We start from the raw sequence: 143,054 nt of genomic DNA, 5'->3' as shown, positions 1-143,054 counted from the left end.
TAAATTGTAGCATGACCTGGTCTGGCTGAGAGACTGGTAGGTCCACATTATACAAAAAACAAGTGCTCAAATTTATTGCTACGGCTAAAATAGCATTTGCTGAAACACGTATATAAAAATCTCAGAGAATGCATGAAAGATTTAAAAATGTGTCTGGATTCATTATCCATATCCCATTCAGACAACTCATTTTTAACTAATAGTGAAATTGTTTTGGCTTATTTGGTTATTGGCTGAAGAAGTGGAGACAAGATACAACAATTCGTTATCTTCAGTTATGTGTTAAGGTATTTTTTTTTTCTTTTTCGAGAAAGAGATCCTTGAATTAAATATAAGCCAATTGATTTTTCATGGATTTCATCTGAGCCACAAGCTTTAGGTCAATGAGACTTTAATTTCTTTTTCAAAATATCAAATCAATTTATATGAAGGATAGAGTGTAGGTTTGAATTTTAGTCTCAGTTTTCTATCTTTAATATGCTTTCTGAATGGATTCGTGTAGTCTGAACTATTAGTGATGCAGGGCTTGCTTACTTTGACTAGTACCAGTAGTCAGTCACTGGTTGTGCATGACTGCTGTAGTGAAATGAAACTGGTGGGAGGGAGGGCACACCCATGGAAGACGAAAAATCCTGGAACAGCAACTTATCAAATTAGCCAGCCATCTTCCCTGTAATAAAATGATGCTGGCAAAAAAGCTTCCATTCCTATGTTCCTTCATGTCTCTGTCTTCTGTGGAATTCAGCAGGTGCCTCCGGGTACAGTCAGCAGGTGCAGCTTCTATAACGGGGTGTTGATGTTTTTACAAAACTAAGCAGATACCAGCCCCTGAAATACTACCTGTATGCAAAAGGGGTACGTGTATTTAGTTTCATTCCTTCCCCTTGCATGTAATAAAAGTAGTTTTCACACAGAGCATAAAAACATTGCTGCAGTTTAAGCATCTTGTCTCTATTGTCATTAGATTTTACTTCTCTGTGTTTACGTACCCCTTTTTTTCCCCCCTACTTTGCCATTGACTTTTGTGGCAAGGAGCTAATGTAAAGAAGGTGGTTCTGAAAAACCCACTCTGTATTTCTTAAGCATCAGCTCAGTGAATCTTCCTTTGAGCTGCAAAGCCATTCCAATATTCAGGATTTTAGCCAAGGCAACAGGGCAGAGCTCTTCTGTTGCACAAAAAAAAAAAAAAAAAAAAAAAAAAAAAAAAAAGCCAAGGGACTTTTAATGATCAAGCAGAGATGATAGGACCTTGGCATATGAAAAACCCTGATGTAGTAAATCAAAGCAGGCTGTCTTGAGTGTAGTAATATTTTTATGCTAATAAATTAGTGTCATAAGTGATTTGTCAATAAGATGTAGAATATGCTATGAAGGAAGTCAGACAATATTTTTCTTTCATGTAGAAAAATAGGGTGAGGTCATAGCAAAATCCTCAACATGATTTTTTTCTAAGAAAGATGATGGTGGTCTGACCCACTCCACAAAATTTGCATATTTAAATTCTTATATGCCTGAGATTTCTTACATCTCTAAACTAGATTTAACCATTTGGAAGAGATTAGTGAGAACTGTTAAGGTAAGGAGCCACACTGCTGTAGTGGAGAACACTCCAGTCCAGGGATGTGCAGCACTTCTGAAGCAGTGTCTCCAAAATTTGCTTGAAAACAGCTGCACGTGTGGGTAGGGAGAAGCTCATGGCCCATTCCACCTTTCTTCCCATAGAGATGTACTTCACAGCTGCCACTTTCAACAAGAACTGCATGCCTGAGTAGTAGAAACAGTAGCATCTGTCCATCACCGTTCCCTCACACACATACCATACCATGCTTGTGTATCTCACCAACACAAACTCTCCAAACTCTCATGCTAATGTAATGCAGACAAGAACTCTCGGCACACAGCCATGCACAAAACAAATGTGCTGTTTAAAGGGCTGTGAGGCACCAGTCCTGAGGAACCAGGGCAGGAAGGAATTTGAACCTGGGCCTAAGATGCTGCACTAAAGGGTTCAGGCCAGTCCTGTATCACTCAACTGCTGGGCTGGTTGCTCCTGGCAGTGAGGGGCTACTGCATCCCTCAGCCCAATCTGTGCACCCAGGCAGTAGTCCTTCATGCTGGTCACTATGCCAGCCCTCAAAAATGCTGTCCTTCAGGCTATACAGTCACTTATACTCCTGCACACCAACCCTTCCAACTCCAGTCGCAGATAATTCCTTCTTTGCTTGTCTTAGATTTACTTTTTCATCCGTAGTCAGTTCATTTCCATTCTTCAACCATCTGACTCTACAAAACACTACGCACTGCCTGGGAACTGATGAAGCAGCTACTCTTCCCCCTGAATGTAGTGCAGTCCAACACACCAGAGACCCATTTTCTTTTCAAACTACTTTTGTATTCCCAATTCATTTTGTTCCACAAAGAATCTGCTCCTTTCCTTGAGAAAACTGCACTCATACGGACTCATGGGAGTTACTGTGTCCCTGAGCATGCAGGGCCCTCATTTCTCCTAGTCCTTGCACAAACTATACAAGCTGCCCTCTCTTGTGTGCTAGTAGTCCAGCAGAGCAAAGGCTTCTGACTTGGCAGGATGAAGGTAAAGGAAAACTTTTTGTTGGGGAAATCCAGGGGGCTGAGATTTATTCTCTATCTTGTGATCTGTATTTTTCATGCCAGGTCCTATTGCATACAACCTTCCTCCAGTGCTGCTTCATGCACACAAAATTACAGGTGGAAGTCCAGTCTGACCATTTGGCACCACTCTCTGCAGTGATACTAAGAGAAACCCTTAGGAAGGTCAAAGGTTTATCATAACTTTAAAGATGCATATTAGTGCAACATTGATCTGTTTGATTTAATTCATTCCTGCTTTTAACAGATTCGGAAGCTGCATGTTAGTACCAGCTTAAAAGTGGTATCTGGATATAAGGCCTCTGGAACTTGCTGGGTCAGCAGCAGCAGAAATGGTAGCTTTCCGTTAATCTGCCTAACAGGCATGATACTGAGAAAAGAGTTTCCATCTCTCTCAACATCCAGACAGTTTGGAAGGGTAGAAAGCTGGCTTGTTTGCCATATTTTTCATGGAAAAAATTTACGCAGCTGCAATTATCTTGATGCAACAAGATAGTCTTCTATTGGCATTTGTTTTGCTACTCATTTGGATATTTTTGCAGACATGTGTCAGGTATGTCAATATTAATCTCTCTTATGCCAAGAGATTTTTAAGCTTTACCACCCTGCTTTCATGTCCTCAGTACCTCTTCTCAAAATCACAAGCATCAAAGAAGAACTCATTTAACCCAGAATCTGTTGTAAAACTAATCACAACTGTGATGAAGAGCTGGAGATTTTTATATGCACTCACCCTTGGAAGACTATGTCTACAGTAGCTGGCTGTTGGGTTTGTGAGAAATGAGGGGCAGCTCTCTCTGCTAGCTAACTGTGCCTGTCCACCAATGCAGACTGTGTATCTACCAGAACTGGTTGGTAGATGGCTGTCCCACTTGCAACATGATTAAGGCAAATACATACCGGCTGTACCATTCACACAGATATACCGACTGCCTTTTCTTCACGTTATTCTCTGTATTGCTAATCTGGGATAAGACCTCCTTCTGTAGTGGTAAATCAGGTTCTCTGCAGTTTGGACCCGTTCTGAAGGGGTTAGCCAGAGCACGTCAGCCAGTGACTCAGAAGCAGGTCTCCAAGGCAGAACCCCAGCGCATCCTTTCATGCGTTGTACCATACGTTTTCAGAGCCACCTCTGCATTTTGCCCTGTGATTGTAATTTCTTCTTGTGGGTTTCTGATTTCAGCTCATGATTCCTGGGCAGATGCTTATTCCTATCTCTGGCTGCTGACCCTTGGTTTGACTTTCTGGTCCCTGATTTTTGGCCATGAACATTCGGCTCCTTTCCCAGTTCTGGACGCAGGCCCTAACCTTTGGGCTGAATAGCCCATGCTCTAGTCTGTAATCCTAGAAGGCCACCAGGTCATCTATAGTAGACTGTACTCTAATTTATTCAATAACAAATGAAAACTAGCAGATAAGTTATTTTTTTTATGACAACTGCAGCTATTTATTTGTAACCTGGTCTTCTATTAATATGTTGCTAGATTGCTAAATGTGAACTTCTTTCCATTAGCATATTGTGCTTAATGGCCATTATTTCTTTGGGGAGAATATAATCATACCTCAGGCAGTGGAGTGGGTGAACAGAACTGTTAGCATATATACAAATTTCAAATTGGTGGCTACAAGTCCAATAAATTACACCAGAAAAGGCAATAGTGTCAGATTATTATGACATATCAATTTCATTTTTATATGAAATATTATAAACATTATTGATATACTGTACACATGGTCTGCTTTTTCTTCTGGGAGTTCATAATGTCATTCCATCACACATGACATAAGAGTGTAAACACAAACTCAAATGTAGTCACTCAGACCTGTTATAGTCTCGTGACTGAAACTCCATGAAAATATGAGATATAAAGTTGACAAAGTATGAAGGAAAATTTCCAGATGAAAGAGGAAGAACTGAAGCTTATAATGTGTGTTAATATTCAGGTGGAAGAAGGGTCAGGTTGCTTTGGCAGGAGAACTAATGGAGAAAAAATACAAAGCTGAGTTGTAAAATGAAGTTAATACTTAAACAGCTATAAGTAATACAGAATAGGCAGTAATGTGGATCTGAGTGAAAATAAAACTGCTTTTATATATATTATATATGTTACATTGTTTATACACAAAGATTGTGTAACAGACATTTATATACACATGCTCAACAGAATATAAAAACCAGAAGATGTGGGTGGATTTTATTTAATTTTGCTCATCAGCAATTCAGGGATAAAAAGCTCCATGTTGATGCAATATTTTTGCTTTGTAATATTTGGATGGAGTTAGGTATCTAAAATCAAAGTAATAGAAGCAGGACAGATGGATTATATATGTCAAAACATGTGACAGTTGTCAGTCTAGGAAAAGTGTACATGTTGTTTTGCTTTAGCCTAAAAGCAAATTACAGTCTGCTGTTCATTGCTGTTTCATAGAAATGTGAAGCTTCCTTAATTTTAGAGCTTAAATCAAGACCTATCAACATGGAGACACTTAGATTAACTTTTTTATTAAAATATACAGACATGCTTGCTAAACCCATGTCCTTCTGCCCTTTGATGAGAGAAACAGTCCTTTACTAGCGCAATTTCCATGGAAATACATATTTCTTTATTTTTTCTGAAGCAGGCTAGCTCAAATAAGGGGTAGTGGGATGTTTGTGGAATTCAGCTAATGGTGACTCATTGAGACTCTCCTTTGCTTAGTATACGTGAAGAGGATGGTAGAAGCAGCAAGTTTAGTGTATTGCTTTGGTGTGTTTCTTCCAAATCGCTCATGTACATTAATATGATTTTACATTCTTTTGTTAAATTATCAGTTCAGAGAAAGAAATCTGGTAAAATAAAACAAGTGACTTCTTCAATTTGTTGCTCAGTTAAAATTTGTTAGCATAAAAAGCTAGAGCAGAACAGTAGGGCATAGCTTTTATCTAAACTGAGAATTTTTACTTGGTGTAAAGCTCTTTAATGGAACTGCCCGTGAACTCGTGTGACATTCACCATGTGTAATGACATCTGGGTTTTTTTCAAATGAATTAAAAATGGAAAGTACTTCCAGTACTTCTTGGTAAGTACCAAGAAGTCAGATCCCTTGGTACCGCAGAGGTCCTTTCTTCATTAGAGGCAGGTAGTTTCCATTATTCATATTGGGTAGCATTTCATTTAAAGTCCCACCATTACTTGAAAAGCAAGATATTAATGAGGTGTTACTGGAGTGCTGTCTTTTAATTTGATACTGTTCGATCCAGCTGTTTTAAAATTTCAAAGAATAAAGCTTCCATTACCTTACATGAGAGAAGCTTTTTATAGGCAAGAACATCTAATTCTTGCCTAGTTTCCCTTGATAGCCAATTGCCTTTCTTAAATCTTCACCATTTACTTCTAGGTTAATCCTCTTGCTTCACTTTAAATAATTTCTCTGATTCCTTGATATTCATACATTGCATTTAGTTATATATAGATATTTTTCATACTACCCCCATCCACTTAGCTGGTGAGTAGCCAAGCAACACATACTTAGCACTTTTAATTTTACCTCATAAATCAATCATTGTAGCTCCAAAATCAGTTACGTTTTTTTTCTTAAACCATCATTCAATACAAAAAGTCCATTATGTATGTCTTTGAATAATATATTAATTGTGTGGTTTAAATTCATAAAAAATGTTACACAATTAACTTCATAAAATTGCTCACTTTGAAAATTGTACAACTACAATTTCTATAATAGTAGCTACAAGATGACAGCATTAAGCCAAGCGCTGTCACTCTGAATTGTCACCAGTAAAGCAGACACCTCTTAAATGTGCAATTATGATAGAGAAAAAGTGTATTCCTTGTTACAGATTTATTCCTTTAAGTACTTTTTCAAAGGTTTTCACCTTGTTTTCCATTGCTATGCACTAATGGTGTAAGGCAAGATTACACCAGTGAATGGCTTCATTGTGCAGAAATACCACTAAAGATTTTTTTAAAGCTGGATTAAAAAATAAAAATTCTCTTTTTCACTGTGTTGTATGCTCTATCATGTTGTTTAAAAAAAAGGAAAATAAAAATTACTTCCCTACTGATTTTACTCTTCTGCTCTTGGCAAACACTGTTCTTTTCTTTTGGGATGGAGATAGGGATGAAACGAATAACAGGATCTGCAAGAAAAGAAAATATGAATCAAAACCAAAAAGAAAAATGTTTATATGTTGATAACTATTTGTTTCAAGTTAGAACACTAAACTGAGATCCAGATTCCATAGGCTAGACAGAGTGCTAATGTCTCTAAGGAAGGTATTGCTGTATTACAGCGTGCTTAAATAAGGCAGAGGAAGAGTTGAAAAAGGCATTACCCTACACTCAGATCTGGGATGTTGAGGTTCAGAGAGACGAAGCAATGTGGCCAGTATTACAGAAGTTGGTAGGAGAATCAGAGTGTAAGCTCCTGCCTCCCAGTTGAAGCTGATCTACAAGACCGTATTTATTCTATAATCTGTTTTTATGCTCTTATCTATTTAATCTTCCCCTCATACCAATTTTTATAAGTATGTCTCCACAGAGAGCTCCAGCATAAGAAATGTTTCTGCAGATGAACCCTGAGGTTTTATAGTAACACTGTATAATCATTATGTGGGAGGTACTCGTAGTTAAAATGGTGCAAATTACCATTAGAAGTGAATCATTTCAGCACAGGGAAGTAACGTTAGCTATCTGCTTATTGCCGCCTTTCCATCGTTCACCATCAACAGCAGCGGCTCCTACAGCGTTACGTAACGTTACATATGTTTAGCCAGATTGTGGGCTTCTGATGGGGGGACACACACAACAAACACACCCCCTCGCCCCCCCTTCTGCTGTGAGCCGGAGGAAAATCCTGAGGACTCCCGCTTGGGATTTTCCCATATTGCTTTCTGGGCATGGCAAACTTTGGCCCAGGCTCTGTGCCTCTGTGCGTGTACGTACGCGCTTGTGGGCAAAGCCCAGGGAGGGAGGAGATGCTGATGCCCGTCACCCGCCTCCCCTTCCCATGGCCGGGCTCCTGCAGCCCCCCAGCACGGGGGAGCCCCTGGCCATGCTCCCCTTTCTCTTAGTGATGCTGGTAAGGAAAGGCTGTACATTGGCTCCTTTCTCAGCTTGCCTCATGCCTCTCCTTTCCATTTTTCCCTGTTATTCCTCTCCGAATAAAGGGGATGGGTTAGCACTGCCCTCCTGCCACGTGGCAGGCGGGGATATCCGCACACAAGGGCTGCCGGGTCAAAACCAGCATCTTACAGCCATCCTCAACGTTTGCTGCATAAAAATAAACCAGGGGAATTATCCCGTGGCTTATAGCTGTGGTATGGAAATACACTAAAACGAATGCCCAGGTGTGGAATTAATGGATTTGGTACCCTACTACTCAAAGTAAAACACAGCCGCTAACTGCCTTAGCGCAGTGTACCAGTTATTTCACAGGTTATTTGTTTAAACTGAAGATTCCACCCCTGCCTAATTGTACTGTATATGAAACTCCAAATCTGCTACAGTTCCAGATTTATAAAGTAGCATTATATAGAATATAGGCCTATTAATTTTACAGTCTAATTTCTGATTAGATTTTACAGCACCTCTGACAAACTGCATAGATTTTACCCATTAAAAATGATGACAATTCAGTTCTGTCATTTTAAGTGGAATTAAAACCAGTATTGCCAAGTATGATAATATCCTATGAAAAAATGAACCAACTTTTATAAAATAAATAAATAAAAAAAAAATCCCAGCACCATGTTATTTCTGTATAGGAAAAGTTCACTTGGCAAGACAGTGGGACTAAATGTTACCTGTTAGTGCAGTCAAGAGCCTGTGCGTCTGACAGCTGAAACCAACAGATATTCTCCATTCAGGCTGAGCAGGTTAAATAACGTTCTCTAGCACAGCTGTGTAATGTGTCTGTTGGCAATTAAAAGAGCCTGCTAGAGTTGGTTAAGGAAAAGTTTAAAGTAACCTGTTCTCTATCAGAAAATAGTTTTGTTAAAAATTAAAATTTCTACAATGTCTATGCCTTGTTTTAGAGGAAAGGAAAAAAAGTGGGCTTTCTTTTAGAGGGAAAAAAATGAAACACTGAAACAGCCTTTTCTTGACTTTTTTTTTTTTTAGATGCAAACTTAAATAAACACCCCCAAAACCAAAAATGGAAATGTTGTAATATGAAAATAAAATTTCCATTTTCTTTACTGTCAATTTTAAATCTGGGGAAGGGGCTTATTCTGATTTGAAACAAAGCTAGATTCTGAAAAGAGACATAAAATGACATTCCCATTTGTGACATGACTTTCCATTTGCATTTGTAGATGCAAGGTATATTTTTTAGCTCTTATTTGCTACACTAATCCTGTTGACTTCACTTGAAAAGAATGGCATGTTTCCCACTAACTTTATTAGTGACAGGATTGGGCCTTGATGTAATACCTCATGTCACAGCAGCAAAACTTGTTGCCAATAGACTGTCTCAAGGGAGATTTCCAGTAACTGCTCCCTGAGAACTATTCTAAAAATGCATCTTTTTCTGTCCAGCCATCGGGATAATGATATACTCCATCCCTAAAGAGAGGGGCACTGACTGAGCTGCATTGATGGCACCAGAGGTCCCTGCTGGCTTGTTCGCTGAACAGAACTGGCAACTGACTCTGAAGATAAAAGTTCTTGACGTTTTTCCAAGCTGGTGGAATGGAGCTGAGTGACACTTCGAAATAAATAGAGGAGGGAATAGTATGATCTTGAATGACAGAGGAGCTTTCATGAAAGACTTTCATGGGGAAGATGTGGGATGTACTCTTCCAGGCTTGAGTCTAGGGGATTTGTTGACAGTGGGTAATGGCATGTTGGCTACCGCTAGTATGAAATGCAGATGAAAACAAAGGGAAAAATTCCAAATGAATTCTTTATTCCTACTTAAACGGTTAAAACCAAAATACAACGACATATCTCTTTCTTCCCTATAATTGACTCTCTACAAATTGCCAATCTCTTCGGAAATCTGTTAGAAGAACATTCTCTCTCCTGACAAGGAAATGTACTTCATGCAAAACATTTGTCATTTGTCTGTTATTATAATTCATGATCTTATCCTTCATTCTTTTGCTTGTTTAAGCAAACAGTAATAGTACTTTTAACCTGAGACTTCAAAGGTAAAAATATTGTGAAGAGGTCCCCATTCTTTTTCTTCTCATCTCTGATCTCAGCCAAAGCCTTTGAACATCAAAGCGGCTCTAAGTTTGGGGCAAGTTCTTAAGGATCAGGTTACTGGAAAGAAATTCATTGAATTTCCATGTTCATATTCAACATGGACCAGAACAAATATTAATATTCAAGAATAGTTTAATCACAACAATTAAAACAAGTTGCTGCTTAATCTTTTTGCTCAGTACAACGAAGCTCACTCATTCCATTGTACTGCTGTGAAAAATCTTTGACTTCTGTCAGTCAGAAATTGCCTGAAAAAAATTCTAACCTAGGAACTACAAAGCAATTAGAAATTTAAAATAAATTCCCCAAACAAAGAATGTTGCCGTTTTAATTACAGTATCACACTGTCATGTAAGAGGTTAACACTTAAAAAATGAATCTTGTACCCTCAATCTATTACCTCTAAGCAATTCTCATTTTCACATTAATTTTTGTAGGCTGTCATCTAAATTAAATACTTTTCAGCTCTGTCAGTTTATCTCTATATATATTCTCATTACAGCAGTCACTAGAGCCAAAGTATTTTAATCTTCAGTATAATCCCTGTAGGACCATATTCTTAGCTACAACTTTAGGGGTTCTACAGCTGGTCTTTTTCTTTTAAACAGCAGCACTCCTTTGTACAGCAACTCTTGCCCTTGTAAGGACTTTTGATAAACAAGTAAGTTTTGCAGTCTGTTCTGAAATTTCCTTCATTGTCAGTGTCTAGATAGTCACAAATCCTCCCTTTCCCCATTCCTCACCTTCTAAGTTCTGGGTTCTCAGGAAAGTTTCTAATAATATTATTCTGGTAGGTTTAATTTCTGGCCATTTAAAAACCAAATCCTGGGGACAAAACTCTTAAGATTTTACTTTTTCTTTTTTAACTGATAAGGAAATGTTGAACATAAAACTAAATAATAAAACATGTTAGCCCTAAAGCTAGATCCCTCCTCAGATCAGCACAGCCATACCTGAATGCACAAACCTGAATGACCACAAGAATCAGCAATCAACTCTGCAGCGGAAACGTGTGCCATCGGGAAGGCCAGTAAGGTGGGCTAGTGACTCTGCCGTGCGACTGCTTCTGACCTAGGTTATGGTATGTTTTGTTATGGAGAATTTTCACTGACTTCAGTAGCACCACCTAAGAAGTAAAGTACTTGTTTGAATAAGGTTGCCTGATAAAAACAGGCTGCTGTTTTTTGTTTGCCAGGGTGGGCTTTTGGTTTATTTATTTATTTATTTGTTTGTTAGTTAATACTAAAGAGTGCTTAGTCCAAATTCTTACAAATGACTACAAGGACCAAAATAAAATTAAGCAGCTCCTTAATCCATGGCAGCTGAGAAGCAAAACACTTTCACAAGCCAGAACTCCTTAGAAAACAATGCAGATCTCGTGCAGCTTGTGGCACACTCAGACCATCGCCAGGCACAGCAGCCCAGAGTGCCTCGGTCAGTCCTAGTCCCCAGATCAATCTGGTGCAAGGGCGATTGCACATGAGGGTTTCCTTCAGAAGAAAATCGGAGTTTGCAAAGAAATAGTGTGTATACCTAGGTTTCATTTCAATATGTAGGATATAGCCACAGTGCACAAGCACCTGGATTCAGGAGCTAAAAAGTGCTTCTGAATCTGCCAGTTGGGATACACCAACTCTTTCTGAAAAATATAAAGGCTACAAGCAGAAAGCCATCACCCAGTGTCCACGCAATAGCTTTAAGAACATAAGTAGAGGCTATAAGGGTTTACAGCTCATTTTTTCTGAAGTCAGTGATAAAGCTTCCATTAACTTAACTTGGTAGGATCAGCCCCCTCACGAGTATCTCTTAGTAAGAAGTCAAAGTTCATGAAAAACTTGGTAGGGCAAGAGCAGTAATAGCTTAAATAGATTTTGTCGTGTGTTAGTTGCCACCGTGAGAGAACAGCAGGTATGAAACATGCATTAGTCTGTACAATACATTGCCCTGGAAACAAACCTTGCTATACACGATGAAATTTGATAATCGGTCACATCGGTAGATCAACAAGCCAGGCATTAAAATAATCTAGCCTAGGGAACATAAAAGCATGAATGAGCAATAAGCAAAGCACATTTATTTCAACTAATAATAGGAAGCCTTAATCTTTTGATTGTAATACTGAAAGAAGAGCTTGCAATCAAAAACCACATAAGGTTTTTAAGCAATGAACCTAGGTTAAATTTTAAAGATCGGTTAGAAGTTCAAGTGGGTTTGGGTTGATGGCAAGAGCAGGCCATGAACAGCTGAGTTTTGTCTGATTTTAACTGAAGAAAATTGACGCTCGTAGAGGCTTTTATAGTCACCAGCTTGTCAATATAGTAATAGCGTAGTTTGAAATTGCTGGTTTGGTTGACAAATAGATCTGTGTCTTGTCGGCATAGAAATGAAACCCAGTATCATGCCAATGAACAACCCTGCGCACAGGCAGCTTCGGGTTGCTGAGTAAGAACGGCGCCAAAATGGAACCCTACCGAGCACGAGAAACAAATGCTCTAGGAGAAGGACACAAATTACCCTTGAAAATATAATGCAGGTAACTGTTGGATAAATATGATTTAAGCCAATTTAGAACTGTGCCAAACAGGAAGATAAAGTCCCTCAGGCATTCAAGAAGAACATTAAGATCTAGCAAAATGAGAGTAGCTGGAGAATGAGAACCTGTCTTTAGGAGAAGGTTATGTCTCATTGCTGTCTTGCTGAAAATTTTAAATAGTAAAAAACCCACCCAAAATATCTAATTTGATTCCATACTCACTGAAGCCAATGGCAAATCTTTTATGTATTTTGGTGATGCTGGATTACGGGGATGTAAAACAAGACAGTAATTCATGGAGGGATTTTATGCTTTGTGTTGCTCATCAACATAGCTCTCTTTTCAATATAGCAAACAGAATTTGTGCGTCCTGTTGCATCTCTTGCTTTCTTTTGGATTCCAGCAACTAAATAATGCTTATTGTTACTATTTTTCATTTAATCCCAGAAGAGACACGAAAAAGACAACTAATCATAATAACTGGGTGAAACTTTTGGCAAATCTGATTTTTTATCAATTTTTAAGAATTTGAGAAAACATTCAACAGGTTACTTTTTATGTTCTGGTTTACAGATTTTCTTTCTACCAGAAGCATTCTAGCAGGATTGGAAAATGTTGATAAAAATGTTCACTGACATTTCAACTCTCAGTGAAGAGACAGGGGAAAGAAGGAATGAAAACTTGTAACTAAGAGAACAGCTGTGCAATAAGAGGAAAGGTTGAATATCCTTCTCTTTTGCATGGTCCGGACCATGCAATTTACCCCACAATTTTTTTAAAAAAATAGAATTTTTTTTGGATGTGAAGGTGGGAACTGGGAAAAAGCTGATGAGTCACAGAAAACAGAATTACATGTCTTAGTGTCATGATTTACACTGTGTTTTACTCATAAATCCAAGTACAGCTTATTACTGGAATCGCAGTAGATCTCTGATAGTGGGAAAGTGAATTTCCATAGAGAATAGTGAGAGTCATAACACAGTAAATTGTTTCTGCCTTTTCTTTTTCTTTGTAGAAGGGAAATGAACAAAATCTATTTACAATTGAAGGAATAACTCTGGAAAACATATGAAACTATTTTTTCAAAAAGCCAAGAATTCATCTGAATCGTTGGTTCATTTATTAGCTTTCTTTAAACATCCATATGAGCAACATCAATCAGATAGCATGAGTAGAAAATTACAAATAACTAGTACATAAAGTGGCTTGGGAGAGGTGAAGAAATGTTTATGGATTTAATTAATTTATACTGTGTTGACTTGGCAAATTTAACTGCTTATTAATTATTTGTTAAATAATTGTGAATAGTGATCACCTTTTCAGGAGTTTAAATCTGCTCTAGACAAACCACACAGACACTTTTTTTAAAAAAATACATTTTTTCAAGTAGCCTTTTTTTGTACATTTCTGCTGGCAGACAATGCTTCCAGCCAGGAAAATATTTAAGAGTTATTAGGGATATAGAACGTAACACATTTTAGCAGATACCTGTAAGTAATCGTGTGAGTCCTTACCCTTGTATTAAGAAAGTTAGCAATAGCGTTAAAAAACTGATGTATCAAGAGTTTCAATATCATTTACATTAAAGAAAGGATTTTAGTGAATGGAGTAATTTTAAATAGTTTGTCAGAAAAACATGGATCCATTTGTATTGTGTATGAGATGAGAGTATTCTGCTTAAACAAAATAACAAAACAAAACAAAACAAAAAAGTAGGCACAGCATCAGGTTAGACAAAACTCAACATGAAAACATTTGTAATATTTCTTTGTCCTGCTGCTTGACCATCTGATTCCTCCGATGGGGGAGGAAGCGAGAAGCAGGAATCCCTAGGAGTACAAACTTCTCCCTCTGTAAGAGGGGCTTCCAAGTTCAGGCTTGGAGTGTTTTATCAAGACAAGAACATGAAGGTCCTGGCTTCCCAAATGAATTGTACAGTGGGCAATAATTATAATAACATTGGGGGACTTAAAATGTTGCTTCTCAGTCCAAGTAAACATGAAACAAAACTTTCAAACTATTCACAAAATGTAATTATTTTTCTCCACTCAAGCTTTTACTCTAAAAAAGTTGTTTTGGCCATTGTAATGCAGCAAAATGGATGCTGTTCAAATGAAGAGCCTAACCCAAAGCTTCTCTCTGCTAAGCCATCAAAACTGAGAACGAATTTGCTTCTCCACAGAAAATACTTTCACATATTTTTTTACTATACATCAGATAAAAAAAAAGATATTATTTCAAAATTAGAATTATATATATAGAAACAGGTTATAGTATCTGCTGTTTATACATGGAAGTATCCCCATGCTCTTACTCCTTGGTTTTCAAAGCAAGAGCAATCTTGGCTAGGCAGTTCTCTAAAATACATGCAAAAAGTGGTAAGAGAAATTTCCCAGCTCTACAAGGGGATGTAACTTATGTGAATGTAACTGTTGCTATCTGGTTTATGGTGAGCTGAATCACTCCTGTGCCTCTGCCAGCTTTATGTCACATGTAAAATACTGGTACGATGATCAACAGCATCAAAGCTGGATTTGTTATATATCTAACATTTAGTGAAGCTAATGTCTCCTAATAAAACCGAGATATTTGTATGCTAATAAAAATATGCAGAGATATATAGTTGGATCGGGTGTAAAAGCAGAGCTAATATGATTCTGATAAACTAATCACATAAAATACAATCAAGCAGAAACTTATCTAAGCTTACATGGCCCAGTTTTGATTTGAGGTCCTTCAGTTTTTTGACATGCAATTTAAATGGATTTTCCCATTAGGCATCTATAGGTAAACAGAAGCAGTAATCACTCATGACTAAATCTGTGATGTTAGGTAGGTAAGCACCTATATTTTTGAGAATATTTAATCCTCAGAACTGTGACCATGTTTTCCAGTCACCTTTTAGGTACCTAGCCAAAGCAGCCTGATTTTTTTCTGAATTTCTTAGTTGTTACTTTTCTGAGGGCTTTCATGAGTGATGTTAGGAAATGCTGGGTAGTAGTTCATGTTCTTTCTCTTTCCCTTATGTTTTTGTGCATTTGTGACAATTGTTAAGTGTAGGTTTTTCCAAAATAATATTTTTTTCTTTTCATTATAAAATGAGAAAATCATAAAGATCTTCCATACTTTTGAATTCCAGCAATCTTCTGAGGCCAACCTCTTTCCTTCACCTCTCCCTCCAACTCTCACAATGAAAAAAAGAAAGAAAACAATCAGCAACTTAGAAAAAAAAATTACAAACAAATGGAAAAGATAAGATGCTACTTTGGTGTTCAAAACACCGGTATGGTATTATTTCATCAATAAAACATCCATTGTTATGAGGTGTGAGGTATGAGGACTGAGCTGGCTAAAGTAAGGTACCCTGTGCCATATTAGAAATTTGATATTTACTTTACACTCTGGTGTAACTGAAATCAGATAAAATAAATCAGGACTTGCTTGTTTTCCTTTTATTTGTTGTTAAATAAAATAAGCTATTTTTTATTGTTTTTCCTATAAAAGGAGAAGAAGAATAAAGAAATGAAAACTTTCACTTAATGTAACTCAAGTAAATGTTCCAAGTTAGTGGATAGGCAGAACAATAGCTTAAGTGTATTAAAATAACTTGTGTTTTATATTATTGGTTTTCCATCAAAGGTTCTCTTGTTCATAAGCTAATATGTGGGGAGGTAAATATATTTAATAAAAATACATGAGATACCTAGTTCAGCTTAACACAGCAGTTTCATTTACTTGAGTCAGAGCACTTAAGATCATTTGTACTAAAGAATATTATTACAATTTTAATATGTAATTAAAGTGTTCATATATTGTAAAATACTTGCCCAGTACCCGTATTATTTCGAAGGGCAAACACAGGGCACTTTAGCTTCGTTTTTTTAGCTGCTTCCTAATGGTCCTTTCCAGAACTTTATTCATTTGCAGTGTGGTACTGGCTGCCAGATCACCGTATGTATAATTTGTACGTACTGTTCATTTTATTTTAGAACATACTGTTTCAACAACATGGCTTGTGTCATCATGAGAACCACCCCAAAGGGTTATGCAGATTTCATGCTAGCCAGCCAGAAAAATGGGGCTGCGAAATAATATTGTTACTGAGAGTAACTTCTAAATGCAGAGTGTGAGAGAGGGCACGATACTTCAGTCCTCCTTCAATTTGTTATTGCTGACATGGGGAACATCGTGGTCAAAGTAAAGAGGAAAAGATGAAGTTTGAAAGGAATATTCATGTTGTGAACAGTTTCGGCTACATGTGTATAGCCTTCTCAAAGGTTACCTTTGCATCGTTGTCGACCCACAAGTAGTAGCAGTATTTTCATAGCATTATACCTGCCCTGCTGGTACTTTCTCATGTCAGTTTGGAAGTAGTGACTCCAGGCTGGTTATTTTCTGGACATGCTTTCACACTATCAGGAACGTGACTCATCAGAGTAATGTTCTCAGGAGTATATTTTTCATGTTTGTTTCTGCGAGTGGGATGAAATTGCAGAAAAGTCACAAGTACACGATGTGTTCTTCTGGCTAAAAACACCAGTATTTTATTCTGGTAAAATATTAACAATTACTGTAAAGGAGTCATCTCAACTCAGCACGCGCCCCTTTGATTCTTCCATGAAAGGTGTTACAGGGGCTCAAAGTAGTGTTTATTTCCTGCCACCTAATATAAGACCCAAAGTGTTAGTTCCTGTCTATGGTCAAAAAATGCACACCTCCACCCCAAAAATACATATGGGAAAGTAAGCCTCGCCTTAGCTCATGCCTCAGAAGACGGACAGTGTGCTGGAGGCATGGCCAAAACTCACCAGATGCTGCAAGCATATGATTCCTCCGTGAGAGTTTATATGGTACAGCTGTCTTTAAATGTGTTTGTAATTGAAAAGACTCTGGCATCTGGTCCTTTGCTTATTACTCTTAGATCAAATAGTCATGATCTGAAGTCTACTTTTAAATAATGCAGAAAAAAAAAAAAAGAACTTGAGGCGCTAAGGATGCATTTCTCTCAGATGACCTGCTTCAAAGTACTTGTAAAAATAGAAGTAAACTGTGGAATAAAAAAAAAAAAGGGCAGAAGAAAACAACTCCAGTAGGGAATGATATGAGTTACGTATGCATACAAATCCCTTCATCATTTTAAATGTAGGTAGATAAAGCAACAAGCGGTATGTACTCTTGATATCTTTCAGTTCTACAAAGAGTATCTTACTCTTCCCTTTACACGTTGTTGTGTAATTCAGCTCCACCTCCAACAGTTGCACACTGGCTGCTATCGTGAACAAAACAGGATATGCGCTGTGGTGCACCTGCAGAAACCCTTGCCCTGGCCCAGTTTTTCCTCTGATAACACTCGTAGGGTTCCCATTGATTTCAGTGAGTCCTAGATAGCACTCCTGAAGAAAGGCAGACTTTTCCACCTTACTACTTCAGATTTATGGATGAACACTGTTAGATGATGACCATTTATTTAGGCAAACCTCCATTGAAGTTAATTATTGAATAAATAAGAATCATAATGATTCTTTTTTTTTTAAATTTATTTTGTGTGCCTATATAAGCTCTGGAATACTAGGTGATTTAATCCTCTGTGAAGGCACCTTCGAAATAGTGGGTAATCTGACATATTACATGAATTGAACTAGGCTGAGTCAAGGATGGAATTTCATTATTTGTCTATGTAGGGCTGACAAACTATTTTAGAGGAAGATTTAGTCTGGAAATGAATTTCTGTAAAGCTAGCTAGCTTCTCGACCACATCCTAAGCCTTTCATATCATGATTGGATACCATAAAGCAAGGCCTTAATTATTTTGATTGAAAAAGGTAGTTTCAGAGCTGTTAGCTTTTTGAGAGGCTGAGATAGCCTTCAAGGAAAATCAAAATACGAGCAACTGCAGTTCTCCCAAGCTCTTCAAAGCACTTTAAGTGATTTAAAAATAGGCTAGCATTAGCTTAAAAATGTTTGGGAATCATGTAGTAGCATTTTCATTTTCTTTTTGAAAATAATATGTGACTTGTTACCACATGGCACAGACCCATGTGTTTTACTTCAGCAAGATAAAGGCAAAGTTTGTTACTGCAACTGCAGCTTTGTTCATCATTTTTAAATGCATTATTGTAATCATTAAAGTGATCAAAGAAGAAGTTGGGGAGTATCTCAACAATTTATTTAACCATTTTAAAAAACTGTCACATAGATTAATTTTGTACTTCAAAAACATCAGAATCACAATTATATTTTGATTTTGATAGAATTCCTACTAGGTCAAAAACATACCTTTGTGTCTTGAGATTTCCAGTTAGCAATTGTAAAGGGTGTGGGTGGGTGTGTATATTACTATATATTTTTATAAACATAAAAAGAAGTGGTTCACTGATATTACCAAAGTTCGGTACCAACAGCTTGGTGCTTGCAATTCTGGGAATGAGTTCTAATATAACCTCTATAAATGTGTTTTTCTCTTCCAAGACCGGTCCAAAGGTAGTTTACGTTTTCCTGTCGTAACTGGCCTTCCATTTACAGGCATCTTATAGCGATGAATTCTCCTTGAAGAAAAAAATTGAAAAAATGTCCCCTTTTGCAACGTCTGTAACAAAGTGAAGGTACAGACACCACCCACAGATGGTAGATAGGTAGGTACATCAGTGGATGCTCATCTTTTACGCTTGGAGAGTGAGTGTGTGTTTAGGTTTGGTTGAAGACTGCACGGGAAGAACCAACAAATACACATCAGTACTTTCGCACTTCTTGAGAGACTGATTTCACTGTGTGCTGGAATTTTTCCTTCACTTGTACAGAGTATTTATTTCGTATATTGTTTGAATTCTCATAGTTTAAGTAAATATGAGCAAGTGGCACAATTCAGTGTGATATGAATATCAAGTGTTGGAAATAACGTGCGAAATCCATACGTTGCAGTATTTAATATGGTCTCAGTTGATTGTATCATATCAAAACTTGCGTCCTCAGGCAACTATATGTTACCTAACAACAGTCATTTGAACAAATATTGCACATGCACATTTCTTCTGTTGCTTGTCCAAGATTCCTCATTTTGTAGGTCTCTTGTCTACGCAATACATTCCCTAAGGTTAAGAATGAAAGAGGTCTCCACTACAGACACTCTTGATTGAAATAGCAGCTAAATTGCTGCAGTAATGAGAAAATTTCCTTTTCCCTAGATAATTCAGCTGCTTAGCACTGAAAAATTTTTGAGGTAAAGATTCCTCGTGAAATAATAAAAAAAAAAAAAATGAAAGATCATTTCTTTACAATCAGAATTTGCTAATGTGCCTACTATGGAAATGAAGAGCAAAACTTATTGTTTTAATGGAAGTACGATCAGGCTACATTATGAGACTTACACTCTCAAAAAAAGAGACTGTTGTTACACACTGTCACATGGAGTAGCCTTAGAAAATGCTGCTGTGTTTCTGGAAGAAAGTGGTTAAAAACACATGATGATGAAGTTAACCTAAATCTTTCATTGGCTTAAAAAAATAGGTCAAGTAATACGTTACCAGCTCCGCTGTAAGCCTGTACACAATCTGTACATTCCAAAGTAGAAGATGTTTTGCTTAACGTTCCTACATCTTCTTTCATTCACGGTCTCTCTAGGTTAAAATATTTGGCTCTTCGCAAGTGTGACTCACTTTTGCTTTCTTTAAAGTGGAAATTCGTATGTTCTTTAACTACATTAGTCTTTTACTAAAACGATGCTCAAATATACGATTTATAATTATTTTACCTGAGTTTTAAACTAAAATGTTGGCATATGTTAATGCGGATATTAGCAGACAATTTAAAAGCGACTTATAAATAAATTTGCTTCTCTTTTCTCGGTCTTTAACTTCTAGAAGTATCATGAAGTGTTCTGTAAAGCATTTGGCAAACACCGTGCAAAGCATCGAGACATTTGTTAAACACAGGCACACAGAAGATGAGATGAAGGTCACAGGCGCTTTGTAGCTTTGCCTATACAGCCAAGTTCAGCATGTATCTCTGGATACTCTCTTCTCTGATGGGAATGAAGTCTAAAGAACAACCTGACGTATAATGCAATTTCTGACAGCAGAGGTTGTGGGGATGCCACCGACCAAAATGGAGGGCTGACTCTTCTTGGAAGCTCTGCCCAAGGCTGTTTTTTCTCCCAAACTGTAGTTATCGCCACGTGGGCACACAGCATGGCTTTGATGAGCCGTTCTGCCCCCGATTCCCGAGCTCCTTCCGCGGGGTGGGAGCAGTTTGGGAGCCGGGTCCCCCCCCCCCGGCAGCGGGACGGCCGGCCGCCCCGCCTCGGGCCGGGGGGGACGCGCCGCCCTCCCCGACCACCCCGGGCCTGGCGGGCAGGGCCCGAGGGACAGCGAGGCCTGCGGCAGCCGAAAGGGCAGGGCAAGGCAGGGCGGGGCCGGCCGGGCCGGGGGAGGGAGGCCGGGGGCCGGCGGGGCCCGGCGGGCAGCCGCCGCAGGTGCCGGGGCGGCCGCTGCCCTCCCCCGGCGGCGGCCGCCCTGCGTGGGCGGAAGCCTCTCGGCTTTTCGTGCGAAAACAAACAAACAAAAAGTTTCTAGCGCGTGTTTTTCGAGAGAAGGCTGAAAACATAAGCCCTAGAACGACAAGAAATGGTAACCGCTGGAAGCGGCCCCCGTTATTCTACGCGAGCCGAAGGAAAAAAAAAAAAAAAAAGGTGTTATTTTTAAGCCACCGCTGTTTTCATGAAATACGGGTCCTCCGGTGCTATCGCTCTAAGTTTGTTTCCCGGGGGCCCTGCGCCTTCAGTTGGATTAATTAGAGAGGGCAGGAGGCGACGCGACTTGCGTACGTGCGACGCCCGTAGCGGCAACCTGCTCCGCAGCCTCCATCCCCAGAGCCCGCGGGGGTGCGGGCGCATCCCTGCCTGCCTGCCTCCCGCCCTCCCTCCTCTTCCCTCCGCTCCCCTCGGGTTGGAAAAGGGTTAAGAAACTTGGCTGGAGAGATGAATGGCGCGGCGCGGGGAGGGGCCGGGCTGCGCCGCGGCGGGCGAGGGGGAAGGCGGGGAGGATCGCGGCTGCGGGTTAGGCTTTGAAAGTCAGCCTCACAGGCATTGCAGCAGAGCCCCGAGCCGCGGAGGGGCGCGGAGAGGAGCGGAGCGGAGCTCGCCGCGTATGTGCGCGGGGCCGGGCGGGGGGAACGGGCGGACAGACAGACAGACGCGGGGAGGGTAGGGTAGGGGAGAGGGGGGGAGACGGCGCGGCGCGTCCTGTCCTCCAGCCGGGGAACCCAGCCGCCCACCTCGGCTTTGGGAGCCGCCGCCGCTCCCCGGACCTCCGCGCCGGGACCGGCAGCCGGAGCCCTCGCCCGCTCTGGGCGCCGGGCCGGGGCGGCGTGCGTGCCCGCCCGCTGCCTGCGCGGGGGCCGCCGCCGGAGCCTCTCCCGGAGGCGAGGCCGGCGGGCACCGGGCGGCCGCCCGGGAGGAGCCGCCGCCGCCGCGGTGGGGGAGTGCGCGGCCCCGCTGCGGGGTGAGTGCGGCGGTCTGTCGTCGGCAGCCGCGCTGGCTGGCGGGGAAATGGCCGAGCCGGGCCGGGCCGGGCCGGGGCCGCGCTGCCGGGCGGGGAGGCGGCGGCGGCGGGGAACAATGCCGGGGCAGCCCGGCGCGGGGCGGCCGCGGCGGCGGGGGTGGCTTCCGGTGGCGGCCGCCCCTCCGGCACCCCCCACCCCGGGGCGAGCTGAAAGTTTGGCTGGCCGGGGTGGGCTTGGGGCGGCTGGAGGGACGGAAAAGTTACTAGTCTTTACCCCCGAGACCCGCCAGTCTTTTCCCGAGCGCTGGCTGCAAGCGTCGGTCCCCGTTTCGGAGGGGCACCCTCCTTCTCCTCCTCCTCCTCCTCCTCCTCCCGGTGAATTATTTAAAGAGCCGCAAGCTCGGTGCGCAGCGGCTGCGGCGGGCGGGGAGGCGCCGGCGGCCGCCCGGAGGTGCGGAGAGACCCGGCCCCGCCGGCCGCGGCCTCGCTCGCCTCCCGCCGCCCGGCTGCTCCGGCAGCAGCTGCGGGCAAGGCCACGCTCCCCCCTTCTCGCCTCCCCCCTCGGCTGCTCGTTGCTGCCCGCTCCGCCTCTACCTGCCAGCGGGCTGCCCCTGCCTTGGGTGCCTTTTCCATCGCCTCTCGCTGGTGGCACACGCTCGGCTGCCTGCCTCCCCCAAAGATGCCTTCTCATCGCCTCGGGCTCCTTGGGGACGTCGCTGTTTCCTTTCTAGACTAAAGGTTACTTTTCCAGACGTGCTTTTGTGTCCCTGAAGCCCTTTAAAGGTGATTTTTTTTTTTTTTTTCCCCCTTCCCCCCTCTCCTTCTCCCTACGGAACATGTTGTTTGAGGCCGTTCTCTGTAAGTGTCAGTCGGCAATTAAGTTGGAAGGTGGCGAAACCTAAAGAAAGGTGGTGTCGGGGCATAGCCAAAATAAGGGACAGCTCTGTAACATGCAAACAGCCTTGTGTTTGTGCTGCACCTCTCTCTTTCTCCTGTATTGTGGATTCTGATGGTTTATTAGGTTTTTAATTTAAAGAATTCAGCGACACTCGACACGTGTTGAAGATGTTGAAAAAATGGTGGGGTTTATGGCTGTGGGATTATGTTGATGTTAGGAGAGCTGAAGTGGAAGTTGTCCCCTTCTGCCTCATCTCTCTGGAATCTGGAGTCGGTATTTTTCCTTGTTTTATTTTGAGGGGACCTGCCTGCAGTGTCTCACAGCTCGCAGGCTGGTGAGAATTTAACTGAGTCATGGCACTATATACGTTCAGAGATACTGTAAAGCTTTATTTCACAAAGAGTGCGAATCCATTCTGCGAAGACCCGTGGGGAGGAAGCAGTCCCTTGTGGAAAGGGGGTGGTGTATCCCTGCGCGAGTGGCAGAAAACCTTTTTCTTCAGTGGTCAGGTGCAATTTACTGTTTCTGGGGCTGACTGAACACACTAGAAAGTGACACATTAAGATGCCATATGACAAAAGCTTTCTGAGCTGAGGATATTTTGTGGTTAAAATCTGATTTAATGGCATCTGACTAAGTGTTGCTGTATGGGCAGTAAGAATTGGCATCTCGGAGAGCAAAAGTTCTCATCCAGAACGGTGTCGAGGCAGGTTTGGGGCTTCTGCTGACTGGGGCAATTGTCTTCCCAAACTTGTGGTTGAGAAATCTGACTTGTTATTTTTATCAGCGGTCTCTTGAGATAGAGTTGACGTTGACTTCAAAGCAAGACAGCAAGTTTGTCATGAGTGAAATGCATACCTAGGGGTGGACGTTTTTGGTGAGTGGGATGGAAGAGGTAACAAGTAGTGACTGCGTGTTCCAGGTAGGGGTGAAATCCGACCTGTTAGACTGGCCCACCGTTCTGAGTTATCTCATGAGCGAGAGTTGTCAGTGGTTTTCAGATTTTTGTAGACCCTGCATGCACAGAATACAAGATGCTGCCAAATGCCAAACCGCACTGGATGGATTATTATTATTTTTTTTTTCTGTTAGTCTTGGGGTAGAAAATTACCAGATGAAAACACACTCTTCCTCTCTGCTCCCTGTACTTGTTTCTTTTTCTAAAGTGAAAGATGTGCCAATCAAAATCGGAGGAAAATAAAATAAACAGAATTTATTATAGTCATAAAAACTGTGTTGATAAGTAAAAGTGAAGTAATGTTTTTATATTGCAAACTTAAATGGATGATTTAGACGGTGGCTGTATCACCTATAGTGTTTGATAGCTGTGTTTTAGGGTGAACCTGTTCTGTAAAAGGCATCAAGGAAAATTTTGATTTATTTTTTTCTTTTTTAAAGTGATTCAGTAAAGGTTATAGAACTCAAACATGGATTAACTTTATGGTGATCCTATTTGCCTGTAGGTTTTGCTTAATGTGGGATTGGTTTAAAAGAATTGACAAGGGGTTGCTTGCTTAAAGCTTGTTTTTTCTTTTCAGTGCTAACTTTATTTTTCTGGCTTTGAACATTGGCAAAAGGTTTCTGTAATACCAGCTGTATTATTGTTAGCCGTGAGAGCACTGTTAATTTTGCCAGTGACAGTGCGGGACATTACTACATTAAAAGACAAACTATGTTTTGCGTTCTGCCGAGCACATGTATAAACTTGCCCCAGGCAAAGGCAGGGAGTTGCATTTCCCACAGTCAGCTGTCTTGCTCAAGGGTTGTGCATGACACCTCCTTGCAGGGCTCTCGGAGAAGACATGAGGACTACAATATTTTGTTAATTTTAGAATAGCTCTTCAGAACTTGTCTGAACCTCAAAACCCAAATGGCTTGTGGGTTTTTTCCAGTATGTGAATGTATAGGGAGCGGAGGGGGGTCCAGAAGAGAGACTGGGGAGAGTGTGGGGTTTCCAGCTGGGCGCCTGGTGTGGGGGCACAAGTCCCTTGGCGAGTGGGGCTTTGGTGGCCGACCTCCCGGGCGGGGGAGGCTGGGCTCAGCCGGGCTGATCTCCCAGCTGCTGCTGGGCGCCACGTGCCGAGCGATGGGCTGGGTTACGAGCAATAGGCGGGATAAACAGGATAACTATCCCATGGATTAGAAAAGGATAAATACCCTTTTGGGACAAGAAGTGCAAGTTTTGACGTATAAATCATTACTGCTCAGCAGGGGTTTAATGACAGGCAAGTGGAAACATAATGTAGATAGGGAATGAAGCCTGAACAGGAGGAAAAGGTATGAAAGAATATGCATAAATGTACAAAAAAGATAAAAACCATAAACTTAACAGTCTGTCTAAGCAGTCTTAAACTAAAGACAAAAAGGGTAATGGTAACAGCGTTGGTGGTTTGTTCTTTCTTCCTGCCAACAGGCCAAAACGATAAGAACGGTAACTATCTGAACTGTGCTGGTCTGCCTATGGCAAATATGAGGAAAGAATTTAAAAGGCTTGTGGCGTTGCTTTTGGATATTATGGTGTTAGGGTTCTGCTAATTGCATTTGAAAATACCAAACTGGAAAACAACGTGCTGTGGTTGGCAGGCAGTACTTTGGGTGGACGTCCGTGATCATGTAAAAACTTTCTTGCGTTCTCCGATGGGAAGATCTGCCTCAGGAAAAGCAGGCAGAGGCATTCTTTTGGTAAAGATGAATGCCTACACTTTAGTGTTTCTGGATTATTTTTTTCAACTACTTAGAAATGTTAATGGACCTATTTAGCACTTGAAAGAATTAATTTGGTAATTTATTTGGCTGTCTGTTGCAGGTCACTTGGCTTGATGGTTGAAGAAGGAGAATAGGCACTCAGACTTATGTAAATAAATATTCACGTGTAGAAAGGGGAAGAAGCAGTTGCTAGCCGTCTTCGTTTGGGTCAACTCCCTCCTGGCGTAGCCTTCTCATACTTGAATTGTTATTGGAGCTCATTGCTCCTGTTTAATTGCTTGTCTTGAGAGAAATGCTTGTTTTTGTACCACTTTTATTTCTAAATGCCATTGTCTTCAGCAGAGGAAAAGCAATTTTGCTTATAGACAAAATCCAATTAAAAGCAGAAGCTACAGATCTTCTGTTAGTCACTGGTTTCTAAGAGGTTGAGTTTAGTGTAGAAAAGCAGCTCAGTGTTGGGGAAGACTTCTGGTGGGCTGCTCTTCCTCGTCTGGAGAAAGTAAGTTGTGAGGGAGTCATCATGAGAAATCAGGCGCTAGATGTAAAATGTGTTTCAATCTTGACTGAAACTATTTGAAAACAAATAAGTATTTAATTTGCCTCAAAAAGCGCTTAGTGTTGAAATATGTCTAAGTAGTACATCTTGCTCGCAGAAGAAGAACATTTTTGTTCTTATTCGTGCTAGGCTGATACTGCTATTCTGATGCTGATTTTTTTTTTTTTTTTTTTTTTTTTTTCCACAGCGAACTTTAAGATTTGCAACTATGGGCTTTCTCCTTCTTCTCTGTGCCCCACCCCACTATGAAAATGGAGTGGGAAAGGAAACTGAAAAGGCTTTTTCAGTCATGTAGAAAGCAGGGCTCACCTCAGAGGTAGAAAGAAATGATCATTCTTGCCCCAGGAGATTGTCCTGCTGATGTTGTTCCTGTCATCACCTATCCCACTTCCAGCAGTTTACAATATTATGCGAGAAAAGCTTGCCTTTTTTTTTTTTTTAAATGTTTAAAACATTATTGAAGAAATACAGAGTTTTCCCCAGAAATAGCAAATTCTTTTGTCTTTGGTCTGAACTCTTATAAACCTTCTGTAGTTGCTTGGAACAATGCAGAGAAGACTGTTTAATGCTGACCTAAAGGAAATCCTGTCTATACATTGAACCTCAATGGCAATAGAGTGTGGGGGGTTCGGTTTTTTTGTTTTGCTTCCCCCCCCCCCCCCCCCCCCCGAGAGAAATCTGTCTTCTCTTGGAAGTAGGAATACTTAAATAAAACCACTTGTCAGTGGTGGAAAACATTTTGTCTACATCTATAGTATAGAACAGAAATACCAGAATTAATAATTTTTCTCAAATTACAGTGACTTGAAAAGCTGAATATATATTTTTTAAAAGCACTGCTTCCTTCTGCTCTAAGGGACCTCCTGGCCTGTTTTTCCTTTAGTCACAAAAGATTCAACATCCAGCTTATTTCCCCTTTCAGTGAAATGGGGTTGGGAAGGCTTTGAACTACGTTTATTACCACCTTTGTCACTGTACCCCTCACTTCTCTGTTTATTTTGACTGCAATAGTAGCTTTATCTCTCCCCCCGCCCTGGTCGAATCCAAGTGTTGAGGATTGCTACTGTTCTGTGGTGCAAATTGGTTTTTTATTTTGAGATATATCTAGGTGAAGGATTTGAAATGGTGTCTGCATGTAGTATTTCAGGGTATTTACTTCTTTTTCGACTTAATTGGATCTATTGCTTTTGTTGAGTCTTGATGCTGGCAGCATGCTTCTGTTATCTTTCATGTACCTGAAAGCCTTGAATAGGTCTTTTTTTGGATGATGACCCATCTATCAACACCTGTATCTTTTTTCCCAGGTAGCACATTGCAGTGGTCAGTTAGGTGTTTCCTCTAAGCTGGCTTTAGCCCGAGTGATTTTGCAGAAAGGGGAAATGCTCTGAGCTACCCCCAATGCACACACTTCCCACTCTGCCCCGCTCCACCCTGCACGCCCATAGCCACCTGTGGGGGCCTCTGTGCTGGAGAAATTCTGTCTTTAAAAGGCTTTTGTACATGGTTTTTGTGAGACCAGAAGCTAAAGGTGAGCCAAAGAGGATGGGAACTCTCCCTCTGCCAAGCAAGAGGAGGGGAAAGTTCAGCCAAACAGGGGAGAAAGTCTGTTTTTCTCTTTTTTTTTTTTTTTTTTTTTTTTTTATTTTATTTTATTGTAGTTAAATTTGACTCTGTGCATAATAAACTTGCTGCTTGGGTGGTAACTTGGTGACAGAAGATTTAGCATAACTTTTAATAATGAGCCTCGTCACAAGAACAAGGCTGAAATAGTACAAATAACCATGATCTGGGCTAGCTGTAAGTTTGCATCTTTTAGCAAAAGTTCACTTAAGAATAATAGAGAAGCGCTGAGAAGAGTTTTTAAGGTGGTGCTTGTGATGGATAACGTGTTCTAATAACTATAATATTCTATACTATTTAATTCCTAAGTATCTCAAAAGCAAATGTAATTTCTACTGGTTTAGGTTTTTCTAACTAATTTTGTGGCGTTTAGCATTACATTCACCAGTTATACTATGCTCTTGTCTTTTCCTTGTGTGTATATATATTTAAATTACTAGGGGCTTTTTAAAAAAATATGACTTTGACGTTCATCAGTGCAAGTTTCAAGTGTTAAGCAGTAATCGTTACATAGGAAGGAGGGCTTTCATGTCACAGCTGGTTTTTTTGAATGAAAGGAAGAAAAAGAGGACCGTGGCTTTGAATCACAGTTGAACGTTGATTTTGTTCTTGCAGAAATACCGTCCAGTTAGTTAGATGGTACAAGTCCAGACTATGGAAGTTGTTTGAACTTGTTTTACTGATGGTTCCTTTTGGAAAAAATTGATTTCTGAAGTTTGGAGCTACATTTTTCTTCTGAAACAGAAATGTTATTTGCAGTTCCTACTGTCCCAAATAAAGCATCGCTTTCTGTTACATCAACAATAAGAAAGTAGATAGAAGTATATTGGATAGGGAAAAATTGGTATGCAGACTTTCATAGGGTGATTTCTGCTGTTTTTTTCAGATCAAGCATGGAATTGTTGAGAAAGAAAATTAATGCATCCTTGGACTCCTGAAGGAAGAGCTTTCCTGATGGGACCACTTTCAAGGTAAATCATTTGTTTGGGTTGTTTACCTTGTCTCTCTGGTTTGGGGTTTCTTCTTTGTCTTGCCAGATCTGTCATACAACCGTCTGCCATGTATAAAGCTTTTAGGATGATAATATGTTTTAAAGTGATACATTTTCAAGTTAATCACTCTCTTTTAGTGTAAGACTTTTCGTGTGTGCTGGTTAAAGAGAAATAAGCATTTTGGAAGCCTTTGAACTTTTTGTATGGAATTTGCTGGTAAGTCCTGAAGATTTAGCCTACTCGTTTGGGAGGTAGTTGCTAAGTAGAGAAGAACCTGATTTACGTGTAATTTCAGAGTTAGAGAAGATTAAATAAAACTTACTGTGTTACAAACTCTTATTTTTTTAAATAAAACAGATCCAAACTGAGCTTCTGTGGCAAGGGACTGTCACAGTAAAATCGTTATTAGATATTACATTACAATGGCTTGTAGACGTTTAGCACCACTGTCATTTTGTTTGGATCTGCTCCCTTGGTTCCCATTTCCTAAATCCTATTTTTCTTTGATACTGGGGAATAATTCCCCAAGTGTTGTCCAGTGATTGCTTATGTATATGCACTTTGGTTTGTGAGTAATTTTATCCACTTGAGTAGCCCCACTGTACTCGGTGGGCCTACATGCATGCCTAAGAACTTCAGAATGCTGATGAGCATAAAGAATACAATTTGGGCATGTAATGGTTGACAAGCAGTTGTTGTTTTGTTTCTGGTCTCTCCTAGGACTCATTTGCATTCCCTCCAGTGGCAACTTTTGTGAGCATTAGTAGGGAAGGTCTAGAAGCTGAAGGCAGTCGTACCAAATCTCAGCCCACAAAACTTGTAGCGTATCTGTTGTAATGGCCCAGATTGCAGATGCAAGGATATATTTTTCTTTTTTTAATAAATACATGTGTTGCTTGGCTTCATTTGAATATAGCATTGATCTGTGTACTGCAGTTTGAGTGTCTCCAGCACAACAGTATATAGCGAAGTGAAATGGTTAGAAAAATATCTTCGCTTTTTAAATTGAGGAGATTTGGATTTATCCAGAATCAGTGTTTTGGAAACAAACGGAAATCAAGATGAGGGATCCGTTTTTTTTCCGTATGATGTTTCCTATTTGACTCCTCAAAAAAAAAAAAAGTAGTCTAGCATTGCTGTAGTGCTTCTTAGTTGTCTGAGCAATTGTATTTACAGGAAAGTTAACTGTGTTACTTGCTGGTCTCAGATTCAGCAAGATAGGCACTTTGGAATTAGAACACAATTAATTAGCTATTTAAAATTTGGGATTTGTTGTGATCAGCAGCAGATGGTCACTTACACAGCCTTAACAGAACTTAGTAGACAGTGGCTTTTGTGGCAACAAGCTTTTTGAAATCTTTCACATCTTCAAATAGTTGAAGTAATTCAAAGCTTTGTTTCAAGATTGTCACCTCTGTTTAAAAACAATTCTATTTAGTCAGAGTTGCAGAAGTGTAAGCTGTAAATAAGGGTCTCGCACCAAATATTCAGCTTGTCAGTAAGGCGGTTAAGTTAAAGATTTGAGAAAATGTGTTTGTCAGTACATACATGGCTGGTAATCCTGACACAGTTTGCATTTTTTTTTTTCCACTTCTAACCAGCCTTATAAACCAGTTATTGTTGTATGTGCTATGTTTTGGGTTGTTTTTTTTTGGGGGGGTGAGGGAGGCAGGGAGGGAAGAACAGGTTTTGTTCATTGGCTATAAGCACTAATTGTAGAATACCTGTCTTGGTATACAAGCTTGCGTTGCATACTGTTGTAAATAGCTTTAATGAGGAGTGCAGTAGAGTTGTGTCTCTATCAGAGATTTGTTTTTGTCATTTTAATTCGATTTCTTGTTTTAAGTCAGAGCTCTGGACCATTACCATGGTCTTTCTCCGGAAGAGTACTGCTTTGCAAACATAACTGTTGATCTTGTTGGTGCTATGTAACCTTCATGAAGTAGGAGTTACAAGAGGGGAAAGTAGTCATGCTGTCTAAAGCTGAGCTTACATCAAAGGAAAGTCTGTAGCATTGAATGAAAATTTATAAATTAGGTCCTTATTTTAAGTTTATGCAAGTTTGAGAAACTTCAAAAGGTGTAACTCATGAAAAGATACATATGAGAATTAACAACTAATAGTAGCTGTTGTCAAAAGAACAAGGTGGTGACTCAGTATGAGCAAGGTTGGCAGAGGCAGCCTTTAATTGTGGAGGAACTGGTCACTGTAAACCAATTACGTCTTATTTTTAATGATAGGTTTTAGAGAACAGCAAATGAATGTACTGTGATCTTGGCTGATAGTATGTGCTCTTCTTGTTTGATGAAAACCCAAAAGCCTGAGGATATGAAGTTGCAAAATGAAGTTTCACTTTTTTTCCTTTCTCCTCTGAAGAGGAAAAGGCAAGCTAAGAAACTCCGCTTTTTTGCTGTGAAACCGATTAATATTTGGATATATTTTGTCTTTGGGAATGAACATAGTGCTTCCATTTTGTCAGCCTAGGAAATTTGGTAAAGGGATTGGTAACTTGCAGGGTAGAGAAATGTCCCCCTGTTCTTTCTGTAGCTTGGCATTTAATATTTTACAGCAAACTTTTAAGTTTAACATATTTGAACTTGTACTAGATAGGGTTAATAGGCTAGAACAAAAGGTCAAAGCATAAGGCATTAGGCTTAATTAAGGGAGAGCAGGAGTGGCGGGAGTATGTGACAGTTAAATGGGTTTCCCACAGACTAATGTCTGTTACAGTGCAACCATGCCTCAACTTAAGTGGGTTATTTTGTGCAAAGGGCAGCCGTGATTAGCAGTTTGACATGCCAGACGTTTCTGGCCAATCCCATCTGTTTTAGAGGTTAAAAAAGCACACCTTTATGAGCTGATAGATTGATTTGTGTGCCCGTCTGGTAAAGATTAGAAGTCCAAGGCCGCTGCTGTAAATGCCAGTTACAGAATATTGTACTTTCTTAGTTGCTCTTTGTTTAAACTGTCCACTGTGGTGTAATGGGGCTAACAGCTATAAAAGCGGCAGTGCAATATGAAGAACGCGGCAGGGCTGCTGCGGTAAGTGTTTTGAACCAGAAAGGTCTGGGAGGAACATTTCCTCCTTTGTTGGGTTTGTTTTGAACGTGGGCCTGTAGGCTTTGGTTGTCTTGCAATGCTTTGCTTGGAAGGGGAATCTAGCTTAGTGCACTCCTGCGTAAGGCTCACACCTTTCTGCATAAGGCTCACACCTTTTTTTTTTTTTTTTTTTTTAATAGCAGTCGCTATTAATGTGCTTGTCGAGAGGCTACGTGCCTCAGTACGAACAGTTTTCCAGTTCAGAGTGTGTGGTTGGCTAGAAGAGAATTTCAGTACTTAAAAGGTTTCAGTATTTATCTTAACTTCATTATGCTCTCTGTATCCTTCCCATTCCATTGCTTAACTGGCATAAGTGCATATTTTGTTGTTGTTTTTCCTTTGTAGCTCTCTGGATAGTTTTTCTGATTGCATCATGAGGTTGCCTTGTAAGCCTAAAATAAAATAGGTAGCACAATAAGTCTTGACTGTGTTTCCTGTCATCTTTATGACTTTGTAAAGTCAAAGTTACATTACTAGTGATATAAGACTATTAATAAATCATTGATGCAATAAAACTGTTTTTGATAATGTTCAAGGTTCATACATAGTTGAAGGTGATTATCCTATTTTAAAATCAAGCAGAGGTCAGGCTGTATTGTAAGATAACCGACTGTGGCCCAAATGATATGTGATAGCTTCAAGACCCAATGACAGTCTTACTCGCTTTAGATAAATACATGATTTTAAATTTAAATTGTTAACTATAAATGTATTTTGAGGCAACTTACTGATTAACTTCCTTTGTGTTTTCTGAAAAGCAGTGAGATATATGTGCTTACTGAAAATTAATGCTTAAAGCTCTAATTTTTAAAAGACCTTGTTCAAATTTTCCCTATTCTCTCTCTCTCCTCTCCATTCAAGCAGTGACACTTGTAGTTAAGTAGAACTGAGAAACAGAAGTGCATGAAATTCACATTTGGCACCTTGCATTAACACTCCTACATTAACTTTAAAATTAGTCACCTGTCTAAAATTTCTTGTTTTTCTCCTTGCAAACATGATTTTCTTTCCCTTGCTCTGTTTTTTTTAAAAAAAAAAAAAAAAATTGAAGTTAGGAATGGCTTGATATTAATACTATGAAGACTATTCAACATACCTGAGCTCTACTTTGCTGTAACAGCCGTGGCCAGTTCCTGAAGAGATTTACTAATTTGTGATTTATGAGCAACTTGTCTTCACCTTATCTGGCTTTGTAAGAGCCACCTTAGTTTTTCTTTTGTACTTGTGAAAGTCTCTTCCTTTTACTTCTGTTTGAAATGCCCAGAAATATTTTTCAGTGTCCTTTAGGATGAGCCAGGCAACATCATTATCTTACAGTTTATTTAGTAACATGGAGCTGAAATGGGCATATGCAGCATCATGTTCTCTATGGAATAATATCTATTTAAATTATTTGGATCTAATACATATTTACATGAAAAAACATCTTGCCCTTCTCTGTGGGGAGAGAAGGTGAACAAGCATAAATTTTATAATACTCATTGCTTCTCTTGCACTAAATCATACTTAAATTGCAGAAGGTTGTTGGCTTGAGAGTTGTGTAAAAAGTGCTTGGCTAGTAAAGTGAGGGTGCAGGGAGATTTATCTAATTTAATACTAAGAAAATGTTGTCAGCTGCAGTGCGTTGATATGGGATTGCCTAAATCCAAAAGCCGTACTTCAGATTTTCGTATATGCATATTTGTAATATCTTCATGGTTATAATACACAAACTATAATCCTGAAACAATCCATTAGTGCAGTGTGCATGTATGCTATATTTTGGCTAATTTGATTGCTATTGATCATACCTGAGCCATTATCTAATATCTTGGGAATGGGCTGGACGCTGTGTCTGCTTTTCTGCTGTTTCAGGGCAGAACATACTTTATCAAGTTTCTTGCAACAGTCGTCGTTAAAATCTTTGTAATTGCTGCTTGAGTGTAATTAGCATTTCCCTGCTTGAAGTGTAGCACAGATTGAATAATAAAGGTTTTCAGGTAGCATGGTAAAGATTGTATTCAGGATGTTTCCTCCCCATATCTTAAGGATATAGTCTAGCTTTGTTGATGAGAATGGAAGTCTAGGCAGTGATTTTTATTGGGCTTGGGCTCCTCTCTGAGTCTGCGTGGCTCATGAAGTACAGTAATGTGGAATCAGTACGGTGGCTTCTCTTCTACCGTTCCACTTTCATAATTGGATAAAACTCAGCAAAACTATTTAGTTTAGCATTGCCGAATATAACAGGGCGCTATACCAATATTCTGTAATAGTCAGTGATTCTGCTGCATCTTATTTTAATATCCCTTCTTTTGTATTGTGCCTTTCAATTAGAATATTATAAAATGTTTGCATAAGACATTCATATGGTTTGATTGGCCATTAAGCGTTAAAAACAATTCTAAAGTGTCCATTGTTTTCAACTTTGAATAGTCTTCAAAAAAAGAGAGTGCACTCAGGCTTTGGTGTTTCGGAGGATTTGCTTTTTTCATGTAATTGATGGAAAGGCGAGCGCTTGGTTGGTATCCCTGACCCTTTACAAACTGGGTAGAAAGGATGCTGCACCATGCTTGTGTGAACTGGCCGACTATGGATTTCTCCTTATTTTAGATTTCCATACTCTTTGACCTTGTAGTTGTTGACTTTGGTCTGGAACAATTTCAAAGTCATGTAAATGAATGTAATTAAGGTATTGCTTATCATCGTGGAGAGTTCACAGAGATGCTTATTGGCTAGAAAGGTTTGTTTACTTAATATGGAAGGTTAATATAAGGTTAAAATTTACTGTGTAAAATGGCTTCATAATGTTTTTATTTAGCAGCTGAAGAAAATAGTGCTTGAAAAGGCAAATAATAGTTTTATTTGACCTCCATGTGTTTTCCGTAGCTTGTGTTATTGGGAAAACTTATCTTAATTGCATAGTCTTTTCACAGTTTTCCTTTCTCCTCGTTCTACAAAGGCAACCTCTCAGAACTATTTGTAGGCCTTTCTGTAGGAAAGGAGCTACATTAAGGAAGGAAGTGCAGAAATATTTGACAACAATTGCTGTAAGTAGTCCATCCACTTCCACTTGTGTCTTTTGTTCCCCCTCCCTTTTTTTGCCAGAATGGGATTTATGCTTTGTTCTTTGGTGCTTCTTTTGTCTTTATTCCCACTGCTGCTGAAATAAGGTGAAAAAGCAGCGTAAAACAGCAGGGAAGAACATCAAGCTACTGGTTTCTGCCTTCATTTCTCAGGCAGTAGAAAAAACAGGGTCTAGGCCTCCATTTTCTTGTCTGTAGCCCTCAACTTTGTTTACATATTGTTGCTTTGCTTATTGTTTATGGAAAAAAATTGCTTGCCTGAGTGTCGTTTTTTTCTCCACTCACTTCTGAGTTTTTGTGGCTATCAAAAAAGTGAGTACATGAGATGTCATGTAAAAAAACAAACAAGCCTAAAAACCCACAACCCAAAAAAACCTCTTTTCCCACACCTTTTTCATCTTGTGCTCATGGCCATTTTTCTAGAAATGCAGCTTCCAGCTGGAGAAGCAGACATCCTTGGTGGGTGGTGGTGTCCAAGCAAGCGTGTTCTGCCAGTCCTGTACTGGGCTGAGTTTGGTGGTGAAGGACAGAGCTGAAAACTTGGAAACATCTCTTTCTGCATAGCTCTTTCTGGAACCATTTAGGCAACAAGGGCTGCTGACTATGTTGGCCTTATCTTGCAGAGTACTTGCTTTTGTCATGTCTTTCTCATGTAACAAGAGTAGTACATGGGCTCCTCGTTGTTGAGGTAGCGAACTTTCTTCTGCTCACGAGAATTTTATTTGCTAAGTTAATTATGGAACAATGAGAATATCCTTTAAAGGCTGATTAATTCAATGAATAGTCTTATCTGACTATTTCTAGCTTGTGGAGATACCTTATAACTCGTACCCAAAACCATCCTTCCCCTCCCATTTTTGTAAGAGCTGAAGGCTTCAGGTTCTAGTCTCTGCTTCCTAAATGGGCAGCTAGGACAATAGCGTGATTTTTCTTGAATTCATAATAACAATCATAACTTCAAGTGATCTAAAGGTGCTTTCAGAAGAGAGAGAAGCAAAATCTCTCTTGGGCGAGATGTGAGAAGGAGGATAAAAAGCTGAAGTTCAAAACCAGAATATAATGATCTATAATAACCAGAATAATATAAAGGGGTGGGGAGGAGGAACGCCACAGGTAAGTGTGAAATCCTTCGCCTCTGAAATTGGAAGGAATGGTGCCGTTAACTTCAGTAAGGCCAAAATTTCACCTGAATTCCAAAATCATATGGTTAAGTCCTAGAACTCCCTGAATAATGGAGGTGTATGATTATGGGGTGGAAAGGCAAAACCAGCTGAAAAATGTTCTTTATCTGTTACTTCAGGCCCTATTTATGGGAAATAAGGGAAGAATCTGCACACCTCTGCCATTCACTTTTGCTTAGCTAACATACTAAGAGCAAATATGTTCCGAACAGCTCAACAGTGGCCATGCAGGAGTGCAAAATTTCTTGAAGAAAAATTTCCCCTTGCGGCTGGAGGTCAAGATGATTTCTCAAGAATCAGTCCTGGTCTTTTCAACTTATTGGTGTTTAATTCTCTGCTACCTTAAGTTTTATCCTGCTACAAAATAAATGCAAAAGGAACATTTAATAAACTGTGCTGATAGCATTTTGTAACCTCTTTGCACTCTTTCACATAGGTTTAACTGTTGAGATGAAAAGATAACAAGGTTGTGCAGGCTCACATTTACTGTTTACTGAACGCTGGTTTGTCTTTGGATTGCAATATCAAACATGAAAGTTTGATAGTGTCTTTTGCATGTAGCTCTTCAACTGAGCTGTCTTGAGTGCTTGCTCACAAACTTTTTTTTTTTTAAAAGCTAGTTTGTCACTTGCCCAAGGCTGTCTCAGCATGCATGTGACCAAACTGGTTTTTGATCTGAAATGCATAAAAGGTCACTTTCCCAAACTTCATCTTCCAGACCTCAAGTTTTATCATTAGTTATTTTCTACTGTGAATTCCCTTAATGGAAAAAGGGTCTGTTCAGGGTGCTCTTCAGGATTTCCAGGCAATTTCAGTTTTGCATTACCCTGCACTGGTTTTGTTTTGAGATGAACGGTATTTGGACGCTACTTTTTGGGTAATACTGGGTATTTGGGGTTACAGTGCTGTATGGTTCCTCTAGTTCTGATGTCTTCGGAGCCTTGCCTAGACAAATACCAGCTCTATTTTGTCTCGGCAAAACTGAACTTAAGCATTAAAGCAGGCCTTAAAATATGCTCTTTGTGCTGATGATTACACTGTTTCTGTGGCTCCTACCTTATGGCTGTGTTTGTTATTTTTTGAGGAAAATTGTGCATGCTTCACAAGATACCAGGAGCACAGCAACAATCAAATTTCCTCTGTTGCGGCCTTTTGGGGATATTGTAGGCCATTGCTGTTCTGCTACTTAAGTAGATTTAGAGCCTCAGATATCAGTTACTCTTTGGATAATGGATTGTATGAATTTAACATATAAGCATGCTCGTCTCCTTTTCCTGTCCTCCTTAAAGGTCATTGTACAGGAGGGAAAGTTGAGTCATGGGCTATAAACACTTGTATATCTGCTATCTGATCTAATTCTTCTTAGCTTATTGCTCGGTGCTGTGGCAGGTGGACTTTGTCAGGTTTATCCGCGGCGGTGCTACTGACCCTGGTGACCTGCTCCCTTCCTCTGCAGAAGGTCCCTTCCCTGATCCTTCCTCACCGGCTGCCCTTCCTCGCTGAGCACAGAGACTCGCTTGCAAATGCAGCTGCTCCATGTGGAGCATGCAGCTTATTTCTGTGGAAAACTTCCCTTTTTTAAAAAAAAAACCTTGCCCAGGTCATGTGGCGATCATCTGCAGGATTCAGAGAACTCTGAAAAGATGCCCTGGATTGTAGAAATAGCAGTGGCTGGTTGAATAATTCAGAGAAGTAACGTAAAATAGTGAAATATTCCTGAATATTGCAGTTATTGTGCTTCGGTATCAAAACTGTAGGCAGGAGAAAGACACCCGTTATCACATGCCCTTCTAATAGTATCAGAGCTGGTGGTACCAGGAACATCAAATACTCTTTTAAGACTGGGAGGGAAGTAATGGATGGGGTCCGTTTTTCAATTCCTGAACACCTGTCGTGCTGTCCTGGGGATGAAGCACATAATATGGGGGTAGCTTTATGGGTGTTGTGTATTTTGAATTTGTTTTTTGGGATTGTGGAGGGTTTTTTGTTGATTCATTTTTTTTTTTTAATCCTAATTTAGATTCTATATTTAAAACCTCTTATCATATGACCTCATACTTTCTCGTTAGGACAAATTAGGGCAGAGGGCGACCTTATGACATATTTGAAATTGTAGTGATGAAGTTTACTTGTAGAAATTTTAGAAAAATATGTAGTGATAGAAGTCCTGGGGGGGATAAGTTGTAATTATTTTGTATGCTTTCATATCTTTCTGAGTGAGAGCCTTACTCTTTCTGGGTAAAACAGGTATCACTTGGATGGATCAAATATGAAATTTCTAAATGTGTCACTTCTAAAAACCATTTCTGCAAAAATGATGTTTGGAAGCTTCTCGTGATTTGAAGGGTACAAATAATATAATGCTCTTCAGATGTAATAAATAAAAATGAGTTGGAGAAACAAACGCATGGTTAACTTTCAGCCTGCATAAATAGCCTTGCTAATTAAGGTAGGGGCAGATATCCTTATGATTTTCTCTTTTGATTTAATCACTAGACTATATAAACAAATGTGTAAATATAAACTTATTCATAAACTGACTTTTCTGAATTCTGACTCCCCATACACACACTAATGGTGTGTTCCAGCACTGTATTCTGGTATTTGTTATTTACAAGTGAGTCACTTAAGATATGTAGAAATAACTGGTAATTACTAAAATGAGATCATAGAGGAGAAGAAAAAGGTATAATATCTTCTGTATACTTTTATTAGCTCTCTTTGGTTACCTTGTGTGTGCTATTTAGTCTTTGCCGATTGCTCATGTGTAATGTGTGCATAAAACATTTTCTTCTGGAAATGCGAAGTGGTTTATGTTGAGCTGTTTGATGACCTTGGTACAACCAGGAGGCTTGTGTCCCATTGGATTTGACCAGCACTGAATAATTTGATACTTTTTGTGGTCTGTACGCATTGCTTCCCCTCAGTTTACAAGCACTGTTTGCCACTCCTTGGGACTACATGCGTAAGTAATATATGTCTTAACTAATCTCAACTACATTTTTGGAGTTATTTGAGGACCTCAGTTTCAGGTGGACATCTTGAATGAGTTGGGTCTAGCAGTTGGCATTCTTCAGAGACGTGGGTTTTTTGAAAAAAAAGTTCTTTAATTTCTGGGAAAGCCTCTTAATGTGGTACACAAAGGAACGTGATAGAGATATGAAGACTTACTAGGTCTAAGTACTTGGCACTTGAGGACACTGATACTTGTGTCACTGGCACTACCACTTGTTGGAGAGTTAAGGCTATTGCCACAATTTGGCACCTTAACTTCTATGTGACTTGCTTGATTCTCTGTGGGTGAGGGGGGAAAGTCTTCATGAAATAAATGTTAGTTAGCAGTGTGCAGATGATAGGAATTTTGATAATCAGTTCAGGCTAGCCTGAGTATCCCTTAATTTTACAACTTGTTAAACACTATGTGCTCCCATCATTGCATGGGACTTGCAGAGTCTGTTCTGCACACACACAAGCCAGGCACCCCATTTTTTTGTCCTTTTTGTGATATGATCATTGCATTAATAGCTTTAAAGTTTGTTTTTATAAAATACATTATAAATATATATAGTGCTGGAACTGCTCTAAGCCTAGTAGCCAGTCTAGGGCATGAACTCTCACAAGTGGAAAACCAGCAAAATGTGATGTGTAGCCAAAACTATGTAGTAGTTCTAGGCAGCAAAATGAAGGAACAAATCCATGCCTTACCTCCCAGCTCTGGTGAGGGGCTTTAGCATCCATCAGTGGCTGCTTGAGTTTTGGTCTGCAGATACTGCTCATTGGTTAGTTGATGTAAAATAGCTGGTTAAATTCCTCCCCCCCACCCCCTTTTAATCACAATTGCATTTGTTTGCCCCCCCCCCCCCCCCCCCCCAGCTGTTTACATGTGGAATGGGAAGAGCTGGCTTAGTCTAAAGCAACTTACTTCTTCCTTAAATTGTTCATACTGTCACCACTGGTTGTCTGAAGTCTTTCTTTCCTTTCAAAAGATGTGTGTTGTATACAGGCTTTCAGGTATAAGACCCTTCTAAAGAAAAGTATATAAATAGACTTTGGTTAAAATTGTCACATTTGTGAGCTGTAGCAGGCATAGCTAAAGCTACAGAAGTTGAATTATATCTAGCAAAGAGAAAACTGCCAGAAGGTTTAGTTATGTATTTATACTATGGTCTATGGTGGCTTTGTTCTTCTAAGAGATACTGTCAAACCTAAGCCTCGGCTGGCTACCTGTTGAATGAAGGCGGGTATGCCTACCTATTCTATTTTCTGTAATGTTTGGGAAACGATGCTGGTTTTTTCTTCTTTTAAGCTTTGCAGCATTTAATTAGATGGCTTTATGTCACCTGCTGTGACAGAAAGTACATATAATAGCATGCATGCTGTAGGAAGTTACGGATCTTGGCCTGTAAGTGCTGTGCCCTGTTCCTGTACACACGGGTGACTCTTTCCCCATTTTGTTTTTTCTACTTTTAGTGGGAAAGGGTGGGATGCAAACCTGTGGGAGGCTGACTTCCATGTCCTTGCTGCTTCCAGTAGTGGAACAGACAGGCTCAACAGGGATATCTGGGCACAGAGAGGGGAAAAAGTACCCAGACTCGAGTTTAAAAATTAATCTGGGAAGGACATTCTAAAAATAGATTAGAGCATGTGAACGTATACCTGTGAGAAAGAGAACGTAAAAGATTTGGTCCTAAAAGAGGCTTTTTAACAGGATAGCTGTATGTATCTCTTTCAACATGCCAAATTGGACATTCGTGATGCTTAAAAATATTTATTCCTGTTATGAGGGAAACTTGTCTTGGTTTGCTTTCACTGCTTCCCGCACTACTTGTAAGCTTCAAATAGGGGGTGTGACAGAACATCAGACTAAAGTAGAACACACCCGATTTAGGGGAAATAGCCCTACTGCCTGCAGAAAGTGAGCTCTTTTTTAGAGGTAAAGACTGAGTTTGTGACCAAACAGTTAACACTTTTTTAATATGCTAACTAACATTTATTTTACTTGTTCCTTTTAGTAGCTATATTGCAGTAAATGTGCCTTTTCCAAGGAAGACAGTCCCTTAAACATACCGTGCACTGATTCCAGGGGGAGCTCAGCATGTAAATGGGTGAAACTATACTGTCTCCTGTGAGTTGGTGGTTTGGTTATTGTAGTTTCCTTTTGCTGGAAGGAGTAGATTATATCCAAGGAAAAAGTGATTTTTTTTTTTTTTCTTCCCCCCCCTCCAAGTCATAACTGTGTGTTTTGCTTCATATGCTAATGATTGTTTTGTAATCCAGGAGCACAGAAATTGTAGCTGGAAGTAGCACTCCACTGCGTTTTGGAGTGTAAAACCACATGCACGCACTAAAACAGGGTAGGAATGGGACTGTTAAAGTTTTACAGGTGTGGGCCTAAAACATGGGGACTTAAGTTGGCCTGAGCATCCAGAAGGGAGGTCTGTGGCAAGAGTATACCCCATCTCGGAGCCCCGCAGGCTTATGCCAGCATTCCTGGGTGGATATTGAGTCTAGCACTGACAAAACACCTGCTTCTAGTTGCATGGAGGCGTTATTTAACAATAGCATACAACAGAATATAAGAAAAGATGCTGCCATAAAACTAGCGAGAATGGCAACATCTTCCCAGCAGTGCACTGTATTAGACCAGCTTGTGGATTAGTCTGGGACAAAACTAAGACCAGGTAAAACAAGAGGTAACCCTCTCACCAGCCATAGTCTTCATTCAGAAACAAATAGAGTAAATATCCTTATTTTAGTTTTCATCATCGTCTGTCTTCTTGCTAGACTTAGAGATTAGAAGGCAACAAGAACCTGACCTGTGCTTTAGTTTAAGGAATTGAAATACTTCTCTTACTTGACCTCTTAATACAGAGGCAAATGCTCCCTGACCCATGTATGTGGCCAATGCAGTTAGGATTCAAAGTTGTTATCAATGGGGGCTGTCTAACCTCTGCTAATCAATTTCAGTTTTAAACCAGGGTCAAATAATGTGAGATTTTGCTTGCACAGAAGGGTGACATTGTGTATGTGAGGGAAAGCTTGGGAATATTCACTTAATTAGATATGGAAATAAAAGAAAGTAGCAAGAGTGAATCCTTATCTATAAAGACCAAGTACACAGATTGATGTTACAGCTTGGTTTCACTGAGCAGGGAAGTCCTATCCCTGGCCCATCAGTCCTGCTGCTTCACTGGTACAGGCATAGACAGTGGTATTACCTTGTTGGGAGCAGTTTAAGGAGGTGCAATTATTTGTCCTATTAAAAATATAAATGTCTGCTGTCTTTATTACCTGAGCCAGCCTACTGCAGAATCAGGAAAGAGAGTGCTGTTACTCATCAAAGTGTCGGGGGTAGGATGTGCTATCTAGGGAAGGGTTTGAGCAAGGGCATAAGCAGAAGCAAAATGGGGGACTGGAAGTGATGGGGTTTTTTTATTTTGTTTTATCATTGTCCACCCCGAGGCTCACCCGAGTCTCTGGGCAAATGATCAAGAACAGCAGCAAGAGATGGATAAACAAAACGCGAGTTAGGTATGTTAGGTGATTCTCTGAACAAGAAGAGTATTTCCTTCCAAGAGACTGTGTTGGAAGCTTTCTAGTTTTCTTTTGCTCTTTATTTTGTCCTTTTCCAATTTTATTTATTTATTTTTAGTACTTCTCCAAAGTAAAGAAAAAACATAATCACATATTTAAGTAGAGGATGTTTTTGAGTCAGGCTTATGAGATATTCTACTCTAGTTTTGCAAAAGGAAATGTTATTAAATCGGAAGTCTGACTCATACGTGTTGCGTTCTTTCATCATAAAATGCAATTCTGTACTATGGTTAATAAGTGACTATTCTAGCCTAGTATTGTATGACGAGGCACGTATCACCACAGTAACTTCTGAATGCATTGGATAATCTAAACTAATTTAAACAAAAAACAAACAAACAAAAAATAAATTGAATTTTATGAAGACCACTAATTTCCTGTAAGTTTTGCAATAACAGGCCTTGAATTATTTACAAGTTTGCCTACAGGATAAAAAAGTGGAACAAACTTATGGAATTGCTGTTCCAACAAACAAGCCATTCTGTCATCCAAAAGTATGCATACCTACTATTTTTGCCTACTGCATGAAAATGTTAGTATAATTTGGATAAGAAGGCATCAATCACAAGAAGCAGATCTAGTTTCATAAGTTCAGGTTCATGAGACTCTTCTGACTCAGGAACATTAAAGCAGCCTTAGCTAATAGCGAAACTGAATTAGCAGTAAGTAGACAAAATGGAAATATGCTCTTTAGTTTACCACTTTATAGATTTTTGTGTTTAAAAATAAAAAAAGTAACTTTTTTGGCCTAATATTAAAGTGTATCAATTTATTTAATAGCTTTAAAAACATACGCTGTTTTAACTAAAGTAATATTCTTAGAGGTGTGGCAAAAGCAAGCAGTGTCTGTTTTTCAAGTAATAAAGTATTCCATGTAGGAGTTAATGCCATACTTGTTAAATTTGTCTAGAAATGCTGATAGCATGTTCATAGAAAAGTGCTTTGAAAGACTATAGCTTCTCTGCTGCTGAAAAAATGAGCATTTTGTCTTTTAACCCCCTAACATATTATTAACAACTCATTGTAACACTTCTCCTGAATCAAAATGAGATAAATATCCCTTAAATGCTCTCCTCCTATTTTTTGTGTGCGTATGGTGTAGAAGTATCACTTAGAGCAGTAGGAGAGAGATGGGGGTAGGGGGCTCTAGGATTAGATTGCGCTAAACTAATAAATCTGCAAGCAGAAATGGGCACTTGCAGAGAGGTGTATCGCAAAGGGAGACGTGGAGTTGTGTATGCTGCAGTCTCAGTATTGCATTGCCTGTTCAGTGCAAATGCACTGAATTGAAGAAGCCCTTTCTGCCTTTCTCCTTCTTAGCCATTTTAAGGGGCCCTGGATAGCCCTAGTGTTTGGGTTCTCTGCTTGATGCAGAAAGGCAATTCCAGGCTGTGCAAAAGCCGAATTAAACCTTGACCTGTTTCCCTATAGGTTGCTGGGATGTATCTGGCTGCCACATGTAACGGGATTGAGCAAAGGGCACTGAGATCTGCAGTTCTGGGGGCATTTTTCCTTTAACACAGAAGTTGGACTTGCTGGTTGGTATTCTTGGTTCCCGGCATCAGTCTTTAATCTGTACAGCTGTCGTCTGCACTAGGAATTTGTGTACGTAATACCTGTTCAAGATGCGGCCTTCCAGAGCTTTGCTCTGAAGACTACCGGAGACCTATCCTTATATGAATGAAAGGGCAGAAAAGGCATGATTGGATATTTCCAAATCAACAAAGCCTCTTGAAAAGTATTAATAGGTTATCAACATTTTGTTGACTGCAAATATGGGTATAGAATCATAGAATATCTCGAGTTGGAAGGGACCCATAAGGCTCATTGAGTCCAACTCTCTGCTCCTCGCAAGACTAAAACTAAGCCATATGGCCAAGAGGGTCATTCAGATGCTCCTTGAACTCTGACAGGCTTGGTGCCATGCCCACTTCCCTGGGGAGCCTGTTCCAGTGACCGGCCCCTTCTCAGTGAAGAACCTTCTCCTGATGTCCAAATGAGTAAGGGAAAGATCTACTCTAGTTCGTAATCACTGGGAGATTCCCCTGGCTTTCTCCCAGTAATACAGGCAGACTGTGGTGATTCCTCTTGGCTTATGTGGAGAAATACTGTGTACTTCTTATTACAAGTACTTTTAGGGTTAATTTTGACTGTTGCCGTATTTGAACGTTTTATGCCTTACCTGGATCTGGAACGGCAGGCACCATATAGAACAGAAAGAAAAAATATTTTAAGGCATTATGTTTTAGGTTCATTTTTTGTTATGTATGTTTGTTTGTTTTTTAAATGGCATTGGCTAGATTTTTAGAAAATGATCCTTGACACAGAAAATTTGGACAAAGTGTTAGGTATCTTTAATGGCTAAAGAGCTTGTATTTGGGTGAGGACAGAGTCTTTTTGTGTTGTCATTGGACTGAGCTGTCGATGGTCCAGAGTACTGCACATGCTGTAATTGCCAAGTACTTGGCTTGACTGATAAATTACTTCTTCCAAATATTGTTCCTTCCAAATATTGCTTTAAAAAGTATATTTTGACACCTGTATTCTTAAACTTTTGAATAAAATAATACAGATATTGTTGGACTTGCTGTAGACTTTTGATTTTCCAGCTGTGTTTGGGTCTAAGTGTAGCTATCAGGTTGTAGGCTAAATATTAGCTTAGGGTCTGTCACTTGAGCTATTGTATTGCAGCACTGTAAAGAAGTTTTCTAACACTACAAATGGGCACTTAACCCATATTGGGTTTGCAAGGAACTTCAAAAACTACAGTCAGACTCCGATAAAGTTATCTACTGTAAAATTATTTTTTGGTGGCACTTCAACATTTAAAAAGCATCAAGATTCAGCAGGGCTTAAATGCAAAGGAAAATATTGATTACAATCTGGAAACCTGCTATGAGTTATGGACTACAACTATATATTTTCATCTTTTACTCTTTAAAAATTAATCTGTTCATTTTATCTCTGTTGTATAAAAGGCTGTGTTGTTCAAGCTGTGTGGATAAGTAAGGTGAGCCCCTGGTTGTTTTCTGCTCCAGCTGTAGCTCTGGAAAATACATTAATTGTAAAGGGTCGTGGAGTTGCCTGTTCTTTACATGAACCCATTACGTACCTTAAAATTTTCTTCATCTACTGTAAGTAATATTTTGGAAATAATTGGAAGAGTATGTGGAAGAAGATACCCTTCACATGAGCAGTGGTTCCAGTATCTGACCTTCATGGCATTGGCCGTGATGATAACTCTGGGATTGAAAATGTGAATTTGAATTCTCTTTCTTGTTTGTATTAGTAAGGTGTATTCTCAAAATTACTACTGTTCCTAATCAATCATCTTCCCTCAAAAAACAAAATAATAAAAAAATCATCCGAGATCTTTGGTATCAGATGAATGTTCTGGGGTTTTAAATCCTGTATTCTGGTCTTTGCCTCATCAACAGTGATAGCTTTGACTACTGTGTTACTGTGTGGTGTGTGTCTGTCCATCCCCTGTCCCCCCAAAAAACCTAGTGTATGTTTCTTTCTGAGTGCTGATCAGTCTTGCTACTGCTTTCTCTTTCTCCAGATACTTCCTCAGCACTGTTACCTACTTCACCTTCAAAAAAAAAAAAAAAAAACCACAACTGCAGGGTGATTTATTTCATTTAATAGTTTAAAAAACAGAAAAGCAAAAAAAAAAATCATCCTTTACTTTGGGAGTATTTTGTTTGGATGGCCTTTTTTTTTTTTTTTTTTTTTTTTTTTAATTCTGTTTTCAGCCAGTACTCTTGTGCATGGTGTTCTGAAGCACCCATTGACTTCTCTGGGTAACTGAGAGTCAGCCGGTCTTGTGCTCTTGTCAATAAAAAGATGACTTGCTTTTCCGGGTCATCTTTCCTTTCCAGTTGGGCATTGCACGTGCTTTGCATTCGGAGTATGTGGAGGTAAAAGTAGCAGCAAACACAAAGGTAAAGCACTAAAGGCAGGTAGTACTAGTTTGCTAGAAACTGAAGTGTTTCATCTGTCCTTTTACATAAGTGTTTTGTAATTTGCTGCTTTTCTGAGGTACTTACAGCCAGCGGTCTCCCAGCCTGCTGCATCAGGACTCAGAAAAGTGTCCGTAAGGGGGTTCCATGTCATGGTGGTAGTCCCTGACTTTGCGACCTCCGCACGAGGCTCCAGGCCAGGCTGCTCTTGAGGCTGCACTTGACCAGAGCTACAAAGCTTCAGTTTGAGGAGTAGGCAGCTGCCTGTCTGCGGAGAGGGCACGGGTGGCAAGAACATGCTCGGGCAGTTCTTCAACAGCTGCGTTGGCTTCCTTTTGGCTTCTGGGTGCAATTCAAGGTTTTGGCCTCGATTGCTTTTAAGCCTAACGTGACTTGAGCTCCGGCTGAGAGGCTGCCTGCTTTTTTGATCCAACATAGCAATTAATGTCAACTGGGATACTTGACCTAGATCATCCTGGTTTTTAATGTCAAGTAGCCATTGGCAGGAAGTTCTTCGAGAAGGACTTTTGACTGTGGAATGTGCTCCCAACCTGGTCTGGTGGAGTCAGCTTGCTAAGTGGGCTCAGCGCCAGCCCTATCTTATTTCTTTGCCTATGGAGATGAGGAATTGTTCAGTGCTTCTCCTGTTCTCCTCTGCCCCTGAAGAAAGGCAGGTTAATGTGGGTTTATAATCACTACACTAAGATTTTCCACTTGAGTCATGTGGGAAGGTAAGTGAAATATATTTTAAAGAAAAAATAGCATACATGCCTTTATACATAAAAGGGCTTTTTTCCTGAGAGAATTTAATTGAACGTTTTGCATGAAATGAAAGCAAAAGACATTTCCTCACACGGACCGGTTTGAAAGTACGGCAAGTTAAATTTAGATAAGTGCTGTTTTCTTTCAGCTTTGTGGAAGACTCTACAGTTTGCTGCCAGGCACAGAAAGCTTCCTTCCTGCTGGGAAAGGAGATTTGTCAAACCATTAAAACCATCGCCAAGTTCTTAAGTTTAAAGTACCCTCCCCAAGCCTCATAGCTGAATAGACTGTAAAAGGGCCGCTTTACCCCACGAGAAGGTGTTTGATGCTTTTTTTTTTTTTTTTTTTTTCCCCCCTGGCTATGCCATTTCTGATGTGGTTGGCCAGTTCAGCGAATAAAAAATACTCAGGAGCAAAAGTAGTTTTGAGAAGGAGGGGTTTTGTCCAGAGCGCTGCATGACAACTGCACACCAAAGCCGGAGTGAACTGTGGGAATATAAGTACAGTCCTAACTTTGGCCTCGAAAAGCTCTGTTCTCTTACACCTACTGTGAGATGGCTGAACGTTTATTGGCAAATGCCCAACAGCCAACCGAGATGACTGTGGTTATAGAAGGATACGAGGGAGGAAGAGGGGAGATAGTTTTGATCTAAAGCCCTACTTTAGTTCAGGGAGCTGGGACCAAGTGCTAACAGTGCAGCTACATCGTGCCTCTTTTTGCTCAGGTGAGAGACTGCCTGGTCCTACAGGCTGAGAGAGTTCAGCTTGCATGTCTGCTTTGGACAGGATAGGAAAAGTCTGACCACCTCCCTTTCCTCAACATGTTCTAACCCTTTTCTAGTCAGTCTGGCTTCTGCAGAGTTTTGGGAACATACAGGAGAAAAAAGGAGAGGAATTAAAGGGATTAGAAATAAGGAAAAAAGTTACTTGTTTCTGGAAGAGCTTAGGAAGTAAAACAGAAGTAGAATTAGAGAACTTGACAATATTCATAATTTTAGTTCTTGACTATCCAATAAAAATGAGGACTCTCTCAGGAAAAATGAGAGGTTACAGAGATGATAAACCTGATCAGGTGGCTTGATTCAAAGTCAACTGAAGATTTACTGGTTTCAGCAGATTTTGGATAATACTTTTTTCTTTTTAAAGCGTAGAACAAAAGAAAAAAGGCTTAAGGAATGGAAAACTTGAAGGAAGTAAGGAAATAAACTAGAGGAGAATATATAGGTCATACCTAAAGGGAAAGATCTTTTGGTAAGTCTTTTTTGAAGACTGGTAAAGAGAGGCAGTTTGTATGCTAATGAGAAGAGTTACTAACTGGAGTGAGGCAATTCTTATGACATCTGAGGGGAAAAGTACTGAAGGAATAAGTGCAAGCTGCTGAACATGTTGAAATAAACACGCTAATTGGAGTCTTGTAACTAAAAGCAGTTATGTGAAGGACTGGTGGTACCCACTAGCACGCATCCACTGTATTGAGTGGGAAACTGAGAACTTACATGATCGGTATTTAGTTACTGATTCTTAAATGGAGGGGATTAAGATGGTGCTAGGACATAGCGTGGGATTTCTCTCACCTGTGTTATAGATGTCCTCCTCTTCAGTGGAAGTTGAGGGGAAGACTCTATATGTATTCAGCAAAGAGAAACAGGAACCCTGTAGAACTCTTACCAGGCAGGGGACAAACAGGTACTTCTAGGGTGTGATTCATTTGACCTCCTTTACACCTGGGGTATAGAATGAGTTCAGTGGAAGAGCCTAGTTCTTCCCATGGGCTGTGAAGGGAGACTAACATGACCTGTTCAGATACAGACACCTACACTGTAAACATCTTTATTTGGTCAAGTGAATTGTGGCTTGGCATCCACATCTAAGAATGGAAAGACAAGGGTGCTCTGTTATTATGGCTTGCGGTTAAGTGTCAGATGCCCTCCATCCTAGTTGAGTAGAGACTCAACACCTTTTCAGAATGGAAGCTGGCATTCCAGGGCCTCCAGAGGTCTGCCCAGGTAGGGCTAACGATTTATGCTGAAGCGTTGCAAGGGTATTGCCTCTCTGCCATGCCTTCACACACTCCCCCAGGGAAGCGTATCAGGGGCAGCAGAAGCAAACTCACTGTGCCTTCTTGCTCCTCTTGTGTATGTATATTGACACCAGTGCTGGATTGAGCTACGAGGCTGGGTCCTGCAGCATCACTGGCAAGAAGTGAGCGCGTGTATGGTTCACCCAGCTCTGGAGCAAGAAGCGCTTTCAAAGAGCTGGAAGTAGTAGCCTGTTGGATTGCCCCCATCCAGCTGTGATTGATTTACAGGTGAGCGTGCGTAGACGTGAGAAGTGGTCAGATGGTGAGCTCCACAGGGACGCCACTACGGGAGAGCAGAGCGTCTCTGGTGGTGAGGTCTGTCTGGTGACAGGCGCTTGGTGCTTACCTGTAAATCACCTAGCGTGTGTTTGGTGGGCCATGAAAAGTAAATGATTTATTGAAGCTGGTTCCTGGGTGAAATGGGAGTGTTGCGCTGTATTGTTAAATAGGGCCACACGAAACACAAGAACTCATGTTTTGTTATTACTAAAAGTCAGTAATTTTTAATCTTTTGCTTGGACTGTGAGTAATATGCAGATGTTACCATTCTCTCACTTGTTTCTATCATATCTGTACAAATCTGCTTTTATTACTTCAGGGCTTTGAGATTTTTGTTTATGCTGCAGAACTCCTAAACAAATAAATACATGTATATATACTTTTACTTGTAAACTCTGTTTAGTTTTTTTCCTCTCAGTTTTTCCCACAGTTTATTTGGAATACCAGCATATTATATGGTGACTGCAGTATTATTTCTCTGGGTATGCAGTACAATGGATGTCTCAGGAACTGATTTTTTAAAAAAAAAACAAAATAAAAAAGCTTTAATATTCTGTTATTGTGAAATGTGTTCAGGTTAAATTTGTCAGGAAATTTTTGATAGGGAAGTTAAAATCAAATCAAAATGGGTTTTTTTATTAAGTTGTATTAAAATTCAAGGCACTGGACTAATCCTTTTTTAAGAAAAGGAGGGGTGTCAAATTTAGCATTACGACTATTATGAATGATTTTATTAAAGTACGTTTTAAAAGGTAGCCTTGTTGAGAGTGTCTATTGCAAAAAAACATAAACAGATCACTCTCATTATTACACCTGTTTCCTTAAAATGCTCATTGTCTCTGTGCAGGCTCATTTTATAATGTATGCACCTGGTAATGAAAATAATAATTACATTCTTTCACAATGAAACTGTGATTGGGGGGAGGGCAGGGGCGGAGAAACCTCAAGTAATACTAGCAGCCGGGTTCATACACAGTAAAGCTAGCTAATTGACTAGTAAGGCTGATTCTTAACCTAATGTATTTTAAAGCCTAAAGTTATATTTTAAAGCAGTGATTCTCTTTCTAATTGGCACTCCATGTTTGGAAACACCACTTTTTTTTTTCCCCCTCTTATTCTTCCCCTAATTTTTTTCCTGTTTCCTGCCACCCCCACTATGTCTTCTCCCCACCCTCATGTATATGTTCTGACCTTCAGTCATTGAGGAATTGCTCTTGTACTGGGGCTGTGAGTGACATAGGTGCTGACTTGGAAGTGTTTGAAGGAGATGCTACTGAGGAGGTTGGAGAGGTCTGAGAGAAGGTGGCTCTGTTGGTCCAAAAAGTGCACAGGGTGACGAGCCGTGCTGTATGACCAAACCCTAATAAAGTCTCTCAATCCTGGGAAAGACAAGAATGTTATCTAGAGCTGAGTAGCAAAACCAAACTGACGTGGATTAAGATACAGCTATTTGGGTGAGTGCGTGCGTGCTGATTGAAAAGTAGGAAATAATGCAACAGTTGTGTTGCAGCATGTCTGACTAAAAGTATTTGGATTAAATCTGATTTACTTTTTTAGTTCTTAATCTCCTTGCTTTTCATTTTGTTATTGCTTATTGCATTTGTTTGTTTGGGATGATGTGCTTTCTTCATGGTTTCTGTCTGTTTTCTGAATCCTTACCTTTTTCCTTTTAAATATTTTAAATGTTTCTTGGTTTTGTTTGTTTGTTTGTTTTCCCCCCTCCATGTATACTACTTGTCCCAACACTACCCCAAGCACCATTTACTTTCCTGTGTATCCTCTGCATCTCTTTCAAGGCATATTCAAACAGGTCTACTCTTGAATTAGATCTTGAAAATAAGAGGAGCAGCATCAAATGTTTTGACAGCTTAAGACAAACTTCTGACAGTGCCTAAGCTCAGCACAGCCCCGGAGGTCTGTATTCAGGTCGTCTTGCAGGCACAGATTAAAGCTGGAATAGTCTGCAGCCTTGGACTGCGTAGTGATTCCCCTTGTGTTACCGAGGAGAGGAAAATGAGGTGGGAAAAACATCAGACCTGGATGGGTATGCGGGTGTCAGCTTGGGGCAGCTGTAGTGCCAGGGAGCATCCTTTTCAGGATGCCTTTCAGTTGTATCTGAGGTCTAAGGTGGCCTGAGTCCATATAAAACGTGATTTTGGGGAAGGCTGGTCTGATCCATGCATGAGTGCTGCACGTTTGGTATGGTGTCAGTTTTTCCTTTTTGAGATTAATCATTGTAATGTTTTAATAAAATGGATGTACAACCTACTTCTTTAATAAAGGCAAATGGTGTACAGTTATTAAAGACCTAGAAGATGCACTAAAATGATGACATATAATATTAAGACTTACCTCGCATGAACAAAAAGCAAAGTGACTGTTTTTGAAGCTGCTGCTCCATCATTAACTTGGAAATGAATCTTGGTCTTTCTTGAACTCATTTAAACTTTCTGCTTCACTCACCGCTACCCTTAGCATTAAATACTTCTGCAGGACCTATGTATTTAGTTGTATTTTCAATCAGTTGCTTTATGTAACTTTAAAAACCTGTAAGTCATCTTAGAATATCTTCTTTCCTGATGAGAAATCAACCTGGATCCTTTAACCTCTTCATTACAAATGTCTGAGGTCATGTATCACCTTTTTTTTTTTTTTTTGTCTTGTCTTGACATCTGTATCCTTCTTCAGATCAAAAATGAGAGCCAACAATTTTTCTTTTGTTTGCCTGCAACAGCTCTATCCTTCAGATTTTTTTAGCACGGATTATTTAAGATCCACTCCCTCTCTTATCTTCTCCCAGCATAAGTTTTTTCCAGAAACTTATAAAAAAAGAAAAATTTGGTGATGAAAAGCCAAGTTTGGCATGTAAAAATTTGAGCTTCATTGGAGGATTTGCAACTGTGCCTGTCCGTTGCAAAAGTTTTGTTTCGTGAGACGGAACTTGGTGGAAAACTGTAACCCTGCAGTTTGGTTTCTGCTTTTCTCCTTGGCTGTTACAAGAGAAGCGAGTAACCCGGGGGCTCAGCTGTGCTGGTGGCTGCTCTGGAGGGGTGGACCAGCAGAGACCAGGTGTCGCCTCTTACCTGCCAGCCTCGGCGGGAAGCAGCTTCATTGCCCGGCGTAGCTTCTCTCTCAGGGAACAGCTCCTTCCCTTCGCAGGGGAAGAGCAGTGTTCAGCCCCTTACGCTCCCTGGCTCACAGGCATCACACAGGAGAACAGGAGCGTTATGGCCAAAAAGCATCCCTGTTAGAAATAGCTAAAAAACTTCTGCATCTTTCTCTATGTAAAGCCATCATATATACATCAAGCTACGCACTGCCAAGAACTTTTTTTTCTGAAATGAGTTGTGTTTTGAGTGTGCAGTAGAAGATTTGCCTATTCAATGTTCTTGTTTACGTCCACAGAACCTAGTTATGGTGTGTTACATCTGACTAAAGGGGGAAAAATCTTTTATGGGGACATTATCAAGTTCAGGAGGTTGTAAGCCTTACTTGTTAGAACTTTTTAATTGTTTTAAAAAGAATGTGGAAATGTTTTGTGCCGTGTACTTTTTTTTGGCAACAAATTAGGGGGAAATGAAAGGAACAGAGAACAAGTTAGGAGAAAATAAATGCCATGTGCAGCTGGTAGAGGAAAAGAGCTCACCTGCTTCTATCGTATAGTGATAGACCCAGAAACCAGAGTTCAAATCTATGTCCAGGTTTGTACTGTGCTTTTAGTGAACCCATACAGACTGCTGCTTAGAAACTGAAACCCTAACTACTCTGGTGGAGGAGCTCAACTGTGTAAGTACAGAAGAAAACTAGTCAGAGGTTTTGGGCCTTCCCTGACATTTTTCTTGTGGGAGTTGGTAGTGTGGTGTATATAATGCACGTACCATGTAATCAGTGTTTCTTTGTTGGTGAATGACATTGTTACACTTACATGTCATGTTAGTGATTGTAAGAAAGTACGACTTCAGAAGTTGCTAACGTTTAAAGTGAAACAGGAAATAAATCTAATAAAGCAGACAACGGAGAAGTGGAAAGTTGTTTTCTTGATGAGTGGATTAAAGAATGTTCTACATGGTCTTTACCATTGTGAAAGACTAGTAAATCCTGTTTCCATGTGGGTTGGTAAATTTTTATGAATAATTGGTCAAGTTCATATAAGTATACTTCCCCCCCGCCACCCGATACTCAGGTTTCTAGAATGAATTGTGTTCTTGCAGGACATCTGATAGAGTTCATCCTCAAAAAAACATATTGGGAAGGAGTTGGTTTATTTTTTTTTAAATAACAGAATACAATCCAGTAGCTCTGTTCCAAAAGCAGGTATCAATGAGCCTTCATTGTTCTTGAAATGATGCTTTTTCTTATTTGCATTCATTGATTTCACTAGTCTACCTAAGGAATGAGAAGATCTTCGTATTTCCAATGATGGTTGGTTGGTGTCTTGTGAGATTTTCTTTCCTATTTTTTTCCTTGTCCCTCATTGTCATTAATCTGCTTTTGAATTTATGGGCTCAATTTTGCAAGTTTTGTGTTTGTCCCGTCCGTCTGTCATGTCATCCTTGTGTTGTGTCATGTCTGTGTTCCCCCCTTACCCCTGACTAACTAGTGTGGTTAGATTTCTTCTGCTCAGCTTCAGTCACTGTTGTCTTTGGTACTTACAGATCCATATGCTTGCTGTAAGGCTCAGTAAAATAGAGAGGATGATTCCATAGGCAAAATTATTTTTCTGTATTTTTGATTTTGAAACCTCCTGCTGATAAATGGAAAAACTGTGGCTAGAGGCTTACCTGACTGTTATTAGAAATTCTAGCCCTTATACTTCAGTAACATTTTTTAATAAGGCAAAAACTAACTTTAGTGCTGTTACTTGTGTCCGATGACAAAGAAACATCTGTTCGAAGAGCTTACAGTGACCCAGTTTAAATAGTCTGAACTGTGCTAAAACCAATTCTACAGTATCAGGGTGGTTTGTTTTTTCTTTTTCCTCATTTTGAAAGAATCAAAGATAAATGTCTTGCACATTAAGGAGATGAGCTATAATAAAGCATATATGGATAATATGGCAGCAGTCCAAGAGCATTAGTATGCATGCCCTGATCGAGTCGTGGTGGCAGCTAGCAGTCACTCTCAACTTGCAGTTAAATGTTACTCGGGGAGCATGGAGAGCCTTCCTCAGTGACCCGTACCTGTTTTGAAAGGAAGAAACTCACCACAGTTTAAGGCATTCGTTGTCTGGGTTGGTGTGAAACCTGTTGATTTGGAGAACTAGTGCCCAGCCTCTCTAGGGAGCAAAATTTGTTACGGAGTGTTTGGATCGCAGATGACCATGCCTGTAGCCGTGTGGATAACTGCATTAGGATGGAGCATGTATGTGCTGTAACAGAAATGTATGGGTAATATACAGACATGCTGACACAGGACAGGTATGCTAACAGATACGTCTGTTAATTTATGTGAATTTTGTACTGCGTGACAGTTACATAAACACTATCGCTATCGCGTGATAATCTGCGCCCAGTTTTTTGATAGAGGGGAGGCTACAGGTTCTTAGGAAACGCAGCGGTGGGAAATCAGATGTGAGTAATTCCTCTAGCTCTTGCCTGCTTCCTTCCCATATCTAATTAGCCATTGGGGAGGACAGCAAGGAGTGGGCAGCGGGCCAGATAAATTGTTACAGTGGATTGGATCTGGCCAGCAAGCTGCAGCTTGGGCATTCCGGTTTGCATTACGAAAAAAAAAAAAAGAGGTTTTATATGAATTTCTGACCCAGCTTGCCTTGAAAGACACATTAGATGTTGATGGTTGTTATGTTTAAAGACCAGGTTCTTTTTCTGTTCTTGAGTAGAAGGCTTTTGGAAGATCTTTTTAGTTTCTTTTCCATGATTATCTATTTATTCCCTTTGCTTAGGGCGGGAGTAATCTTTACTGCTTCTCTGCATTATTACATGCTTCTTGCAAGTGTTCAGGCTTTTACTTTATTATCCTTTGGAGACTCTTTCACAGAGAAATGAACCTTGATGTCAGGTGGTAGTGAGCATGAATATTCCAGAGCCAGATTGCTTCTGCTGTGGAAAACCTCATACATAAGATGAGAATTAAGGGAAGGAAATTTTCCATGAGGTTCTTTCTACAGACGTTTCTCATCTGTTCTTTATATTCTGGTGGTGAATGCGAGAGATCAGAGGAGAACGCTGCTTCATGAGCATGGGAGATCCTTTGGGTAATGTTGGGATCCACAATGTAGAGCCATCTGTATAGGTGAACTCTATGTACAGTTGTTTGATTTGTTGGTTGTCTTACACTTTTGGGGGGTACTATAATGTTAATTTTGCTCTTGTGAGCAAATAAATTGGGTCCTTTTATTTTTTCAGTGGTGAACACTTCGTCGATTGTTGTTTTGTTTGATGCTTGTTAATACTAACATGCAAAAGATTGCAAGGAGGAAAGGTCTAGGGGTTTGTGTCGGTTCTCTCCCTAATATGGCTGATCTGTTAACCACTGAAAGTTGAAACAACTTGTAGGGTAACATCTGATATTTATGTATACGACTGTTTTATAAAGGATGTAAGTTACATTTGGAGTAGTAACCAAAACATTCCACCTCCTTTATCTTTTTGAAATTAGCGCTCAGTTTGCTTTTTCCCAGTATTGCATGTTCTGCTTATCTGTGGTTTCTCAATAGTAGTTCACTTGTACAGCAGGAAAGATGAAATCATGGAATAATGTTGTTTTTCATTATTTTGGATATTATGTGCATTTCTAATAGCTGAAACCATTTTTGTGATGTTAATGAAAGTTTGGAAAGCTGAAAAAACTAATTTTAAGTTGCTTTTTGGTTTTGTTTGAGGAAAATAATTGTTCTCACGGTATTTTAATTTAGCAAATCTGTGTCTTTATGTAGATTCATGCCTCTTGAAGAATGTGTTTTATGTCTGTGTTTGGCACACAGACATATTGTTAGTCATCCATAAATGAAAATAATAGAAAAGTGACAAAAGGTCTTGTAAATGTTTGGAAATCTTTGGATGTATTTAAAAAATTTGTGAAAGCTTCATGTTTCTGATTCTTTAAATGAATCAGCCTGGGGATGGTGGTGGGGATGGTTATACTTCTGGCAAAATATTAAGAATTAGACAATCTTGAACAGACTCTCTTACACTTTGAGAAACTGGAGGTATGTTTTGTGGTGTATAATAAATACAAACTTAATGTGTCTTCTGAAAAAGCAGAATGATTTTAGTGTGCTCCATATTTTCCTGAGCCAGTAGTTTGGCAAGATCTGCTGTAGTTTAAAAAATTGTTATGAGTACGGAACTGTTGTGAATTCATTTTATTGAGGCGGTGTGTTTGGTTTGAGGGTTTACGTTTACTACAAGATAAATGAGAGGCTTTGTTTCTAAAAGGGTCTCTCTAGTGTTTCTCAGAAAGGGAAGAGAATAGTTCAGGATCATTGCCTAAGAACTTTCTTTCCCTTTTAAATTTTTTTTAAATTATTTTTTATTTAAAGCCATTACTGGTTCTGATGACTCTGTCCATACCTAAGCTTATGGCACTGACTTTGATTAGGAACAGGATAAATCTCACTTGCTTCTACTAAAGTTTCTGTTGACTTCAATGTGGGATTTAATACCACTGCTGAGTTATACAGTAGGAAGTAGTCAAGAGTTCTAAAACTTACAAAGGTATTAGAGATTCATAAACATTTGAATTTCTAAGGTTGAAGAAAGAAAGGGAGCCTAATATGTTGCAAATTTAGATGTATGAAGTAAAGTGGGAATCCCTGGCTTGAGTATAAGGCAAAGCACCTGCAATCCTAAATTAAGAATGTTGTAAAGTGAAATAACAAAATAGTAAGAGAATATGTGTAGTAGATAGATTTCTGACACTCCTGCTAGCTGGAGAAGAAAAAAGGTTTGAGTCGCTCTATGACCGAGGAATTAGTATCGTTGGAGAAAAAACAAAGCATGTTTGGGAGAAGGACATGCAGTTGGCAACTGAGTACCCAAATGCATTCAATAACCAGAAATCACTGCTGACTACTGTTGGCTTCAGCTATTTTATTGGACACATGGCAACGGTATTACAGTGTGATCCTTGCTGGAACTGTACAAGTGTAATTAATTCTTCTGTTAGGCTCATCTGGTTGTCAGCTTCTTACTCTCTTCTTAAAATGGCCTGGGGTACCAGGATAAAGTATGCATGTCTAATATAGATGCACACACATGGAAATAAAGTGCATGTATACAAAAGATGGTTGCCTGCCAGACACTTCCAGTTTTTCAGTTTTCATAACTGGCTGTATTTTCTGTAATCAGTATGCTGCTGCTTGCTTTGTAATGATATCTGAGATTTCCAAAGAAAATAGAAGAGTATTTAAACAACAATATTTGAGGGTGACTGTTGGCAATGAAATGTTTCCGTGGTGATACAGAGACCGATGTATTTGTTTAAAAAAAAAAAAAACTAAACAACAACAAAAAAACCCAAAAAACCCCCACTTTTTTTTTCCCCAGGCTTGTGATATTTCTTTAGCAATCAGGTGCTGACGAAATATTAATAATAGTTAATATAGCACAATCAAAAGTGTAATATAAGTGCTTACTTCCTCCTCCCCCTGCCCCCCCTAATCCCACATCCTTAATTAGAAGGAAGAAGTGATACAGAAGCTTAAGGAGGTTGGTTGGAGTGATGAAAGAGAAGGACTGGGGCATAGGGAATCTTCTTTAACTTTGTAACACATAATATAAACAAATTTGTGGATTTTTTTTTTTATATTGCAAATTATTGTTAAATATAGGTAGCTCCCCACCCCCCCACAGCCCCTTTCAAGTGCAAATGTAGAAAAGGTTGTGTCTGGCAGAGCAGGGGAAGGAGCTCAAGGACTTGATTCTATACTGGATGCCTTCAAAGGCTGAGTGGGAGGTGTAGCTCAGACTTCAAGATTGCAGGAGTTGAAACTGATTTTTACATCATGTTTATACCTTCCAGATATGGGTGGCTGCAGAGATTGAAGGCTAAATTAGAGCCTACAGTAATAAAGGTAGCCAAGGAGAATTATTAAGAGACAACTGATTAAGGGAACTTTAAAGGATGTTTTTCACCATTTAAAGATGTTTCCAGACATCACTTTGCTCTGAAATGCACTTTAAAAAAATTCTCTGCTCTGCAGACAGCCAAAAAGCTGTGCTTGTGAATGTTAAAAATGACCTTGAGCAGAAGAACTCAAAGGTTGTTGGTGGCTTTGTACTGAATAAAATAAACTGGCACAGCAATGAGAAAAACCTGCATTAAGGTTCAGGGCCCTGATTCAGCAAAACACACTTAATCTTAAACATGGATACAGTCCTTATTCTCCTGCAAATGCTCATGTAGTTCCTGATCAGGGCACAAGTTAAATACTAGAATAAACCGTATTCATGGGTGTATGTAATATGAAGCGTTGATAATGTCTTTAGATGGGTGTCTGAGATGTCTGAAGCAGGAAATTACCTCCCCAGAATGAGTAGTGCTCTCTGTGCAAGTAGTCAGACTCACTTTTTTGAGATGTACCTTGTGAAGAGGTGTGCTCAGGTTTGGAAGTTACTGCTTTTGGCAAAACATCTGCAGAAGATTGTTGCTATGAGTATTTGAGAGTTGTTGGGAGACCTAAATTAAATGTTTGGTTTTACTAGCAAGGTGCAGAAGATGCCTAGGTATTAATTGAGATCTCAGTCTACTGAGATCTACTACTTGTAACCATGTGAACACTATTAATAATCTATTAGGACTTCTTTTTTTTCTCTGTGGATATGGAAAGAATCACTGCATTTGATTGCTTCAATCTGCGTTATTCAGTACTTCTTGCCCTTAACTGTTACTCTTAAGCAGTACTTATAATATTAATTTCTTATATGCTAGTATAACTAGTATATTGCATACTGGTATGAGAATGCTAGCTATCTTAAGTACACTTGAAACTAATATGCTAATAAGGCTTCCCTACCTTTGCTTCTTTACATCTAATTTCTGTGACTTTAGTTAAGATGGGTAGAACTCATATAGACAATTAAGTAGATGTACCTAACACTTCATAATAGTATTCATTTTCATTATTCAGCTATGTTTTTCTTTATAACCATTCTAAGATTTAGCTGTGCTAACGTTTTATCTCTTATTTTAGTACTTAGCTAGTATCTGGTGATACATCTCATGAAAGCACACTTATTTTTACTATATTAGTACTACTAATAATTAGTATATTAGTACTATAAAAAACAGTGTATCAAATTTTCCATTTAGTCAAATTACATAAAATAAGTAGCCCCCCCTTATCTAATTTGCACTTAAAAAAAAATAATTGTCATTGCTTTACGCTAGAGCTATCTCATAAACAGGGTAACAGAATGATAATAATGAGAATCATAATTTACAACTCTTGTGTCTAGAAAATTCTCACGTGGGGTGCTGGACCAAGGGCTGCTTTGGATGCTGCTGGGAAGTTAGGTCAGCAACGCTGGGTGACATGGTCTCAGGGCAATTTTTCAACTGTTCCTTGTTAATACCGGTACTGATGGGTGTTTGTTCCCAAGAGAATGTTTTTGTCAATAGTATCTTTGCTTTAGCAGATACGGTTTCATTTAATAATGGCGTCCAGGTAGGAAGAGAATACATTATGTTAAATTCCACCACCTTTATCCCTTTTTTATTTTGCTGCGCAGAGGTACACTGCGTACGAAATAACTGCCTTATGCTCAAAGAATTAACATTGTAGAGTCAGAATCAGCAGTTAGAAAATGGCAGAATTAAGGTTGCGTGGACAACCTGTATTTGGATGTGTTGTAAAGTGCTCGTCCTGTCCATTATAGGGCCCGCACGTGCCTGTGCAGGCACGCCTATGTAGGGAGCCAAGTGGATAGAGAACAGCCTGCCTCTCTGCACTTGCCATCCGTGAGAAATTGTAGCCACAAAGACCACTTTTATCAGATGGTTAGAAATGAATGGCTGTCATGCTTCACAGATGTTACAGTGTCACGATGGCTAGTTTGGGTGTATGGGCATGCAGGTGCTGCGTAACCACACTCTCTGCTTCTGTCTGATGTTCTCAGGACAGCCTGACTTGGAAAGTTTTTGCTGGACTGCTGTGGCCCTGGAAGAAAGCTGCTAATTTGTATTTTGGGGTTTTGGCTTCTACTTTTGGCAGGGCCACACAATGTGTCCCATACTTGGCAGCAATGACTACCTGGCTTGAAAGCTTTCGTTGCATCTTTAAATCACCCTGCTCAGCTGGAACATTGCAACACCAGTTCCTTGTTTTTGTTTTGGGGGTTTTCACAACACTTGATGTTTGGAAAACCCATAATATATTTTTGTCTTGTTACATCTTGGAGAAACTGAAAAAAACACGGATGTTGCGTGCTCAGCTGTGCATACCGTGAAAATACTTCTTGGTATTTTCTGCTAGGCTAACATGTAACATGTGAACTACTTAAACTGTTCTCTCCTAATCCCTTTTTCTGGTAACTCTGGGGAAGACTGGAAGGTTTTCTAGGAAACACGGTGTAGGGCCCAGCACTGCAGTAATTGTGTAATAGGCTAAGTGACCAGATTTTTTTTGTTGTTTTTTTTAAACCACAGTTGGCTGCCTCTATGGCGCCCTGTCATTCAAAGGCCACAAAAAGGACACATTTGTGCAGAAAGATCAATGAACCACATGCGTGGATCTGCTCAGCCTCCATTTGCCAGAGGCCCCGCGGTGGTGGTGAAGGCAGCTGAGGTTGCCTGCCACCTCCAGCCTCCCGCTGCCCTAGGGCTGGGGAGCAGAGGCAGGCTGGGTCTGTAGGGCAGAGAAAGCCTTGAGACCGTTCTGAGTAATCCCAGGGGTGGTTCTGACATCCAGGCACTGCGGGAACGCCGTGGCCCTCTGTCCAAGCATAACAAATGCCTTGGAAACCTTGGTAGGCCTGTGGAAAAGCCTCTGTGTGGTGTGGGTTCCTCCTCTGCTGATACAGAAGGCACTGTCACTGATATTACTGAAAACTAACCCTTAAAATTGTTAAAGCCTTCTAACAAGGAGGGTATTTTGTGAGAAGAGCCGCAGTTCTCAGGAGTGAAGGAGTGAATCTTATTTTAGTGGGAGGTGGAGGGTAGTGTTATAACAGTTGTGACATAACTGCCAAAGCTGTGTCCTTCTTCAGTAAACTTAAATGTGTTTTGTTCCTGTCTAATAGACTATAGTACTTAAAAAAAATGACTGTACAAAACCAGCCTAAATAAATGAAGCCCTCGGTGCTCAACCAGAGAAGAATCACAACACCCTCTGCTGGTACGAGTGGCTCCTTCTTCCTCTTCTCCTCAAGGACTTGCCTGGCAGATATCCTGGAAATAGTAAAAGGCAGTTCTGAAGTGCGATGCTGGCTCCTCTCGATTAAGCTGAGGTTATTTTAACCCATTTGTATTTATTTTTTCCTGCAGAAATTTGATAGTTTAATCTGACCGATAACACCACCACTGAAACAGATGAGAAGGTGGTGGTGATGGTTTTTCTCTGCTTTCAGATGTGGGAATCCATGTTACTTTCTAACTAAGCGTACACAAGGCTACTCCTAGTTGGCAAACTCTTCCTTACTGAAGTTGGAATTGGAGGTTCTGAGTGCATGTATTTTTCTGAAGAAAGTGTCCATCCCTTCGATGTGGTGATAGTTGCATTTGAATAACACTGCCAAATCCATTGGGTAAGCTTGTGGTTTCACAGGGTAACCATGTGTTCCTAGGGCCTTTCCTAGAGGTTAGCTCTGAAGTTTTTAGAAAGCTTCTGTGTCAGATGATGAGCAGTCAAGAGCAGGCAGGCTGGGCGATTAATTTATTTATTTTTCATTCCCCAGTGCGTACAGTCATGCTCTCAAACTCTTGGTAGGCCTGTCGCGTATTAATATCCTCCCCTCTGCTTCCTTCTTGGCTCAGGATGACTGAGAAGGAAATAAGAGTTTAAGACGAGGAGTGGATGCTTTTTAATTTCTTCTCGTAAAACATGTCTGATGCCTGCCAAAGCAACCCTCTGCATGTTCCTGACCCTCCTCCTCCTCCTCTTACCTTCCTCGCCTAAACACACACCATATGGTGGTAGGTGCTGCCAGTTGCACTCTGGAAAAAAAAAATCTTCACCCACAGTATTTGCGGAGGGGCTGGGAGCGTGAGGCGCGGAGCACCCCTCTCTCCCGCCCGCAGCCGGAGGAGCGAGCCTGCGGTCAGGGCATGTCCCTGCAGTGCTCTCCGCCAAGGCGTAGCACCGGTTGGAAAAACGACAGGTTAAGTTTGGGGGAAGGAGAGGGACGGGGATGCCCGTGTGGGGAGCCGGCTGAATGTTGGGTGTTAGTAACGGCGGCGTTGCTAGTAAATGGTTGCTTACATAATTCCGTTATGAAAGAACGCTGCTGGTGGAACCGCGCTCCTCTCCGCGGCTGGTGACAGCGTCCCCTCGCACGCCTGTGATGCGCCGCCTCCTGCGCGGGAAGGGTTAAGAGGAGACAACATCCTGTCAAAGACCTTGTTTTTAATTTTGCCTCACACACTGGCACAGATCCGGCTAAGAGCAGCCCAGATTAGTTCGGAAAACCTTTGAAGAGATTTAAGATGTCCTTCAGCCAGTTTGAAGGTTTTTGTCTTGCAAATCCAGTACAAGGGCGCCTGCAGGCATCTCGACCCTTGCTGTGCTGCTGATGCAGCTCAAGGTCACGCTAACCCGCCCTGTGACATTCAACAACACACACACAAAAATCATGCGGTGAAACTGCTTCAGCATTCAGCCAACCAACAACTTCCTCAGTTCCTCACTAAAGGAAGAAGTGTATATTTTTTTTTTCTTTTTGTCGTCTTTTTAATTTTTTTTTTTTTGGCTTCGTAGATTTTTGCTGCAGGAAATAATCCAGGATTTCTGGTGTGTGTGATGACAAGGTCATTTCTTAATTAGAACACATGTAAAGAACAAAGCTAAATGGCTTCAAAACAGCTTTGTAGTTGATGGAGAGGATTTAAATTATTTAAAGAGATAGTCACCCAAGTATGATGGAAACTGAATTCTAAACACATTAACTCTTTCAGTACTCTACGGTTTCCATATGTTACTCAAAAGAAAATGTCAAACTTGATGAGCACTACTGCAACTGCTGTTAAATGAACATTTTTACATCTATTTATAGTTAGGGTTGTATTATGCTTTCTCTTATCAGAGTTATGAAAGCAGGATTTTTTTCTTTTTAAACAGTGAAATATTCCACGCTGGCTAGAGATCAAGAGATAGCCATAGGAAATTGCTTCTTGGAGATCAGTGACTTAATTTCTTCGACATTTCATATTTTGGTGAATGTATTAGCATAAATATACGTGTGTGTGAGTACATGTATGAATTACAGTGCAAATATACAGGTATTATTTCAGAACTGCTGCTGGGAGAAATCTGGACTACTGTCCTCAGTACTCAATGTGGTTACGAGGCATAAGAATATAAAGAAGGTGGATTTGAGATTAGGGAATGGGGAATGAAAGGAGAGAATTGACAAGATAAATGGCAACTTCACTTAGTTTGAAATGACTGTGAGCTGGCTGGAAAGAGGAAGTGGCATCTTGGAATTTGAATTTTGTTCCTCAGATTCGTTTGTTTCTTTTGACTCAAAGCACCTAAATGTAAAGGCATTGGTACAGCTGTCTTAGCCATAGTTTGAGGTGGTTGTATGTTAATTATCCATCCTTTTAATCTTATCCTCCTATTTTTTTGGTTGGTTGGTTGGTTTTTTTCTTGTTCTGTTTTCTAGACTTCTTGTTCTGTAAATGCCTGGGGTCTGGTAAGGTGGGCACCCCTCTGGGGTTGCCTTGGGAGTGCACAGCCCCAGGCGCCCGCTGGCAGTGCCTGCCCCATAGCTGGGCTCCTCCCGCCCCAGGGGCTGTGACCCCAGCGCCCGCCGCACCGCGGGAGAAGCCGGATTTACCGTGGGCTGTAGGACCTGCCTTTTGGTACCAGCACGCAGTAACTTTCCAGGGTGGCTGCTTAAGAAAATAGCGAGGGCAAAAAAAAAGTAATTTGGAAATTGTTCACCAAGGGAACAAAAGGCCAAAAAAAGTGTTGAACAGAAACTTTGCTGGCAAACTTAGGGCTATACATATGCTCAGAGATGTCACTGCATGGTGCATCGGAGGACTGAAATGTGGAGAAATAAGTCTTCCCCCTGTAGTCAAAAGTCTAGCACTTAACTCAGATTTAAGTGTTTCAAGTGTAAAAGATGTAAAATTTACTGAGAGTTTATCACTTGTTGTTGTTCTGGGGTTTGTTTTGGGTTGTGGTGTTTTGTTTTTTTTTTTTTCCGAGGGTAAATCTTGTTCAGCTGGAACACGAGGGGCAGCAAATGTCAAATGTCGGGCTGAAATGGAGTATGCTTACTAGAGGGAGGCTGTGCTGGCTCTGAGGACCTCCTTGTGAGAAAGGAGGAAACTGCATTTGCCAGGATAAAGAGGGAGGATCAGGTGCTACAACTTCTTTCCTCTTTGCATTGCTTTTTTTCCTTTCCCGGTGCTATCTGGCTTGGACAAGGCTTGTGGGAAGAAAACGATGGAGGAAAACAGGCTCCACGCAAGAAAGATGGATAGGACAAAACTGATGTGCTCTGTGAAACCTGTACGTTCCTGCCCTTGCCTGGGGTGTGCTGTGCCCTTAATATTATGGGAGACCTAAGCTCACCTGCTAGTAATTTCTAATTTACTGTCCTAATTCATCGATTTGTTATCACTAATTGTACTTCATTTACTTCTGTGTAGTTTCCAGTACCTAAAGGGTTGAAAGGTTGCTGTAATTGGCACCCGCAGCTGCTCTTTCTTTTGACAGGGGATAATTTTGCAGCCTATGCTTTGTGTGACAGCTGCCTAATTGGGCATTCTCCCCTTGTAGCAAGCCTGCCTCCTCCAGCCTCCCTGCTGACAAATGGTGCTGGATTATAGATGAGGACACGCTGACCCGTTCGACCTTGCTGAGACAGCGGGGAGGGGCCTCCTGCTACTTGAGGGAAGCTTTGGGTCATTTAAAGGACAAGGTCATGAGCCAGGTGGGGAAATGACATGATATCACATGACAATAGCCCGATGACACGGTCAGTATGTCAAGGACAAACTCATCAGTATTGATTAACGCTGCTTTTTCCTGGTCTCCCTGCGAAGCCACTGATACTTCAAAAATATTTTGCTAATTTATTCTAGGTTAAGTGCCAAATGTTATTTTGGGGGTTATTTTTGGGAGTATTTGTGCAGTGTTTTCTTCCCAGTACGGATCACATGCAAAAGCAGTGTTGTTAAACCCCCGCCGATGGTAATTTATAGGGTTCATCTCGATGTTTTTGGTAAAATATACATCTGCGTGTACTGTAGGGAAAATGCCAGGAAGGATGCGTGACGGGGCAGAACTTCAGGAGGGGGAAAAACCCCTGCTTCTGAATTTCAGCATTTCACTTTTCACTCCTACTCGAAATGCACGTGTATGAACCTTTAGGAAAACGCATGTATCCACATATGTATGGCTGACTGGAATGTGGGAGAAGTGTTTAAATAAAAAGAGGAAAAGAGAAGAGTTAAATATAAATTGAACATGTAAAGAAAAAGTCTTATATTAGCTCAAGGGTGATACTGTTAAGATAATGCCTTGCCTGTTTTAAAACCTAATACAGTATCCAGCTATGCCAGGCATTAAAAACCTGCTAAGTGGGTTTTCGAAAATGTTGTGAATACAAGTGACAATATTTTGAGAGCATCTTCATGTTGCATTTCTATGCTAATAAACTTCAAGGTAAATGAACAGCTTGTTTGACATTTGCTATGTTAGACAATAATAAAATGCTTTCTTCTGGAGTAATTAGACTTGATAGATTGATTATGTTAAGAGCTAAAGAGAAATACCATCAAAAAGAAAACTCTCGCAAAGGGAGTTATTGCCTGTTTTTGAACTTTAACGGTATCGTTCTGTTTTAGCCCGTGCCTAATGGTGTGTGTCACACACGTGCATGTGTGCAGATGCATGCACACACACACACGCGTGCACACACGCGTGCACACATGTCCAGACGCACGCAGCATGCACCGAGTTTCTGAAACAGCCTGTTAAGCCGGGAGAGGAGTGTTCACCTAGGAGCACACTTCCCATTCCTGTGAGATCTGATTTGCTGTTGGAAGCTGCTGTGTCTGAACCTCGTCAGTTCACCGGGATGTAATTTTACTCCCCTGAGGTAAAAAGCCGTCAGTGGTAAAGTGTGATAAATTAGTTCACTCAAGTAGATGCGCGTGCGTGCATGTGTGTGTATGTGTTTAATTCTGACCTTGCTGTGCATGTGTTTAGCTGCTCTCGGTGCCCGAGTCAAGCCTGGTGGAGGTTTAATCCTGTGCCCTTGTACACGTATGCTTGATTAGTAGTTGTGGTTATCTCAGCAGAAGACATTCCGCCCTCCTCCTTGTATTGGTCGGGACCCGGGCATTGGGGAGTCAAGTCAAAGGAGAAAGAAAAGAGATTTTGCATTAGTATGCTATGAAAGCCTTACTGTCTGCAGAACAAATTGATTGCTACAGTGTACCTGTGCTTGGCACCACTGCTGTGAAGGAAAGGTATGGTTGTAATCTGTTTTATTGTATTACATATTGTGACACTCCAGGAATGTTTAACATTCGGCTCTTCTATGGCACATGCTGGAAGTCTAAGTAAAGAAAAATATGTGAATGAATGAAAAGTATGCGAGGCTGTCGTTATCGGCAGCTTTGTTTACTACAACGAAGTAAGTAGCCCCTGCTAATGAGACAAATTTATTGTGTGTGCCAATGGCAACGTAAGGAGATGGATAACTGAATTCTCTGTATTATACTGTTACTCACATCTGTGTCAGTAGTTGCTACGTACCTACACGGATAAAACGCTAATTAACCTTTTAAGGGGGTTTTGGTTTAGCTTTTAAATGTGAAATGTACTTGAACATGGATGTGTGTGCCTCTAAATGAAAATGTGGGGGATTTTCCTAGTTTTTAATCAGCTGCATTGGTCCTACATGGGGCGGGGGGGGTGTGGGGTGTGTATGTGAGGGGAGGTATAAAAATACAAAAATCTTAGATGTGCTGCTGTGATAAACATAACAAGAACAAAGCTGAGGAAAGTCTCACAGGATTTGAGCCTTCATCTCTCTCTCCCTCCTTCCCCCCCCAATAAAGTGTAATCATGCACCCATCTTTTTATGAGAAAGCTAGTGCTCTTCGTTTCCTTAACTCAGTTGCAGACTTTACACAGTTGATTCTCTGGTTTTACGGATGCTCAGCTGATGTCAGTTGTGTGTTTGATGGGAAGTATGAAGCACTCCATTAATAAAATTCAGGCTGTTTTCACCGAGAGCTGTGCTTAGGGCTTCATTCTTGGCATCACTGAAGTTGTGTTGGTGATTATGTGGATGTTTGCTTGCGGTCACTGCAAAGCATCTGAAGTATCTGCTCTTGTCATGCAGACTTTCCTGACTAATTAAGTTTAGGACAGGTGGCAGACTCGTCCTGGGCATTTAAATCTGCATGTAAACCTAATCTAATAACTTGATGAGAAAATGAAAATCCATCTTTCCTGGTACATTATCACCATGCACAAGCCACGGAGGTATTTGCGAAATCCTCTCTCTACTCTTTGTCCTGGCAGGTGACAAGTAAATGAGTTGCTTTAAGGAAATGAGGGACTTGGAAAACGCTGCATGCTGAAGAGCAGTCATGCACTATAATAGTTACTTCCATCATATGGCCTTGCCGACTTAAGATTAACACTTTATAGATGTGCAGTATATTTATATGAGTGTATCCTTGAGCTTACATTTTACACCTTGCGAAGAGTGTGAATGCAGCCTTATGCGTGCAAGTCGTTGATCTTTGAGATCCTTTGACAGCTAAGAAAATTTCGAAGAACGCCGGATAGGGAGGCTCTGTGATTTGATTGTTTGTACTCAAATAATGACAACTTTAATTACAACTAATTAGTCAAAACTTATTAATTCAAAGCAAATATTTTGTGAGTGAGCTTCTTCCCCCAGGATTTTTTTTCGAAATATTAACACGTCTTGTAACGGTAACAAAAGTCGGTAAAAAAAATAGTTGCACAATTTACACAGCAAGTCACAAGATCGAGGGACTTGACCATATCTAACAAGATTTTGGAAGTTAATTGCAGTAATACTGCAGAAATGGTTAAATCTTGTCTTAAATTCTGTATTGACTTTTTGTGGATTTTAACCAGTTAGTGACAGGCATTTGAGTTCTGAAGAAGGTGTGAGATAAATACAGGGCAATACTGCATTTCAATGCAATTAACTTTTGTTCATAAATAATTCAACCTATGACTTTAAATAAATGATTGGAGGAAAAGAAAATGACATGTGATTAAATCCAAGTCCTTGAAAACATTTTACTAGTCAAGATTGCTGTGACTGCTTTGAGACTTCTTATAATTCCTCTTTTGAGTAGAGCCAGTTCTGGGAGTTGTGGGGTTTTTGGTTTGGTTTGGGGTTTTTTGTCAATTATTAGTGAATTGACAGAGATATGAGGTAGATTCTTTAGATCACAGTTAAAAGAGGACTGGTGAGTGTGTGGTTTTGATATCTCCATTTTCCTAGTGCCATGGAATATATCAGCTTGGATAGCACGTGATTTTCCTGGTTTTCTTTTTTTTTAAATGGAAAGTAGAAGGATGTTTGCAGAATTAAAACTTTTTGCTGCTAACTTTACTGTATGAGCATCCCTGATAACACTAAAATCTTGATGAGAATTTTGGAATACAACTCAGTCTGGAGTGGACTGCTGTGTTTGGAGGGAAAAAAAATAAACAAAAATACAAACAAAAAATTAATCAGATTTGAAAAACATTCTTACTGTACATCGGAGGCACGCAGTTGATTCCAGCATTGGTTAACTGCATAACACCGTGTTTCCTCTGGAAATATTTAATCAAGTTTTTAAGTAAGAGTTGGCGCTTGAGCGTATCATCAAGTTGGGCGGGTTTTAGAGGTGAATTCCAGTTTGGGTATGTTTTTGAAAGGTAGCTGTGCCCTGCTTGAGATTGTGAAATGCCTGTTTCCCATCTCCACCCCCTTTCCTTCTGTTATCGTGCTTTACCATAGTAAAGAAAAGAGGAAGTTGAGGTGTTGCGTAACTTCTCTAAGTAAATAGATTTTCTGTGCAGATACTGAAGGCAGCCGTAACTCAACCAGTGCTGTAGCTACCAGATTCCTGCTAATGCTAAAGGCAGTTGTGTAATTAATGGCCTTGTGTACTGAACTGAGACGGCTGCGAAACCTCTGGAGGGAATTATTTTGTCTATTGTGTTGGTTAACTTTCCCTGAAAATTAAAAGTGTTGCTGATACTCCATTGGGGTAACGGGGGAGCGTTTTACAAGGCCTAATGAAATATGCTCTGGCATCTTTTTCCTGACCACCAGACAAAGCATCTGCAGCAGCAGAATTGGATTGAATGATTGAAATGGAGTTGTTAATAAAAATGTGATCAGTCTTACTTGAGGGGGCGAGTGATAAAATAAGAAAGTGGAAAGCTGCACTTAGAAGTTTTTGTGTGTTTTTAAGATGTTCTCGTTGCAAAAATCGTGGAAAGAATTGGGACCTGGTTTTGGTACTAGCACAATTGCCTATTGCAATCGTGGTAAATGATCTAGAGTAGACAAGATTAATAATCTTCTTTGTCTAATCTGTTCTCCTGAAGCCATTTCAAAAACCTGGGGCTTGTTAAAAGTTCCAAACACCTTTTTTTCTTTGTTTGGATCTTTGCTTCTGCAGCATGAACCATAGGTGGCACTGATTATTAGCAGTTACAAGGTTTGGGATACTGCCCCTCTTCCTGGACTTACGTGTTTTGTAGAGCCAATGGTAGCCACTTGATCTATTTTCTCTCACTCTGGTAAAGAGTACGTGTGGCAGGTATTTGCAAGTCTACAAATGAATGCGTATAGGAACTAAGTTATTTAGTGAGTTTGGTCAATTTGGAAACTTCCAGCTTCTGAAGCAGGAATTTGAGTTTGTGAAAACTCATCAGGAAAAATTTTATTATTAAAGGATGAATATTCTTCCTATGCTTTTTGGCTCTGTTTAAATGGGAGACAAAGTCATTTCTGCAGGCTTAATTCTAGTTACTGGTGTGACTTGCAGAGGATGCGCAGTCAGGTGTAATTTAGGGTTCCAGAGCCGGGGCACCCCGGAGCAGTTCAGCACACACAAAAAAGGCGCCTGTCCGCATTCACCTACTACTGCAGCTTCAGTCACCTTTCTTTCATAGCTCTGCTGCTAGCATGGACTGCTGGAGTTTTGTTTATACACTGCTGTACGTATGGATGAACGCACACCCTGTTTTCTAGTCCATTCCAGCAATCCAATGCTGTGAATGTACTGCAGCTGAATTAGGCTGGTAAAAAGCAGGTTTTGACAGCTTTCTAAAGCAAGGAAATAAAAATGGACCTGTTTGAGAAGAAAGTGCTTAGATATGTGAATATGCATTTATACATACTTTCACATATACATGTGAAAGATCCTTGCTTCAGGATAAAAAGGACTTTGTTGTTCTTGGTTAGGAAAGAGACTGAAAGTGGATCAGAAGAACCACTACTGCAAAACTATTTGCTGCTGCTGTGCAGTGGTCTTTCCAGCTCCAGTCAACTCAGCAGTGCTTGCCCAGCCCATTAGGACTGTTGCAACATGTGAGATCTCTGAGAAACAGGAAAAGTTTGTGGAATTCTGTTTTTGATCCTAATGCCATCATTCATCTTTTCAGTTCAGTACTGATGCAGTTGTTTTCTTGGGGAGAACGTCATTTCAGCAGGTATAGTGGAAAACTGGTATTGACTGTACTTGACTGACACGCATCTCCCCCTAAGGGTGATGGCAGTGCTGGTAATTTTTCTTATTTTGGAAGATAAAGGCATTTACTCTGGTGTGCGAGTTCTGTTCCTTTAGTAGTCCCCAGTGTTTCCTCAAGTTTAGTGTACTCAATTGTTTTGTTTTACCAGTAGAAAAAAAACCCAAAACCTACAAACTGTAGAGACAGAATGTCTTGTAATTAAAGGGCCAAACTGAGATTTAGAAAATCTTTCTTCCTTTGCTATGGATATGGACTTCGTGTGACTGTGGGCAGGTTGCTTGATCTTCCTCTGTGCTCGCTGTTCCTCATGTGTAAAGTGGGAACACTCCAAAGGACTTCTGTGATACGTTCATTGACATTTGTAAAGTGTTCTGTTTTGTTCAAAGACAGAATAACATTTTTCTTGCAATTTTGACAGTGTCCAGTAGCCTCCAATGTGGTTTAGACCCACACAGTGCACATAGTAAGAGGTCCTGGTGAACAGCAAAGGAGTGAAATTACTATGATCAGTCTGTAAAGAGCAGAAGTTATCGAACGTCAGATATTTAGATGTCAGATTAAAATAGGTCTTTGGTAACTGAAATGCCTCTTACCTGTCATTAGTTTGTTTGTGGGTGGGTTGTTTTTTTATGACCTCACTTTACGTATAAGTAATATGGAATTGAATTCTGTAGTTCACTGAAGTCTGAAATCGTTTGGGATTTTTTTTTCCAGATTCAAGTAGTGGATGGATAGTCTATGAAAATCCCTTTTACAGTTAGGAATGTTGCCTACTGTCTGCAGCTTGGTGGTGGAGTACGTCAAGGGTTTTTTTTTTAAGTACAGAGTTTTTAAATGATGGTTGTATGTTGCATCAAAAAGAAACAGGATGCTCGGTCAACTTCAGACACTTTCTTCTTCTCAGCTTTTCTACCTGTGACTATCATTTTAACAAAATAATTTCATGGAAGGGTAGTTCAGATGCATGTTTTGTATAATTTGCAAGTGTGGACTCTTGCACATAGCTACAGCTGACAGAGTACAGTCAACAGAGGAGAAGGTCTCAGATCAACAGTTCCCTGCTCCTAAGAGCATTTCTTCTGTTTTCCATGATTTATGAGGTCGCTATGTCGAAGGTTTTTGTAGCATTCAGCTAGTCATAATGGAGTGCAAACCAATTAGAAATTAAAAATGGCTGGATGAGCTTTACTATGCAAAAATTTAAACTTGTAATCAAATTTGCCAATTGAACAAAGAGAAATGTTTAACAAGAGAGGTTTTAGTGGTAGTACCTAGACCAGCAAAGATTTTGCTTACATATCCCTATTAAATAGTCTGGGGTTTTTGGGTGTGCATTAAGAAATAAATGGTATTACCTTTCTCGTGATTGATGTCTGTGAGTAACATGGATCACGCTCTTGAAAAATATCCATTTGCTTTAAAGTAAGGTAATTAAAGGTGAATACAAGAATTCATGGAAAACTCGAGAAAGGTGCTTTCAGTAATATGTTCAGATGTATTAGCAAAAATGGGGCGGCTGTTACTCCATGCTCTTGAGAGTCATTCATGTCTTATCAGGCAGCTGACAAAAATAATTTACATTCAGTGCACACTTTGCTTCTCGTATGTAGAAGTGAATTACAAGAATAGTTTAGTCTATTAATGTTCATTTTGGAATCTTCCCTCCCACCCCCCAATATAAGTGGAGTTTTTGGTCTGAATGGTGATGGATAGGGAGTAACTTACAGATTTTTTTTTTTTTTTTTTTTTTCCCCCTCCTTCCCTCCCTCCTGCCCCTTTCTCAATAACAGCTTATAGCATCAAGATGTTTTAGATCTTCCAGTCCTCCCTCTTGTTCCATTGGTCAAGATCACAATAAAAATAATGTAAACCCATGAAGATTTTGACTTCCCACCCATATGCATTGTAACACCATGTTTATTGCAGTTCAGTGGAAATACTTCCTACAATGGTGGAGAAATACAGCTGATGTTTTAAGAAGCACGCTACCTAGAATTTCACCTCTGGCTTTATGGTTTAATGAAGCAGGTTGCTTGTGTCCTTTTACAGTGTGCAGTATCCTACATAATCTGCTCTTCTTTTTCTTACTCTTCAGGACTTCGTGCTTGTAAGACAGTGTCCCAGGCTGCTTGGATAGCCTCACTGTCTTCACCTGCCATTCACGCTTTTCTTCCTGAAACCTACTTTTTCTCTGCAACCCTTCCTTTCTGCTTAGTTATCCCCATATCTTGTCTTAGTTTGTAAGCACTTCGGGGTTGTACTCTGAATTTACAGGAGTATAAAATGTTTTACAATAGTAATTATGCCATGCAGTGTTTCTCAGCAAATGTCAAGCACAGACAGACTTGCTCTCATAAACCTGGCAGAATATAAAGGCGGCAAGTGGAATTTGCATCCCAGTAGGTTATTCTTGGTAAGCCAAACTGTTCACCTTCAGAAGTGCTGCAAGCAGGCTCTGGGTTACATGATTTAGTAAAGAGATACCAAAGGGACTTTTGGAATGAAGTCGGGTTAAGTCTTACTTGCAATAAAACTGAAATTGGAGGTAGACCCAGTAAATCCAATCCCTCTCATTTGAAGAGTGGGAGGAGAAACGATGTTCAGAAAAGCAGAGAACTTGCAGAATTAAGTCTGCTGTTTCGGCTCCAAAGGTTATTTCATCAAGGTAGCTGAGACATAGAAGGCGTCCTTTGTTTCCTTGAAAGAGGTCTGGGTTTATGTTTAACCGGTCCCTGGGACAGGTACTTTCTCTGCCTTCACCTTCCTCCTCAAAAGTTTCCTTGTTCAGGTCGTCTTTGGCACCATTTGCTGTCATGATTAGAAATAAATAAATAAATAAATAAATGTTGTCACTCTGAAAATAAGTGTTCCTAGGAATAGTGTTTCCTTTCCTTCACTGGTCTTTTATCCATCCACACCGTCTGAAGTGAAAACAGATTGCAACGGGGTAGGGATATTGTCATTGTACCATCCAGAGAATGGAAAGAGCTTTCACTAGATTTTTAGTAGCAGCAGCTCAAGAGAAGGGAAGCCCTTTGATGCTATGTTTTAGCCCTTCTACATTCTATTTTAGCCCTTTCGTACCCTTTTCTCCATATCATTAATCTTTGTGTTCTGTTGATCTTCTAGTGTGTATTGCTCTTTCCTTCCCCTCCAATCCTATGCAGTAAAAGAAAGGTATTGGGTGAAAACTGTATTATTACAGCAACATGTATTATTGTACTGCAAAAACAGTAAATGCTTTTTTTTCTTTTGTAAGAGAAAGGGAAACCATACTTATCCTGGAGACAGGTGTTGCTCTAGGGCTTCATTTAATTGTTGTCCAGCTGAACTAGTGCTACATATGTACTCAGCATCTCGCAGGTGCTGATGTATTTGTGTTAAACTTCAGATAGACTGATGAGGGAAAGGGAACAAACAGTACAGTGTGAATCTGTGAGGGAAGGCAAGCAGCATACATCATTTGTGTTTTGGCTTGTGGTTTTGCAGGAGGTATTTTGGTGGATTTGGATTAATTTTTGCTACGGTGATTTACCGTTGGAGGAGAGGAAGAAACAGCCTCCAGAGCGCAGATGATCTTCGCCTGGGGAGCAGTGCAGAAGCATAATGCAATTTCCTGTGTGAGGGGTGCCTGAGTATTACAGTAAAAACGAGTGTTTGTGGAAACAAAAGGGTAAGGAAGAAGGACACGATAAGTGGTTAGGCTATGTGGGTAGAAATCAAAGAGTTATTAATGTCTGCAGAACTCGGAGGAGAATTTTTAAACTTAATCTAGAGCAAGAGGAAAACAATTGAAAACTTGAAGTAAAGGGTTATATGGTCAGAGTGTCTTGAGGGGAAGGATTACAATAACAACTGTGTTTAGTGTACTGGGGAAGGGTCGTTGGATGTCGGTAATGTTACAGAAGTGTGGGTTGTAGAAGTAGGGAGCTGAGAAAAGACTAAATGAGAGTAACTTAAGGATAATAGTGAGAGAAGACGAGCAAGGTTTTAGAAAAGCAGAATGCAATGGCAAGGGTGTGTTGTGTGGTGGTGTTTTGTTTTGCTTTTTAATTCATCATGGGTAAATGGATAGCGGGAGTGTCAGAATAAAGATAATCTCCGGATTACAACTTTTTTTTGATAAAGTGGATAGTATTAACCAGGCAAGGAGACCTATCCCTGCTATCCTGACAAGTTACATTTACCAGCCTGCTCAGCTCAGTTTCACTGATCAAACTCTGATACTGTCACGAACTGACCACAAGTATAACCAGCTTCAGGGGAAAACTCAATTTTAGTCTGTTGATACCTTGTTCAGAAGTAAGACAGGCTGCCTTTCATAAGATAATACTGAATTAACAGAATGACTTTCCTGTTACAGTAGAAATAAAACTGTTTTCCACCATAAGTTTCTGCATCCTGATTATAATGTATTTATTTTTGCCAGGGTGGAGTGAAAAGCAGATTCACAAAGATCCAGCATTGACACTTGAAAGGTATGAGTTTCTGCCCCTGAACTTGGGAAGAAGTTTATTAACCCATATTTTTTCTCACCCCAGGCGTGGAGTGGTAACTTTATCTAATGCACACTAGCTTTGGTCTGTAGCTCTCTTAAGAATTGTGAGTCGGAGGGTGGTTTATTTCACATCCCCAGACAGTCTTTGATCGCTTTCTCCTGAGATTGCTAACTAGGGTGCCAAGCTAACAATCTGCTGAAAGTTTCCTGGGAAGCCAGAGACATGATCACCTGCCCACGAGAACTTCTGTCCCTTTCTCACGAAATGGATTTTAAATTGTATGCTTTTAGAGCATGAAGTCTTTCTGAGAAGAGTGGGGTTTGGTTTGGGTTTTGTTTCTGCTTTTTTCCTTCTGGTCTTCCTTTGTTGCCCTGTTTGGCCTGTACCTCCCTGTCCAGTGGGATTCAATTCTGCATTAATTTGGTATTTGTGAGTTATCTTGTGGTCCTGTAAGATTCTGCAGGTACGTATGAGCCTGCACTGCTGTTGAATGAAATCACATTAATGTAGTCTTCAGTTAAGTTCTTTTGGTATTGTTCACTGATGAAATTTAGCAATAGGGGTTGAACGAAAACTTTCTTCTTTACCTTTATGACAGGATTCTTATAAAGACACTAAAAAAGAGAAGAAACAAAAAATATAGTAAGAGCACAGGCAGTGAATGAAACTTATCTTCATGTCATTGACAATGCTTTACTATATATTGATTCAGAAAACGCTGGAGTTAGTTACTGACGGTGTATTGAGCTGGGAAATGATTCTTCCAGATACATCAAGGAAAGATGGCTTTATATAACACAAAGGACATGGGTTGTGACCTGTCAGCCATGCTTAGATCTCCACTGTGGCAGATTAAGCTGGAAATAATACCTAGCCTGATCAGCTGAATCGATAGAGTTGTGGTTATGGATAATAACTAGTAGATAATGACTTTATACTACGTGCTGCATAGTTTAAGCTACTTTGGCGGAGCTTCATTTGTTTGTTAGATTCGTGACTTTTAGGTCTTTTGTTTTATGACAATTTCCCTCTCTCTCCATACTTTATCAGTAGACACTAAGTGAACAGATTAAAACTGTAATTACAACTTTGAGATATTTCTGTGGGTTCTTTTACCCCCAAAGCTGAGACAAGATTTACAGAGGGAAATTCACCACCTACCTCCCACTGCCTTTCATTGTTACCGCCAGCCAATTTTGTTAGATGATGAATCGGTATCAGACTTCCAGCATGTGGGAAACCAGATCACCTGCTATGGTTGGTGCGTGTTGAACAACTTGAGGAATGGGAAAGCTGGAATAACTGATCTTGCACATCTTGTTTGGAAAAGGAAATCCTATGCTGTGTCCTGCATTACAGCTAATTATATTAGGAAGAATATTCACATTTTGAATGTGAATCGGTTTGCTTTTAATAGTCACGATGCTTAAACTGGTAATGTATTACTGTTTTTCAGTATGGTTGTTGTCCATCTATAATGCACCTAATTCTGCAACCTTAATCTGTGTTGCATCAGATGCCTCTCTCATGCACAAATCTGCATGTGTGCGTAATCTTGCCATTATTTTGTTGTCCTGTTAAAATCCATAGGTCTACTCATGTTAGTAAAAATAAATAAGTAAAAAGAAAGTACAAAGTTAAAGGACTTACTATTAAACTATTCATCAATATGATATTTTAACATTTTTAAAAACTTGATTTGACATTTCATACATGTAAATATAACCACAGACAATAATGAGGTTTTTTCCTTTAAAAAAAAAAAAATAGTACCTTCACAGAATTGGGCATTGGCAGCCATCCAGCACTTCAAGATAATCCATTGTTGTGGCCTACTTGACTACTAAATTGACCAGAAGTACTCTCTTCTCTGTGCTGTCTAGCTGTCATATTCATTTTTGTTGCTGTATTGGCTAGTCATTTATTGCAGTTTGTCATTACCCCCTTTTAAAAGACAGCACGCTTGAAATGGTTTATGTTAGGCTCCCTGTGTGGAAAGCTTTGGCTCTGCCTGTTCAAGCACTCCAAAGAGGAATGGAATAGAATTGGGTTTCAGACGTTTTCTCCATGGTGTCACTGTAAGAAAGAGGCCAAAACCACCACTGCCCACTGATAGCAGCCTGCCACATCTCTGCCGCTTGAAAAGCAGGGGATTCGATCTGAAATTCAGAACTAGCAGAAACCCCCTGCTCCTGCAGGTTATGTATGTAAAGAGTGTAAACTTGTATTTAACAGAAAAAAAACCCAACTGCTGCTGACTTGTTTTATTAAAGGTTTGGTTATGATGATTAAAGAAAGTTTTTATAGTGTAAGCATGAGAGAAGACCTAACGTGATACTGAATGAACAGTTATTAACTGTAATATAGTTCAATTAAAGTAAAAGCTTTTTCATGCATTCGAATTTTCATGCGTTAGTAAGCATAAATAAGCTATATGACTTCAAATATACTTGCTTTAGAGTTTGAAGTGTTGGGTAGCTACACTGCTAATAAACTAATGTGTGTCCTAGAATGTTTTTGGTTGTGAAATGTCTTACGTACACATTTTCATGTGTGTTTGGTTCTCAGAGTAAGTTGCTGATTTGTTTGAGGATGTTCAATGAACCTCCGTTGGGTTTTTTTTAATCTTGAATCATAGTCATCACCTGATTTTTTTTTTTTCCTTCCCTCCTAACACTTCAATGCAGTGGGAAGTCTTATCAGCCTTTCACAAAGTAGGAGAGAGAGAAATTCCACTTCAAAAAAAAAAAAACCAAACCTCCCCTTTTCTCCCATTTTGCTGAAAGGGTTTAGAAAAGGAGGGACTAAGGAAGAGCAGAATTGTATTGTCCCGAGGTCTACAACTTAACTCAATTTGACCTTAAACCAGTGACTGTTTTAAGATCTGATGAATCACTATCAGGTCTAAAAACACCTACACTGTTGCTCTGAGGAGCTCACATCCCAGGCTTCAGGAGTGATTTGTGTTTGGCTCTAGTAGCTCAGGCGATACTATAGCTTAAAAGGGTGACAATCTAATTCTTGTGATGGATGTTTTCAAGAAGGAGACAACTTTTAAAAACTTGCCTTATTTTGTTGTTTTCATTTAAGACCTCTTCATTAGTAGCTGAGCCAACCCAATCACACAGGTAGAGGGCTGCAAATGTAATACCTATACAAAAATTAAGTGGAGAAAAATCAGTAAACAAATGTTGAAGCACAGCTGAAAAAAGACGCAGGAGGGTGTGTGATGGTATGAAGGTTTTACTGGCAATGTCTGAGATGCCCACATACAAGTGAGTTACGCAGGTCACCCCAAATGAGTTCCAATAAAAGCTTTATACCAACACGAACGGTCCTATTTATAGACATAGCTCTCTGTCTAAATATAAACTGCTCCCAGTCATGTCTAGACTAACATCAGAGCTGTGCTGGTGGTGAAGGTGGGGGTTCAGAAGCAAGAATACAAGCCACACTATTCTTTAAATTACAACTTATTACAATGAGCATCTAAACTTTGTGGCAGCAGTGCACCTTTGAATGTCACATGACGTTGTGTCACCCAAGACACCTTTTCTTCCTCTTGCTTAAGTGTCAGAAGGTACGTCTGGTGCACGTGACCTGTAAGCTAAATATTTTCAGCATGTGTTTAAAGCTTTGAGACTGTATCGGTGGGTGGATGGATGGATAGATCAGTAAATGACTTTCATTGCTAACTATTTTCAGTAGCTGAGTTTTAATGAGTCTTTCAACTGTTGCTACTGTGTTTGATCTGCTCACTTACTCAGCGTTCAGCATTAAAGAAGCTTTCTAGGAGGTAAAGGTTGTCTTGATTACAGAAGAGGTTAGTTTGTGTTCTGCACAGACCTTGTGTTAAGTCTTTTTTTTTTTTTAATTGAGAAATATATGTTGTGCACACAGGTAATTAGGATAGATAAGTGAGAGTTGTGTTTGGAAGTGCACATCCAAATATACAATTGCTATATTAAGATAAGTAACTTGGACTGCATGAAGTTATAAACTGAGGTCCTGATTCTCTAGCAGTGGTCTTACTGTCACGTCCTGTATTTGTGAGTGGGTTCTCCTTTTGGATTTGTGATTTAATATGTATCAGCACATAGCTGAATAGAGTGCAAATGATGGCAAAAAGTGTCTTCCATTTCCTTTTCATTTAATGTAAGAGTTCTTCCTTAGTTTACTTGATACACTGCCTAACATCTCTTGTCAAAATAAATAAGCACAGGGCAGCTGCTCTTAAAGGCAGGGAATACTTAAAACATGTAATGTACCAATGTGAAGAAAATGTAGTGGTATTTCTGGTAAGTGTACTAAAAAAAAATATATCCAGGAGCTTTGATCAAATGCCAGCTCTTACATCAGTCCTCTTTGTAATCTTTCTTGCTGATCTGTGACCTTGACCTTGTGTTTGTGTTTGTATGTCAAATCTATTTTAGGGATGGACAAACTAAGTTCAGTTTAATAGGATTTATATTCCAGCTTCACAGGATGCCTCAGTAAAACATAAAAATTAAAATATTTGAATCAATTATTCTATTTGTAGTCAGATTTCAGAGGGCTTGAATACATTGACACACACACACACACCCCCAATTTGGTTTAGGAGATGCTCCTTAAAAAGGTATCTCACCGATGAACTCTTCTAAATTCAGCACAGATGTCCTGCCTGGAGGTGGGGTTCCCTCTTGGAGAATCTCATCGGTGGTAATGCTCTTATTTGGCACCAGTGTGGTTCAGCACTGAAAGGAGTAGTCCCTGCATTTTGTCCTTCCTCATTCCACTCTCCTAGTCACACGTTCCCACATGGAGATCTGTGAAACAACCACTTGGCAGTATCTTTGGGGTTTCTTTTGACAGCGCTGAGGTCCTTAGCCTGACTTGCCTTGTAGGAGCTTTCTATAGGAATGTTTGTGTCAGTGCTGGGAAGGTGGCAGGCGCAAGCGGCTGCAGATCTGTACACCAAGACAAGGCTGCACATCTTGGCAGCAGCTTCACACTTAAATCACACAAAAATTCTTGTGGAACCATGCTTCCGTATACATTTAAATGTGCAGCTTCTGAACTAGTTTGTTTATTACTAGCGTTGTTCTTCATGGCGACTGAGATGGCCTTTTTTTCTAGAGCTCGAGATGGAGCTCACTAGCAGCCAGGCATCATAACTAGGCTCTGATGTGCTGGTGCCGCTTGTGTTCAGCAGGGCTCTTGCGCACAGGCTTAATTTTAGACATATGCTAACATGGCAGTGAAGTTGGTCAGTGTAACTGACACTTTGGGCATATGGCTTTATAAAGGCTTAGTGAGGCTGTTGGTTTGACAGGCACTGTGAAAGATAGTCCCAAATTAGCTAATACTTACGTGCAAGTATGGAGTAATAGATTTATTTTTAATAGGTCTTTTATTTTGAGAGTAATGTTATATGTAGAAAATCACACACTTTCTTCATAAATCAGACAGACATCTGTGTTGCTTTGTTTTATACAATTTTTAAATGGGTATGAGCGCCTGTTTCAACTTACTTGACATTAACGGGACAAGCAGTAACAATAAATAGTCTTTTCTTGCTATTTCGCAATTATTTCCTTCATGCAGCACTCATGAAAGACAGCTATAAAACGTATTCGTAAGAGCTCTTTTCCACAACTTTGTGATGGCATATTATCTTTCTTCTTAAAATGCTTGTCATTTTTATCAACATAAAATTTGAGAAATTACTTCAAAGTATATGCCCTTATATTGAGGGGTAGTGAAACACTTCCCCTTGGCAGCAGTCTGCTGTTCTACCATGGCTTTGTGGTAGCAAATACAGTTTTCGTTGGTTTTGAGCTAAGTCAGTATTTTAATTGTTCTTATTTGACTTATGGCTAAGGTTGAGTTGCAGCCCAATTCCCAGTGTCTGAGGGTATTATTAACTAACTGATCATCTCTGTATACATCTATATGACTTAAAAGGCTTTTAGTAATTTACTTAAGGATTTATGTTATGAATGTTTTCAGATTAACTCTGGAATAGTGCTAAGATGAGGACTTTCTATCACATTCTTTACAGGATGTTGTTAGCCTCTTCTCCCCATGTTTTGCTGAAGTTAGTTCTTATGTTGTATCTTTAATTCCGCTTGGTTTTATTGCTGCTTTGGAGAGAAAAAAAATCAATTTTTTTGTTGTAATTGAACTAGTAGAGACCTTCTTGCTAATGCAGGTTTTTCCTTTCCCATTTAACTGAAATTATATGAGCCTTTTCTGTGTCCATAGCCTTTGGAAACATCATCTACGATAACCTGAAATCTCCCATTATAATAGAAACTATATTGTCCTTCCACTCACTTGAAAAAAAAACCAACCAAATCATCTGGGTCTTTAACATGGATTTATGGGATTTTACATATAATGGAATACTATGTGATGGTGATCCTGTACTTCACCTTGCTATGGAATGACTGTGTATTTGTGTTTGGTTAGCTGAAATCTATTCTGTTGAGAAGTCCAGAAAGTAGCTCTCTTTCATAACTAACCATGAGGCACTTGGTCCCAAGTGGAACACAACTACTACTGTCAGTAAAAACTGTGCATTATTTCAGTGCTTTGTTGCAGTTTGGCCTCTGTGAAACCAATTCTTGATTAAAATAACATAAAGTGACTTATCACATGACAAATAACCTAACGTGTACAGTTGTTCCAACAAATCCAAGGAATACACAGTTTTGTTGTAGTGCTGTCGATAAATGCCTATATCTTTAGATCCCTTCAACAGCCAGAAGGTCAGAGTTGTGTGGAAATGCATTATCTGCATGCATTGATCGTAACACAGAAGCATGATTGTCCAGAAGAGGACATTGATTTCTTCACTGTATATTAATCAAGTTTCATTCTTGGGGAGTTGATGTAGTTAAATGCATAATCAGTGATTTGTTTTTTGTAGGCATTGGTGGGAATGGGAATCTGGTTGTTAGTTTTCTTTTCATTACTTACCTATAGGCAAGTGGTTTACAAAGGTTGGAAAGATGCATCCTTTGTCCATTCTGTTGTACCTACTAGTATATTATCCACACCTCTATCCTGAAAACAGGTCTTGGTATATGTTTTTGTGCCTGTTTGCTCTTGGTCTCTTGAATAAGAAGGCTCAATTAACCAAAAGCCTTGCTGCTCACTGTACTTCTGAGCTTTGATCAACACGCTACCCAAGTTAGTGGAGATTTAGTGATATGTGCTATTTCTGGATTCCTGTCCTTATTGAGGATGGGGTGGGGTGTAACTGTTCTGCCTTATCATTTAGTTACTCCCCTTTTTGTCTTCGGTAGCAGAAGATCATTGAGCAGTGACTCATGGGGCAGTTTTACTTGTCAAATACTCAGTTCCTTCGCAGGTGGCATTGGTAGGTTAAATGTCTCTTCATGCTATAACTAACAAAGAGTTGGCACAGAGTGTGTTGCTAAGTTCATGTCTGAGTGTTAGAAGATCCTGATCAAGAAATTAACTTGAAGATGCCCTTTACCTTTACAGAACAAACTAGAAATGTTTGTCCAGTAGTATTTGTAGGAAGAAATTTATGTGCGTGGGTCTGTGCTAAGCAATTGACTGAAATTTCTGTGAACTACTCAGTTATAGGGGTAAATCATAAGTTACATGAACAGGGTGGGGTTTTCCACATCTAAGAGTGATTATTGCTGTGATGCTCAATTCTTTTACTTGTTAGAATAAGTAATACTTGTTTAAGGTAGGCTGACATTAGCTATTGTTTGAAGAGTGCCAAAAGCATGAAAAATGGCCATACGTGTGATTCGTCGCTGAACTTAGCAGAACTTCTTAGCAGGAGGTTTTGATATGCAGGCCAGATTTGGATTAAGCTGTGTACAGTGCTTGAATGTGCTTGTAAACCTTGAGAGCTGCTACTAAGGCTTTCACAAACTCAGCTTTTATGGCACTTGCGTCTGCCCCCATTTCCCCCTCCCCATATACTTACTTCAGCTGCTGGAGCGTGTCCAAAGAAGGGCAACAAAGCTGGTGAAGGGTCTAGAGCACAAGTCTTATGAGGAGCAGCTGAGGGAGCTGGGGTGGTTTAGTCTGGAGAAGACGAGTCTGAGGGGGGATACCTTATTGCTCTCTACAACCACCTGAAAGGAGGTTGGGACGTGGGGGTTGGTCTCTTCTCCCAAGTAACAAGCAATAGGACAAGAGGAAATGGGCCCAAGTTGTGCCAGGGGAGGTTTAGACTGGATGTTAGGAAAAAATTCTTCACAGAGAGAGTGGTTAGGCATTGGAAGAAACTGCCCAGGGAAGTGGTACAATCACAGTCCCTGGAAGTATTCAAAAAATGTGTGGATGTGGTGCTTGAGGACATAGTTTAGAGGCGGACCAGGCAGTTAGGTTAACAGTTGGACTCAATGATCTCAGAGGTCCTTTCCAACCTTAATGATTCTGTGGTTCTATGGGGGTTTGCTTGGTTTTGGGGTGTTGTTGGGTGAGGGAGTTCTTGTTGTTTGAATGTTTTTTTTTTTTCCTTTTTTTTTTTTTTTTTCCTTTTTCCCGCTCCTTACTGGTAGGTTTGTGAAGTAAGCTTCAAAAACATGAGTTGCTTGTAACTTAAGCAGGAACGTCTGCCTGCGTGCGGCCTTGTGTAAGCTGTGCACTGCTTTCTGGAAGAGGTAGCAGAGATGGGTTGAGTGCCAGCACGGGACGAGTCGCAGCAGACCAGCGCTGTTTTGAAATACCCTGCTTCTCAGGGCAGGCTAACCTCTGTGGGGTCCCTTGCTGCCGGGCTAGGCTTACTCTGGCACCTGAGCTGTCAGTCTGCATTGCAGACATACCTTTTTCTCCGGGCACCGCCACTCTTGGGTTGCTGTTGTTCGTGCTCATACTGTCCCCCTCTTGCGGGAGAGCCGTGCGTCAGAGCTAGATGGGCATTTCTTTGCAACGTGCTTCCCCAGGGCTGGGTAAAAGCTGCGATGTAGCTTTTGGTCTTTCACGTGAAAATGCTTTGCTGCCAAGTTGGAGGCCTTCTGACTTCTGTGTCTCTCCTCGCATGGGCGCAAACACGCACAGCCTGCCTGGCTGCCTCCCTGAAAGGCGCTCTGCTTAAATACGAAAATCTCTCTGACATTTCCACACCTCATATAAGCAGACAGTGGAAATATTATATTCCCCCTTGATATATATTACATATCGTCCCAAAGCTCCTCGTTCCCGTGAGGTGGTATTGCATGGTCTGGGTGAGTTACAGATTCCCGGACTGTGGAGAATCCCATGTGAAATCTGAGGAGCAGAGGGATGCTGAGATGAGGTGTCCGAATCCCCCCTTCCACGCCCCAGAGGAAATATGTAGGAACAGCCTCCCCTTCCTTATGTGCCTCTGGTGCCACGATTAACAACAACAGTAATTAGCATTTACATTTTAGCAGTCTCTTAAAAGCCAAAGTAAATCTAAGTAGCCTCTACTGCCAGAACAGCTGGGTTTTTTTCTCCCCCACTCAGTTGTTGGTTCGCTAACATTTCAGTCCAGTGGTCTGTCAAATCTTATTCTCACAGAAAAAACTTTCTTGTGTCTGCTGTGCTGTTGGTTCTGTGTTCCTGTCGATTTTATGTGACTTAGGACTTCTCAGTTACTCAGTGTTTGCGTGCTTTTGTAAAATGGTAGATTTTGCATCTCTTTGAGCTGTTGCTTCAGTTTTCTGGAATTGGTTTTCTGCAGTATTTTTCAAAATCCTACCATGTAAGCTGCTGAAATCATCAGAAGGTTTTGATTGGGCTGGTTTGGATCTATTCCCTTCCACTCACCCCCTTTTCCCCCCACTAATATGGAAAATAACAACACCCCTTTCTGTTCTCTAAAACTTCTCTTAAGAAAGTAAGGTCAGGACTGTGTTTGGCAGTACACAGCTTAACAGAACAATAGGGAAAAGGCTTTTCCATTTCACATACTTGCGCAGGATTTAGCCACGAAGGCATGGCTGTTGCTGACCCTGCCATTATCCAAAGAGGGTATTTTTATAGAGTGAGCGATGCCGCCGGAGGGGCGGCAGGACTGTGCCAGCCTGGAGGGAACACCCCTGCCTGGGATGGGGGACGCCGGCTCGGTGGTGGGGTCAGGGCCCTGGGAGCCCCTCCAGAAATCCTGGCAGCAGCAGGGGCTCCTGCTGCTGCTGCAACGTGATTCCCTGCGTGCCCTCTCCTGACTGAGCTGTTTAAAAGAGATAGGCTATCCTTTCCATGTTTAAAATGTCTTTTGGAGTCAGTCAGTAGGCCTGACGAAGGAGTGAATAACATGCCAAGCTCCTGGGAAGAAGCCTATTTCTGCTTTCTCAAAGTGATATCCTACGACTGCAGGAGAGGAGCATGATTTTTTTTTTTTTAAATGAATTTATTGTAAAAAAGGCTTGTTGATTCCCAAGTTCTTTCGAGTGCAATGACAGACGAATTCACCTGTTTATTGCTGAATTTTGCTCCACCATCTGATCACTTTTGCCTTTTTTTTTTTTGTCTTTTTCTAAATTACATTTGCAAAGGGAACCTTCAAAATGTCTTGACAGCCTGAATCAGGACTGTGAAGAGGTCTCAGCTGCTCCATTCATCTCAATAGATTTCTGACATGAAGCAGGGATTTAGCAAAGCACTTAAATACGTGATTCTCTTAAAGCACATGCTTAAGTGCCGTTGAAGTACCTGCACATTTGTGCAGCTCTGTGGATTTGGTACCCTGGGTTGTTGAATCAGGCCTGTTTCACTGCTTATAAACTTAGCAAAAAGAGTCAACTGAAGTGCTTATACCACCACTCTGAATACATCCTTCCTGCCTGCTAAAATCACAGAAGTACAAATTGAGCTTAATAACAAAATAATTCTGGGATGGCTAGTCTCATTTTTCCACACTCCTCTTCCGTTCACTGCAAGATTCTGCTGCAATTTCCAGTGCATCTAGGAATTTTGCTGGAGACCTTAATTTCATCGTGCTCTGCAGCATTTCACTGCAGACAGCTATAAGGATGGGGAATCATTTAAAATCTGATGTTTTAGATACTTAGTGCTATCCCTGGAGCTGTTGAGCAACACACAGCCTTTAATATATTTATCCTCAATTATCTTTTTGAAGTTTGCATCTATTATTACTCCATCTGGGAAAACAGGGTACAGAAAAGTAAAATCAGAAGTCAGGCAGCCTGTCTGCAGCACAGCAAGTAATTGGACCCCTGGATCTCAAGCTGCCACTGTAATCACTGTACTGCATTCCTCAAATCTGTAATAATTAAAATGACTGTCTGAGCCATTGGTTGATGTGGTGGGCTGTAGCCTTTACATTCGGGAATATGAGAACGGGAAGGCAGTGAGCTAGTGAGAGACTTTTTCTGGCTCTTCCAGTAGTTTCTAACCATTAGAACACTGAATTTATTGAATAACTAAATATTTCAATTTCACAGACCAGTTTGATTTCAGCTCTACGAATTCATATTTTGACTCATCTCAGCTTAAAAATGGAACATAAAATTACTACAGGAATTTAACAGTCATTAAAGAACTCTGAAATGCAGTCAATAAAAATGTTTTTTTGAATATTGGCTTAACGGTGCATTTGTTTGGGACTTTATCTTAAAGGTGACCTGCAAGGCTTGCTTTTATCAGAGAGTAAGAAATCTTGAAAAAAATTTCAATTTTTTTCTCTTCAACACAAAGCAGGGTATCAAGTGCTACTCGTTCCTTTTTAAGAACAGCATGCTGTCAGCTTAATTCCCTTTTGAAATATGAAAATGTGGCTGCAGGTAAACAGTTGATTTTTGGAAGTTGGAAAACTGTATTTTCTGGATAAAGTGCATTCCCAAATATTTGAGGAAATAAATCTAGCTGTATTGATGTTCCAGTTGCTGAATACTTGATGTATTCATTGGAAACCTTTGATTTTTATTTTTTTTTTTCCAAGGATTCGTTATTTCTGATTTTAATCTATTTTGGGTTGAAACTCTGCAAAAGCCCGCCCAGTGGTGCATGGGTTTTTGAAGGAACAGTAAGGTGATTGGTGATTTTTAATTAGATGAATACACATTTAAGTTGTAGTTATATATTTGAACAAACACTGTGTCTTCTACAGGTAATTATGTAAGTGCTGGTTAATATAGACATGTCTTTCTGAGAGAAGTACTGAGACCCCAGCAATAGCTACCAACTTCTCATTTGATATTTAAATACACGAGTATACACATTTACACTACAGTGCATTGCTGGTATCTTTATTCTGGTTTTTTAGAGTTTCTCTAAATGACTCTAAAATCTAGTAAGGGAGTATTTGCCAAGGGTGATAGATGTGCTATTAACATTACGGCTATTTAGTTGTTCTTCTGATTCTTTACTTTTTTCAGATCTGATATTTTCCTGACTTGTAGCTGCCTGAAGCTTTTGAATTAAAAAATAGCCTCTGGGAAATCAGTCATAAAATATTCACTTTAAGGAGGCAAGGATTTCATCGGTGTATATCCTTTTTAAACTTGTAAATACAAGTTTTCAATGGGTCTTTAGTCGGTGAAAGCAAATTGCAGAGTTAGATATGGGGAAAGACACTTAGCTTTGCTCATGTTGAATATTTGTGCCAGTTTAGAACTGAATGAGTGAAGGAGTAGGCATGTGAGGTGTAATGATCTCAATACTGAACTGTGGTGACCGAACTGTTCCTGCTATCATTGGCCAGTAATGTAACTAAAACTGAAGAGATGCATCTAGCATAAACGCCATTGCTGTGCTTTTTAAAACAGCTTTTTATAGCATACTACCTCATCCAAGGAAGTACTCAGTAGAGATGTTCTACACTCTGAAAATAACAAGACTTTGAGGAATACTTGTTCTTTTTTTTTTTTAACACTATATGTTTAATACATGGAAAGAATGTAAAGATAAAAATCCTCCAGTGAAGGAAGGATTTTTATATCAGAATTTATGTTCTATCAGGAACATAAGCATCCTTTTCACCACTCCTGTCACATGACTCTTCTAATGACTTGCGGTAGTTGGGAGTTGTAAGAACAACAGATTTCCTCCTTGTTGTGCTATCCTGCTAGATTTTGCATTACTGGATAGTCCTGGGCAGCAGTGGCAACTTGGTTTCTACTTCTAGCGATATCATCTACCTGCCAAACAAAAATGTACTCATATATGATATGTATTTACATAAGAAGAAGAATGGTTGATGCAACTGTGAAGTAAAATAAAATGTAATTTTTTTTTTTAAACTATGTTTAGAGTGCTTTAAGATTTTCCTTTCATGATTGCTATTCCTTATTTTGAGCTGTAGGCTAGAGAAATTCAATGAACGCTGGTAGTTAGCTATGCTTATGATAGTTTAGCTGAATTTTTGTATAAAATTTTCTGTTTCAGACTTGTTTTCACAAAGTTCTTTAAATTAGTTACCATGTACTTTTGTCCATTACTTGACTTTTAATTTCTTCTGGAATGTGGTTATTGCTTATATATCCTGAATCTCTGTTTAAGACAATGTGGTTTAAAAAAAAAAAAAGTCTTATGCAATTAGTTCTTTTCCTGAATCTTTTCTTTCTTGACCACTTGTTTTTTGTGTTTTTTTTTGTTTTTTTTTTGTTTTGTTTTGTTTTTTTCACTTAGGTATTTTATGTGCTTGGTGGAGATGGAAAAAGATGAAAAACAAGCTGGCTTCCTGGAGAAAGAAGGCGGCAAATACTTAATGGAACTTTATTGCTGTGGAACCATGTTTTGAGTGCTCCTCCTAGATACCTTTCATAAATATTCTGGATATCAGCAGATTGATATGATTGGAAACCTGGCTCATCAAACAGTATACACTGGAAGAAGCCTGCTTGGAATATGACATTTTTGTATTGTTTCTGAAAGTCTGTGAGAAAACACTATAGACATCTACCTATTATTTGTTAACTCTGCATCTCGATTGAGCTACAGCAAAACTAGTCTTTGAAGTGGATAGAACCAGAGCCCTTTTGGAAACTTCTATTGAACATGACTCATGGAGAAGAGCTTGGCTCTGAGATGCACCAGGATTCTGTTGTTCTAACTTACCTAGAGGGATTACTAATGCATCAAGCAGCAGGAGGCTCAGGTACCGCAGTTGACAAAAAGTCTGCTGGGCATAGTGGAGAGGATCAAAACTTTAAGATTTCTGGAAATATATTTCCCAGCTGTCAAAGTAATGGTCCAGTTCTTAACACAAATACATATCAGGGATCTGGCATGCTGCACCTCAAAAAAGCAAGACTGTTGCAGTCTTCTGAAGACTGGAATGCAGCAAAGAGAAGGCGGTTGTCTGATTCCATTGTGGATTTAGATGGAAAAAAAGAAGCCTTGTTAGCTGGCATGGTTGAAAATGTGCCTAAAGGCAAACAGGATAGCACATTACTTGCCTCTTTGCTTCAGTCGTTCAGCTCTAGGCTGCAGAGTGTTGCTCTGTCACAGCAGATTAGGCAGAGCCTTAAGGAGCAAGGGTATTCCCTTAGCCATGATTCTTTACAAGTGGAGAAAGATTTAAGGTGCTATGGTGTTGCATCCAGTCACCTGAAGACTCTACTGAAGAAGAGCAAAGCAAAAGATCAGAAGTTGGACAACAGCCTGCCTGATATAACAAAGAACCTGCCCAAAGAGAGGTTTATAGAATCTCCTCATGCAGTGCAGAGCGGACCTAAAGTGATAAATGAGCCACTGTCCTGTGCTGCAAGATTACAAGCTGTTGCAAGCATGGTAGAGAAACGATCTAGTCCTGCTGCTTCACCGAAGCCCAGCGTAGCATGCAGCCAGCTAGCTTTACTCCTTTCAAGTGAAGCGCACTTGCAGCAGTACTCCAGGGAACATGCTTTAAAAGCACAAAATGCAAATCAAATAGCAAGTGAGAGACTTGCAGCTATGGCCAGATTACAAGAAAGCGCTCAGAAAGATATTGGCCAATTCGGTTTAGCAAAAGGAATGACAAGCCATCTCAATGGTCAAACAGGATCATCAACCAAAACAGTATCTAGCAAAAGCAATATGGCACCATTTCAGAGTTCAGTGGGAATCATGCATTCACCTCCCAAAAACGTGGGGTACAAAAATACTTTGGAAAGGAGTAACCTGAAAACCTCTCCCAGCAACAGTTTGCTCTTGCATCTACTGAAAAGCCAGAATACCACCAAACATGTAAAAGGGCATGAACAGAGTGAGAGAGCCAGCATTTTTGAAGACAGCAGCACACCAACAACTATTGATGAGTATTCAGACAACAATCCTAGTTTTACAGAAGATGACAGCAGTGATGATGAAAGCTCCCATTCTAACTGTCTTCCTATAGACCTATCCTTTAAACAGAGGACAGATAAACCAGATGCAGGTCCACCTGCATCACTGGATAACCTGACTCAGTCCTTGCTTCATAACTGGGATCCAAAAGTTTCCTGTGCAGAGAACAAGGAAGACAAAGACACTCCGAAAGCTTCTAAGCTGAATCCCCATCAGAAGGTAACACTACTTCAGCTGTTACTTGGGCATAAGAGTGAAGAAAAGGTAGACAAGAGTAATGACCCTCAGGGACCACACAGTGCAGCTGATGTGGCAAAATTCACTGTACAGACTGGTAAAAGGACTCCTGTTACGGACAGTCCCAGTGCAAGTCGAATGACTCCATTAAGCACTCCACCTTTGCTGGCTTCTACAAAAGCAGACTCTCCTATAAATCTCTCGCACCAATCGTTAGCCATCAAGCGTAGCTCGCCACCGTATGCCTGCAGCATCCAGACAGACAGGCTGGTGAATCCCGCATCTAAACATTTGATAGACCTTTCTAAAAGCAAAGAAATTCAAGGAGCTAAGCTGAGCAGGAATGATAGTCCCCAGAACTCTTCAGCTTTCAGTGCCAGCAAGCTGTTGCAGAACCTCGCTCAGTGCGGCATGCAGACTTCCATGTCAAGTGAAGAACAAAGAGCTAGCAAACAGCTGCTAGCAGGGAACACAGATAAACCTGTTGGCTTGATTGACAGATTGAACAGCCCTCTGCTTACGAATAAATTGAGTACGCATGAAGAAAATAACAAAATATTCAGTTGTCAGCCTGCACCCGCTGAACAAGGACTTCCAGGTTCGGAAATAGAAAATCTCCTTGAAAGGCGCACTGTCCTTCAGCTGCTTCTGGGAACTCCCAATAAAGGTAAAAGTGAAAAGAGAGAGAGGATGCTTTTAAGAGATGAAAGTTCTCAAGAACAGACGGATAAGGCTTTGAATGAGCAAATATTGACAGTGAAAATAAAAACTGAACCATCTGAAGAATCAAATGTTCCTTATAATTCAAATGCACAACAAGTGAGAGAGTGCAAGGGTAACAAATTTCAAGGATTTGTTCATTCACTTCAGAGAAACACAGCTGCTTCTCCAGCATCCGAGGAGTTGAAATCTGAGCCTCTTTCACCTCAAGATTTCTCTTTTTCCAAAAACGGTCTGCTAAGTAGGTTGCTGAGACAGAATCAAGACAGTTACTCTGCAGATGAGCTGGACAGAAGTCACCGAAACAACGAGCTGACACACCTTGAATCAAAGAGTCTTTGCACAGTACCGAAGAAGAGGAAGCTTCATGCTGAGCCTTTGGAAAGTCCATTAAAAAAGATGAAAAGTAATGTGTCTGATGCTGCAAACAATCACGCTTCTCCCACCGAGGTACTGTACAGGCCTTTGCTTAACCAGCAAGAACTGAAATTTGGCAGAAGTGATGCTGAATTTAAATATGCTGTAAGTCATGGTTCAAATAATGAAAGTGAAAACAGGAGTTGGTCTAGAGATAGTAAAGGCTTTAATGTGTTGAAACAGCTGCTTCTCTCAGAGAACTGTGAGAGAGATCTGTCACAACATAGGAGTAACATACTAGTGGAGGGTAAGAAAAAAGGAAACAAAACCAGTGCAACAATCAATAAACCTGAATTCAGCATTTCTTCAGTAAATGCATTAATGGGAAGCCCTGCACAACAGAACAATTGTGTAGAACATAGAACATTTCAGTATCCTGTAGCAGTAAAAAGTCCTGCCAGTTCCCCCTTCCCTGAACATTTGGGGAGTGCAGTATCTAGACTCGAGTCCGACCAGTTTAGCGTGTGTCCCATGCCCAGTGAAAAAGGGCCCATCAGATGGGTGATCACAGGTGTGGACAAGAATGATTATGAAAAAGACTCTCCGAGACTGACCAAAACCAATCCAATATTGTACTACATGTTACAGAAGGGCGGCAGCTCTGTTAGTAGCCAAGAAGCACACGACAAAGAAATCTGGAATGAACCTGCATTTACTGATAGTTCAACTCATGTTACAATCAAAGAGGAGTTGACATCTGATGCAGAGCTTAAAACTCCTTTTAGTAACTTAAGAAGCCCTTACAACAGCCATATGGGGAGTAAGACCTCTCATCAACATGGTGTGAATGGAGACGTGCATGGACTTCTGGAAAAAGTGCTAACAATCAAAAAAGAGCCAGAATAAACTACAGCCTCCTCAATGAGTTTACAATCAGTGGTTTTGAATCTTTGTTTAAAAAAAAAAAAAAAAAAAAAAAAAAAAGAAAAAATAAAAATGAGTACGAACTTGACTATTGTATAAATTGAGCATGATTTTAGAAAAGCATGGTCTAATTGAAACGTTTTCATTTGATAAACTTTTTATTTTTCTGGTGATGTTATTTAAAAATACATGTAGATAAAATTTGCTTTACAGTAGATTGTCACAAGGAAACTAGAAGGGTTGTAATTTGTACAAGACATTTCTGTATGCATCAGATTAAGTTATGAGTACTCTTTGATCAGAGTCTTATTTGGATCTTCAAGTTTTTGGTGTAACATAAAGTGTAAGCGTACAGCCTAGGTGGTGGTAATGCTGCGTTTCCTCCCTCCCTGTAAAATAATCCTTATTTTTTTGGAAGCCTGAGCATAGAGACAGTGTGCTTTTTTTTTTTTTTTGAATGTTTAATACATTTTGTGAAATTTTAAGAATAACTTAAGAAATGGAGCAGTCCGTCCAAGGTATTAGCTCGTCATATTGGAAAACCTATGTCAGTGTTAATAATTGAAATGCACTGAAATGTATTTTTTAGTGCTTCCAAAATTTTTATTGTTATTTTTAAATCTTGTTTGTGGTCCTGCCAGAATAGTGGTGTAAAATCTATTTTTCTTCCTTGTCCTGCTCTTGACAACTGCGTTCCTTAGAATCCTTAGCCATAGTTATGAGTTACTAGTTACGATTAAGGGTTTTTTCTAGATTTTTCTACAAAAGGCAGACTTTCATAGGCCATGCAAGTACTGCATGAATTCTTCTGTCGGCGCATTCCTGTCACTTACCTGCTTAAAAAGGTAAAGCCAAAATGCCTCTTGGAGTAGTGTGATTAAGAAAGCTTAGTACATATATTTGGTGAGGAAGGTGGTGGAAAGTTTGTGAAGCGGATGAGCAGACTTGTCTGTTTAGCACCATCCTGCTTCCCCTGCAGAGGAATATCAGCTATGCTAAAGCAGCACATCAGACTTCCACTCAAAAATGGAATAGGATTTTAATGAAAAATGTGTTGGCCTCTTCCTACAACCAGGGAAAAGAATCCATATTCTGCCAATATTTATTACTCTCTGAACATCTGATGCATGGTTTAATGCACTACCCTTTCACTGCAGAAAATCTGGTTTTAGAATAATTTTTCAGGTTGCACTGAGGATAAAATTGTGGTTTTGTCATGTTCTGTAATGGATAGTGGGACATGTCTGAGAAATCCTCCTCTGCCCTTTTCCTCAATCCCCACCTGTGCTGTGATTTGTAACATCTGGCAGTATCAGCCTGAGATGGGAGTAACTGAAAATTGCGGTCAAAGCTGAGACACCTTAAAAGAATTGCTGGCTGGGGAAGAGCCATGCAGCTCTGCTTTCCTGTTAACACTCTCAGTGTTAACTCCATTTGCAGCCCTTATTTCTCATGGGGGAGGAGGAAGACAAAATCCAGTTCCTCTAAATTATGTGCATTATTGGCAACCATACGTTTTGCTGAACTTTTTACTCCCCTGAAAAAGATGTTCTCTGTAGCTTCTAATTTCACCGATAATCCCCTGTGCTATCAGCAAACAGCTAAGTAGTTGGCTTGCACATATAATGAAAGCTACACTCTGTTTTAGTTTTGACAGTTTTCACCATTCAGAGCCGAAGACATGACAAAACTGCTGTTTCTGTCCATCTCACGTTTGCATAGCAGAGATGAGTGATGGGGCATTTTGCTCTTTTCCTTTCTGGTTTGGTTTCGGAGATCCTTTCCCCAGGCTGCTGGCTTGCCGAGACAGAGCAAGCTGTTGTCCCCTCCTTGTCCTCTACCCCCTGCCTGGGATCAGTTTCCCTTCTTTCCAGTGCAGTCCCTACTGCGAAAGGGACTTCTCCTGTCTGCCAGCTGGAAAATGCACCACTATTCTGTTTTACTCCCCTTGGGGGCACCTTCTTTTAGGGAACACAAATATTTGGCAGTATCCGATATAAAACATTCCCCTGGTTTATATGAGAAATAACAGAGCGATTTAAAGATATATTTTTATGTTATTTGGGTGAAGCGTAATATATTAATGGGCTGTACAAAGAAGATTTATATTTTAAAACCTTCACACAAATCTAATATCATTTTAAATGTCATTGTCTGAAGTATAATATAAAAATAAAATTTTGTTTGTCTTTAATATTGCATTTATAAGAGGCCCAATGACAATTCAGATGTCTCATAGAATAATCATTAACGAGATAAAGTATATTTTGGATTGACAGTGGAACTGAATTCTTTTTATATGAGTCAACCCAGCAGAAATATTAAAAAGATGGTATTTGTTCCATCCATTAAATGTCTCTTAAAGTCTTAATTGATTATTTTTCTTGAAACAACATGTATATAGCTAGGAAATATATACAATATAGAATAATAGATGGTCCCCAGAGTAAATACAGGGCTATAATTTACTTGAAGGGCTCCACAGAAAAATGCAGCTTGAATGGATGTGAAATAACCTGGTTGAAAAACTTCATCAAAACAAAGTTGAGACAAAAAGTAGGGAGGAGAGTCTAAACCTAACAAAAAGTAATATTGGAGTCTAGGAGTATGCTTACCTATGTATTTATTCTATGGTAGTCTATTGCTATAATATATACTTTTGAATATTTAGTTTTTAAAGTTTTATAAAACATTTAAGTTAAAATGTTAACAGTTTGACCAGTTAATGATTTAGCTTTCTTTTTAGGTGATGGTAATGAAAGGGTATTACCATTCTCACAGACGTCAGTAAACTATAATACACAAGAATCTAAGTTTAGGACATGCTGTTCATGGAAGAATCTTACCTCTTGTAGACGTTGCAGTCTCAAGCAGCACGTAACATAAGGATGAGGCCCTTGAGAGAGGGTAGGGCATGCCAACTGAATGCTTTTCAGACAGCTGCTAAGAGGGCAACAGTCTTCCATGTGAAATTCTCCAGCATCACTGATGTTACCCCTCCCTAGGGAAGAGAGGTCGTCTTTAAAATCTACCCCATCCACGTTTACAGCCTTTAAACCTGAGGACATAAGGCTTTCTCATCATTTATCTTGTGGCATGGGTGAATAAAAAGAAGTCGCCATCATTCTCCTTGGGGACTTTTCCCTCTGAATTGTTCCATCAGAAAAGGGGGCTGCAGGCACTGCACCAGCAGAAGGACTGGTAGGGCTGGCCACATTCTCCCAAGCACCTCAGAGATCCTTGATTTCCGTCAGTCCCTGTAGATGAATGGTGAACCACGGTCATCTGTTGAGCAATGCTTGGTATTTTCAGCAACTCCTGTCTCCTTGGTTTGGTAGACGTTTCCTACTAGGATATGCATTTCAGCTGTCCCCAATATGCTCCCTCAGTCTGTGGGAGTGGAAGCTTCAAAGATAGCTCTGCAAACTCAGGAGGCTGAAGTTTCAGCTAGGCCTTTAGACTATGGCCTTGAGGAAGAATGGGGCCTTGTCAGATATTGGCAGCAGTAGCTGTGTAGGCAAAGAGCTGCAGGATTGATGGGTGCTGTTGTGTGATCTCACCATCAAAGGAGCAGGGAGGGAGGGGAGGAGATCACATTCCTGTCATAGCTGGGTGACACTGCTGCGGGAAAGCTGCTTCCACCTCATGGAGCAGTGAAGAAGTGAGTTAGGGATGTGTCTATACCACACTTAAAGTTGTAATTGCAGCCCCTTGGGACTTACACCTGAGTTAACTTTAACCTCACTTAGAGCAGTTGCAGCAGCAGCAGTCGGGTTGCTAAGTGCCCGATGCCTTGCTCCAGTGGGCATCTGCTGGCTTGTGCGGCTTCACCCGCTGTGGGGGTGCAGCATTCAAGCTAGCTAGATTTGGGGATTGACTTGTAATTGCCACGCAGATACGCCTTTTCTTTCCAGAGGAAAGTGTACGGGACTGAGATGGCCAGATTTCTAGTGTCTGCTCTGCCAGAGTTCAAGGAAATGATGGGGGGTAACGCATGACTACAGAATCAAAACTGTTTTGCTGGAGGGCTTCTCTACTGATACCATGTAACCATGCGGCTCAGTTGGAGAAGTTTGTCGACATTACGAGATCAAAAGGGAATTCAGCCATAACTTTCACTTTTCTTAGCCATTTACTCTTAGTAATGTTTTTAAATTTTTAATTTACCAATGTTTTTAAAAGAAAGAAATGAACGGTTTAAATTTTCCCTGTTAAATGTTGGTGAAAGTATTACAGCTCTCATTGACGTCAGTGACATGATATTACCAGTTTGTTCTCTGCCACATCTTACAGAGGAGTAAACTGGTAAGTATATATTATATATATTTATATATAATGTAAATATATTGACTTGTTACAGCTATAATATGTTGAAATTGGTTTTTAAAAGGTGATGTAAATAGTGGTTTCCTTAATGAAAAATACATATTTTGTATTGTTCTAATGCAAAGGAAAAAAAACCTTTTAATCTTTTTTTGTTATGTATATTCCATGTATAAGTGTAAATATGATCACATAGGTTTAAAAACTTTTGCATGTATGTATACAGTTGCAAGTCTGGAAGAATGTATAGAAAAATACTTTTATTTAAAGTTGTGATTACCTGCTGCATGAAAAGTGCATGGGGGACCCTGTGCATCTGTGCGTTGGCAAAAAAATAAAATGTCTTAACAAGTCAGGTCAGTTCAAAACACAACAGTATTCCACTTCTGGACATGACTTCTGCTGTGGTATTTTAGCTTTGTGAAAGAATGTGCTTCAAATCAAAAGGGTCTGGGGGGAAAAAAAAAAACAAACAAACGCAAAACTACTTTTAAAACATGAAGTACTCACACAACTATAATCAGTCATGTAAGTTCAGGACTCCATTTTGCGTAACTGAAATATTGTACCAGGACTATTCCATCCCTGTAAAACAAAGGAATATTGATTTTCATTGCCATACATAAGAATTCGGGATTTTACCACAACCAGTTTTATTGTGATGTGTCTTCAGTAATTTATCTAACTGGTCTCATTTTTTTATTAGAAATTAATTTCTTCATGTGATGTCACAAAACTGTACATACTGCAGTGTGAAGTTTTTTTAAATCTTTCAGTGTTTACTTCCTGCAGAAGATTTGAATAAATGAGAAAAATGCATTGTCTTGATGGTTTTTAAATCTGCTTTATTTTATGTGTACTTTCCATTATTGGAGTGTTAGCGGGCTCTTCTCATCAGTGCTATTAATATAAATTTCTGACAATAAAAATATCTCGAGGAACTTAGGGACACATAGCCTTCAACAAGGCTGCTGACTGGAAACCGAGAGTCACGGAGCTGGAAATTGAAACAATCTAAATCAGATTAGCAGCTTTACTTTACAAAGCACTATATTATGTTTTATTCAAATAGCCTTCTGCTTATTAATTTGAAATCAGTGACCATAAACTGGAAACCTTTAAATGAGAATTTGCATGAGAAAAATCACTTTAAACAAATGTTGAAACATTTTTCAGGTCCCCTGTGCAGGGCAGGAAAGGTGTGTTTTCCCATAAAAATGTACTTTGGGCCCCCATCACAGAGAGGACTTCCCAGTTTTGTTCAACTTCAGTTCTTAAGCAGAAGTGTGGAAAAATGAATGCAATTTGCTAGCGAAGACTATATAAAGATTTAACAGTGCGCTTCCATCATATACAAGCAGCTTTTAAGGTAGGTTATGACATTAGTGCAAATGCTGGATTGCAACATTAGTGCAAGCGCTGTTTCTCCAGAGCATTTTTGTTCCAAGATGTGCAGGCACACTGAGGCTGGAGCTGTACAGTTGCAAGCAGGCACTTGGGTCATGACTGTCTTGGGTAACAGTAACAGCTATTTTCATGAATCATCCTATGTTTTCTGATCTCTTAGCAATAAATAGGCATGCATGAGGTTCTTTGGAAGCTTTCTGGAAAGCATAAATTATAATTCATAAAGTTAGTTTAAAACCAATAATTCCTACTCCATAGATCTCAGTTAGTGCTTCGTAAAGTATATAGCTGAGCATTTTGATTGTTTGGTATCCCAAATGGAATAGGATCTGGATGCTGGCTGTCTTTGGGTATCTCTTTGGATATGGCGTCTTAAAGTATGTATATAATGCCAGCAGTGATACTCAGCTGTGCTTCAGAGCAAAAAGACCCCTGACCCAGCTTCTGCATAGACTCTCCTCTCTGTAAGTAGGCTTGCCTCCGATTTGAGGGATGAATGGCTAAGCCAAAATACAGCCACATGAAAAAGCAATATACCTAAGGAGCCAATGTAGTCTTCTAATGGCAGTGAGGCTTGGAAATAATTTCTGAAATACTGCTTCCTCACTGATACAATTCCTTTGGTTTTGAGTCTACCAACGAAACAAAACCAACGGTATGCCTTTATTTCTCACATGATGATGCCCTAGGATGGTTCCTTGGGGCACCTGAATATCACCGAGGTTTGTTTTATTACTCGGGGGGAGTTCAGGCTCTTGTAACTTCGCTATATTTATTCAATTTATTGTGCTGTAACACCAAGTAAAACTTGCTTTGTGTCTACCAGAACAAACAGGCCTGCAGAGCTGAGCATATGGTATGCTAAACAGCCTGTGGGGTGACGAGGATGTTGAATGGGTGTCAGTATTCTGAGAGACATTTCACGCCGATGAACATTAACGTTTGCTTAGTGATTTATAATAAACTCACTCAAAAATGCCTCAAACCGCCAGTGAACTCTTTACAGACAGACCCGTGGTCATGCAAAATCTTCTTGATCTTCAGTTTGTTCCTCACAAAAGGAAAGATGCACATGATGTTGATCCGTTTCTCACAAAACATTTACTGGATAAAGAAATGAAAGTTTTTGCTTCAGAGATTTCAAAATGTGGAGGAAAAGTAGCAATTGTGTTCACAGGACTTGGCAGCCCAGTCTTGTGTTCCTCAATGAAACTAATTCTAGCATTTTGGGCATCAAGAACAGATGGGGACTCTGATAGATCATTTGCAGGCCTATGTGTTGTGGAAGACTATCAGAGTAGAAAAACTTGTTGCAATAATATAAACATGTCTACACATATGAAAAGTAAAGCACATTATTCTTCATTGACTGTAAACTTTGTCAAGAAAAACAGTATTTTGAAACTGAAGAATACAGTGACAGTATTTTTCTGTATGACACAGCTGGCTGCATTAGAGATGAGTAATGTACCCGTGGGAATGTCTGTAGGGACTTGATGATGAGCCTGAAGCAGTGGCTAGGACATGCAGGTAATAATTGTTGGTAATGCTTTTATTTCCTTTTGATCATCAGAGTGACTCAAAGGGACCATGGCACAAACTCAGGGCATGAAAATCCTCTCTGCTGGTAAACACAAATGCTGTTAATGAAAAAGCATATGCTGATCCGAACTTGCAGCAGCCCACTTGGATTTGGCTTTTTAGGAACTGCTTGCTCTTAATGAATAAAGAGATTTGTCACTATTTCCAGATTACTTTTCTGATTAAACTATTCAGAACTTAACTGAATGCAAAACGAACTTTATTGATTTGCCAGTGTGCCCGTTAGATAAGCTTGATGCCTGCCTCCGCAACTGAACTCGGCACGTGCCTTCAGTGCATCTTGGTGTGTTGGGGAGAGATGCAGAAATAGCTGTGTCCCCCTTCACAGTATTAGATGATCTTGATTCTCTTTGCCCAGTCTAGTCTGGTGAGGTGAGGATACTTCCTCACTAAGTGGGAGGCAAACTGGGCTAGTCTGTAAGTTAGTGGAGGCTCTCTGGCCCCAGTCTTTACTGCAGCTGGTGCTGACTTTTAAAGTCACACCCTTTTGCATGCTCGGATATTCCTTTGAAAATTTCAGTACAGACCTCAAAGGTGACTTTTGCAAATGAGTTGCTGGTAGCCACTGGGACACAGTGATACGGAATAGAAGGTGCAAGTCCAAGGACAGAGTAAGAGAAGGAAAATGAGAGAGAAGGATTTTTTTTATTTTTTTTTTTAGCGTCCTCAGCGTGGTCCAGCTGGCAGCCTGTTGCTTGCTCCCATTCTTTCCCACCACCTCTTTCCCAGAAGGAAGGCACAGCGGCGCTGCGGGCAGGTTGCTTCCCAGGAAGGCAAGTGCTGCCATTTGCATGAGATCTGACACAGAACTCTGGGAACCGGTGGTGGCTGCTCTCGCTACTGACAAAACAGTGGCAGCTGCTGATGGAGGAAGAGAAGGCACTGAAATCCCCTGCTGAAAATGTTAACAGTCCACAGAATCATCCTGTATTTTTACATGGCATAGATTTGCTATTATTAATTTAGAAGCAGAAGGAATAATCATCTAGAAACAGACAGCAGCTATTGTACTGAATCCATCCCACTCTCTGAAACTTGCATAGAAGGTCTAAGGATAAAGCTAGTTACATAAAAAAGTGACCTTTTATATATCCAGTGGCTTCAACAGTTTTTTTCATTATCTTCCCACATCTGCTTAGCACTTGAAAACTTGGTTCACTTTAGTAAGAAAGGTGCTATTCCAGTTTTCTTGTCATCTTTGTCTCTCTTTTTACATAAACATTTATGTTGTGCTCACACTAGAACAATACGGCTTGCTATCCCTTGTTTGATTTCAAACAACGTAACGCAGTACAATTCTGCCTGCAAAACGTCTCCTGACAGTACTGGGAGCCTCCTGCATGGAGCAGAAATCTCCTCTGACCCAGGCTAACTGTTGTGCCTCACTTCTAGGATGCCTGGAGCGGTAAGTGGTGCCATTAGTGATATGAGATACTGAGCACTGTATAAATTTCTGCCTAGTTTAGTTTTTGTATCTCCTGGTTTGGATCAAGGGGATACAGAAATTTTTGGCAGTATATAGAGCATGGGCTGCAGAAGTAGCAGCCAGTTTCCAAGCGTTTACTATATTCATGTTACCCTGCGTTAATGGCGCAGCTGTGCCAATGTCCCCCTTTGAGCATGTGCCCAGTTGGCCAAAAGCAAACATGATTACACGGGAGCTGGGATGGTGCTGTCCATTTTGATGTGGAACATGGCTGCCTGTGGCACGGAGCCCCGTGCTTTGCAGGGAAGTAGAGGGTTCAGCATATGATATTAAATTTTTGACAACTGTAGAAACATCTGCAGGGCAGGGTGGAGCTCCTTTTTTTTGAGGAGCCATGCTGGATCCTTGGAGTTTACTGATGCAGTGGTTTGCATGTATTTTTCTGGAGTGGGAACCAGGAGGGGAAGAAACGGATGAATGAGAACAGCGCTTGCAGGGCTAAAGCCAGTCCCTGGAGTGAGGAACCAGATCAGAAGCCAGTGAAGTAGAGAGACCTCTGTCCAGAAAGGTGTCAAGGCCAAGAGACAGTTACAGTAATAGACTGGTCAAAGAAGGAGTGCTTAGAAAGATGCTCTATGTCTTTTCTATCTAGTATGCAAATTCCTGGTGTTACCTGGTGAGACCTGGCAGGGATTAAAAGATGTACCAAAAAGGGGCAATATAACGGAGCCCTGCTGGCTGTAGCTGCTGCTCAATGGGATGGGAGATACACATCAGCCAGCTGGGTAGATGGTAGCATCCTGAGCCTGGAGGGAACGATGACTGGGTTGGGCTAGCTGAAAGAGTCCAGGATAGGAGGGAGATGCAGAAAAGGACCTCAGGAGGAATATTATGGAACCAGGATGCCTTGCTTTAGCATCTGAGCAAACAAGGTCAGGTTACGGAGCCAAAACGATAAGGCTCCTGTAAAAGCAGAAGTTCCTGTTTGTTATGTTTTCTTTTTCCATAGCAGAAGTTACAGCTGCTACATCATCACTGTTTACTCAAGTTTGGCAGCAATCACTGCAGTCTTCCTGCCAAGAGCAAAGGTTGCTTTTGCCACGGCACCTATATACAGCATAGATGAGATCTATATTACTATCAGGTGGTGCCTGCAGCCTGTCATGACTGGTTGTATGTCCTACCACCATCCTCACTAGGAGAAGAGGGATGGGCCCCAAATTATGATTGAGGAACCCCAGGTTTGCATTGTGGTTGACTGTGGGGTTTCATGAGATTTTAGGTGGGGCGTATGGCCATCCTGCATGTCAGGATTTCTCTGTTAAATACACCAAAAAAAACTTCTCCTTGTGTTAGGGAGACTTCAATGCTAGTGGAATATCAACTGCACATGCATCTGAGATAGACAAGAGAGTATCATTTGTCCTATATCAAGTTTTGGTAAAATACATAGCATGTGGTTTGGCCTTCCTATTTAGAGCACCTAAATATGAAGACTCCCAACAGATGAGAACATCCCTGGAGATGATGGAACTGCTATGATCTGGTAACCTGTCTGTCAGAAATATCTTTGCAAGTGGTGGATCGCAAAGCAGAAGGTAAACTCCGCAACTCTGGTATCTTTTTCTTCCTGTCTGCCTCGGTTATTTAAATCGCACTCTGTAACCCTGCCCCTGCTTTAGTCATCTCACCTGGGACCTTTGAGTAAGACTAGGTTAAAATGTACTTGCAAGAGAAACATTTTGGAAATATAACTCATTTACAATACATTAAATGAGCAAGTTTAAAAGCCGATGAGAACGAAGAAAATGAAAGGTTTCTGAAGCCAGAGAGTAACCAAAGTGGAAGCAGGGCACTGGCTATGACCGGTACCTGAAACTGTGAAAGCTGACTCCAGGCTTGTAATCATATACCAGGTCTAGCCCCTAATAGGCTTGGACAAGTAAGGCCTTGCAGCAGTGAAAGTGCCTTATTGCAACTATGCCTGTGGGACCTGATGACAGTGTTTTTTCTCAGCCAGGCTACACCTCCCTGTGTTTGCCTCAACATGAAGCTCTTTCACTTAGGCTTAGTTCCAGTGCTCAAGATTTCAGTGTATTTTTAGCATGTTGCTTGTTTATCATCTGCCATATATTTCTTATATCAACAGCAGGGCAAGTTAAACGTGGGGTCTCATGTCTAAAATAGCTTTTCTTGAAGAACACAAACACAAGCAGTGCTGTTACACTCTCTGATTAGGTTTTTGGGAGGGAAGGGGAACTTTTCTAGGAAGAATAAAACAGTGGAAAATCTTTAAAGCTAGCTGTGTCTCCAGCTAATTCAAAATGTTTGGATTTATGTGTAAAATAAGGAATTTTGGTGCAGGGGATAATTTAGCATTTCTTTCTGTGGAGAGAAACGTGAATGAGCATGTATGTGTACCTAAACACATGCAGAAGATGGGTACAATGACTCAGGCAGACAAAAAAATTAAGAAAGCTGACAATGGAGGGGCTGATATTTAAAACAGTAGGGGTATGTAGTGAGCATTCTTGTTGAGTAGCCAGTATTTATTAAGTAGAGACAGAGTGAGTGGAGCTATACAAAAACATAATGAGACATGCTTCAAGGAATTTGCAGCCTATTGCAAACTCAGAAAAAACCACTGCAGGCACATAAAGTACATTCAGTGCTGGTACAAGTTAGCAGTAGTGAAGGAATCTGGCTGAGGTCATTGTTGAAAAGTATTGTGAAAGGAATAAGTCTGGAGGAGGAGGGGGGAAAGTCATCTGAGGTGAAATTCTTTGGAAGACTTAAGTGGACCTGGCACCAGCTCCTCTGCGTGGAGTGGATTTTATCCTTGACAGTGGGGAAAGATGACTTCCCATTTGAAGAGGCTGTTGGGAGAAGGAGAAAAGTGAAGCAGGTTGAACTGGAGGGAAGGGTTTTACGGTGGGACTTGAAGGCAACTTTTGAAGGCAATGAGGGGAAGATGAGAGCAGGAAGGGAAAGAAGGAAGAATTTGGATGTATGGAACTACAAAATAGCAACTGAGCTTGATTTGGAGCTAGTCAAGAAACACTGGTTACAGATGGTACTGACCTGATTTTCAGGAGCTGAGTCAAGCCAGAGTATTCAATATCTTATGAAATTTAGAAAAATGGTAAACAAAACAAGAGTAGAGGAGGAGAAAGATTTATTTAATTAATAAATTCCCTACCTAGGCATTGGTATTCCTTATTTCGTGAGGGAGTGGTGTTGTTTCTTAACTTGAAAGAAGAATGATTATCTATGGCCTGTGTCATGGAGGTGATCAGAAAAGGAAGGGGCCTGTTGCTGTGGGGTTCCCCAGTAATCCCTTAAAAAAAATTCCATGAGCCCCGGAATAAGTATGAGGGGAAAAAAAAGGAAGATCAAAAGTGGGGTGAGAAAGAAGCTACTTATTAAATTGCCTAGAGAGAAAAAATAGTGCAAAAAATCTTGTTTAAGGTTTTAGATTAAGAAACCTAAAATGTGCACTGAGGTGTTTGGCTAAAAGCTCTGATGTTCTTGGAAATGCTGCTGGTGCCCACACCAACATATTTACAGCTAGTGTGGGTATGTCTGCTCAGCCACAGCGGCAGAGCAGTACTGGGCTCTGCAGACATGCTCTCAGGGCTTTGCATCAGACCGGCCTTGAGATTTTAGCAGAGAAGTGAAGTGTCATCTGGATCTGAAAAATGAGCAGTAGTGAGGTAAAAACAGAAAAGGCTATGTGGCGAGAGCTGACTCCAAGTCCCTGGGCGCTCCCTTTGCTTATACTTAGTTGCTTTTAACTAGCACAGAAGTATAGTCTGGTGTGTGAGTGGTCCCCGCACTGCAACCCAAGGCTAGTCTTTGCTTAGTTAAAGGTTACTGCTGGCAGTACCATCTTATCACTGCAAGCTGAAAAAAATGTAATGGGACTTGCTAGTAGTGAATTTTGGGGATCTTTCCCGATTTCTGGTTGCAAGGGTCAAGAAAATAACAAATTACGGCTGGTATAGCATAGCTATTGGGAGGGTTTCAAACCAGCCATGGTTTTTTACAGAAGTTGACGAAGTAGATGACCTTACCTGCTCTATAAATTGTAAAAGAACCTACCCACACCTTCTCTTGTTCCATAATATTACTGTGTCCTCATTGAGGCTGCACACATACAATGGAGCCAAGCAGCTACAGGTAGCAGATGAGCCTGGTTGTTCTCTACAACAAACTACAGAGAGAAGAGGCAGATGGTCTTTCTTCCAAGTCTTCAGATGATAGATTTCAGGAAGGAATTCTTTGTCCTTTTTTAAAATGACCCAAGAACATCTTCTGGCCTTGGATCTGTTAAGCTATGAATGCCTAGCCTTTGCCTTTCCACTGTGAAAACAAAGCAGGCTTATTTCTTTTGGGTGTGATCTTTGACTCTCGTTTGATGTAACTTAAGGAGTATCAGTAACACCTCACCTCTGCAGACTGACCTTGCTTACCTTTTTTATGGAGAACACTGAGACTTAGACTAAACAACAGTGCATTTAGGTATAAATTTCGGTAAACTGCATGTTGTTCCCCAGATATCTGACTATGCATTTGGGGGGATTTGCCATTATGTTCAGTTTCTGCATTCCTCAACTCCTCAATTCCAAGCAGGGGTTCTGGAATTTATGGCCTCCTGCATTTATTTCATAACAGTGCGGACACTTTTAAGTCAGTGAATTCAACCACCCTGACAAAAAATTTGCTTTTTCCAGCTGTCTTTTCCAGGGATGCTCAGAGTCCCTATGGCCCTAGTAGAAAAATATCTGCTATTGAGAGACAGTCTCTAAAGATTATTCATGTACCACAAGGAAAAGATACAGGAATACTTGATGAAATGAAAGAATTATTTTGAAACAATTTAGATTTAATTGTATACCAGATGACTTTTTACCTATTTAGTATGTTAGTTAGTGAGAATATACTTTCTGTGTGCCTCCTCAGCAAAATCTGTTTAAAGCAACCCGCACAGATCTCGAAACAGAAACTTGCACTTTGGGGAAAAAAATGCATCTGTGGACTGCTGCCCCTGCCAGATTACAGGAGTTTATTACTCTTAGGGGAAAGCTTAATAGTCTGTTAATTGAGAAGACAGAAGATCTTTTACACTTGGCTGCACACTATTATTAGGAGCATAGCAATAAAGGGAGCAAACCTTAGCCTACATATTCAAGTAAAATTTTGCAAAATAAGTTTAACAAGATAGTGATGGATTATCCGTGCTACAAGGCACGTGGTTCTCTGCACAGCACAAAAGGGCTAATAGTAATAAAAGCCTTGATTACAGACAAGGATTCTGCCGATTTGTATTATTGCCATGGACAAGGTGCAGCTGCTTAAGCAAGCCACATGTTTCTTCAACATTGTGTAAGGGCCAACACTGTGAGAAGAGCTGTGGTGTTTCTGGTGCTTCTGACTTAATCCGCAGGTTGCAGAGTTGCAACTCCGTAACATCACAGCAGTGTGGAGTCAGGCCTAGCTTGCACAGAATTACCAATTTTTCCGAAATCTTGCCACTTTTTAAACTTCGAATCTGGACTACCAGATCAGAGTGAACATTGAGTTCCTTGAAGGTATAGAACAGTTTGTTCCAAGGTTTTGCTCGCTTTGGATGCAGGCAAAACTGCTGCTTTTCAGAGTGTGATCTGATGGTACTGTGATTCACCCATACTAGCACTGGTACCATGACAACTCCAAACTCAGCCGTGTTTGTGAATTTCAATCTCAGCTCCCAGTGCCAGCCCCATCTTTTATAATTCCTATGTTTTGATTTGGTTTGGTTTGGTTTTTTTTAAATGGTACAGTGTCACTCTGAATTGCTTCTAAGATTTTAATGCAAGTTGTTACTGCCCCAACTTAAACAGAGAAAAGCACACTTAACATTAAACTTGCAAATGCTTCTGGGTCTTACATTTTTATACCTGAGTAAGTTATGGCTCTGTAAACAAGAAATGATTTGAGAAACTCTATTGTGATTGATTTTTATCAACTTAAAAGAAGTCAGGCATGTGACTGTGCTGCCAGTATGAAGTCTATGAAATTTCGATCTCAGGCACGCTTGTGAGTAGCTCCTGGCACTTGCATGTGGCTTTTGAAAGAAACTGTGGGCTTTTGAATCTGCATATCTAAATCCAATACGTTTCCAATGGATCTATGTCATACACGATTTGGGATAAGATTATTTTAAAGCAATGTTTAGAGTGTCTGCACTGAGGAATGCAGAGAGTGTGGAAGCATTGCGAAGCAGGGGTAATATTTCTTTTTATGTTTGCATGTTTCTTGTCACTGTGATTTAGAGATGCTACCACAGGTTTTAAAAAAGGGGATTTTTTCACCCAGTGGCGTAAGTTAATTTCAGTACAAATACTCTTGTCCTGCCCTTTTGGTATCAGCTACAGGAGAGAAACTCATGATCTAGGGGTACTTACACTAACACATGGGATGTACACCAGTCTTTCCCCCAAATTTAACACCACCTGTGTTTTAATCAGACTGTCACCTGTTTTCGTAGACAAGTAATTGGTTCCAGTGCAGAAGGCAAGGACCCGGAGGAAGACACAGCACCGGGGTCTGTCTCCTTGTGGGGGAGATCCCGCAGCTGGCCAGCCCCCTGCCCCATGCGGCCCTTTTGGGAAACCAGGGGTCTGAGGGAGCGGTGGGCAAGCATTCATAACGGGCGTATTTTTAAAACTTTCCGGTTTCCTGAAGAAGCTTCTGTTTATGCTCCTATTTTTAAAAAACATCAGGGCTGCTGTGCAGGAAGGGTTTGCATCTGGTGTGATGCGACAGCTACACTGTAAGGAGCTTTTGGTGGCTGACATGCTGGAGCTGACAAGGGTTTTACGAGGAGGGGGATTTTAAGTAAAGAAAACTTATTAACTCCTGCTTCTGCAAGCACGCGGGTGTAGCTTGAAGCACAGGAGCCAGCTCTGTTGCTGTACCATATTTGTCTTGACCGTCAGGTTATGCACCTGGTTGAGTCCTTGCTGATGCTAAATTCCCAGTATTTTCTTCTGTGAAATTGTTTGTTTAAAAATACGTATAATCGGAGCTGTTGGTATAGATTGGCGGTGCTAGGTTAATGGTTGGACTTGATGATCTTAAAGGTCTTTTCCAACCTGAACAATTCTATGATTCTATGACCGCTTCCCTGGAGGCAGGCGCAGCACCCACGAGGGCAGGGCCCTGCCGACCCCGCTGCACCATCCCCGTCAGGTTGGACCGCAGGTGCTGGCACCATGGTGGGCCTGTCACTGTCCCTGTCTCCCTCATGGCAAAGCCCGTCTGGCCCCACGGTGGCCATGGGGGCTGGGGCTGCCTCCGGGCCACCCCTGCTTCCTGCAGAGGCGGTGGCACCGGCCTGACTGGTGAGGCCCTGCCATGCCCTGCTGGAGTGGGTAGCCCAGGCCATGTCCCCAGTATCCCTGTGCCATGGTGGGAGTGGGGAAAAATAACATCTGTCGAGCTCTCAGATGAGGCACTTCTCCTTGTTCAGGAGGAGCAGAGGGCAGGGCCCAGGCAATGCGTTTGGTGGTGGTATCTGACAGCGCTGGAAGATACATGGAATTTGCTTGCAAGATGTGCACCATCCACTGACATATTTTTGTAAGTCACAAAAGGGGGGGGGGGGGGCTGAACAACAAAAAACCCCCAACCCCAAGATGAAGAAGAGGAATTTTTCAAACCTTTCTTTCAAACACATTTTTCAAAAATGCAGCAGATCTATTGTGTCTCATCACAAGTACTGACTGGCCTGAAGTCTCCTTGATACAAATTCTGTCAGCTCTGCCAAGAGCTGAGCATTGTTTTGGGCTCATCCGGATCATGTCAAACCCGTTCGCACCCTCTTATCCTGGGACCAAATGTACCAACGTACTGCTCTGGCTGGGTCATGCTGCTGCTCTGACCCAGTCAGGTATGATGCAGACCTAAAAACCAAACAGGTGCCCGATGTGGGGACGTGCCGCAGCCGGCATTTCTTCCCAACTCCTCCCGTTCTGGGAGCAAGAAAGAGGCTCACCATGCCACCCCACAGGAGAGGGCTTCTGGGGGCCAGAGCTCCCAGGGGCACTTGGGGATTGCTCAGAAAGGAGACGGGGCTTGAGGAGAGTGGTTCCACTGATGGCAACTCTCCTCCACCAACGACTCAATAAAATCTCGCAGCCAGCTGAATCATCACAAACATTGTGTCTTTAGGTCTTGCTAGGACAAAACTGAATACTGTGGCTAGTATGGCATCTCTACTGTGCCCAGCTCTACGAGCTACTTAACAGAGTCAAGGTGGTCTAAGAAAACGTAATGACTGCTAGAGCTGCCACGGAGAAATTTGGAGTAAGACACTAGCAAAATACAGGAGACGGTGCACAAGCTGATACTGGCTTCCTGACCAAGGGTTTCAAAGCCCCTTTCTCTCTGAGAGCAAGATCTGCTGGGTGTAGAGCAATGGTGATACAGACAGTCATCGGTGTCACCAGCTAGGGAGAAAGCTCAGCCACTCCACAAACCAAGCGAGTGACAGAGACTGAAATGCGTCCAACACAAGGAGGGGAAGTTTCTGTGTCTGAAACTGCTCTTCTTTTTTCACATTGGTGAAACTCAAGTCTGCACAACTACGTCTGCAGAGAAGCATAAAAATCCCTTGCAAGAAAAACTTATGATAACAGTTGGCATGCTTCACAGACCAGAGCCGTCGACAGACGTCTCTCAGGAAGTGAATGGGAGCACCGCACGAGAATATTAACATCTGCCCACCAGGAAGGAAGCTCTGGGGCCACGTTTTCCAACCAACAACTGAAATGAACGGACAGAGTTTGGGCAGCTGCCTTTGAATGTGGAGCATTCAAAGATTTGCATCTCTCTTCTGCAGTTTGACAGCCCAATCATGTAATCATGTGTAATACTCCTGGTGGCTCATCTTTCCCCATACGCTTGGTTTCCATTGCTGCAAACTGACTGGGTGCTCTGATAGCCTGCCAACTGTTGGGATTTTAAGGCAACAAACAAACACTTTGCAATTATTCTTTTTTGCATGTGCTTGTTTTAATATGTTCAGATGTGGAAGTACTTAACTGCATAATGCCCCAGATGTCTGAAGGCCTCTCGGGGATGAGAGCATGCATTGGTGATATTGTAGGCTGGGACAGTGCTTTTTGTGTGCATTAGGAATGACTACAATTAGTAATGGAAATTTAGGACAGGAAACCACCTACCTAGAGAAGAGACTGATGACAGACGGATCCACGCACAATAATTCTGCAAACCAAGCAATATTTAACACTCGGGGGAAAGGATGATAAGTCTGAAACTCAGCCACTCAAAAATCGAGTTAAAGAAGGTCAGTGAGTTTAGACCCAGCACTGCAGTTTGAACAACTCACAGAAAGTATCTGCATATTTTTCAAAACATAGGCACTGCCTAAAGCCATTGCTTTGCAGCAGATCTGGAATTCGACTGAACATCCAAAAGTCTGATCCAAGACCTTCCAGTGCTGCAATAACATAGAAAAGGAGACTAAATAATCATCTTTTTTAAGAAGTGTTCAGTCAGGGAAAAAATTTAAAAGGTTTAAGCTTTAGCTGACACACGCCCTACTTCTCATATGAGCTTACTAGGAACAGCGGGAGGAATACATCTCTGTGAGAGCAAGCAAAGCATGGAGCTTGGTTTTGGCCTTTGGGTCACACTGTTATGCCCCACCTTGGGGTTCGTGTGGTGCCACAATACTTCCCTCCGTCTCAGTCCTGCCCACCACCAGCTGCTTCGTGCAAGAGCAGAGACCACCTACAGCCAGGGCTACGAAAAACCTCCCTGCACATGACAAGGTTGATTCAGTGTTAGAGTGTGGAGAAGAAAAGGTAGCCAAGTATACAGCTTCCCCTGGGCAATGTAGGTTAGTACCATGGAGGTAATGCCTCTCTGAGATCCTAGCAGGGCACCTAGAAATGCCGCAGGCTGGGGCAGTCCTACCAGAAACAACTGCACTGCTCGCCATTAGGAAAGCATGCAGCAGGATCACTGTTTCCTCACATGGGTCTAATGCTAGTAATAAAAATAGAGTTAATGTTAACTCGTTACTGGGGAAGAGCAGCAGCATTGAACAATTACTGGGGCTGGCAGGTGTCTTCTCCCTTTTGATGTTCGTATTTCTTCTCTCCTGAAAATACAGAAACTTCTGGTTCTGGCATGCTGTTTCTCTGAAGGTGTTTAGCCCAAAATAAGAGAGTTCATTTAAAAAAAACTAAAAAAAGAAGAAAAAAAAAAAAGAAAACACTCAACCCAGAATAAAGTGACACCACGTAGCTGGCTAAAATCCTTAATCTCTCTTGATAGCACAGGAAAGCTTGTACAGCCTTTCACAGTGAATGACTCAGGTTGGTATTTAAATTTATTTGAGAAGAAATCAACCTAAAAATATAAGTGAAGACTGATGCAGTTTTCTAGGTTAGTTCTGCCTTATTTAGTGAGCCTCATTACATGTTCAATGACATAAAACCAGGTGGCAGTTGACACACTAAACCAGTCTAAACAGGTCACAGTCTGCTCCAATGTCAATCATTTGCCTGGGGTCAGGAAGCAAAAGTAGGCCATGACTTCATTTCTAAAAACATCAGATTCGTTTTTGTTCCTTGTTAGTTTTGTTCAACTCTCATGTTGAAATACAGTGGTCACACGCATCCCATGTAAGCAGCTGAACCTGAGACTGCATCTTCAGTGGGAAGCCACTGCACAGGTTTGCTGCTGCTCCTCACTGTGTGGTGTCCACCCCTTCCTTTCTTGGCTGCCGAAAGGGTGGTTGTTTATTATCCCTCCTGCCTCGAGCAAAAATCATTTCAAATTTCACAGAGCAGCTTTTTTAAACAGCTCGCTCTATGTATGCCGAAGGTATACGCAGTCACAAAACATACTTACTGGGATCAAAGTCTTAGCTAATAGACTGGCATCACAATCTTTCCTTTGGTGCAGCTCTGCTGATTTACATCAGCTGATTGATACCTCTGGTGCCTCTCTTTTCAGTTAGCAGGGTAATTGCAATAATATACCTTTTTGCTAAAATAGAGTTTTCTGAAAATATATCGTATACAGCAGCCAGCCAAAAGCTGATGCTGTGTGAAAAGAGAGCTTTTGTAAAACTGCATTTTCTATGAAACAAAGGCATAGATTTATTTCAATGGACAGCACTTAACTGTACAATACTACCAGCTTCATTCCTTGGTTTCCTATCTCCAAGCAGTTACTCCATAGGAAAAAAATTAATATTCCTTGAAGTATCAAAACCCCAAATACAACATTTTACTTTCTTTTCACCTCCAATCCAGTTGTAAGGCCAGGAATTAAAGAGCAAGGTTCTCCTTTTCAAGCCCATGTTAAAGTGCAGTGAAAGCAGTGGTAGGTCAGCAGAGGACTGGCCTGAGATTTTTCCACTGGGGACATACTCCAGTCTGGGTTTCTTTTAGTATGCAGCACCACTTTCGCTGTGTGATACTTCATCATGTCAGTGATGCTTTCACCAGGTATTTTGGAGGCTTTAGTAATAAAAACATAAGCAACTGCTGAATCAAGTGAAAATTCATCACAATCCTTTTAGATAAGATGCTGAAGAACCCTTGACATGAGTCTTTCGGTGATAAATTTCTATTGTGTATTAAATAAAATTACTTAGAATCATATTCCAATTTTTAATTCCAGGCAGCTGTGTGGATCATCAACATTCCTAAAGGATCTGAGGTAAATTCAATTACTGAGAAATGTTTCACCTGATATAGAAAAGTTGAGTGGTGTGCATTACATTATTAGATGTTTGTTTATCGATTTCTGAGGAGTTATCCTATTATAGTTTTTTAATCCTGCTAAAGACTGCCTCAGGTTTTTGAAAAACACTTTCAGTCTGAACAGCCATATCGAAGGAGCGATTTATTTGGTCTTCGTGTGAGGGGGGGAAAAAAAAATCAACATTTTTAAATTTATCACCAGTTGGAAACTAAGATTTAAATTTGACAAGGGTCAAATCTGGATTAAGTATTTGATATGTACTTCTCAGTACAAAAGAGTGAACAAGCAGAAAAATTCTGAGAGACAGTTCATAGATGGAAAAAAATATTGCTGTGCAAATGTTAAGGGAGAAATTTGCTGGAAACTGAGATGGAAGCTTTCCAAACTCTGATACGTACCATAGCATAAACTGGATTTTAATGGTATTTTCCATTAATTGTTATCTGTATCAGAATTCTGTGTGGATCAGTAAATTCAGTATAACATAATAACATCATAATAAAATAATAATAATAATATGAGTTCAGCATATATATAGCTGATGCGTTAGAGAAGTAGTTTCGTTGATGACTATAGAGTGATTTGAGAGCCCCTGACGGAAATGCCACATACTCTTGCTGTTATTAGGCAGGCACGCCTGGGTTGACTTCAGCAGATTTGCAGCTTCTATTGGATATGGAGATACCAACTTCTTTCCCAAAATTACCGCTGTTGAGAGACGTGTGAGTTGTATCATGTATCTTGTGTCAGTACCCAGTTAGAGGCAGCTGCTTGCTGGGGTGGGCAGCAGGAGAGAAAGGGCTCTTCAGGTCATAGGTGTCAACTACAGCTGACAGAGTGGCTGAGTAAGGCCTTTGAGTTATGACCGCAAGTCTGGAGGAGACGAGTCCTCTGCTGCTTAGTCCTGATGCAGTTTTCATCCAAAATCACTGTGCATGGGCTTTCCACAGAGGATATGAGTTATTGCCAGACCTCTTTTAAATACTTGCTTGTGACCTGCTGCAGAATGGGATACAACAGTGCCATCTCCTCTTCTTCCCTGTTTCCAGCAAAAGAAATTCTCAGTCAAACCCAGTACCACTTCTTTTAGCCACCCATGTGTTCTCTTATTTTGTGGCTGGTTCAAAGTACATCTTTACACGCTAGAGACCAAACAAAATGAATTTTCCAATTCCATATGCCTGAATACAACCTTGAGACTCAGCCATAAGCAGCTAAAAACAAAACCCAAATCCTGGGACCCAAGAAAGATACTTATTCTTCACAGTTCTATAAATACATTCTGATTTTGCAAAGCAACATAATGCTAGTGCTTGTCATTACCTGGTAAAATCAATATACGTGATCTGTTTAAAAAAAAAAATACTTTTTAGAGTTGTATATGAATCTCCAAAGCATGCTACAGCTGGTTGTGGGAATATTTGGTGGGGACTGCAGACTAAAGTAAGATCATTTTCCCAGTGGAATTGTTGATTACTCATTTTTCTTGTTTTTCTTCATTGGAACTCTCTCCAAGGTTATGTATTTTGGGATCATAAGTGTAATTGTATCCTCAGAGCATATCAGTTCAGTTTATGTAGAGAGCATCATGGCATGTGTCATATGAATTCACTGGTCAAATGCTATCTAATGCTGGTCTGCATTAGTTCAGATTATCAGCAGTTTGTAAGTGTAAGATCATGATCTTTGTTGTCAGTCGGTAGATATCTAAAACAGAGATCATCGAACCTTTTTATCAGTTATCCTGCTGTTGACAATGTAGGCTTCTTAGTAATTGATAGAAATGAAAAGTGCTCCATCTTGTTGATCCTCTTGAAGGTCTGCAGAAATTAGTAGTGCCCTGTTTTAAGTTTCAGAATAATTGGAAAATAACCAGTCATCTTCTATTTACAAAAGCACATTTTCTAGAATAAAACTGAGAACTCTGCCTTGTAACCACAGCTTAGTATCCAGCATTGAGAAATCAGTGTAAGTTTTAATAAGGTCTTCAGTGAAATTGAAAGTTTGTGTTAATAGAATGTCACAGCTTCTCAAAGTATTGCAGCTGTGTATGTTTTCAATGTAAAGTATTAGTGGCTTGAATATAATGAAAGTATAAGGAGGAAAGATGTTCTACTAAAAAATCTATTTGTGACTTCAAAGAAACTTAAATGGAAGAGGTAGAAAACATTAGTTCACTGATCGCTTTCTCCACAGCCCTTAGAAGTCAATGGGAATTGCTGGATTGGATGCAATCAACCACAGCAAATGTGAAAGCTTGGTATGAAAATACCCTCATAAGCAAAAAGAGATTATGTCTGATGGTTGTGGATGCCAGAAAATTACTTTCCATGGGGATTCTTAAAAACATTACTTTTTCAACAAATAGATGTAGAAAATATTTCATACTATGTTTTATACCTATTTTCCAGGGTCCATGCTTTTAATTGCAGCCCACTGATTCAGCTAAGAGTGAGGAATTCTAACATGTGTTCACACATTTCTCTCAAAATTGTTAAGTCTTCACATAACTGAGACAGTTACTGTTTCTTTTGTGCATTCAGATAATCTCCTGAAACTCATTATGATTGTGGGCAAGTTACTGTAACTGCTGTTGAGCCAGGTTGCTGTTTATTTCAGTTCACGTTGTGTAAGACTTTCATGTCTAGAACTGCTGCAAATCTACATATTTTGATATAACCAGTAGTGAAATCTCCAATTAAGCAAAGGGACTGAAATAACCAAGATTTACATTGATAGAGGAGTGTAGAAAAGTTTCCGTCTTGTAATACTTGGCTCTAGTGAGTTTTATTAACATTTTATTTCCCTGTTGTAGCCAAGTGATATTGATGATCTGCTGCGCAATATAAATTAAACAGCAGCTGGTTGGCTCCCACATTATTCTGTAGATGTCTTTAGTATAGGTATTTCAAAATTCAGCCTGGTATATCACTTTCCATATGTTTCACACTGAATTCTCAGGAGAGGAATGTCTGCCTTAGCCTAGACACTTCCAGTCACACCTTCCTGATATGGAAAGTCCTGGTTCATATTTTAATCACAAATATACTTTTTCTACATCTGCACAAGCATTGGCATTTACTGTTCTTCTAGCTGCTTGCCATTTGTTCATTGGCATTATGAATATGGGTGAAAATAAAATAATCTTTAGAAAAAAAAAAAAAAAGAAAAGATTTGCCGCTATTTGAAAGATTCTGTCAGAAGCAAGGTCATAGCAAAACACCTCAAGTGACCCTGATGGTAGTAGCGCAAAATATCCAGCAAGTGTTCTGTATACTAGGGAAAAGTGCAATCTCATTTTTTTTTCTAAAAATAAAAAGAGATATTTAGTGTTTACAGGTTACTGTTGCCCTGATTAGCCATAGATCTTACTAGACTCATTGGAGGCACCCAGTAAGATCTCATTTGTCAGGACTGCAGGTGAAAGCTTAGAAAATGGAGGATTATAATATGGTCAGCAGCAAAAGGCCAGAAGTACCTTCCTGCTTCCCAGCCAGTGGGGTAGAGAGCCATGCTGTACAGGTGGTGGGGGCAAATGTTTATTTCCCATTTGCTGTACAGTGTCAACACACCAATACGTGCTGCTAAGCCTGCAGGTTAAGATTTCCTATTCAGCAGAATAGGTAGTATGGCTGTGGCTGATATTTTCTCATGCTGCCTCCTTTTTTTTGTGCTTTGAAGACTAAGTCAGCCTAAGAGAGAAAGCAAATTATGAAATTTTCCCTGTAAGGGTGTTTCTTTTTCCCAGGGTTACCTGTACTAAATGGCATATTCGGGTGAAGAGGCAGTGGAGCCATAGCAGCTAATTTGCACAATGGTGAGTGAAGACTTTGATTGTTTCTTGTCTGGCTGATGGACCTATGTACCGCCCCTTCATGACTGAGCAGCCTTCTTTAATGATCTCACCACTATCTATGTTGAGGAATAGAAAAATCCATAATGCACAAGTACATATTTTACCTCATATGTATGGGAATCCAAAGCTGTAGTCACGCTCATGAAAATGAGTACAAACCTGCTATTCCAGCCTTCCTTGAAGAAACCCCAAGGGCACCAAGAGGCCTTAAGCATCCTCACATGGGACCCTCACCTTCTCCCCATGGGTCTAGGAGCCCCATTCCACCTCTGGGCACTTGTATCTGTTTCCACTCTTGTCCCCAGTCCAGTCTCCTTTTGCTGCTGGCAGAACCCCCCAGCTGGGCCCTGGCCTCAATCCAGCCCCTCGCCACCTCTGGGGTTGCCAGTCGGTCCTGCTGCTGCTTCTGGTTCTGCCCACTGCTTTCAGGGGCTGGAGGGTGGGGGCTAACGGCGTCCTGGGCGGCATTAGGAGAAGTGTCGCCAGCAGGCTGGGGGAGGTGATCCTTCCCCTCTACTCAGCACTGGTAAGGCCACACCTGAATTGCTGGGTCTAGTTCTGGGCTCCCCAGTACAAGAGTGAGATGGATATACTGAAGAGAGTCCAGCAAAGGGCCACTAAGAGGATTTAGGGACTGGAGCATCTCTTCTATGACAAAAGGCTGAGAGGGCTGGGACTGTTCAGCTGAGAGAAGAGAAGGCTCACGGGAATCTTATCAATGTATTTAATTATCTGAAGAGAGGGTGTAAAGAAGACAGAGACAGGCTCTTTTCAGTGGTGCCCCATATCAGGACAAGAGGCAATGGGCACAAACGGAAACACAGGAGGCTCCACCTGAACATAAGGAGAAGCTTTTTTACTGTAAGCGTGACATAGCACTGGCACAGGTTGCCCATAGAAGCTGTGGAATCTCCATCCTTGGAGACAGTAAAAAGTCTTCTGGACATGATCCTGGGCAGTCGGCTCTAGAGGGCCTTATGTGAGAGAGGGATTGGACCAAATGACCTCCAGAGGTCCCTCCCAGCCTTAACTGTTCTGTGTCATTCTGTGTGGCAGAGCCTTGCCTGTGCCCAGGTCATCTCAGTTCCTTGCCATCCGGGGGAAGCCCCCATGCCTGCCTGACACTGGGCACAGTTTCTATCCCATCTCAAGCAGCACAGCTGCAAGGGCAGCAGTGTCGAAAAAACAGCCAGCGCATCTTAAAGACGCCTCACTTGCCTTATCCAAAACACCTATCGGCTATATTAAAAACTGACCTCAAGATGGACCGATTAAAGTTATGAAGAGATCAAACAGACTCTCTCTGTCTAGCACAGCTCACATGTTAAACTTCACAAGAAGCAGGAACATTATAAATCCTCATGTAGCACTACACCTTTGGGAAATGGAAGATGCGTAGTAGAAAGGCAAGGCTGAGGACATGCAGTCCTGTACTAATACATACAACACCAAATATATTTCTGCAAAGATCTCTATATGGGGTCCCACCATTACTAGCTTTAACTCCTTTGACACATCTTGGAGTAGCATTTTTTTATCTGAAAAATAAGTTGATCTTGTCAATTGAATAAGGTCTTTAGTCACCCATCTCTCATCTCCTTCATGCAATGATTAATGTGATCAAATGGAAATCTTATATATAATAATGCTACAAGAAGATATGTCCCCAAGGATGGTGGGATAGCTGTTAGCATACTTACGTGTGGAAGCAGAAGGCTGTTGTGTGTTGCCCTTTCAATATTCACCTGAATATGTGGAAAAGGAGAAGTGGTGGAGGACTTTCAGGATGCTTTAATTGCATAGCTGTGGAAAAAAAGAAAGGTGATTATGCATTATGTGAAAGCTATCTGGCATCTTCCTCCAATTTATACTCTGTAAAATAATTAGTTTGGGTTTTTCTTAACATGAGTTCATCCTTCTGATAGTGATGCCTCATGACCAGGCAGTTTCTGGACTCTGTGTGGTAACACTGAGATAATTATGCTTGGACAGGCAAACCTAGAGAAAGCAGAGATTAGGAAGAATTCTGTACTAGGTAAGATAAAAGGATTCATCTTAGTCCAGTATTTTGGCTTGGAGTGGTTATTAGTGCATATTTAAGGGTGACTATAAGAGAGAAAGCACACATTACTGCTTCTCCCAGTATGTCCTCTCAGCTTTTAGCACATCAGCATCTTAGTATTTCTTGGAATCAGAATTTGTACTCTAAGTGTTACTAATTGGACTGAACTATTCAATTTTCTTGTTCAAGACTCAGCAGTCTGCAAGTCCTCAGCAATCCAGGCTGTTCTGATAGACTCTATAACCTCATCTGCTCCTTTCATGATGACATAGAAGCCCATAATTCTCCATTTTAAAGTAGTTTCTTGTTCCCAGTAGAATTAAATAAGGCTCTGTACTTGCACCTAGCCTATCCATTTTTTTGTCTTTGATAATGCTTCCCAGAGCATGATAAAGGAATGCACCTTTGCTAGAGAGCTGAAGGCCACCAGCTTAACCTCAGCATTCTGAGAGCCCAGCCCAGGGAGGAACGTCCCAGAAGTCTTCATTCATTGATGATTGCAGGATTGTATGCCTATTCACTGGAAGATATCAGGCTATCCTCAGTTGCCTTGCTGTAGTCCAGAGACATCTGTCTTACCAATAGTATATAGAAGACAGAGGTCATTGTACAAGCTGATCCAAGACAGTTATTCAGCTTTTTCACAGCCACAGTTGATGAAATAGGGTTCCAAGTGACTGACATGTTTACCTCGGTAGTATTATCTCCAGGACGACAATATATGAGGATGCAACATCTCTTTCCTTTTGGGAAGACAGCTTGTTGTAATCATCAACAAAATCATATTTGGAATGAAGGATTTATCCAATGCTGTGCTGAGGCTCTGATGTTTAATTTCTGCTCTTTTCTACAGGTGCTGCTCTGGGATGGTGTCCAATAAACATCCAGCAGTCAAACAATTCCATCAATGCTGCTAACGCCAAATTTTGGATGTCCACTAGCACAGCTTTGTAACAAACACTGAGCTTCTAACTTGCAGCAGCTTTCCATGTATCAAAACTGCCATGGCAAGATGTCTTCTGGGCTTGCAGCATCCTCAAACTCGTCTTTTTCCACAGCTTCTTAGTATAAAGAGGATCACTTTGAGGATGATATTGAATCTTTTAAGGACACCCTGAAAATCTTCAACCAAATCGGTAAGATTAATACTACTGAGTGTCAGGAAAAGGCTTTGAATTCAGGTATCTCCATCCAAGGTTTTGAATGGAGCCTCAGTCTCTGCGATGAAGCACCCAGGCAAGCTACTGGCCAGAAGAGAAGAAAGACTAATAAAAGAGAAACCATAATAATGTTCTAGTTACCTAAAATTTGCCCATTTGGCCTGTAACCATACCTGTTCATCCCAGACTGGCATGTTTTGACATTATTGTTTGTAGAGATGGTGAAAGTGAAAACAGCTAGAGCTGACTGGCAAACAGTGATTGTCAGTTCTGTTGAACAATTAATAAAAAATTGGTTAAGCTCCATGACAGAAACAAAAACAAAATTAATGTAAACCTTCTTAATATTTACAGCCCTTGTATTGTTAAACTTTGGAAGTCTGGGTTTGTTTTCACACTTTAGGAAGGTCCCTTAGAAGAAAAAAAATAATTAAAAAAAAGTGGTAGTACTTTGTTTTCCATTTCTAGAATGGACTTTTCTGATTTTCATTTTTCTCAGTTATTAAATTAGAAATATTATTGTTGATCTGTTGCTCAGTCTATGAAATTTCAGAAATGAAGCTTATTCAGTCACAGGAACCTATTACATCAGCAGAGACGATGGCAGTACAATAGTATCTCTTCTTTGGCTGTAACATGATTCCTGGGCTTGACCTGTAGCTCACTGAAGATAAATGGAGAATGCTCACTGAGTTTATTCAGACCTGAACAGGGATCTGAATTAAACTCAATGCACAGAGAAAGATAAGATTTCATTTTTTTTATCCACAGAACTTGAAATTCTTCTAGCAGCTTTGCCCACTGAGTCAAAGTCACTTTTCATTTAGCAGCTTTTAGATTCATAGCCTTAATAAGGATATAATTTATTTTATCATTACTGGTTTAATTGCTTAGAATATGATGCTTCTTAATGTGAATGCATAGAGTGCAGTTACAAACTTTCTCACAATATTTCACAAAAACTTAGCATGTATTTCATGTGTTAGAGACAACTAGGCTGAATGTATATTTTTTCCTACCTGAGTAACTTCTGAGTAATTTGTGAGAAGAGATACAACACTGAAGTTAGAATCTGTAAAAAACCATGACATAAAACCCCCAAGATTCTCATAATAAAAAAGTTCAAGCCTTATATTTTTGATGCGTGTCTAAATCCTATAATGATTTCAGTCTACAGATTTGAAAAAGCCCAGAAGACTGTATCAGCGCCTTATCAGTTTCAGTGCATCTGATGTTTTGCTTAAATATGTCTGTCTCTGTTGATACACTGCCTAAAGGCCAATAGAGTAGTTTTACATTTAGAACAAGTTCTAAAATTTAAATCAGGAAAAGACCTTAGCTTCATTTTCTATCAACTTTAGAAAAATGTCTACAGAAGCAATGATATAACCTAGATTCACAGTTGCAAAAGGATTAATAGTAAAATTTTATATTCAAGGGGACAAGAGAGATTGGTGTTATATAATATTTCAAAGCTGTTGAACAAAGCAACTTGATAATGGAGGTAATATGAAGTGAAATATCCAAGGTTTAAAGAAACTCTGATGGAATGATGCTGTTAAAGGCACCAGGAATGCTGCATCTCTGGAGATAGCCCTAGCAAGGAATTAGGCCAACGAACCGAAGCTCTCAGCTTCATCTTTAATGGATAAGAAGCTCCTTTTGCAAAAAACAGTGTAGCACAGTTAAATTGAGACTCTGGTAATTATAGTAGCTGAAGTTCCTCTGTTAGATCTCTTCCACACTTTCTCCTATTTAACTGTTTATGCTGCCCTGCTACCCTGACTCTCTACCTTGTTCTCCCCAGCCTCCAACACTAGAGATGGCTGGTTAGACATGGCATCCAAGAAAAACCAACTGGTCAGCAGTCAGGCAGTAAGTGGCATTATGGTAGTATTTCACCTCTAGAACAATAAAAGCTACAGAGTACAGAGGAACTACCAAGAGCAGTTTCAGAGCACAGTAGGGTTAATGCATCTCTGCAAGAAAGAAGCAGCAGAGCATGGAAATATACAGGGCAAAAGGTCAAACTGTTTTTGGTAACAGATTTAGATCTAGTTTATGGTCTGGTTTCTAAGTGTAGTGCAGTCAAGAAGCAATAATGAAGTTTTGGAACCCATCTATAGTATTAAAAACTCTGCAGGTCCTTAAAAAAGATAGACTGGGTGTCATAACACTTACTGAGCCCAGAAGAACATAAAGCAGAGAATGTAGCAGAATTACAAGGAAAGATCAGTGCAAAAGCCAAAGACTGAAAATCAAAGATGATAGAAAATATGTGGGAAAATCCCCAGAGACGAAACAGGCATGCTGCTGCTGTTGCTGCCTTGTCCAGCTGTCGTGGTTTAACCCCAGCTGGCAACTAAGCACCACCCAGCCGCTCACTCACCTCCCCACAGTGGGATGAGGGAGAGAATCGGAAGAGTAAAAATGAGAAAACTCATGGGTTGAGATAAAGACAGTTTAATATGTTAAAGCAAAAGCCACTTATGCAAACGAAGCAAAACAAGGAATTCATTCCCTACTTCTCATCGGCAGGCAGGTGTTCAGCCATCTCCAGGAAGGCAGGACTCCACAACACGTAACGGTTACTTGGGAAGACAAACACCATCACTCCGAATGTCCCCACCCTTCCTTCTTCTTCCCCCAGCTTCATATACTGAGCAAGACATTATATGGTGTGGAATAGCCCTTTGGCCAGTCTGGGTCAGCTGTCCTGGCTGTGCTCCCTCCCATCTTCTTGTGCACCCCCAGCCTCCTCGCTGGTGGGGCGGTGTGAGCAGCAGAAAAGGCCTTGACTCTGTGTAATCACTGCTCAGTAATAACAGAAACATCCCTGTATTATCAAGGCTGTTTCCAGCACAAATCCAAAACATAGCCCCATACTAGCTACTCTGAAGAAAATTAACTCTACCCCAGCCAAAACCAGCACACCAATAAAAAAGAATGATAACCGTTTTTCAGTTGATTTACATGTGACAAGATGACAAAAAAGCACTTGGAATGACTATGACAAGAGCCTATACGCCCCCAAACCTTACTAATTCATATATTGATTTTTTTTTAGAAATAAATTCTAGCCTTTCGTGTGTCTGGTAAATGTAAATCAGGAACTTGAATTACCAGCTGCTTACTTTTATATGCATACAGAGATGTGATAGTCTTAACTGGAGGGATTTGCCACCTTATTACTTTTTATCTCATTTGGAAAAGTATAAATTGGGTGTTGAAACTGCAGTGAACCTTATTAAATACTTTCCCTACCCCCACCAGTTGCCTGAAGTGTACAGTAGTTCTTTCTTCTTGCTGTAAGAGGGATGAAAGATTTAGAAGCTCAAATCTACCTGAAAGGCAGCTCACATATGCAGATCTGAAGAGGGTGCTTTCTCATTTGTAACAATGCCAAAATTTTATTGTGATGCCTTGGAACCTTCTGTAGGTATTGATTCTGAAAAATGATGGCACAGGTTCAGCCCTAGTGAAAGCAATGGAGTCAGCTTATCCAGCTTGCTTTTGAGGACTTCAGCCATCTATCAAGTGAACATAGCAGTTTTTGCATATCCAAGTGAATCATTCCTGTACAGCAAACTGTACGGGACTGTACAGGAATGCTTAGCTTACTCTCAAAGCTACTAATCTGATGTACATTTCATAATTAACACTTTTTTTTTTTCTCTCAAAATGAATGCTCAGTGATTTTTTGCTTTGAGATTCAGTTACTGTGATTTCAACCTTAAACAACTGATCTTTATTACCAGAGAGGCTGCCAGCCCTTTCATTATTAGTCACGGGGATCGTCACGTGCTCCTTCCGTTGTGCCTGTAGATCTTTTCCTTCTCTGGCTCATGCTGCGTAACCTCCTTTCTCTCCTACGTCACAAGCACTGCAATCCTTCTCCTTTTCTGTTCCATGCACAGCAATAATCTCCTGCTAATGCACCAGCTCTGACTAAGAGAATAAGCCCTGTCACCTCCAAGCTCAAGCAGCTTCCTGAATAATACCACATGATGGGAGATTACGTGCTTAAAATGTATTTCAGTCTTAGAGTTTTCTTGCTGGTTGTAAGTCATTCAAGCCCTTCCTTGCAGGTTGTGACGTTGCCCAAATCCCTCCCCAGGCCTATAACCCCATGGTCCACTGTCTAGTATGACCTGACTCTGTATTTGGCCTTCTAATGAGTCTCCAGGTTGCTTGGTGAGGGACTTGCCTTCTGATGTGCCTTTAGCTCCCACTTTACCATGTCCCTCAGCTAAAACATTGCAACAATAATGCTGTACCATGGTGCAGCACTTACTTAGACCCCCAAAATTGTGAAGTCCTATGCAAAACAAGCTGCGTTTTTCAGTCCTACTGTCTTAGAATGTAACTGACTATTAGCCACCTTATTTGAGTCTGTAATGTTGTAGGTATGTATGTATGTGCTCGTATTTATCTAGCTGAAATTTTCACTAAGTTTTCAATAAATACGGTAAGTATAAATCTTCACACAACATTTTTGGAAAGAAAGCAAGCAGGTTGATATATCTGAATAACCTAATATACACTAAGGATGGGGTCCCTAAATAGCTCTGTTAGATAAAGTCTAAATTTGTGTGCAAGTACTGGTGTACATAGGTGCTGTTTTATAAAATTTCAGTATTGAAACAACTTTAAAAATTGGATGAAGCATCTCTTCTCATCTCTTATAATTTTTAAACTGTTTCTTTTCCCTGGACTCTGAAGACTGGCAAACAGGTACACTAGGTTGCAGAATTCTGTAGTAAGGCTTTGACACATCACGCGGTCAGAGATCTGTTTTTTTCTTCTGCACATAATCTTGTATGTTGTTGTTTTGGGTTTTTTTTTGTTACTGAAACAGAGTGATGCAGTGAAGCCAAAGTTGTGCAGGCTGCCTGAGCTCATTATGTGCTCTACTACACAACTTTTTGAGAGCGATATTTTGCTCTGTGGTATGCTAGCTGTAAAATGAGGGTACTAGTTCTTGCCTTCTTTAGGAAGCCTATTTGAGGTGAGATAAGTGTGAAGGGATAATTATAGGTTATTACTATGATAACATCTTTTTAATGTATGGTTTCATGCAATACTTCCTAAAAATCTTATTGCTATGCCACTGAAGCATTCATTAGCCTTTTCCCTGTTAAACTATGATTTTTCATTTTTTTACAAGACAGCATGATTTTTCTGATGTAGCTGTCTTTCTGGCTGGGGACTTTCAACCAATGCTGAACTGAAGGAGGGAGAATAGGTTTCTCTTTCAGCATGCTTTTCTTGGCAGGCACATGAGATAGATACAATCGGGAATTATATAGAAGAGTTTTAGGGTGGAATTAATTTTCTTTTTATTTGGCTAGCTAAAAGTTTGCCGTCCAGTCAGGGTTAATTGTGTAGCTAAATATTTTCTGGTAAGTACCTAAGTCAGCTGTCAGTCTTCCTCATAGCCTCATTGTTCTTTTCGAGTCTGCTGTAGAGACACTTTCATTGATCCAACATAATGCATATTTTCACATATGAAAAGAAATGAATGTTCTTTCTATTGCAGAGTTGTGATTTTTTTAACCTGGGTGTACAAGCTTCTATATTTAAAAAGTGTAAGTGTATTTGGAGGTAGTAGAAATAACTGATCACAAGTAGTAATGTAAGGGAGGTCAAGAGCAGAGAATTCTTTCTTCTTGTGATTTCAGTTTGTTGCTACCAAGAATCTGTCTAGCCAAGAGACAATTATTCCTGCCCTATTACATGGCTATAAATAACGGAAAATTCAGCGGCATTTATTCACAGAGCTGGAGAGAATACTAGGCACAGCTTGGTTTAGAGGTATTTTCTGAGACATAAAGATTTTATCTGAGTTTTGCTCTGAAGTTTGAGTCCATAGTGGGTTAGATGTGTAATTTTTAAGGGCATCAGGTAGCAGAAGGTCAGAAAGGGAGGTCTGGTCTGTTTGTCGGTATCTCTAGACTAGAACGTGGCACAATTCAGGACACCAGAGTTAAGTTGTAAAGTTATAAGGTGGAAACTGGACTGTGGTCTTTATGCAGTGCTGAGTTTTATTATCCTGAGTGGGACTATGTGTGAAATACCATGGCTTATTTATGCTTGGGTGACTTCTTAGAAGCATTAGTAAAACATAGGCAGAGCATGCTTCTTTCAAGGTGCCACATGAGCTTGCACTTGAATTTTATGCACTCTGTAAGGTGCAGAAGCTTGATCATCTACTCTGACAGATGCGTGGAAACTCCACGAGTTCAACATAATTTCTTCTTCATTTTAGATGGCAAAATCTGTGACACGGGAAAGGGCTGTACGCTTGAATGAATCATAGCATACAAGAAGTCTGTAACTGAGATCTATTTTTCCTGACTCCTACTCCATGGATATGTCTTCCCTTACTTCACTGTCATGCTCTCATAATGTGCCATCTAGGCTTTGTAACCGATACCATAGCATTATGAAAGAAACCTAATTAGAAAACTGAAATCTTCTTCTTTAGCTCTGTTGGAAATTCATATGAAAGGTAGTGAAAGACACATAAGACCAATACCATAAGTTTTTTAAAATATGTTTTATTCCTGGATTTATTGAGAAATGTTATTAGTAGATTTGGAATGTCAAATGAACAACTATGTAATGCAAGGAATAAGAAGCTGACAGCAAATAGACCACAGACAGGTAAAGCAGAGTGTTAATTGTGGTTCAGGTTTAATATTTGGAGGGACAAGCTATGAACAGGAGAAAAGGTAAGAAATGATAAACACCATTTTCAGCCAGTCAGTACTTAAGTCCCTGATTTGCTGAAAGACATCTGGAATGTTACTTGAAGTCTCAGTTTTAAAATTAAATTCAGTACTTAGGAGCCTAAGGCCATGGTCAGCCAATGGCTGCAAACACAACCGTGCATGCTTAAGATGTTACTGCCCACCACACGGCCATCCCCCAAGCTGAGTCAGAAGAGCAGAGGTACCTTGGAAGGGGTATGAATTCTCCTAAATTGCCTCAGTACTAAGTTAGTTGGATTAGCTTAAACTGCTGTTCAAAGCTGTTTAAGCATTAGACAATTGACAGCTATTGTACTTATATTAGTATGAAGCAAGTAATGGTAAACATGTACTGTTGGTTTATGAGACAGCTGAAATATATTTTAAGCAAGTAATTTAATAAAAGCAATAACAATAGTCATTAAACTTCTTACCAAGTATGCAGAGACTTCAAACAACTCTCAGAACAATTTTTGTGCTGTAGTGCTTAAATTTTCAATCAGAATTGGCAGGAACAGTAAACTAATTAATGCTGGATTACAATGGGGTTCCTACAAACATGTATATGACATCTAGATTAATACCAAATGAGGCCTTCATGATTAACATTGCCATGATGAACACCAAAGGTATTAATAAAGATTAGACCAATTATTAGACAGTGTCAACCAAAAGAAGATAGTTCAGTGCAAAAAGATGATGTTCAACATGAAAAAAATAGTGTCACCCCTTAAAATTCACGATAGCAAAAAGATAAGGATCTGACTAAAATTTAAAAGCCCGGACTGTTATTTTAAAAATGCTGCAGCCTGATCCTTTCTGGTGAGGCAGGCATATGTTTCTGCTGCTCGAGGGGCACTCTGCATGGTTTGACAGAGGTGTATGCTGTACACTGTATCCAGTAAGACCAAATTTGGATCCACCCGAGGACCATCGGTGGCATCATTATGTATGGAGAAAAAAACAGTTCTAAAGTCTGCTGAATATGGTTTCCTTAAAACTCAAATAATAGAAGAAAACACCCCAATCCCTGATTCAAAAGCCATGCAGATGGCACGTGTGGGTAGTACATGAGAAAGTTTTTCTTACTAGTTTCTTTTCTTACTAGTTTCTTTTCTTTTTTCTTTCATCTCTCTGTAGACTTTCTTTTACCTCAGTAGCCTTCTCACCCTTGTCTCTGATTTTCTGCAGTTTATTTAAAGGATTAAATTTAACTGAAGTAATAGATTACCTGGGATTTAATTTAAACTATAACTTACTATAACCTAGTAAAGTTTGCATGTGTGAAAATGAAGTGTGTTCTTAAAATATGCTCACATATTTAAATTACTGACAAATGTTAATAGGTTTCGGTGGAGTCATGTGGCAGATAACAGCGATGAACCGATGGAGCCAAACCAGACATATCCACTGGGCGTCATATGGTGCTGTAAGAGGAAAGACAGTGTTTGGAGGTTGTTTGGAAGGAGAGAAGTGCAAGGATACAAGAGAAATGGATCCTATACACTGAGGGGATCGTTAGAGATGAAGGCATAGGGAACAGGCCACAGAATTTCACTCACTTTTCCTACCCTGTGTCTGAAAACTTGAACTCAGTTTAGTAATACGTATCCTCTACAATGGCACCCAGGGCAAAGGGAGAGCTCGGAAGGTTGTTGGGGAGTCAAGCGCATGGCTTGGCATGCACTATCTCATCCCAGTTCACAAAGTGAACATCCTGCCACTGCTGATGATCATCAGGTCGTGGTGGCTCTAGCCTCTATTTATTGCAATGGTGTACTGTTTGTTGTGTAACCACACAGGCATGATATATGTAATCTGCTGTTAAAAAGAAAAAATATATAAGTTGAGGCAGGGACGTCCCCGTGCTGAGCTCCAACTGGACACCTGACCCAACCGTCCACTTGTCCCCTGCAACCCCCCGCAGGGTTGGGGTGTGCATATATGATCAATCAACTAATAGCTATCTAGCCCCTGTTGTGGTCCCACATTTCACCTGAGAGTATCGAACTGCACAACTGTTTCTGAGAACCATTTTGCCTACACCCAGCATTATCAGAATACATTATTCTTGACAATTTTTTCCCATTTCTCTGATCACTAGTGAAAACACAGCAACCTCTGTGATGGTGAGTGAATGATGGGAGCTAAGGCTCCCCCCAAAGGGAACTGCCAGGCTGGAAAAGCGTAAGGGACAACTAGACGAGCTACAATAAACTAAACAGTGTGACCCAATTATAGTACTATTTTCAGAATATGTTTTTAAACACTTTTTACTACATCACTAAAAAATGAAAGTCATAAGAAAAATCTTCCTGCTGCAATATCCAGAGAGGTTAGAATGACTTACATGCAATTAGTACTTTATTTGATGAACGTAGCTGTTCTCCGTTCATGGAATAGCTCTGTGAGGTCTGCGATGTCCTTTCACGCATTTGTTGTTCAGAATTATTTGACAAAGCCTTACTTCAATGTTTCTCATTTAAATCAAGCTTTCTGCGAGATTTGGATTTTAGTACTTGTTTCTGAAGTCTTGTTAGTTATGTGTAAAAGGTAAATTATGCTGTACTGAATTATCCTCTGATTGTACAGCTGGTGCAGGCAAGACACTCCCCCATGCTTGTAAAATTTTATTTTATTTTTTTCTGTAAACCTCTTCCTTTTCAGGCAATTTAAACATGACTGCATAAGTACCTGTACAGTTTACACTGTACAGAAATTGAATTGGAATAAATTTTAAAACATTTTGAAATAGTTACAGGTTTAATCTCAGTTCAACAAATCTCCTGAACTTCATTCTGTATAATAAGAAATACAGTCTGGGGCATAAAGGAGAATGAAGATATGAGACAGATCATCATCAGCTCCCATAAACAGCTCACCAGATAACTCCTGTGCTCTATTGCTGTAGTTCAGCCAGAGAGACAACGTTAGGACAGTAGCGTTATTTCCGAACCAGGAAACAACTTTTCAGCGAAATCCAAATTTTCCCCATACTCGCTTTTGGTTTTTACAGAAAGTTCTCTTTCTTTTGAGAAACTGGAAACATGACATGAATCTGCATTTTTGTCAAAGGTGATGTCTTGCCATGGAAGGAAAATGACAACATATACATTGTGGCAGGGCAAGCCACAAATGGACACTTTAGGACCTTCCTTATGCAGACTACAGGAAAGAAGAGGTGCTAGCTGAGCTTTCAAAGCTGCAAAGCAGCTATATAAACCCTCTTCATTTCAAACTGGTGTTGAGACCAAATGGCCTAATTGTCTAAGCCCAAATTCACAGCTGAAAGAGGTCTGCTGATGCAGCTCTTCTACCCAGGCCTGCTGGTGGTAGTGTCATTAAGACCTGAAAAGATTGGTTTTGCCACCACAGCCAGTTCTGACTCCCTGAGTGAAATCTACCAACAAAATTAAGTCTTTAAGGAAAAATACACTTATGCTTTTGCACCAGAGATTCTACTGTAAAAATATTATTGAAATGAAAATTTCTTCTCTAAACTACAGTGGTGTAACAGTGAAAGATTTTTGTTAGACTATGACCTTTGAGAAATCAGCAATTAAGTTTTATAAAATTGAATGGTGATGCCTTTTTAAAGCATTTCAATCTAGAAAGGAGGTTTCCAGGAGCTTGCCTTGTGTTGAACAACATACTTTCCAACTGAATAACGTGGTACCGAGCCCAGGACAGTAAACCCTGCTGAAAGGTAAGATGTATCGGATCAGGTCTGGAGTTGTGCCAGTGTGGTTGCACCCCTCTTAATTCACTTGTATCATGGACAGAGCAAGCTCACATTTGCCTAGAAGGTATTACGTGGACGTACAGTAAGATGCAGCTGTAACAATACATTTTTTAAAAAAAACATAATAGCAGTAGAAACGTTCCCAGAGAAATACTGGGGTAGAAGGCATGTCTGAAAACAATAGCAGATGGGATGATAATGCGACCACTTTAGAATTCCCATAATGTTTAGTGGTCCACAATGAAATAATTTGACTTTAAAAAAATCAAATGTCAGTGGATTTCCACTGACCTTTGCATTGACTGTTCTCTGTGAGCCTTTGAGATGGAACACACGCAGCATGTGGAGTCCCATGTCATGTCGGTCATCATTCTCTACTTGACATTTCTTGTGTTCCTAAGTTGATATGTTCCAGATTAATGAGGCATTTGTTCTCAATCAAGAAGCTATTTAAGAATACACTTTTAATTGTAACGGGTTGTATATGATTAATTATTTCTACATGGCTTGCTCATATTTTTGGATAGTTCAAAGCAGATTTTTTTTTCCCACTGGGTACAGCCCAAATCTTTTCAATGTTCATACTAGTTATCACCCAATAATTTATGGAAGTGAATTGTCTTCGTGAGGGGTTGTGAACTTCTTTGAGAAATTTGCCTGGAGCTCTTTGCTGTAATGACCTTCAATGTTCTTTGTCTGTAAAAGGAATAAGAGGGCTAACACACAAGTTGGTTGCAAAAGCTGTGTGTTTAAGTTAATTTGTGTTTGTTGTTTTTTTAAACACTCCATTGTTTTAGGACTACTCATCTCACAGTTGGTTCTGATGAGAGTATGTAGCCATTTTAATATTGTTCTGTGCTCATCCTTCTGCTTTAATTGAGGTCTACTCTTTTAACTCAGCTATGTCTTTAGAAGAAACTGTGTTTCAATGGCCAGTACATTCCAAACTGGACCAAGTTGTTCCCTACATGTGTGCTCCCTGCATGGGGGAAAAGGGAAGTGCCATGTGTTTTCATTTGCAAAACTTGCTTTGGACTTTTTTCACACCCTGAAGAATTTCCATTTGTTGCTGTTCTTGAAAGGACAAAAGGCTCAGTACTTCAGGGCTCTGGGTCTTGAGGGATTATTTGAAAACTCTGATTTTATTACCCTTCATTTCTCTTGGTTGCATGGGACATAATTTTGGCAAGTGTAACCATGGACCTAATGGTGGTCAGCACACTAGACTGTGAGCTCCGAAAAGAATTTGTATTCATAAAGGAAGAAGAGATTTTCTCTCCTCTGAATTAGTAAATAATTAAATTAACATTAACGTCAACTTAATCCTACCCTTCCCATAAGATTTGTTGTATGTGGCTCCAGAGATTCCAAATGAATTACCTGTAAAAGGATTCGGGCGCAGAGGAGGCACTTTCCCTTTTCACATCACCTTTGTCTGCAGCTGTGAGATAGATAATCTGATCATCCACTCACAAGATACATTATCCTTTTATTAAGTGGGTCCAGTCTAGTAAAATAATAGCCATGAAAATGCTACAATAAAAGAATAATAAGAACCCAAAGTGCTTGTTAGAGCTGTCTGTAGATAGCAGTCTGCTATTCACTGCCTTGTGATTAATTTTTTACAAGTTTCATGTGAAATGTACTGTGGGCAGCTGGCATCCAGCTATTTTTTTTGGCTGTTTCCATTTTAGATGAGCAGGGGCAACATTATGAGCAAAATATTATTTGTTCAAAGGAACCCATTAGGTCTAAACTTAGGGGCTATAGCATCAGATTATGTGCTGTCTGTGGGTGGCTTTTTGTAGCGTATGGTGATTGAATCTATGTTCTCTCCTTCTCTTCTCATACAGAACATGTCATGAAGAGTGACTCCTCCAGAAGAGCTTTCTCTGTAGGAAAGACATCCAAATTACTTTGATTTTTCCTAGTATCTATCATGGCAGTATGTTCCTGCAGGGCAAGGGACAGAGCTTTGTCAGTTAGGGTTACAGTAAAAGGGCACAAGTGGTGCAGAATGACTTAGCAGAGAATTAAAAGGAGGAATTGCAAATGAAATGAACCGTAGAGTCGTGACAAAGTGCAAAGATGATGAAAACAGCCAATAACCACCCCTCACCGCCCCCCAAGTGTGGTGTGTCATTCAGGGCTCTTCTCACAAGAGCCAGTGATTCATTTTGGTGAAATTTCAAAGGTTAGCACCCTTCCCCATTCCTCAGTGGGAGGTCATCACCCTTGATGCAGAGGCAACAGATCTGAATGTGTGATTGCACATAAGCTACCACAGCTCATGGCTGATTTGTTTTAATTTAAACTGCTGTGTAGTATATTAATACACAGAGCAGCAGAATGAGACAACAGGAGAGTAGAACACACTTGACTCTTTTGCCAGCCAGGAGGGCAGGTGAGAGGTGTAATCCTCTACTCTTCCCAGTGCAACTTGGTGGTGCTCCTGGGTCAGAGCTCTTGTTCTAGAAAGCAATTCTCCTATCCTGGTGATCAGAGGCTGAATTTGCACTCAGAAGTGCTTTTGTATAGATGCATGCATGTGAAGGGGGTGAGATGATGGCAGAGATGAGTAAAGAAACTCTCTGAAGTACTGGTTTTGAACTCTGTGGCTTCAATTGCACTATCAAAAAACCCAGCTTCAAGAGACTACAGTATGCATTATCAATTTTGCCCATGAAGTTTGTTTTACTGCAAAGAAAAATAACAACTTAATTTTTTAGCCTGAAGGTTAAGACACAATAAAAGCCTGTTTGAGTTAGCATGTAGAAAGGCAGAGCTGAGACATGGAACAGCTGTAGTTAAAGGCAAAAGGGCATATGTGGAGACTGATAGAGAAGCAAAAGTGAACTAGAATACTTCGTGTCTCACTGAAGCTGAAAAAGTACACTCTATTTAAAATGATAATTTATGGAGGTCCGATTGCCAGGTATTCGATTTGATCCTGGAATCAGTTGAACTCAGACTATATTTGTGAAACAGTCATGCTTTGCACAAATATTGTCAGTGTCACCTGTATTGAACAATCTGCTTTTTTTTTCGGTATTAAGCATAATTATAATTAGTTGAGTAAAATGGCAATTATGTCCAAAAGGGACCTCTTCCAATAAAAAATTGTGCTATGCTACCTATTGCAAGTCTTGTAAAGGGTTTCATAATCAGATTCAGTCATCCTTTCCTCTCTCTGGATGGCCTGTAACCTACAGAATCTGTTGTTAATTTGTGAGTTTGGGGTTTGAACAGAGCTTGCTGAGAAGGTCATGCAGAGTTAATGCCAAGCACCCTCTTCGGAGAGACTGATGTAAATACGGCTGGGCTGGCCCAACTAGACCCTCTCGTAAGATCACCATCATTAGCTGAACTTTGGGACCGCTGGACCTAGTAAACTAATTCTGCCAAAATAGTAAAACTTTCTTACTGAACTGAACTCGAAACAGCTCATGTGTTGGAGTCAATAGCTGATCGCATAAAGGAGAGAGAAAATATTTCTCAGAATATTCAAGGAAAACTTATCTTTGCTCCAGTCTTCATCTGGCAGTGTAAACAGGTGAACAAAACGGTAAAGGAGAGATGCTTGATGAATGATAGTTTAAATGGAATAACAGGTCATGCGAAGTCTGTAGGAGAACTAAAAATCAAAAGGGTAATTTAGGGCAAGCTTCCTAATAGTGAAGATCTGCAGGTCCATTGCAAAGTGCATATTATTTTATAGACACAGTAGTGAACATTATTCTATGAGAAAGGCCTGGAAATGCAAAGTGTGGGTTATATCCCAGTGAAAGAAATTCTAGACCTGAGTTAGATTTAAAACTTCATTTCTCAAAACTGAATCATCCTCCAAAACATGGGTCAGGTGGAGCAGGATGAGAAAAAAAATCTTCAATTATGTTCTGAGAGTCAGATGGTCAGATCTAAAGCATGCTGAAGTGAGAGCTCATGTTGATATTGCTGAGGTTTGTACCAAAGAACAGAGTCACAGGTATTGGTCAGAGCAACACTTTCAGGCACACTGTGAGAGATTTTTGCTTGCGGATACAGCAAGTCTGAAGTGCTGAGCTTCAACTTCTTAATAAATGAAGCAGGACTGAACTGTTCTGGGAATACTTGAACTTTAATAAACTGGTCTTTAATAAAAAGACCACTCACACCATGGCAATCCAAAGCTCACATTATGAGAAATTCCCTAAGGACAGCCCAAATTAGAATTTGTTGGTTTTTAAGACTGCAGTTGTCGCAAATTCATGCATAGCAATCTATTATCTTCCAAGCCAAGGACATTTCCTATTTCAGTTTCATAAACGCTTATCCTGGCCATTAGATACGGGACAAATACTAAAAACAAAAGTAACATTTTTATTGGCTTTTCCTCTTTTTGGAAACCTTTTGACCCACACCAATTAGTATCAGTCTCTTCTCACCTATTGAATAACCCTCAGGGAACTCCCACAGCAGAAATCTGAACTGTGTTATATAAAACCAGATATATTTTAGATTAACTGCTTTGTATATTTTCCAGCATCATAGTTGGTAAAAGGTCAGCATGGGGATCTTATTCTTTAGAGAATGAAGATAATGAAAACACCTATACTCGACACGTTCACCATTGACAGAACTGGTGAACCTGAGCCTGTGTGAAATAAACTGTTGCAAAAAGTCCTGGTGGAGAAACATCTGCTGTAAATGTTTCAGCAGGGAAAAGATATTGTCTGGCTGAAAAATGTAGGACAAATTCACAAATGCAGCATGTTGCTGTTTAACAGATATACGTGGCCTTAGGGACCCATGTGGCTGCATTACTTGTCCAAAGTTCAAAATAAAGAGAAAAATAAGTTTTGACAGTCACTTCTGAGGGAAGTGATAACAGATCAAAGGACTTTCTTTTATTGCGATATTTTCATCATTACGGAAAAGAATCACTTTGGACTTTAGCTGCTGTTTGAAATCTTTACCTTTTAATAAGTGAACTCTGTAAATGTAGCTCAGAGAACAAAGGTTTCTCTTTTACAGTTAAACTTTTAACCCTTGAGGTTGAATTGGTGGAGACCAGAGGGAAAATCCACTGTGTTTTCACTGAACTTTTTACCCTTTGAAAAAAACTGAACAAGTTTAAAGTTCATACACTGAGCAAGAGGTCTCTACTGGGGATTTCTGGTATTATTAACTTCCTGACCTCAGATAATTAAAAAGGAAGAGCGGAGGCAGTGCAGACTTTGACTCAACTTTGAACTTTTAACCTCTTGAGGAACATTTTTAGTGTGCAAGTGGTACACACAGTAAACTCTCTTATTAACTTTCTTTAACCCACGGACACAAAAAATGTCAGAAGGCCAAAATTATCCTCTGTCCTTTATGTCATATTTCTATTTGTGTAGCACTTGAAACTCAAGGCGGGTATTGTTTGGATACAAAAAGTGACAGAGACAACCATTTTCCAGGACCTGGCAAGTACAGTAGGCAAGCAAAAGGGAGAAGCAGCCATGAATCTGTCAGACACTGCAGAAGGGTTTGTAATTCAGGCTACGTTGGGTTTTACCTTTAGGACATACACCAATATTTTAGTGTTGCCCCTTAGCAAAATTTTCCTTACAGAGTGGAGGTATTTTATCTCTTTACTCAACTGGGCTTTACTTCCTTAGGCATTAAACATAGTGATACTCAGCAGCCCTGGAGATTATGGAGTTATTGACTAGGAAACAATCAAACAAGTAGTATTGTGAATTCTGTATTTGAGCACATAAATTGTACTTTCTCATGTCTATAACATATATGAAAGAAAAAAAATCTTTTCTTCTTGTCCCAGCAAGGTGAAGATTATCTGTGGTCTACTGTTTGTCAGGGATACTATTTGATATAAACTAGTCTGGGGAAGAATGTGGGAAGCAGTAAAAGTTTCATTTAAACCTCCTAGCATTAGTGTTATTGGGGTGTAAAATAGAATTATCATGAATCCATGTAGTCAGAGATAAAAGAACTTAGCTGAAAAAAAATACAAATAATATTGAATGAAAATATTTCAAGTAAGAGAAAGCTGTAAGCTTCTGGGGCAAAATCTCAATAATTGGTATCCTCTCAATTTTTTCACCATAAGAAAAGGAAGAACACAAGTGAGTTTATGTCTTATGGTTCCCTAGATGTTTATTGTGTATCATGGCATTCCCAAACATAGCAATCATTTGTCTTCTCTAGTAGGAACTCAACAGTGTTCAATGTAAATTGTAACATTCATTTCAGTTTTCTTTAGATGCAGAAACACAATCAGAAAAACCTGCAAAATGTCTTTTGGAAGCAGATGTGTTAGAGCATGAAATTGCTGCATTAGGATTATTAGATTGGCAGAAAAATTTTGAGGCTGGCTAGATGTTATGGTAAGTATGGATGCATACATCTTGAAAGTTTTTAATTTGGAAGATTTTCAAACCTCTTGATTAAAGCCAGCTGAACACTGAAAAAAAAATCCCTTTTAAAACAAATACACAAATCAAATAGTTATTTAGGGGACCATCCTATATCTCCTGGTGAAAAGAATTCTGAAAGACACACATCTTGAAAATTTTGGCAAAAATGCACCTTTGCTTGGAAAGGCACCAAATTAGCCTGGTTTTCTATTGATTTTCATTGGTTTTCTACTGCTTAAAAATATTGGTTATATTACCAGATAGTGCGATGCAATTCAAATAGATCTGTAGAGTGAAACAGTCTGGTAGGACCTGATATTCATGCTGTATGCATGTGGAGGGCATATTTCAGACTAGGTCTGGTCTGATCCCATGAGCCAAACACCCATAGTGGCAGGAGCACATCATGAGTACTCCTAAGGTTTATTTTCTGGTCTATTTTTAACCTGGAAGAATCTACTTTGTGTGCTCTGTGACCTCCTGACAGCGTGACCCAGAGGGCAAGGAGTGGAGGTGATGAAGGGATGCGCTTCCAAAGTGCCCTCCTGTTCTGGACTGAAATGCCTATGTAGATGCACCTGGTGCCATTGAAACAGGGAGCAGGAGTTGGCCTCTGTGACCAGATCACACACCACGCTGAAAGCATCCTCGTGGTTTGTAATTGGTGACGCAGGCGCAGGCTCACCCCTGCAGCGGTGTGAGGGTGGGCGTGAGCATACCGGGCTGTGCCTATAGCGGGGCTGGAGGAGTGGGCATTCTTGGGAAACGCGCAGTAGGATCCGGTGGCTGGGGAAGAGCCACCCCATAGCCCTCCTTCCATGGGTGCATCTATAAGGGTCGATGTGCAAACAGAATAATAAAAGGCCATTTAGTATTAATTGTCACTACCACCAGCTGGGGTCGTCTTCTGTGCCCCTTAGTAGTTTTCACAGCGACCCACACTGGGATGTGTGGGGACCAAAACTGTAAGTAGAGGGATGCTGAATGACCGCGTGGGCCCACTGGCCATAACACTTGCTGTTAAGTGTCTGATATTTCCTGCTTGGAGTAGGACTGTCGCAGCAAGTCTGAATTTAATATTCTGTATTGAATCTGAAAGCAATGTTGCACTATGTCTATGAAGTCCTGACTCAGAAAAGCACTACGGCTACTGTTTATATGCTGGAAAAGTGAAATTATGAGTAGACAGTGCTATTAGTCAAAAACTATAGTGGAGGGAAGAACACTTGAATTGTGACATATAAGAAAATTAATAAAATTTCTTTTTCTTAAACATAAATTTAAACATTAATCTTCTCATGTGAGGCTTTCAACTGAGCAGTGGGTCTTGTTGAGCTTTGGCCAGCCGGGTGCCTTCCTCCTGGATGGGGTCATGGCCTCCTCTTCAGGGTACAGTGAGAGAGAAGGAGGGATATGCTTATGAAAGGCAGCTTCCTCTGCTCTGCCATTGGAGCAGGGTGAATCCTTTCATTGTGCCCTGGCCTTGGAGGGGAGCATGAAAACCGTGGCGAAGTCTCATGCTCAGGCTGAGCTGGTTCATCCCTGCCGCACCAGTGGCACTGAGCAATCTGGAGGCTGGGCAGGGTTTCCCCTGCTCCCTTTGCAACTTTTAGCTCTGAAGATTTTCCAGGTTTTCAGCTGCAAGGTAGGAGGCTTCAAAGTCTGATCACTAGGCCAAAGTGGGCAATTTTTCATGTGGATGGCAAAAAGCACTCTTGGAATAAAGGCCCAAGTCCTCCAGACAAGCTTAAATTCCTGCTGCAAAGTATGGAATTAGTAAGAGCATCTCTACTAGCAGGTTACCCAGATTTTCTTTTTTTTTCAGCAGAGACACAACAGTTCATTTTTCCCTGATCCAGATCACTGGACTGTCTGAACTATTTTAGTGCAGAGGTTTTCCAAAAAGGCATTTGGCTTGTGGTATATATAGTTGGCACAGAAAATTTCAGCTGGAGCTAGACAGGAGAAGTTTGGCAAAGTTACAGGCAATTGATAGCAGGGTGTTTATCATAACAAGCATTGGGAAACCTTGCTACCAGCCCCTCCTGCAATCTCACAGTTCCTACACAGAGACAGAATATGTAAAGTCAGCATGAGTGTATATGCATGTGTGCGTGTGGATGGATGGAAAGTGTCAACATGCGCGTGAGTTTGTGTACTGCAGAGCTACTCATGTGAGAAAGTACCAGAGCCTGTCCTTAGGCATGGATTAAGGAAGGCAATTAGACACATGCTTAGACACTGGGGGTGCCTTCCTCTACCAGACCTTTGCAAACTCATCTGTCCTTGTGCACCACTGTGCCTGTGGAAGCACTAAACTTCTGCTTTCCCTTAGATTTCAGCATTGGTGGGCCGGCACCGGCTCTTCTCTGTGGCAAGACCCTCGGGTCTGCTGATCTACATTTGCTGTCCCTCAGAGCAAAGAGCAGTCTCATCTTTTTTTGCAGACTTGCCTCCTGAGCATAGAGAATATGTTCAGCTTGTGTTGGAGATGGAGATGCAAGCAGCAAAAACTTAGTAACAGAGATACTTAGCACTCATATAGGGCTCTTCAGGAAGTTCAGTTAATCCTCACAGTAACTATATGATATAGAAAATTATTGTTGGGACAAAACTGCACTGTGTTTTTTCCTGGACGGAGCATACAGGTATGATAGAAACAGAAAAAATATAAAGCCAATAATTATTATCATCTGTATATAGATGGAGAGCAGAAGTTAAATGGTTTACCCGGACTTCAGGATGAAACCATGGCAGGATAAGGTTTAGAAAGTCAAAGCCTTGCTCTCAGTCCTGCACCCAGCCCATAAGTCATGACCTTTCTCTCTTGCTGAATGTAGGTAACTTTTCTTTTCCCTGCTTTCTGCGTGGGCATGTGATGAACAGAGTTTATAAAAATCGGAAAGCAAAATTCTCACCTGGCCCTGCACATTGAAACAAGAATAAAAGAGGAATCCTGGTAAATGTCACATCCCACACACTCTGCCCTTGAGTCCTTCGAAGCCAAATGGTCAAGGTTGAAATGTATTGCATGGAAGGAAGGAAGAGGAATTGAAAACCTGTTGCACCTTGCAAAGGGATACTTACAGCTTAAATTCTGGCCGAGGTGAAGGACAGAAAGGAGATATAACTGAATTACAAACCCTTCTTGGGCATTTAGGGGGGATAGCACCCTACTTAATAGAGCTAAATGGAAAGGCCAAACCTAGCTCTAAACACAGGCAGTTAGTCAGGGTAATAGTAACAGTGGTAAAAACTGGCAGTGAACACATCCATCCTTTTGTCGCATGGTTCTGCCCTGCCTGCAGCTGCTCTTGGCAGGTCCAAGCATGGCTGCGAGTGTCCAACCAACGAGTTGAGAGCCAAACACTACATCTGTAGGTGGAACTGGATCATATTAAAACTTTCCCCTGCAGCATTTTTTGCCAATGGGCCATTTCACCTGCTCCACCCCTCACACTAAGTGGATCATGTGGCCTTGGGAAGACCCTGATTTAAAGTGCCAGACAGGAGGAGAGGTTGCAAGAAGGAGTGCAAGGAGAAAGCTCTGCCAACAAAAAGGGGCCATACTGGGGATCCAGAAAGTGATTCCTTGACAGCCTGAAATCATGCTCTTCTGAAGGTGTACATTCATGCCCTCACTGTGTTTCTCAAAGGCAAGCTTGAAAAATCTCACCTTGGGTTTATTTTCGCTCCTCAGCTGTTGCTCTTTTAGATTATACATAAGTCTAATAACATGCAAAGATTAGTCTGTAGTGACTACTGCTTATGTCAGGTTGGTTGATGGATGTGTGTATCTGTTTTTCATTATTACTTTATGACTCTGCAGCAAAGACATCTGAGTGTCCACAGGGATGAAGACTACATGATCCCTGCTGAAAAGTGCTTGCAATCAAATTTGAGGCTTGATAGTGAAGGATGTCAAGACAAAATGCTGAATAGATATAGGCCGCGCAGGAGTTTTATTAGCAAAACAGACTGCATGCTCATCAAAGTCTTCTTTCTTTATGGTGAGTTGGTAGAAGTTTTTTGGGTTTTTTTGGTTTTTTTTTCAAAAGTAAGTAAAGTCTGTGGGGCTGATCCATTGCTACAGGTGTTAAGAACAACTTGTCTGAAGTTTGTGAAGTGGCCAAGCAGACACTGGTGAGCAAATCAAAGGAAAGTTTAAATTTAAGATCGAAGCTCATCCTATAAAGCTGAACTTTTCATAAGCCAACACCATGGTAAACAACTTCTCTCCTGTTTGCTTTTTTTGTGCCATGGCAGTTTAAACAGAAAAGCAGCCCAGTCAAGTTAACAATTACATTTCAGGCTTTGTTGGCTAAGCTGGCTACTGGCAGAGAAATCTTCCTCCCTTGGATGGTATTTTCTTGTCAGGAAGGGAGAACATATTACTCTCCACTGGATAAATTATAGAACTATACAAAAGAGGGACACATTAATAGTCTTTCTCATCTTCATGTCCAAATTGCTTATTAGTTACTTAATTTTTTACTCTCAGCAATGGGACTTCTTACACAGAATACAGATCGAAATGTGTTCTTGTTTCATGCCTTGTGCCTAACCAAAGCCAGATGAGAAAATATATGACTCCTTATGTTCCTTGGTGAAGAGCTGTGAGGCAAAAAGACACATAACTTGTCTTTATTTTAGAAGAATATGCTACTGCTCAGATTTTTGTTTTTATAAAATTTTGTTTTAGTTCACAGTCTCATCAATACAAAAAAATACATCTGATATTTAAGGCATAAGTGCATAGCCTAATTCATCTAATAAAATGCTTTTCCTTAGTCACATTTCAGTCTGTCCACTGAGACAACACAGTATTTTTCTCTGATGTGTAAGTCATGCCTTACATGTTATTTTATTATTATTATTTATGCTTAAAAACTTTTCAGTGTGCCTTATACAATATTGCATACATAGGATACCTTTAGTATTCCTACTGTCAAGTATTAGAATGAGGAACTAAAAATAATATATTAAAAGTAATGTTAATAAGTAGCTGATATTTTTAAGGGTTTTGTTTAGTATCAGGAG

At 40.3% G+C, this 143,054-nt stretch overlaps 1 protein-coding gene and 2 long non-coding RNA genes across 11 annotated transcripts; 2 read left to right on the top strand and 1 right to left on the bottom strand.

The window, feature by feature from the left end:
• The first annotated feature begins 21,403 nt into the window (after positions 1-21,403).
• On the top strand, positions 21,404-98,643 carry NRIP1 (nuclear receptor interacting protein 1). Of its 9 annotated transcripts, XM_087758141.1 has the most exons (5): positions 21,404-21,507; positions 28,530-28,614; positions 44,003-44,109; positions 75,964-76,012; positions 89,621-98,643. In XM_087758141.1, the coding sequence occupies exon 5, from the start codon at positions 89,990-89,992 to the stop codon at positions 93,476-93,478; it is 3,489 nt and encodes a 1,162-aa protein (XP_087614267.1). In that variant the 5' UTR covers positions 21,404-21,507; positions 28,530-28,614; positions 44,003-44,109; positions 75,964-76,012; positions 89,621-89,989; the 3' UTR covers positions 93,479-98,643. The 9 variants fall into 9 exon arrangements, with proteins under 9 accessions (XP_087614267.1, XP_087614263.1, XP_087614269.1 ...); XM_087758137.1 differs by lacking the exon at positions 44,003-44,109; XM_087758143.1 differs by lacking the exons at positions 44,003-44,109; positions 75,964-76,012 and adding an exon at positions 65,562-65,715.
• A 13,933-nt stretch (positions 98,644-112,576) lies between these two features.
• LOC148055688 (uncharacterized) lies at positions 112,577-123,889 on the bottom strand. Its single transcript, XR_015704818.1, has 3 exons — positions 123,645-123,889; positions 119,598-119,700; positions 112,577-115,080 (listed from the first exon to the last, which is right to left on the bottom strand). It is a non-coding gene; the product is annotated as an uncharacterized LOC148055688 (long non-coding RNA).
• On the top strand, positions 113,968-121,934 carry LOC148055689 (uncharacterized). Its single transcript, XR_015704819.1, has 3 exons — positions 113,968-113,996; positions 117,790-117,858; positions 120,813-121,934. It is a non-coding gene; the product is annotated as an uncharacterized LOC148055689 (long non-coding RNA).
• Positions 123,890-143,054: the final 19,165 nt, after the last annotated feature.

Source organism: Nipponia nippon, unplaced genomic scaffold, assembly GCF_047370975.1.
Source record: "Nipponia nippon isolate SJK-2023a ecotype South Korea unplaced genomic scaffold, ASM4737097v1 scaffold_2, whole genome shotgun sequence".
Lineage (NCBI taxonomy): Eukaryota > Metazoa > Chordata > Aves > Pelecaniformes > Threskiornithidae > Nipponia > Nipponia nippon.
This window is presented reverse-complemented; position numbering and strand designations above follow the sequence as displayed.

Excerpts from the sequence above, each read along its gene's own strand:
- NRIP1 (XM_087758138.1), top strand. The coding sequence starts at position 89,990 with ATGACTCATGGAGAAGAGCTTGGCTCTGAGATGCACCAGGATTCTGTT.